We start from the raw sequence: 139,038 nt of genomic DNA, 5'->3' as shown, positions 1-139,038 counted from the left end.
TTGTTTGTTTTTTGCAGAAAACTTCCCCACTGATCGGCGGCGATTCCAGTCTTCTCCCTGGGCTTCCCCTCCCACGCCCTGCAGGAAGTCGCCAGAGGCCCTCGTATTCCACCGCTTCTGAGGGTGGCCGCGAGAGCAGGATTTCTGGAGCACCGCTGAGGTTCTGCCCGACTTTGCTCAGTAAGCGCAGCCCCACAGAACCAGGAAGGGTGCAAAGTCACGACTTCTGGATTAGGGAAGGCAGTACCTGGGAGTTAAAGCCCCCGGCTCCGGCCAAGGTCCTCTTCTGCCACCTCCTGAGAACTGCGTGGACAGGGCGTGAGGTCCCTTTGGCCATTCGAAGCCACGCAGGCTGCCCGGCCCTCAGAAGCCGGCTCTCACCTCTGGATTGCTCCAGGTTCTGTTACTAATCCTGCTACTGTATTACTTTGCTGTCCTGCTACTGCAATCGACTGAGTAGACTTTTCATGAAGAGTGGATACAGTGTGCACAGGCAGACTACCGCTACACCTGGACAAGTGGGTAGCTACAGCGTCACGAACTTTACTGAAACTGTTTTCCAAGGAGTCTGAGCTCCTGCTCACCTTGGGTCACACTGCTGTGTTGGAGACACTGGTGCAGAGCCGCATCCCAGCCGACACGTCTCTGCTCTAAGGGTCAAGGAGAGCAAGCCCGGGAGGGCAGGTGCACAGTGGGCACCAGTCGAATGGCTGTTAACGACTGGTACTGAGAGGCGTGTCCGCAGGGACCACTTGGTTTTCATGACTGTGGCTGAGAAGGCTGCCACACACTCGCGAGCTCGCGAGCTGCTGCCTGACCCTGCCGTGGTCTCAGGGTTCATCCAGCCGCAGGCTTCCGGCAGCAGTGACTGAGCGAGCGGAAGAGAGGCTCTTGGCTTTGACGCTACACCCTGCCCTGCTGGGACCCTTACAGATGCTCATTCCTGTAGGTAAACTGCTCAGAACTGCGTCCAGGGGAGGCACGGGTGTCCAGATGTGGCTCAGGAGGTCCGAGACATGGTTGTGGCAGGCATGTCGGCCCGGGATAACAAGTCAGACACCAGGCAGGAAGTTACGCCTATCTGAGCCGGGGAGGGGGGTCGGGAGGAAGCACAGAGGTTTGCTGGATTCAATGGTGTCCGAGATGCAGACACTGCCCTAGGGAGGCAGGGCCATGACTGGGACTGGACGCCTGTTAGACTCATTACAGTGGGCCGGCGCTGCGGCTCACTAGGCTAATCCTCCACCTAGCGGCGCCGGCACACCAGGTTCTAGTCCCAGTCGGGGCACCAGATTCTGTCCCGGTTGCCCCTCTTCCAGGCCAGCTCTCTGCTGTGGCCAGGGAGTGCAGTGGAGGATGGCCCAAGTGCTTGGGCCCTGCACCCCATGGGAGACCAGAAGAAGCACCTGGCTCCTACCATCGGATCAGCGTGGTGCGCCAGCCGCAGCGCGCCGGCCCCGGCGGCCATTGGAGGGTGAACCAATGGCAAAGGAAGACCTTTCTCTCTGTCTCTCTCTCTCACTGTCCACTCTGCCTGTCAAAAAATAAAATAAAATAAAATAAAATAGACTCATTACAGGAACAAAAGCAAAGGAGCACGGCCAAGGTTGAGGACGAACTCCTTGGGGCTGCACTGACGTGGGACTTGGGGCTCATGAAGGGAGCTGGCTGGCCACGGCAGGGCCAGGTGCGACTGGGAGATCTTGCTGGGTCTTTCAGTTCCAGTCCGGACAAGTTTCGGTGCCTGTCCAAGAAGGAAAGTGGGGGAAAGTGTGTCCCCATGGCCCCAGAAAAAGGGAGAAGAGGTGCTTTGGGCGGGGCTGCGGAGAGGTAAGGACGGGCGCAGGCCACGGAGAAGGGAAGAAAGTCACTCCAGCAAAGGAGTGCAATGATTTAATTTGATTCAACATAATTACAAAGTTCCCTCTTGTAAAACAGGGACAAAAAGAAGACATTGAATAGGATTTCTCTCCAAACATGGCAGCTTTTAAAATCAGACTTCTGGAAGACAAGGGAGTAGTGCATCTATCGAGAGAAGATAATCACAAGGAAAATGTTATAGAACCTGTGACTTCAGGCTCCATATTTTAAAATCACAGCCATCAGCTTCTACCACCACTGGGAAAAAGACGCAAAAGGCTTTGAAACAGGGGCGGTGGGAAGATGACTGTGCCTCCTTCCCAGGAACCGGATCTGCGTGTAGACAGTGGACAGCAATCCGAGCTAGTCCTGCCCTTGGAAATGCAGATTAGTTGTGTCTGGCAGAAGGCGAGTGAGGAGTGAACCATTCTGTGTCTATTGGTACAATTGTTTTTCATCTCTCGTCTGCCCTTGCATGAGAGACACTGCTCTGCCCTTTCAACAAGCTGTCACAGCCGCTGGTCGACTCAAGCCTCAGCGAGTGAAATAGGATCTTTGATGCGGGTTTGTTTTATATCAATATAGCAATAAAGATGAGGGGCAGGCATTTGGCAAAGCCGTCCATGAATACAGCGCTTAGAATCCCTGCCTTCCATACTGGACTGCCTGGATCCGAGCCCCAGCTCCGATTCTGATTCTAGCTTCTTGCCAAGGTGCACTTTGGAAGGCAGCAGCAATGGGTCCCTGCCAACCACGTGGGAGGCTGGATTGGTTTCTTGGTTCTTGGCTTCTGCCTGGCCCAGCCCCAGCTGTTGTGGGCATTTGGATTGTGAACCAGTGCTCGAAAGCTCTCTCTCTCCCTCTCTTGCCCTCATTCTCTCTTTGGTAAAGATGCTCTTATAGCAGAAGTGTTTAGAATACTCAGGCAATCAGAAGGGTGAAAGGTCGTAAGTATGTGTGTTAGTGAAGTCCACCAGAGGTGGCACGGTGCCAGACTTGTGGACGGGGCATTGGAGGACGGGGCTCCAGCCCAGTGCGGGCAGTGGCCATCCTGCCGTGGGCAGGTCCATGTCCCACCCCGAGACTCAGGGAAGGGACAACAGCTTCAGTTTCTTCCCTCCACGTCACTAAAGTGAAGCACATTTGTCTCTGAGCATGCGACTTACAGAGCAAAACCCTGTCCCGCCCTAGAGCACAGATCCAAAATGTCAGACAGACCGTGAGCTAGCGTGTGCACTCTGCCAAATAAAGAGGGAGCATTGCCGGCGACGCATCCGTCCACGTGAGCGCAGCGTGCTGCGACAGCCCCACCTTGGACACTCCTTGCGGAAGAGCGGCTATGGCGGCTGAGGGCTGCCAGCAAGACCGGCAGGACTTTGTGGTCCACAGGAGAGCATGGCCGTGGACTGCACGAGTCGTGCCCACAGCCCAGCCCATCTTCACCCACTGGTGAGGACAGAGCCATCCCAGAGGGGCCTAACACGCCCCAACCCCCAGATCACCTGTGGTCAAATAATCGACAGAGGTGGCAGCTCTGGCAAATTTTCATCTGTACAAGGGCAAGGGGCTCCCAGAATTCACAGGCTGAAGTCATCAGGACTGAAGACGTACTTCCGCATGCAAATGAGGCGCTTCCAACAGAGAGCACTCGAGAATGGAGCTAAAAGGCAATAAAGCTTGTGAATATTAGTTCTCGGCGTAAGTCAAGTTCAGGATAATTTTGTAAGCGATGATATCAACCATTTATCCCTCCAGAAAGAACTGGGGCTCCTTGGGGTTGAACCGTGCCCATGCAGGCTTTTATGCATTTTTAACTGGAGAAAATGGGTGTCATCGAAAGATTTTTTTCCAAGTAAGACATGAGAGCATGTGCGAAGGCACCACTTTAAGATGGTAAGGTTCCCGTGGGAGCTCCCAGGGCATCGTCCTCATTCGATGGCAGCAGCGGGCAGCGGCACTGCCCCCTGGAGCCCCGATCTCTCCGGAAGCCGTCCGGGAGTTTCTCCCCAAAGCTTTGCTACCTTTCTCAGGTCGCTCCCGTCAACAACAAGTGTTACTCTCCGGTCAACAAGCAAAATGCCGTGACCTTTGCCCTTCCCTGGTCCGCTCTGCTCTGACTGGACCCCCTCCCCCTCGCAGGGCCGTGCCCCCCTCTGCTCTGTCTCACAACTGGACCGCAGAGCTGCCTTCCATCCCCGCCACAATTCTTCCAAGAAGCGCGGGGGATCTTGATGGGATTTCCACTGCACTCTGCTCTCGCCTGCAGCTGATCTGGTGCAGCGGTGTGGCCCCGTGGACAGGAAGCTTGCTCCCCCTCAGTCTTCCAGTCAGGATCGCTCAGGCCGACCAGCCGCGATGTCCATGGTGCTGGCTGCGGTCCTCTCCGACAGTTCCTTTCCCTTCTAGATTGCTGCGGCTCGTCTGCGGCTGTAGGCTTCATCCACAGCCGCATCTCAGCCCTTCTTTTTTTGTTATTTTAAGATTTATTTATTTGAAAGGCAGGCAGAGTTACAGAGAGGCAGAGAGAGAGAGACAGAGAGAGAGAGAGAGAGAGAGAGTGAGGTCTTCCATCCTCCAGTTCACTCCCCAAATGGCTGCAACAGCCAGAGCTGGGTGAATCCAAAGCCAGGAGCCAGGCACTTCTTCCAGGTCTCCCACGCAGGTGCAGGGGTCCAAGGACTTGGGCCATCTTCCACTGCTTTCCCAGGCTACAGCAGAGAGCTGGATTGGAAGAGGAGCAGCCGGGACTAGAACCGGTGCCCATATGGGATGCTGACACCGCAGGCAGTGGCTGTACCCACGGCGCCACAGCACCAGCCCCTATGAGTTTATTTTTATACCAAAAAATTTTTGAAAGTCAGGCATAGCTTTTTCACAATATTAATTGTCTATGAACTTTTTGAAGATTCCCCAGTACACAGATATCAAATATCTTTTCACCAAAATATAGTGTAATTCCATCTTCCACATATTTTTGAAGTGCCCTCATAAATGCTAGTAGTGAAATGACCCAGATATCTGTGGCATATACTTAGGTTACTCATTTGCAAATCTCTGTGGGGTCTGTCTAGAGCCGGATTTCACCAGGTAGAGAGGGGTGTGGCTGAAAGTGTGTCCCCAGCTGCCCGCAGCTCCAGGACACAGTGGCTGCCGGCCTCGCAGGCTGGCTCTGGGGAGACTCAAAGAAGCGTCTGCAAGCCCGGAGCTGGGGGAGGAGAAGAGCCAACCGCCCAGCTCCCAACCTCAGAGCTCGGCGGCCAGAGCCCGGTGCCCCAGCCTGAGGTCCGGCCGTGCCTGGGCCTGCCGGGGCTCCATCAACGCTCCCGGGTGACGACAGGGGTGCCCGGGGGCAGGAGAGAAGAGGCGTGGCGTGGGTCTGAGGCGAGGAGTGAGCGTGAGGCAAGGTAAGGCCAGATCTTGCCCTGCAGCCATGCGAGGACCCAGCACAGCCCCCTTGGTGGGCTTCCAAGGTGGCAGGCTTGCAGGTGTGACCCTGGCCAGCTGGCTTTGAGGACCCCTGAGGTCAGGACGTGGGAGTTCCAGCCCTTTCTAGACAGCTCCGCCTCGGCTTCCTTTGCAATCTCCCTTTTCCTTTGTTCTGAGAGAAAAATGTCCATTTTCCATTTGCATATTCACGGTTCGAGTCAGACGAGCGGGTTTTCTTATTCCTTCCACTTTGCCTCATGAGTCCACGTGAAACACATTTTGAAACAACTCTTTCGGGAAAGTCGCATTCTCAGCATATCCACTGACCCAGGGAAAATCACATTTTATCTAGGAAAGTTCACGGTCGTAAGTTGAAATCGTCTTCGGAGCCATTAAAATCCCGGTGCTGGAGCCTGCACGTACCTAACGTCCCGCTGCTGGCTCAGAGGAACGCCAGCCGGCAGATGGGGCTCCCGCCCGGCGTCTGGCAAGGCATCATTCCTGTGATGCATGTGACAAGGGCCTGCAGCCGCATCCAGGAGGCGTCTGCCTTTGACTTCTGAGTTATTCCCCTGCAGCCACATTTTTCCACTTCGTGTGGTGCCGTTTGGGGGCTCTCCTTTGGGGCATCATAATGATAGTTCCCGTCATTGACTCAAAAACTGTGTTGAAGAGGGAACCTCAGCGTCCTGGCCTGTGCTGGCTATCAACTGCATGACAAACGAGAAGAACTTTGCACCCGCGGGACCTCTGCTCGGTCCATACCTCAAGCAAGCAAAGCCAGAGCGGCAGAGAATGATCCACACTCCCACGTTCTCTGCTGGATCACTCACAGTAGCAGGTGGTTGACTCGTTCATCAGTGGGTGGATGAATGGATGAAGAGACTGTGATACAAATCTTCATGAATACAACGGGATTTCATTCAACCTTAAGAAGAAGGAGGTCTTGAAATTTGAGACGATGCAGACGAAGCTAGTGGACATCACGCTAAGTGACATAAACCAGAGAAACAAAACTATCGCATGGTCTCATTTATATGTGGAGTTAAAACAAAGTTTGTATAGCAAATAAAACAGTGCTTATCAGGAGAAACTGGGGAAGGGGAACTGGGCCAATGCAACTCAAAGAATTTAAGTCTCCTGTGTGTAGGATAAATCAGTCTACAACTCCAAAGTTCTACATGAAGCCTACGGTTACAGTAGGGCATCATTACTGAGTATCTACGAAGAGAGTCAGAGTCCGTGCTCTGGCCACACCCACACCACAAGGGTGACCCTGGGAGATGGTGGACATGCGAATTTGTTTCACTGCCACTAACCAGTCTACCACATTTACACCTGATAGATACAGAAAAATAATCTCAAAGAAACACACTTTGCAAAATTGTGATCACCATCGTGGTCACTCGGAGAGTCGCCACTTTGCTTTGGCCACCGTGATGTCAACGACCAAGTTTCCCACCCGCTCACCTCACCCCAAGTCCTTGCTTTTGTGACCAGGAGTCCAGCCCTAGACCAACGGGGCTCAAGTTCAAGCCAGGGCTCCATATCTTCCCTCCATGTGCAGTTACTTCTGTCCTTGCCGGAAGAGTCCCCGCTGTTGGCTCCCAGGCTCACTAAATCTTGAGCAAGGTTTGAATGAATGAGTGACTCCTTTGTGGGACGTCCCAGAGGTCACCTGGGTCCCCTTCCATTGCCGGTGGTATAGACAGAGACTTGGCTCCTTGCCACAGGGCTCAAGCCCACACAGTAAAAATCCTCAGACTTGGAGGTCTGCAGTCGCACCTGGTGGTGAACAGATCTGAGGTTGCCTGGGGAAGCAGGGAGCCTCGGCAGAGCAAGGTTGAGGCCCTGGCCCGTGGCTGCACCTGCAGTGACCAGCTTGTCCTGATTCTGAGATGCCTCCCGGGAACTGACTCAGCCCCACGTCGGCCTTTACGTGTCCTCGTATGGGCTGACGGTGCGACACCTTCCCTGTCTGTCTTCTCAAAGACGTCAGAACATTCCACGGAGAAAGCGTTTGCTCTCTGAATCAGCCGCGCCCCTTATTCACCATCGGTTTGGATGTCTGTGCCTCCAAGAGGACTGAGATTCCTTCCCTCTCTCAGCTTCTAAGAGGACCCTGGGGCTGCCTGGTGACGCTGCAACAGCAGAACCGTCACTCCCCTCGGGGGGAAGGCGTGCTGGCCAGAGCCCAATGATCTATGCCCCCACCCCACGCCCAGTCCAAAATAAAGGCCAATGGGAAAAGGAGGTCCCTATCCAGCCACCATAGGACCCCAAGAACTCAGACTTCTCTCTTGCTTTCTCCACCTGAACAAGAAGCGGCCCCTTCGGGCTCTGTGCTCTGTGCCCCAGCTGTTGAGGTTTTGAAATAACTTCCTCTCCCAAAAGCCCTTGCATGTCTCACGCGTGCCCTTTTTCCAAATCTCTGCAAAACAGCACCTCCCCAGGGGGGCATCTGTGACCAACATGGCTGTAAGCACACCTCCCCAGGGGGGCGTCCATGACCAACACAGCTGTAAGCACACCTCCCCACTACACTCAGGGGGTGTCCACGACCACACGGCTGTAAGCACACCTCCCCACTACACTCAGGGGGTGTCCACGACCACATGGCTGTAAGTACACCTCCCCACTACACTCAGGGGGTGTCCACGACCACACGGCTGTAAGCACACCTCCCCACTACACTCAGGGGGTGTCCACGACCACACGGCTGTAAGCACACCTCCCCACTACACTCAGGGGGTGTCCATGACCACACGGCTGTAAGCACACCTCCCCACTACACTCAGGGGGTGTCCACGACCACATGGCTGTAAGCACACCTCCCCACTACACTCAGGGGGTGTCCACGACCACACGGCTGTAAGCACACCTCCCCACTACACTCAGGGTTCATCCATGACCACACGGCTGTAAGCACACCTCCCCACTACACTCAGGGGGTGTCCATGACCACACGGCTGTAAGCACACCTCCCCACTACACTCAGGGGGTGTCCACAACCACATGGCTGTAAGCACACCTCCCCACTACACTCAGGGGGCGTCCATGACCACACGGCTGTAAGCACACCTCCCCACTACACTCAGGGGGTGTCCACGACCACATGGCTGTAAGCACACCTCCCCACTACACTCAGGGGGTGTCCATGACCACACGGCTGTAAGCACACCTCCCCACTACACTCAGGGGGTGTCCACAACCACACGGCTGTAAGCACACCTGCCCACTATGCTCCACGGTCATTTGCTTTCACTGCTTTAAGCCTCTATTTCTTCCCTTAATGTACGTTTTCTACATTGAAACATAGCCATAGAAATAGGACTCCGAAGGCTGATTCTATGTATCAACACTACTGGGCTACAGGGTGCCCAGGTAGTTGGCTAAACAGTATGTGTTTGCCAGGGTGTTTCTGGGAAAGGTGGGTGTTTGGATCAGTTGACCAAGTGGAAGAAATACTGACCCCTCCCCCACCACCACTACACACAGCTAAAGCAGGGTTGGTACAATCCACTGAGGGCCCTAGCAGAACCTAACGACAGAGGAAAGGCACATGTGCGCACACTCTCGCTCTCTCTCTCTCTCTTTCTCTTCATCTCTATGCAAATCGTATCAGTTCTGTTTCTCTGCAGAGCTGTGCCGACCTCAGGGACAAACTACTTCTTAGCTATTGTGACCCAATGCTTACAACTTGATAAATACTCAATTTAAGGCCGGCACCGCGGCTCACTAGGCTAATCCTCCACCTGCGGCACCGGCACCCTGGGTTCTAGTCCCGGTCGGGGCGCCGGATTCTGTCCCGGTTGCCCCTCTTCCAGGCCAGCTCTTTGCTGTGGCCCGGGAGGGCCGTGGAGGATGGCCCAAGTGCTTGGGCCCTGCACCCCATGGGAGACCAGGAGAAGCACCTGGCTCCTGGCTTCGGATTGGCGCAGCGCGCTGGCCATAGCAGCCATTTGGGGGGTGAACCAATAGAAGGAAGACCTTTCTCTCTGTCTCTCTCTCTCACTGTCTAACTCTGCCTGTCAAAAAAGTAAATAAATAAGATAAAACAAAGTGACAGAACCGACATTGAGAGAACAGACAACACAGCCACAGCGGCAGATACACTCTGTACGAGAACACACGGATCCCCCACCAAGACAAGCTCTGCCGACCAGCCAGTCACGGTAACTGTGGAAGGGCTGAAATAATGCAGGACATGCTCTCTAGCCATCAGGGAACTGAATTTGAAATCTATAAGAATCTGTAAGGAAAAGAAATCTGGGGGCCAGCACTGTGGTGTAGCAGGTTAAGCCTCTGCCTGTGGCACCAGCATCCAATATGGGTGCCTGTTCAAGTCCTGGCTGCTCCACTTCCGATCCAGCTCTCCACTAATGTGCCCAGGAAGGCAGTAGAAGATGGCCCAAGTGCTTGGGGCCCTGCACCTACATGGGAGAGCCGGAAGGAGCTCCTGACTCCTGGCTTCAGATTGCCTCAGCTGCAGCCATTTGAGGAGTGACCAGGCAGATGGAAGACCTCTCCTTCCCTCTCTCTCTCTCCACCCCACCCCATCCCTCTGTAACTCGGCCTCTCACATAAATAAATAACTCTTCAAAATAAAAGAAAGAAAAAGAAATCTGGAAAATCTCTTAACATGTAACTGCAGCGCATTGTTGCGCTGGCCAGGAATGCCAACAACAAAAAGAAATAAACAAAAACAGCACCATTTATGGCATCAGAAACATGAAATACTGAGGGATAGATTTAGCAAACTGTATGTAAGACCTTTTACAATCAACACTACACAGCGTTGTGAGACGCACAAAATAAAATGATGGGAGTTAAAGAATGAAATGTAGAAACAAAAGTCGACGCATTATACAACCTGATATAGTAAAAATGTCAGATTTCCCCAAATGGATCCATAGATTCGACGCATTCCCATCAGAATCCTAACAGGTAGTTCTATATAAGTTTGCCAGCTGATTCTATAATTTACTTGGAAATTGCAAGGCGTCTAGAATAACCGAGACAACACTTTAGAAGAGGCACAAACTGGGTGATTGACGCCGCCTGCTCCTAGGACAGCACTGCGTGGACGTAGACACGCGGACACATGGGGCAGAGCAGATCCAGGCTCAGGCCAACACACGATGGCGAAATCGCTTTCAACAGAGACTCGGGGTACTGCATGGGGATAGGGTAGGCTGCTTGAATAACTGGATATTCCGAGGGGACAAAGTGAGCCACTGAGTCCAGCCACGTGACCTGTGGGCTACAAAACATAAGCACCACAAATCAAACACATAACCCGTAACATGAAATGAGACAGGTTGCATCGACACCCTAATTCTCTGCTCTGGTGAAGGTGACAGAAGACGCGCTCCAGGCTGAGCCAGTGTGCCTACTGTAAAGATCTCCGACAAAGTCTTCCTATCAAAAATACAGAGAACCTGACAGGTCAAAAACATGGAAAAACACCCAATCTTTCTTAAAAAATGGGAAAAATATCTGAATAGATTTTTTTAAATAAAGTTTTACTTCTTTATTTGAAAGTCTGAGTTACAGAGAGGTCTTCCATCCACTGGTTCACTCCCCAGATGGCCGTAATGGCCGGGGCTGGGCCAGGCCAAAGCCAGGAGTCAGGAGCTTCTTCTGGGTCTCCCATGTGGGTGGCAGAGGCCCAAGCACCAGGCTGTTAGCAGGGCACTGGATGGGAAGTGGAGCAGCCAGGACTCGAACTGGCACCCATATGGGATGCCAGCAACACAGTGGTGGTTTTACCCACTACACCACCACAGTGCCTGCCCTGAAAAGCCCTTGGTGAAAGAAGATATGTAAGGGGAAAACAAAGAATTCATGAAAATTTGCTCATTGTCATTATTCATCTAAATATGGTCATTAAAAACCACCATCAGATACCACTTTATGCCCCCTGAAATACTGAAAGCTGAAAAGACAGAATCCCAAGTGTTGGGGAGGAAGCACGAGTGTCAAAAGATGCTGCTTCCTTGCAAAATGTTTAGCAGATCTCAAAATCTCCAGCAAAGGGGTGGGCACTTGGCACAGCCATTAGGGCTCTGGTCGGGACACCTGCAGCCCACAGCAGTGCCTGGGTCCAAGTCCTGGCTCCACTTCTCATCTAGCTTCCTGCTGATGCGCACCAGAGGCAGCCCTGGGGGCACAAATGCCGGGTCCCTGCCATGCATGTGGGAGGGAGCACTGAATGGAGTGCCGGGCTCCTGGCTCAGCCTGGCCCAACCCTGACCGCGGTGAGTATTCGGAGATTGAACCAGCCCTAGATGCAAGAGAGCTCTCCCCCCCCCTTTCAAATAAATAAAATAAAAAAGTTTTTAAACAGTTAATTGTTTAGTTGAAAGGCAGAACAATAGAGAGAGTGGAAGAGTAAGGGGAGAAGGGGGAGAGAGAGAGAGACAGAGAGAGATTCCATCCTCTGCTTTGCTCCTCAATGGCCACACAGTCAGCAGCCAGCTTTGGTCCGGGTCAAAGCCAGGAGTCCGGAACTCCACCCAGGTCCCAAGCACCCGAGCCGTCTCCAGCTGCTGTGCCCGTCCTGTGAGCCCGAGGCAGATGGGAAGCAGAGCAGCTGGGGCTTAACCACCACTCCCAGATGAGACGGCTGGGGCTGCAGGTGGTGGGGTCACCTCTGGGCCACAACACTGGTCCCAGCACAGAAGTTTTGCCTGAGTCAAGCATGTGTCTACCTCACCCGGCACTTCTACTCCCAGGTTTTTATCACAGAAAAATGAAAGCAAGTGTTCACCTAAAGACTTAACTCGTGGGTATTTACGGCACCTTTGCTCGCCACATCCAAGATGGAAACGCCTTACATATCTGTCACCAGGAGAACTTTAAAGATGTAGGGTGTTCCTACAACATTGTTCCTCTGCCACAGATATGTAGGGTGTTCCTACAACGGTTGTCCCTCTGCCACAAATATGTAGGGTGTTCCTACAACGTTGTTCCTCTTACACAAATATGTAGGGTGTTCCTACAACGGTTGTCCCTCTGCCACAAAGACACCCATACAACAACACGGAAGAATCCCCAGAGCACGGGGAACCTGGAGACCAGAGGGTGTGTGTTACAGGAGTACAGGCAGTGGGTCAACTGGTTGACCAAATCCACAGCTACAGAAATCAGAGTTGTGGTGCGTGGCCTTTCACAAGCAGCAGACTGGCCAACAGGGGACAAGAGGGTGTATTCTAGAGTGACTAAAATACTTAAATGTCGGTTGGGGCGTTGGTTTTACATTTCCTTTTTTTCCTTTTAAGATTTGCTTTATTTATTTGAAAGGCAAAGTAACAGAGAGAGTGAGAGTGAGAAAGAGAGAGAGAGAGAGAGAGTGAGCTTCCATCACTGGTTCACTCCCCAAATGGCTGCCATGACCCTGGCTCAGGCCAGGCTGAGGAAGGAGCCAGGAACTCCATCCAGATCTCCTGTGTGGGTGCAGGGGCCCAAGCACTAGGGCCATCCTCCACTGCCTTCCCAGGCACATCAGCAGGGAGCTGGCTCAGAAGCAGAGCAGCCAGGACTCATCAACAGCCTATAGGAGATGCCGGCCCTCCAAGCATCAGCTTAACCCCCTACGCCGTGGCAACGGCCCGGGTCTTGTGTTTCCAAAACTCATCACACTGAACACTTGGGATCGGAGCACTGCATTCTATGCAAACCTTTCTAGAAGATAGAAAGCTGTATTTCAGCCAATGTAAAAGTCAAAACAAGGAAAATGGTCTATCACAAAATAGGGCAGGGTGTGTTGGAGTGAGGACGGGAGCCCTGACGTGGAGAGGACTTGTGTGGCGTTGGCATGGAACATTCTAACTCTCCACCTCGGACAGGGTCATCGGCTTCATGACTACGCTCACTGTGGGCTATTTTCTGCACACATTTTTCACAATTCAAAAATAGTTTCTAAAAATATGGCGACAAATTTTCCAGTTCTTAGAAGTCCTCCATCTATTTCCACAGCTCGGACTCCAGCAACACCGCTCTGCGGCCCTCGTCTGCCCCTTCCCTCCCCCGCGGCCCTGTGTGCTTCCTAGAAAAGAAGCCCATCTTTTATCTTTTGAAACTTATCTTCTGATGGCCTCAGGGTTTTAGCTTTTCATGAAATAGTTTACAGTATTTTCTCTCTCTCTCTTTTCTTTCTTCCTTCCTTCCTTTCTTTCTTTCTTCTTGTTTTACAGACTGGGGCGGGGGGGCGGGGAAGAGAGAGAGAAAATGTTCCATCCACTGGTTCACAAGCCAGGAGCCTGAAAATCCAGCTGAGCCTCCCACGTGGGTGCAGGGGCCCGAGCACTGGGGCCATCCTCTGCTGCTCTCCCAGGAATATTAGCAGGGAGCTGGATGGGAAGTGGAGCAGCCGGGACTCCAACCAGCATCATATGAGATGCCGGCATCACAGGAGGTGGCTTCACCTGCTATGTCAAGATGCTGGCCCCTATAGTGTCTTCTCAAATCACACCTGCTTGTTTTACAGAGGAAAACATGTAGGGGAGAGGGAGAGAGAGAGGGAGGGAAAGAGGGAGAGTGAGGGAGAGAGGGAGAGGGAGAGGGAGAGGGAGAGGGAGAGGGAGAGGGAGAGGGAGAGAGGGAGAGAGGACATTTGGCCTAGCAGTTAAGATCCCCACATCCCATGTCTGGGTGCCTGCCTTTAGTTCCCAGTTCCGGCTCCTGACTCCTGCTTCCTGCTAACGTGGACCCAGAGGGGCAGCAGTGACGGCTCCAGTACTTGGGTCCTTGTCACCTACGGGAGACACCTGGGCTGGGTCCCCACTCCCAGTCTCTGCCCAGCCTACTCCTGGCAACTGCAAGCATTTGGGGAGGGAACCAGTGAATGGGAGTGTTCCCTCCCTCCCTCCCTCCCTCCCTCTCTCTCTCCCTCCCTCCCTCCCTCTCCACTTCTACCTCTACCTCCGTCTCCATCTCTGCCTTTCAAACAAGCAAGTAAATAATTTTTTGAAAAGAGAGAGATTTCTTACACTGCACTCAGGATTCCAGGGAACTATGGAGCCTAATTCTCTTCCTGTCTGTGCATCTGCGGTGGAGCCCCACCCCCAGCCATTCTGATTTGTCCTGAGATCCCAGGGTCTGCGGTGCCTTTGACAGTGAGACTGTGTGTTCTCACAGTGCACCACGCACCTCTGTGGGCTTTAGAAATTGGGGAAGCAGGCGCACTCTTTAGGCCTGGGCAGAGCCTTCCCCGGTTGAGTGGGGGAGGGGCATCCATCTCCAGGCCTATTTTAGACTACAGATTCCTGGAAACCCCAGAGGGACCCGTATTTTAAAACTCAATTCTAAACATGATCGTGCGTCAGCCTGCTCCTGGAAGAGCGAGCCTCCAACAGACGTGGTTTCATGCCCAGCCTATTTTAGGACACAAAACCAGAGGAATAGAGCATTTTGCAATTTTCTCCGGATTTGCCTTCCGTTTCTCTGGCCAAGGTGCTCATCTGCGTGGCTTCTGTCAGTGGGGGATTGGAGGGGAGTGGCCTGGGCACTTGCGGGAGGCTTCCCGGGTCTCCCCCTGAGGATTTGGTAGGTCAGCTGACACAAGGGCCACGCCCAGTGTCATCCTGTGCCCTGTAAGGCCCGGCCCAGCACACGCTGGCTTTCCCATCAGCGTGCACGGCTGGCAGGGCCTGGGCACGGCCAGCCCTGGGTGTGCGGCTGAGGCAGGAGCCAGCATTTCAGCCGAGCACTCTTCCGTGAATGCCACGGCCGCCCACTCAGAGGCAAAGCAGCAGAGCCGCAGAGCTGAGCGTGGCTGCGTCCTCAAAGGAAGCGCACCAAGAAGCAGGTTGTGGAACCCAGCGAGGGGCCGGCCTGGCGGGGCTCACCCTCCCCACCTCCAGGCACCCCTGCCTCCGGTCCTTCAGCGCAGCCTGGCCTCAAAGGGACCAAAGCTGAAGTCGCCACAGCAGCAGCGCAAATGCGCCTCCTCCACACAGAGGCGTCCACGCACTCGGGACCCAGGGCCAGTGCCGAGTCCCATCCACCCACGGGTGACGGCGGTGGCGCCCGTGGGCTGACGCTCCCAGCAAGGCTGGCCCTACGCCACCACGCTGCACACATTTGTTACGACGACATTCATGGCAGTAGATTTGTCTTCTCTCAAACTTCCTCGGCCCCGAACTTCAGAAGCGTAGCCATATTTGGCCACGAGGCTTTTAAACAGGGAAATCCAGGTCATGGAGTCGGACAGGCGCCCCTGACTCGAAGCGGACAGGGCTCTTAAAAAAAAAAAGAGGACAGGAGGACACAGACAGAGCTGCAGGGTCACGCGGCGTCCCCAGAGGAGACACCGTCTGCAGTCCCAGGAGGGCACCTGCACCCAGATGCTGACAAAGCGAGGTTCTGTTGCTGAGCCCGCCCAGTCTGGCGTTTGTCAGGGAGCCTGACAGACTGGCGCAACACTCAGTTTAGGATTGCGATCTCGCTGTGCAGAAAGCCGATGCCTGAGCCGTGCAGGGGGACAGCCAGGGGCCGGGGACAACCACCGGCCTGCACGCCGGAGCCCTTGCAATGCGCATGTGGCTCTTGGCTTCCAGCAACAGAAACAGATACTGGCTGCTTCAGGCAGGAAAACCCTTTACAGAGGAGTAGTGGACGGCGCACGGAGCCACCCGGGGCTGCAGAGGCAGGGCCGGGGAGCACGGAGCTGGGACCGCAGCCCCAGTCCCCCTGATGGGCCGGCCGGCCACTGCCCCTGAGCCCAGGACCCGAGCACCTCCACAAGCACCCCGCCCTCACCGCCTGGGGGGCAGCTGGGGGTCCTCCACGTCTGTCAGCTCAAAGCCCACGCTGGCCCGTCTGTGCCTCCAGCTGAGGCCAGGAGGATGCAAGCGCGGGTTTAGACGGCTCACCTTCCGTAGCGGGAGGTGGGCTCATTCTCCCAACACCTCTCAGGACTATGGGGCGCTCCTCAAATACGGGGGAGATTCCAGCACCGGGCAGGCCTGAGGAATCCAGCCGGGACGGCAGGCACAGAGCAGGTGAGAGGCCCTGAGCAGGTGGGGCCAGGAAGGACTCGGGGAGGCGGGGAGGGCTCCCTCCACACCTGAAAGGGATTCTCATCAGAGGAAGAAAGTGACCGTTCTGTGTGCGGCCGGTTCCACCAACACCTGGCAACAGCCGCCTTGGAGGTAGCCAGGCTAGCAGCAGCGGAAGAACCTCGTGCGTGTGGGGGGTGAAGGTGGACGCCGGCGGGGAGTGGGCAGAGGAACTCCGCTTCAGGCAGCGTTGGCCGTGGGACGCCCTGCAGAGCCCTGTGCATCTTTGACAGAGGCGCAGCGAGCTGACCTCAGACATGCTGGAGGTCTGCTCTGTCCATGCTGGTGTGGGCCCACTCTGTCCACGCTGGTGTGGGCCCAACGAAAATGGCAACAGCCTTATCATTAGGACACAGGAAGGGCCTGTGCTGTAGCTTAGAGGGTGAAGCCACTGCCTGCAGTGCTGGCATCCCATATGAGCACTGGTTCCAGTCCCAGCTGCTCCACTTCCGGTCCAGCTCTCTGCTGTGGCCTGGGAAAGCAGTAGAAGATGGCCCAAGTCCTTGGGCCCCTGCACCCACGTGGGAGACCTGGAAGAAGCTCCTGGCTTCAGATCAGTGCAGCTCCTGCTGTTCCGGCCAATTGGGGAGTGAGCCAGCAGATAAGAGACCTCTCTCTCTCTCTCTCTCTCTCTCTCTCTCTGCAGCTCTGCCTTTCAAATAAATAAATAAATCTTAAAAAAAGACACAGAAAAAAGCAAACACGTGTGCTGGAAGTTGAATAATTAAAAGTCAGAATCAATGTCACAGGTAGCAGCTACGTGGACCCGGTTCGGCAGGTCAAGAGCAATGGCTTCGTGAATTTTAAAGATGGAGTTGCCCTTTGGAGAACACTGGATTTCCACACAGTCCCATGGGATGAGGGATTGGGACCAGCGCCCCCGGTGTGCACTGCAGGAATGGCTGCTGGTGAGAAGGTTGAGAGATGGGTCCGTTCCTGTCTGTTTGGAGAGTGGTGACTTGTTTTTAGCTGACACTTGACAAAGGCGCATAGGTTCTCCACTTGTGGGTTACTTTTTTTAAGATTTATTTATTTGAAAGAGTTACACAGAGAGAGGAGAGGCAGAGAGAGAGAGAGAGAGAGAGAGAGAGCGGTCTTCCATCTACTGGTTCACTCCCCAGTTGGCCACAATGGTTGGAGCTGTGCCGATCCGGAGCCAGGAGCCAGGAGCCAGGAGCTTCTTCCAGGTCTCCCACATGGGTGCAGGGGCCCAAGGATGTGGTCCATCTTCTACTGCGTTCCCAGGCCACAGCAGAGAGCTGGATTGGAAATGGAGCAGCCGGGACTTGAAGCGGCACCTATAGGATGCCGGCACTGCAGGCGGCAGCTTTTCCCACTGTGCCACAGCGCCAGCCCCAAGTGCAAATGTCTAAGAGCATTGCGTGTAAAGTTCCTTGGGAAAGCCCATCTCTCTGACCCAGTATTGAGAACACGCAGCTGGATTGGATGAAATTTCCTCAGCCAAAAACTGGGGCAACTCTGCCGCCCACAGCCAGAGCACTGCCTGGATGCTGGAGGCCAGGACGATCCTGAGCTCCGCTGGCGCGGTCGAAGTAGCTCTGCCGCGGAGACCATGCGCTCAGCAGAAACGGGTCTGAAGGTGGGCGACCAGCAACGGGAAAAATATGGCGCGTGGGAGCGTGAGGTGCGCACGCGTGCTTGTGTGTGCCCGGTGCCTACTGGGGCTGGGGTCGTCTGTGCCCGTCACCCTCAGTTTGCTGTAAACCATAAGCAGGGACCCCCACTCCCAGCTCTTGGCTCCCTCTTCTGTTTAGGGCTCTCCCAGCCCAGTCGCGCATCTCTGTTCTCGGGTTAGAGTCACACGAACTTGAGAGAGGCCCGTGACCCGACCGCGTCTCAGCGCTGTTGGAACCACCCCAGGCCTGTGCGGGCCAGCTGCCCTCACTTTCTCTTGGGAATCTTATACACGGAACTTGAAAGAGGATTCCCTACGAAGTAAATATTTAGAAGGCATGTTGGACGATAAAAATATTTCAGTAATAAATATTTAGGGAAGAGAAAGTGTTTCTGTAAATGGTGGCAAGAAGAGCAAATGTTGTATCAAGAGAAAACCCTCTGTAGTAAGCAGTAAGTGCTGAACCGATTTTAACCTGTTGTCCCGGGCAGCCACGCCTACTCAACAAGGCTGAAGAAATTCCAGATCTTAGGAAAGTAGAAAACAAGTGGACGTGGGCAACGGAGAGTCCGCGGGCGGGGCTTGAGGCCCTGAGCCGTTGCTGAGTGGGGTCTTCGGAGAAGATTGTCCGGCAGATCAGCACACTCACACACACACACGCACATGCACACACACACACATGCACACACACATACACATGCACACACATGTACACGTGCACACACACAGACACGTGCACACACAGACACGTGCACACAGAGACACACACGTGTGTGCACACATACACACACATACATGCACATGTGCACGTGTACACATGCAACACATGCACACATATGTGCACACGCACACATACACACATGCACATACACATGCACACATGCGTGCACGAACACAATGCACACACACGTACAGGTGCGTGCACATGTACACACGCACACACATACACACATGCACACACATATGCACACATGCACATGTACACGCACACACATGAACACATGCGCACAGTGCACAATGCACACATGCGCACAGGTATGCACACATGTACACACGCAATACATGCACACATGTGTACACTGTGGGGAGCAACTCGGACTAGACTGTTACTCGAATTAAGACTTATTCTATGCATCTGCTCTCCCACAATATGGCGCTGGGAGAGGAGGTAACAGCTTCTACACAGCTGCCTCCAGTTCAGCCAATAAACTGTAGGACCTGCTCCTGATTGGAGGAGAGCAGCGTACTCGGCGTGTGGGTAGCAGAGTTGGGATTGGTGGAAGAGGACTATAAAGGAGGAGAGAGACAACATGCACCAGGAACATCTAAGGGGAACATCTATCTGAAGGAACACCTGTGCAGCCCCCGAGAGAGCCGGCCGGCGGTGTGCCGCTCCCCCGCGGAAGTGGGGAAAGTGGCAGGGGGAACTGCCCTTCCACGGAGGTGGAAGGGTTGGTAGCCAACCCGGGAAGAACCAGCAGCAAACCCGGGGAGGGCCGAGCAGACAAAAGAACAGCGCAGGGTCCTGTGTCGTTCCTCCACGAAGACGGGAAGCAACAGTACACATGCACACATGTACACACACACATGCACACACACACACACAGTTATGTTTTCTCAAAACGTGTCTACACAGCAAGCCACCCGGGAGTAGCCTCGCATACTCTGGCTCTGCTCTTGGCCCTGCATTGACTTCTTACACAGTCCTGCACTTCTTCCCTGGACCCCACTGAAGCCTCCTCTCCCCCGTGGCAGAGGCTGCCCAGATGGCCGAAGGCGGCAAGCGCAGCCCCTGCCCTCCCTGTGCCAGGAGACAGAGGGAAGGGCCAGGGCGCCAAGGGGAGGGGCGGGCCTGATATGCAAATTGGGTCATTAGCATATCAATGGTAATGAGGGGGGGTGGATGCCCCTGGAGTGGGAGTGCTCTCCTCTCTTCCCAGCCAAGGGGAACCGGCCCCGCCCCCGGACGCCCTCACATGCAGGGGACACACCCCATTTCCTCTCGACCTTGTTTGGGTGATGAGGTTTCCTTCAGTTCTCTCTCCCTTCCCTGCAGGCTGTAGGTCGACCTGAAAGCCGCCTGTTGCTGGGCTTTGCTTTCTGCACCGTCTCTCACGGTCGCCTTGGCGAATCCGCCCAGCTCCCGGTTGCTCCAGCCTCTGCTTCACACCCTCCCCCTTGTTTTCCGGTTGTTTCTCCTCCATCTCGTTTGGGTTGAGTGGAGATTTCTCCGTGTCGACTTCAGCTGTGACGTTCAGACGAACATTCTTTTGCTTCTAACTGTTGGCGAAAGATTTAGAACAGCAAGGAGCGAGGGTAGCAATGGCGTTGGGGACGCCGTCCCAGCCTCCCAGCCTCGCCCAGCCCTGCCATGGCGGCCGCAGCAGCCTGGGAAGGCCTTGTGTATCCGCAAGTCTTCTCTTTCAACAAAGACATTTGAAAAGTGTTTTTAACTGATAGGACCTTGGGGTGGGCGTTAGGCGCCAGTTAAGATGCCCTGGAGCGGGAGGAAGTGCAGGGCATTTGAGCGACCCCCGCTCCGCCTCTGAGCCAGCGTCCTGCTCAGGCACTCCCCAGGAGGCCGCAGATGGTGGCTCAAGTCCTTGGGCCCCTGCCCTGCGTGTGGGAGACCTGGGTGGAGCTCCGGGCCCCCCACTTCAGCAGGTGTCAGCCCCAGTGTTGCAAACATTTGGGAAGCGAACCAGCAAGTGGGAGCGCTCTCGCTCGCTCTCTCTCTCTCCCCACCTTTCAAATAATAAACAAAAAATTGAAAACTAAGATTCTGTGACTTCCTCTTCGTACGTAAGTCTGCTCCCTGCCTGCCTCCTCCGTCTGGAGCTGGCTCATCGTTCCCCTGCAGTTCTGATTTCGATGAACGGTTTTGCTCCACCTCCATGCTGGGCGCTGCTCGCGTCACCGTCGCCTTTTGTCTCTAGCTGTGTACTCTCTGTTGTCTTGTCTCTCGTCTACACTGGCTTCTCCCTGTCTACACTGGCTTCTCCTTCTCGTAGCTCCTACCCTGCCTTTCCATTTGCTCCGCTCAGCCCGGTGCTGGGGTTTTCCAGCGATGGTGACCACACTGCTCCTCCTTGCCTGCGCTGACTCGGGTCTCCTGTGCGTGATGCAGAGACTCTGAGCGTGGGGAGACAGGGGTGGGAAGGCGGCTCCCGCGCCCGTTCCGCCATCTCGTCTGGAAGTCTCCCTCAGGAATGGGAGGGGATCGGGCTCCTGTCTTCTCTCCTCCACACCCAACCTGATTGACCGGCGTGAAGAACGGGGTTTGGGGCAGGGAAAGCCAGGAGCAGCCCTGTCCCGGCCCTGGGACAGGTGAGCACGGACGCACAACCCTGGCCACCTGGCCGGCGAGGCACCTTCAGATCAGACAGAATCGCAAGATTCCAGCTCCACCTTAGAGAGACCAGCAAGTGCAACACTGCACACACCAAACAGACACTCACAGTCAGAATGCCGCTTACAGGGAACCAGGAGCTGCCAAAACAGTGTGTGTGTGTCTGTGTGTGTGTGTGTCTGTGTCTGGGTGTATGTGTCTCTGTGTGTGTCTGTGTCTGTGTATGTGTCTGTGTGTGTGGGTGTGTCTGGGTGTATGTGTGTATCTGTATTTATGTGTCTGTATCTGTGTGTCTGTGTATCTGTGTGTGTGTCTGTGTCTGTATTTGTGTGTGTCTATGTGTCTTTGTCTACATGTGTGTCTGTGTCTGCATGTGTATCTGTGTGTGTCTGTGTCTGCATGTGTGTGTGTCTGTGTGTGTCTGCGTGTGTGTGTGTCTGTGTCTGGGTGTGTGTGTCTCTGTGTGTGTCTGTGTCTGCATGTGTGTGTCTGTGTCTGTATGTGTCTGTGTGTGTCTGTGTGTGTCTGTGTGTGTGTCTGCGTGTGTGTGTGTGACGCTAACCCAGACTGGACCTCAGACCCCCCAGCACTCCGCACTCAAGTGGGCGATGGCTGTGAACACATTAATCCCCCTTTCAACTGTCTCCATGGCTTTGGTTGTGCACAATCAACCACCATCCAAAACATCAAATGAAACATTCCCTAAATACATAATTCATACATTTTAAAGAAACGCCTTACAGTATTGTCATAATTGTTCTATTTCGCTACCAGCTTTTCTTGTCCGTCTCCTCTAGTGCCTAACTTACAAGGAAATTGGATGCCAGACACAAGCATGCAGGGGAAACAGTCTCTCCGGGGTCGGGTGCGATGCAGGGTCCCCAGCGCCGCTGGGGAGAAACGCTGTGTTGAAGAAAGAGGGCACCTGGGGCCGGCGCTGTGGCGCAGCGGATTAATGCCCTGGCGTCAAGCGCTGGCATCCCATATGGGTGCCAGTTCGAGACTGGGCTGCTTCTCTTTCAATCCAGCTCCCTGCTATGCCTGGGAAAGCAGTAGAGGATGACCCAAGTCCTTAGGCCCCTGTACCCACGTGGGAGACCCGGAAGAAGCTCCTGACTCCTGGCTTCAGATTAGCATAGCTCCAGCCATTGGGGCCATCTGGGGAGTGAACCATAGGAGGGAAGACCTCTCTCTCTCTCTCTCTCTCTCTCTCTTTTTCTTTCTCTCTCTCTCTCCCCCTCCCTCTCCTCTCTCTGTGTAACTCTGACTTTCGAATAAATAAGTAAATCTTAAGAAAAAAAGAAAGATGGCTCCTGCCGCCCTCCCCCCCTCACGGCCCCCCTTGGCCCCGGCACCGCCCAGAGGCTGGCACCCCATGCACCCTCAGGCTCCCCTCGTCCAGGCTGCGCCCTCTCGTTTCTCTGGCTGCTTCACCCCAAGCCGGCAACGACTGGGGAAACATCCTGTCACCCCGCCACAGCTACCGTCCGCCTTCATCCACCCAGAGCCAACCCCTAGCAGAGGAACAGAGTATTGGTGGTCCACACTCGCCCACCCCCATAGCCTGCCCCGCCCCACTGCCCGCCATGCTCTGCCACAGCCACCACTCGTGTCCCCAGACAGCCTCCTGCCGCGGTGCGCACCGAGTGCCCTGCCTTTGCTCTCCGTCATCTGCCTGACACCTGGCCACGCCGACCCTTCTCTCCTGCCTGCCGCACTTCCTCCACCTGCGCCAGAGGCCCCGCCCACCCTCGCTGTCCAGCTCCTTGCCCTGCCCGGGGCCGGGGCCTCTTCTGCCAGTCTCTGCTGCCCTCCCTCAGCTACGGCCCCGGCTTGTTCGATGCATTCTGGCACATCCTGTACCCCGTGAAGAAGAGAAGCAGACAATGCCCTGTGAACCATCTCCAATATTAAGGTGCAGAAGAGTGTGTAGCACACGCTAGCCCCGTATGAAACAGTCTTACAAACAGATACGGAAGATCAGCAGACAACTTTGAGATGGAATGTAAGTACTGTTTCACACAGGCACAGGCACAGCCAAAGACCGCAAGCCGGCGAGAGGCACACGCCCAACGCTAGGAATGTTCCAGAAAGAGCACACAGAAGGGCTCTATTCACCAAGGAACAAAAGACAAGGAAGCGTCCCACGTCTCAAGGTGTGCGTGTCCCGACCCACATGGACCTAAAGAGCCATCTCGAGGGACTGCACAACTCAGGGAGCAACAAGAAATGTCTTTGGCCTGCACCATGGCTCACTAGGCTAATCCTCCGCCTGCGGCGCCGGCACACCGGGTTCTAGTCCCGGTCGGGGCACCAGATTCTGTCCCGGTTGCCCCTCTTCCAGGCCAGCTCTCTGCTGTGGCCCGGGAGTGCAGTGGAGGATGGCCCAAGTGCTTGGGCCCTGCACCCCATGGGAGACCAGGAGAAGCACCTGGCTCCTGCCATCGGATCAGCGTGGTGGGCCGGCCGCAGCGGCCATTGGAGGGTGAACCAACGGCAAAGGAAGACCTTTCTCTCTGTCTCTCTCTCTCACTGTCCACTCTGCCTGTAAAAAAAAAAAAAAAAGAAAAAGAAAAAAGAAAAGAAAAGAAATGTCTTCGATGCTGACAGAGAAAAATGTGTGTCCATAAAACGGGCCTTGCACATCCGATGGGGAGCTCGGTGGTCCCTGTGGGTGAAGGGGCGCAGTCCTCGTTAGCAGCGAGCAGTCCTGCTCCTTTCTAACTCTGCTTCCCCTCTTCTTTGGCAGCCAGGGAGCTCAGCGTTCCATCCAGGCTCAGTCGCAGGCCCTCTCCTCTCCAAGCCTTGGGGGGGGGGGTGAAAACCTCCTTTTGTGGTCAGTCGTGCTGCAAGGTCTTTAGCACCATCTTTCCAGTGACTGGTGGCCTTGCATTGTTTATCACGAGCTGTCCAGATGCTCGTGGGGAGTGAAGAATAAATCCGGAGAGAGAGTTTCTTTCTCCCCTCCCAGCTTTCCACGTGTGTCCAGCCCCCAGCCCCGTGCTCCGTGCCCAGCTGCAGCGCAGGGGTCTCTGCTTGCACAGAGGTCAAACGGCCCGCACCCCAAAATCCAAATCCAAACTGCTCCAAAATCCAAAGCATCCGAGAGCCCCCGTGACAACGCAAGCAGAGAATGCCACACCATGAAGCTTTCTTTTGTACACAATTACCCTCCGCCTTTGTGTGTGAGAAAGGAATCAGCTCTGGGTTGGTGCTGTGGTACAGTAGGCTAAGCCTCTGCCTGCAGTGCTGGCATCCCATGTGGGCACTCGTTCGAGTCCTGGCTGCTCCACTTCCAGTCCAGCTCTCTGCTGTGGCCTGGGAAAGCGGTAGAAGATAGCCCAAGTCCTTGGGCCCCTGCACCTGCGTGGGAGACCTGGAGGAAGCTCCTGGCTCCTGGCTTTGAGTTGGTGCAGCTCCAGCTGTTGTGGCCAATTGGGGAGTGAACCAGCAGATGGAAGACCTCTCTCTCTCTCTCTCTCTATCTCTAACTCTCTCTCTCTCTCTCTCTCTATCTCTCTCTATCTCTCTATCTCTATCTCTCTATCTCTCTATCTCTATCTCTCTATCTCTATCTCTGTCTCTCTCTACCTCTCTCTCTCTCTCTCTAACTCTGTCTCTCTCTATATATATATATATATATATATCTCTGTATCTCTATCTCTCTCTCTCTATCTCTATCTCTCTCTCTCTCTTTCTCTCTGTATGTAACTCTGCCTCTCAAACAAATAAATAAAAGTCTTAAAAAAGAAATGACTCAGCTCAGCCGCTTCTGCAGCTCAGACCATCTGTCCCCCACCTGGTGCTGATTCCGGGCGCTCAGTCCCACTGCTGCCCCCTCAGCAACAGTGCTGGCACAACGCAGCTCTGAAATGTTTATAAAGCAGACGGATGAATCTGGAATCTTGGGGCTGGAGGGCACCTCAGAGTTGGTCTTGGTCATCTGCTTACCCGAGCCAAATGTAGAGGAGAAAAGTGCCCAGGACTCCGCAGCCCTCACCTGTTAGGAGACAACAGCAGGTGCAAGAGCTGTAGCCAAGGGTGTTTGACTTTGCAGAGAGCTGGGTTCAGGCTTCTGGGGAGCTGCTTTCTGGCTGTGTGACCTCAGGGGAGAAGCGTTTAATCACCAGGAATGAGTTCTGTGAACCGGCAGGCACTACATGGCCACAGTGCATCAGGCTCACCAAGGCTCTCGGGACCCTTAGTGCAACTTGACTCTGGGCCAGCTGGGAGGGGCCCACCATGTCAAGTCCGTATGGGACCCTACGAGGATGGAGGCGGTCCTTGCCTGGCTCTTTCTGCTGCTGCCATGAGAAATGAAACCTACAGTCAGGGGGTCAGAGTCCCTAGGCCCCGGATTAGGGTGGCCCACCTTTATTGGGAAAGAACTGACAAAGACTCAGAATTCAAAGACTGCATTCTGAGCAAATGCACCTGCAGGGCGCCCATCCCAGCCTGGGCGTCCTCGTCTGAGAGGTGTGGGTACAGCGTCCGTGTGCACCTGCAGAGAGCTCGTCCCCGGTCTGGGCGTCCTCCTCTGAGAGGTGTGAGTACAGCATCCGTGTGCACCTGCAGAGAGCCCGTCCCTGGCCTGGGCATCCTGAGAGGTGTGGGTACAGCGTCCGTGTACACCTGCAGAGCGCCTGTCCCGGTCTGGGCGTCCTGAGAGGTGTGGGTACAGCGTCCGTGTACACCTGCAGAGCACCTGTCCCGGTCTGGGCGTCCTGAGAGGTGTGGGTACAGCGTCCGTGTACACCTGTAGAGTGCCCGTCCCGGTCTGGGCGTCCTTATCTGAGAGGTGTGGGTACAGCGTCCGTGTGCACCTGCAGAGAGCTCGTCCCCGGTCTGGGCGTCCTCCTCTGAGAGGTGTGAGTACAGCGTCCGTGTGCACCTGCAGAGAGCCCGTCCCTGGCCTGGGCATCCTGAGAGGTGTGGGTACAGCGTCCGTGTACACCTGCAGAGCGCCTGTCCCGGTCTGGGCGTCCTGAGAGGTGTGGGTACAGCGTCCGTGTACACCTGCAGAGCACCTGTCCCGGTCTGGGCGTCCTGAGAGGTGTGGGTACAGCGTCCGTGTGCACCTGCAGAGCGCCTGTCCCGGTCTGGGCGTCCTGAGAGGTGTGGGTACAGCGTCCGTGTACACCTGCAGAGCGCCTGTCCCGGTCTGGGCGTCCTGAGAGGTGTGGGTACAGCGTCCGTGTGCACCTGCAGAGCGCCCGTCCCAGCCTGGGCATCCTCGTCTGAGAGGTGTGGGTACAGCGTCCGTGTGCACCTGCAGGGCGCCCGTCCCAGCCTGGGCATCCTCGTCTGAGAGGTGTGGGTACAGCATCCGTGTGCACCTGCAGAGCACCCATCCCCGGGGTCTTGGCGTCTGTGTGCCGTTGAAACAGAGCAGGTTCAAGGAAGACAGAGAAGCCACCAGCTCCCCACTGTGTGAGGTCCAGACCACTGCCTCCAGCAGGAGGATCTAGAAACCGACATCAGAGCCCTGGGAGGGGGTGACGCCAGAAACAGCGACCTTCCAACGCGCAGTGCATACTTACCATGTCCATTCGTTACAGCTTTCAATCCTCGTCCTTCGAGGACTAATCCTCTTGTTACTGTCTAAAGAACCTCTCACGTATTAGACTCAAGGCAGACAACACCCCCAACACCACAGATTTTCCTTTTTCAAGGTTGGGTAGTATTCCATCGTGTGCATATACCATATAGCAGAGACCGGACTCTGATGTGCAGAGTTCCCCAACCTGTCCAGACAGGGCCTGCTGCTGGCCCTGCGGTGGCCTCTCAGGATACCCAGTTAGCTGGACAGGGAGCACGCTTACCTCTGCAGGCCCGTGGTCACCTCTCTCCCTGCTCCGGGGACTTCAGGGGACGGTGACTGGAGGCCCTGGAGCTGACACAGGGATGAGTCGGCTCAGAGGGAGACCGCTGGGGAGAGATGGGCCCAAAGCTGAGCCCGGGGCGGATGGCGGCTCTGGGTTCATCTCCAGGACTGTGCTGTTGGCCGCCGACCGAGGAGGAACAGACGGTGAGGTCAAGACCAACTTGCTACCGAAGTCCCAGCAAGCCTGGGTGAGCTGAGAAATGAGCCCCGGGCGAGGCAGGGGTCCCCACCGGGGCCCTGGTTCCTTCTCTTTCTCGGACGCCGTCCCGAACACACCTGGTGCGCCGGAGAGCACAAATGAGCAAGCCGCGCTCCTCCTCAGCACCTGGGCTCTGCCCTTGTGTAACGAAGCCGCAACGGGAAGCAGAGCAGACCCAGTCTCGGGCCTGCTTTGCGCCGCAGCCTGGCACCCGTGGCTGGAGCGTGGGTTTCAGAGGGCGGCAGCCCCTGGGCCCTCCCTGGCCACGATGGTGCTGGGCGTTCAAGTTCTCTGAGCCTCGGCGTCCAAAGTAGAGAGGCTGAGGATCGCGCCAGCTTCAGGGGTCCCCGTCGGGGCGGGGTATGGTCACCCGCTCTGCCACCCAGTACGAGGCCCCTGCCAGGGGTTGGTAAACAGTGGTGCTTACTATTGCCTTTACCACCTGAAGCTTCCTGCAGCCAAAGCCTCAAAGGGTGATTCCAGAAGATGCCCCGTTCTCGGCTTCTCTCCCCTCTGTGGTCCAGGAGGGTGTCTCTCTCCCGGAAACCACTGAGGGTCACCCGTGACGCTCCAAACACGAAGACATAAGGCACTGGAAGCACAGGTTACCTGACGTGATTGACTGATGCCACGGACCTGTGTGGGTAGCATGTACCACCCCCATGTACCACCCCCGTAGACCACAACCTGTGTGTGTAGCATGTACCACCACCATAGACCACGACCTGTGTGTGTAGCATGTACCACTACCAGAGACCATGGGCCTGTGTGTGTAGCATGTACCACCACCATAGACCATGGGCCTGTGTGTGTAGCATGTACCACACCTGCAGACACACACCAGCGTTGCATGTTAATCAAAGATCTACCAATCGATAACGAGGTCACCCTCCCGGCTCCCGTGGCAGCCCCAGGGCTGTGTCCCTGTAGCCTGGCTAGGGCCACGCAGCCGTCCTGAAGGCTTAGGGGTTCTCGTTGGCTGCTCCCCTCCCCGGCAGCACACAGGAGAGCGATTCTTCCACCGCCGTGAAGGAAGGCGTCCCCCCGCAGGCGAGCCATCGTGCCAGGGGCCGCGCTGTCCTTTTTGACATCAGACCCATGGGCTGAGCAGAGCACAACGCCCCTCCCCCACCGTGAGAGACCCCCCCTCCTCAAACAGTGCTCTCCACCCCGAGCAGGACGACGTGGCCGGGGTGGCTCAGAGGGGAAGAGAGATTCTCACCTCACAGGAGACAAAGAGGGAGGCGGCGGGTGGGGGGGCAGACAGGAAGAGAACAGAAAGGGGCTGGGGGGTGGAGAGAAACTTCTCCAACATCCTATAGAAAAGCTCATCCCACCAGAAGACCCAACGGCAAACAGGAGAAAACTCACAGGTCGCGCTGAGTAAAACTGAGGGCTTTGACGCACTTGAAAAACCAACTTACTTCTTCCCATCATCCCTAATTATCGTTTTTATTATAAACTGGCAAGTGATAGCGGTAAATATTCATCAGGTACAACGTGATGCTACCATTTGTGAATAATACCCGGGGCGATTCAGTGAACTGCTGGGCACGCCCTGCACGTCCACCCAGGGCTTCTTTCTGGTGGTTAGGACATTTGAAACGTGTGCTCTCAAGGATCCTGAAATGTGCGACGCACTGTCTCTGGATCCCCACGCTGCACAGTTCCCAAAAACTCTCCCATCTCCCCGACACGCTCCACCTCTCACCATCACCGCCCCTGCCCGGCATGTCCCACCAGAGTACCGTAACCACCGTCCCGCCCTCTGCTGCTACGACGTTGGTTGCTTGATGCCCCTCGCAAGTGAGGACATGCGACATTTATCTCTCTGCGCCTCACTTAACAACACGTAGCATAATGTTCTCAAGTCCACCCATGTCGTCAAAACGAACAGTATTTTTCCTTGTTCACAACTAAGTAGTATTTGTCGCTCCCCCTCTTCGTGGAGGAACGACACAGGACCCTGCGCTGTTCTTTTGTCTGCTCGGCCCTCCCCGGGTTTGCTGCTGGTCCTTCCCGGGTTGGCTACCGTCCCTTCCACCTCCGTGGAAGGGCGGTTCCCCCTGCCACTTTCCCCACTTCCGCGGGGGAGCGGCACACCGCCGGCCGGCTCTCTCGGGGGCTGCACAGGTGTTCCTTCAGGTAGATGTTCCCCTTAGATGTTCCTGGTGCATGTTGTCTCTCTCCTCCTTTATAGTCCTCTTCCACCAATCCCAACTCGGCTGCCCACACGCCGAGTACGCTGCTCTCCTCCAATCAGGAGCAGGATCAGCTCCTGCAGCTCAGTCAATCAAATTGGCGAGAGGCAGCTGCGTAGAAGTTGTTACTCCCTTCTCAGCGCCATATTGTGGGAGAGCAGATGCATAGAATAAGTCTTAATTCCAGTAACAGTCTAGTCCGAGTTGCTCCCCACAGATCCCCCTTTCTTTTTATTTTTGGCGTTGATACGCGCCTGTCTTCGGTGCCCCGCGGCACACACTCTGCTCTACTTGCTGGAGTTGCCCACAGGTGCTTACAAGCCCTATCAATCAGGCAAACCGAATCCGGGTCCTCTCTTCACCATGTTGTGAGGAGGTTTTTAGGCGCTGATGCGTGCCTGAGTTTGGTGCCCTGCAGCGCATGCTCTGCTCTGCTAGAACTGCCTGCAGGTGCTTACAAGCCCTATCAGGCAAACCAAATCCAAGCCTCCTCATTGCCATATTGTGGGGAGACTTATTGATGTTGATTCGTGCCTTTCTTCGGTGACCTGCAGCTCATACTCTGGTGGAGCTGCCTGCTGGTGCTTATCGCCTAATCAGGCAGACCGAATCCAAGCTCTCTCATTGCCGTCTTGTGGGGAGGCCTTATTTTTCCCTATTTCTCTACTTCCGGGCATTCCTATCTCTCCTATTTTACTTCTATCTGCCAGCATTCATATTTCTCTCATTTTACTTCTAAACTTCTGTTTCTCTTATCCCTGCGGCTTCCTGGCGCCCACCTCGAGGCTGCTTCTCGGCGGCTTCCCGGCTCTGAGCCGCTTCAGCCAGCGCTTCTCTCATCTGCGCGGCTTCCCGGCTTCACGCGCACACTCCACGGTCTCCGTGCCCCTTCGCGCCCGCACCACGGCCTCGCACTAGCCCCACGTTCCCTATCTATTCACGCCCCGTGCTCTCTCTGCACGCGGCGGCTTCCGCGAATCACACAGCACAGCTCACGTTTCCGCCACCGGTATTCAGTCCAAGTTCCCCGGGCTAACCTGGCGAATTCAACCCAGCTCACGTCTGCGCCCTTTGGCTTGGCTTCCCGTCCTTTGCTCCCCGGGCTAATCTGACGGATTCCAACCTGGCGGCCCACGTCTCTGCCTCTGGTTCCAGATTTTCGCCTTTTGCTCCCCGGGCTGACTTGAAGAATCCCAAGATAGCTTATGTCTCCGCTTCAGCCTGCACTCGCGGCTTCATCCTCCCTAACATATTTTTCTCTACCCGGTATGTTTCCTAACTTTTCTTCCAACAATATTCCTCCCTCATTTCTCCTGGCTTCTCCCCACAGTCCGTATCCAAGTCTGTTTGTTCTAGCTTTCACTTTCGCTTTTGACCTTAGAGATTTCTCCCAGCTTCCCCCCGTAGTCCGTATCCGAGTCTATGCCTAGGCTTTTGATAGCTTCTTCCAGCACCTTTTCCATCCGGCTTTTCCCTAGGCTCTTTGCTAGTCTCTCTCTCCAGTATTTTCCCACTTCTTCCCGTTTCTTCCCTCCTAGGTTTTCTATCCGAGTCACGGCACCATTATGCCACTCCCCCTCTTCGTGGGGGAACGACACAGGACCCTGCGTTGTTCTTTCGTCTGCTCGGCCCTCCCCGGGTTTGCTGCTGGTTCTTCCCGGGTTGGCTACCGTCCCTTCCACCTCTGTGGAAGGGCGGTTCCCCCTAGCCACTTTCCCCACTTCCGCGGGGGAGCGGCACACCGCCGACCGGCTCTCTCGGGGGCTGCACAGGTGTTCCTTCAGATAGATGTTCCTCTTAGATGTTCCTGGTGCATGTTGTCTCTCTCCTCCTTTATAGTCCTCTTCCACCAATCCCAACTCTGCTACCCACACGCCGAGTACACTGCTTTCCTCCAATCAGGAGCAAGATCAGCTCCTGCAGCTCAATCAAATTGGCGAGAGGCAGCTGCGTAGAAGTTGTTACTCCCTTCTCAGCACCATATTGTGGGAGAGCAGATGCATAGAATGAGTCTTAATTCCAGTAACTTAGTCTAGTCCGAGTTGCTCCCCACAGTATTCCCCCGTGTGTACATATACCACATTTTCTTTGGCCACTTCTGTTGATGGACGCTTTGATCCGTTGACTTAGCTATCGTGAGTAGTTCTGCCACGCTTATGGGGGTGATGGCATCTCGTCACCACTCTTCACCATAATGAGTTCACGTCTTTTTTATTTTTTTAAAGATTTTTTATTTTTTTATTTGAGAGATAGAGTTACAGACAGTGAGAGGAAGAGACAGAGAGAAAGGTCTTCCTTCCGTTGGTTCACTCCCCAAATGGCTGCAACGGCTGGAGCTGCACCGATCAGAAGCCAAGAGCTTCTTCCAGGTCTCCCACACGGGTGCAGGGGCCCAAGCACTTGGGCCACCCTCTGCTGCTTTCCCAGGTCACAGCAGAGAGCTGGATCGGAAGTGGGGTAGCTGGGACTCAAGCCGGTGCCCATATGGGTTGTTGGCACTGCAGGCGGCAGCTTTACCCGCTGTGCCACAGCGTTGGCCCCTATCCAGTTTAAAGTAGGATTATTTGTTTTCTTTCTGTGGGGTGGTTTGAGCTCTTTATATGTCTTTTTTTTTTTTTTAAACAGGCAGAGTGGACAGTGGGAAAGAGAGAGAGACAGAGAGAAAGGTCTTCCTTTGCCGTTGGTTCACCCTCCAATCCGCGCTGCGGCCGTTGCACCGTGCTGATCCGATGGCAGGAGCCAGGAGCAAGGTGCTTCTCCTGGTCTCCCATGGGGTGCAGGGCCCAAGCACTTGGGCCATCCTCCACTGCACTCCCTGGCCACAGCAGAGAGCTGGCCTGGAAGAGGGGCAACGGGGATAGAATCCGGCGCCCCGACCGGGACTAGAACCCGGTGTGCCGGCACCACAAGGCAGAGGATTAGCCTGTTGAGCCGCGGCGCCGGCCTCTTTATATGTCTTGAATATAGCTCCTATCAGATGCATGGCCTGCGAGTGCTTCCTCCCAGTCTGTAGGTGATCTCTTCACTCTGTTTGTTGTTTTTATTACAGTGCAGAAGCCTTGTATTTTGATGTAATTCTACTTGCATATTTTCACTTCTGGTGTTTGTGCTTTTCCAGTCAAACCTAAAAATCATTTGGTCGGTGTGTCTGTTTCAGGTCAGCAGCATGCTGTTTTAAATACGCGGAGAGCTCCAAACCACGCGACTGGACGCCTCCAGCTCTGCTCCTTTTGCTCTAGATTCTCTGGGCTGCTCGGGGCTTTTTGTGGGACTCTGACAGGCATTGCATTGGCGCTCTGGATTGCCAGGGATAACGTGGAGGGTTAACAGTATCAGTCCTTCCAGTCCATGAATAAAGGGCAGATTTTTTTTATTTATTTGACAGAGTTAGAGAGAGAGAGAGACAGAGACAGAGAGAGACAGAGACAGAGAGAAAGGTCTTCCTTCCCTTGGTTCATTCCCCAAATGGTTGCTACAGCCGGCCCTGCCCTGATTGAAAGCCACGAGCCAGGTGCTTCTCCTGGTCTCCCATGGGGTGCAGGGCCCAAGCACTTGGGCCATCCTCCACTGCACTCCCGGGCCACAGCAGAGAGCTGGACTGGAAGAGGAGCAACCGGGACTAGAACCCAGCACCTACATGGGATGCTGGCGCCGCAGGCAGAGGATTAACCAAGTGAGCCACAGTGCTGGCCCCAAGGGGTAGATTTTGACTTATTTGTGTGTTATGCATTTTTTTTTTACATCTGTTTTTCACTTTTCCATGTAGATATTTCGCCTCCTTGGTTAAATTGGTTTCTAGGAACTTTTTTTTTTGAACTGTTGTGTATACAATTGTTCTCTTGATTTCTTTTTCAGAAATTTAGTTGCTAGTGTGGAGAAATGCTACTGAGTTTTCTTTTGAAGATTTAATTGTTTATTTGAAAGTCAGAGTTACAGAGAGAGGAGAGATCTTCCGTGTGCTGGTTCCCTCCCCAGGTGGCTGCAATGGCCAGGGCTGAGCCAGGCTGGAGCCAGAAGCCAGGGGCTTCATTTGACTCTTGCACATGGGTGACAGGGACCCAGGCACTTGGGCCAACCCCTCTGCTATTCCCAGGCCATTAGCAGGGGGCTGGATTGGAAGCAGAGCAGCCAGGACATGACCCAGAGCCCACAAGGGATGCCAGCATCACAGGTGGTGTTTTACCCAGCAAGGCCCTGATGCTACTGATTTTCCTATGTAGCCTTTGTACCCTGCATCGTAACTGTACTCATTTAATATTTCTGGGCCGGCGCCGCGGCTCACTAGGCTAATCCTCCGCGTGCGGCGCCGGCACCCCGGGTTCTAGTCCCGGTCGGGGCACCGGATCCTGTCCCGGTTGCCCCTCTTCCAGGCCAGCTCTCTGCTGTGGCCCAGGAGTGCAGTGGAGGATGGCCCAAGTGCTTGGGCCCTGCACCCCATGGGAGACCAGGATAAGCACCTGGCTCCTGGCTTTGGATCATCACAGTGCACCGGCCGCAGCGCACCAGCTGCGGCGGCCATTGGAGGGTGAACCAATGGCAAAGGAAGACCTTTCTCTCTGTCTCTCTTTCCCATTGTCCACTCTGCCTGTCCAAAAAAAAAAAAAATATTTCTAACCAGTTTTTGGTAAAATCTTGAGGGTTTTCTGTATGTAAGATAATTTTGTCAGCCGACTGTGACAACTTCACTGCACTAATTCCTGTTTGGACGCCTCGTTTCTCTCTCTTGCCCTGGGCAGGACTTACAACATTGTGTTCACAGGAGAGGTGAGCGTGGACGTCCTTGCCCTGTCCCGGCTCTCGGAAGGCAGGGTTTCAAGGATCTGCAGTTGAGCATGTTAGCTGCAGGCTTATCACACGCGCACGAGGTCTTTATCGAATTGAGGTGAAATTGCCCTACCTTGTTGAGCGTCTTTATCACGAAAGCACGTTGGATTCTGTCCAATCCCTTTCCTGCCCCTAATGTGGTGGCCCCGTGGCGCTCCTCCTGCACTCGGCTGATGGGAGGAGTGACAGTTAGCGATCTGCATCTACAGAGCCGCCCTGGCATCCCAAGGATACGTCCCAGCTGCTCGCGCTGAGTGATTCCTTTGCTGCATCGTGGAGCTCTGTTTTCTCGTTATTCCGCGGAGGATTTTGTATCCGTGTTCATCAAGGATGTTGGCGGGCAGTTTTCCTGTGCTGTCGCTGTCTGGCTTTGGAATCAGGACAATCATGGTTTCCTAAAAAGAGTCTGAAAGCCTCATTCCCTTTTGATTGTTGGGAAGAGTTTGTGCAGGATTGGTGTGAGAGCTTCAAACGTTTGCAAGAAGTCAGCAGGGAAGCCATCAGATCCGGGATTTTCTTTGATGGGAGACTTCGCAAACACTGCTCCAACCTCTTTGTTTGCGATCGGCCTGGTTTTCTGTTTCTTTGTGTTTCAGTAGGTTGTATTTGTCTAGGAATGTACCATTTCTTCTAAGTTTCCCAATTTGTTGTCATGTAATTGTTCAGCGTGGTCTCCCATGACCCTTTGTATTACCGGGGTATCAGCTGTAATATCTCCTCTGCCATTTCTGACTGTATTTGAGTCATATCTGTTTTTCTATTCTAGCTAAAAGTTTGTGGATTTTATTTTTTCAAAAATCCATCTCTTGGTTTTGTTGGTCTTTTGTATTGTTTTTCTAGTCACTATTTATTTCTGTTCTCACCATTATTATTTCTTTCCTTTTGCTAACATGGGGCTTTGTTCTTTATTTTTTGTTTCTAGTTTTTTTTTTTTTTTGTTTCCTTGAGGAGTAACACTGAGTTGTTTGAAACACTGAGTTGTTCTTCTTTTCTGACATAGGCAGAAAATACCAAAATAAAACCTGTAGTGAAACCCTATTTATTTTAAAATGTTATTTATTTACTTGAAAGTCAGAATTACAGAGATGCAGAGGCAAAGACAGAGAGAGAGAGAGAGAGAGAGAGAGAGTGAGAGAGAGAGAGAGAATCTTCCATCTGCTGGTTCACTTCCCAAATGACCACAATGGCCAGAGTTGAGCTGAGTCGAACCGGAGCCAAGAGCCAGGAGCTTCTTCCAGGTCTCCCATGTGGGTGCAGGGGCCCAAGGACTTGGGCCACCCTCCACTGCTTTCCCAGGCCACAGCAGAGAGCTGGATCAGAAGTGGAGCAGCCAAGACTTGAACAGGTGCCCAAATGAGATGCCAGCACTGCAGGTGGCGGCTTTACCTGCTACGCCACAGTGCCAGCCCGGAAAACCAATTTAAACCCATGTTGACAACTTAGTAGTTCACTGATTCTTCTGAAAAATGAGAGCATCTTGACCTAGGCCAAGTGGAAAAGCCATGTGCAGACAAGAGCGCAGGTCTGGCTGGATCCCGGCCCTCGTGGAAGGACCCTCTGCTCCTGCCAGGGGCTGCAGCACTGACCGCTTGCCCTTTGCCCTTTGCGTCCAGGAGTCTGTCTCTCCAGACTAGGGTTTGCCAACAGGTGTTGCCTCTCCGCATTCTGAGTTGGGGTCACAGCTGCAGGGTGGGTTCTCCCACATCAGGTGTTGCCTCTCCGCGTTCTGAGTTGGGGTCACAGCTGCAGGGTGGGTTCTCCCACATCGGCGCACGGTTTCTGTTGTCACGGAGTCCGTTAGGAAAACGCCTCCGGCTTAAGCTCTTCCTTTGCTGCCCGTGTGGTGTCCTCGGCACTTGCATCCTAGTTTCCCCTGGACGTGAGCATTTCGGCCATTCTCGATGTCTCTTCATCAAAGAACATTATTCTTCTAGTTTCACCATGGAGCATGCCCTTGTACGGAAGAGCTACGTTCAGCCTGCCGTCACCCACGGGTTCTGCATTTGCAGATTCAACCAACCGTGGAGGGAAACTATTTTTTTTTAAGCCTGCGTCTGTACTGAACGTGTACAGGTTTTTTTCTTTGTCATTTTCCCCTAAACAATGCGGCAGAACACTGTTTCCAAAGCATTTGCCCTGTTGTAGGTATTACAAGTATTCTACAGATGACTCAAAGTGTGTGTGTGGAAGGAAGGACGAGTGTAGGTTACATGCAAATCCTAGTCCATTTTATGTACGGCCTTGAGCATGGCAGGTGTGGATAAGAGGGTGTGGGGGGGGGGGGGTCCTGCGAGGCCCGCACTGTCAGGATGGTGGGGCAGCGGTGTCTCCGACAAGAAGCCCCGGAGACAAGTTTCGGTCAACAGGTCTGTTTAAAACAACCAATCACAAGCTTTCAAAGGGCAGGCAGAGGGGGCGCAGCCAGTCAGGGCAACACTGATTCTACAGAATAACGCCAATACTCGTGGTGCTATGCTTCTCCAGTCAGCGTGAAGGTCATGGAGCCTGTGCAACCTTCCAGGTGGTGCTGACGGGTCTGGGCCACACCTGGGAGCTCTTTACCTGGTTGACAATTACAAGGCCCCTCAACAGGAAGTGGGGTGGGGGAGATGTGCCTGGGACACCCCGCCGCCTGCCCGCAGCTGGGACGTGTGTGGCTCTCAGTGTGCCTGAGCCCCGACCAGGATGTTTCTGGGAGGCATGGTGTGCCACACCCGCTTAACCTGCATGGGCAGGGCAGGCGGCCTCCCAGCCAGGCACAGGATCACCCACAGGTTACATGCAAATCCCAGTGCATTCATGGCAGGTGCGGGCATCAGGCTGGGGGTTGCCCTGCAGCCAGTCCCTGCAGACCCTGAGGGCCGACTGTTCTCCCAGGACCCAGGACGGGCTCACCTGTAACTTCTAAGTATTCATTTCTTAATGAGGCTGGAATGTTATGGTAGAGAATTTTGTGGGACCAGGATAAGGACAGAGGTACTTCAAACAGTGTGTGGGAAAATGATATCAACGTTTGTTATGGGGCAAATATGTTTGAACTTCATGTGGCTTTTTCACTAAAAGTCATGGAAAATGCATATTATGAAAAAGTATATGTGGGCTTCAATTTTTTTTTTTGCACCAAAATACACTTATCTTTTCATGTCATTGTTCCACCAATCTTTTGAAATGCCCTCATAGCCTCCACCTGGGAGCTATTCTTGTCTGAGCCACTGTCTCTGGGAGTGTCACATCTATTTTGAGAAGCCCCTAGAAGGAATCTATGGTGGCAGTGGCTGGGGCGGATTGAGCGCTGCTGGTTTTAATAATAGCTGTGCCACCCGAGAGCCCAAACCTACCCTACTGCTTCCTTCTGGCTTCTCCCTGCATCTTGCTGTCCTAGAAATGGAAGACGTCCCCAAATGATATATTCTGTAGATTTTTTACTTACCTATTTGAAAGGCAGACACACACACACACACACACACACACAAACTCCCATTCACTGAATAATCCCCCAAATGCCCGGTTAGCCGGGAGCTGGGACCTCAATCCAGGTCTCCCAAGGGGTGGCATCACCACTGCCTCCCAGGCTGTCCTCTGGCGGGCAGCTGGAGTCAGCAGCAGGGAATCAGACCCAGGCATTCCGACGTGGGACATGGGCCATCTAACTGCTCTGAAGTGTTTTCCACACCCTGAATCCACCGGCACACAGAGGAGCCCTTGTTCACAGAGGGATTTGTTGAGTAGAATCCCTCTGGAAGGTCTGAAGTTCACTGTTATGGGCTGTGTTGCCAGCCCTTTCTCTTGAAAGCAATGGGGACAGCCGCGTGAAAAAGACACTTCCATCCAGAGTTTACTTAAACGCTAGGCTCGTTCTCCCGGGTTTTATGTGAACCAAAGAACAGCTTGTGAGGATGTGCGTGCACCAATAATAACAGCTTACTTGGAGAATGATGTAGCGTGTGCCCATTGCTACGCTAAGCAATCTCCATGCATTATCGTAATTGATCCTTGCGAGCACTGGGCCCAGTATGAGATGAGAACACAGCAGAGCAGCCTGGCCTCCTGCTACCCGGCAGCCAAGGGACGGAGCTGCCGTTTGACTCCAGACAGCCTGCTTTTAGGATCCGCCATACTGTTTCCCCGCGTGCACGTGGGTGTGTGTATGTAGCACACACACAGTTCACACCACACACACTTGCATCAGACACGCGCACACACACTCATTAACACATATGCTAAAGCTTACATAATAACCTGTCCGGGCATCTAATGCACCACAAACCATAATGCCTAGCTAATAACACGCATGTAAAAGCTCCTGGACATATAATCCACCGCAAAGCAGACACGGGAGGGCGGAGCTGCGAAATCCGGGGCCGTGCTTACATGGATCACACATAGCGCTCCAGTCATTTTAACCCTTCAAAACGACCGAGTGGTATTTTGTACTTAAAAAAAAAGTGATTGATTTTGCTTGTAGGTGTTCCCTCTGGAAACGCTCACTGAACAGCCAAATGTTAAGTTCGTTTTTTGTTTGTTTGTTTTCCTTTCTTTTGTCTTGGAGACCTGTAGAAACTGATGGAAGGATAAAGCATGACCTCAGCAGGAGGCGGCACTGGGAGACCTGGGCCAGGAAGCACAGACACAAGGCGCCAACCCCGGTTACAAAGTGGCAGACAGCGGGGTCTTGTTTCTTCTCTTTTTTGGTGGTTTCTTTAAACACACTGGCCTCTGGCCTCGCCTGGGATGCAGGCTGGCTGGAAGATGCTCACAGCAGGTGGGCACCAAGTGGGGCCCCAGGAACATGGCCCAGGGAGGCCGGGTTTCCCTGCACCCCCCCCCCCCACTGCTCAGTGGGCTGAGCTGGGCCTGCCTTGGCCTGCGGCCCCTGTGGCCCAGCTCCTTCCTTAGTGTGGCTGGGGAGCTCTCCTTGCCTTGGGCCATTTGTGATGCTTCAGGAATTGTCTTTTTATACTTTGTGATCTCGTTCAACTGGCTTTGTCTTTCCCCATGCTTTATAGGCAGTTTTTTTTTTTTTTTTTTAAATCACAGTCGGGACAGACAGTCGTCTGGGATGGCAGCAACTCCTCTCCGGGCTTGGCTGCCCTTCTCATACTCATTTAAAACACAGAGTCAGAGGCCGTCACTCGCCAGGGCCCCGCGCACCGCAGGCTGGCTCCTGTCTTGCCCCCCCGCACCCCCTGCAAAGCGCTCCTGGGCTCCAGGGCTCCCCGGCTCACTGCCCCGCCTCCTTGGAGCAGCTGCAGTGGTCGTGTTCGGCGTCATTAGGTCCACGTTCAGGAACCCCACGATCCACACCGAGGAGTAGGAAACCAGGGTCCTTAGGGAGAACGCGGTCTCCAGACACGCTTCATACATGGCCACGCACGCTTCATACATGACCACGCACGCTTCATACATGACCACGCACGCCAGAAGCCTCGTGCAACATGGGAGCGCTAATAACAGCCTTGGTTTGCTATCCCTAGGGGACTGGTTCCAGGACCCCCAAGGAGACAAAAATCCGCACAGGTGCTCAAGTCCCTGCACTGCGCAGGCCGGCAGGGCCGGGAACCGCCTCTCTGCAAGGCGCTCCCGCAGCCCGCTCTGGACTGGGCGAGGCTCAGCCCTGCCAGCGAGACTTCCCGGCTTTTCACGCCCTGGTAGGGACCGAGAAGACAGAGCGCGGCTGCCCAGCACGGGTCGGCTACAATGACCCATATTTCTGGTCCGCAGAGGGTAGAATCCCCCCGCGGGAACCAGCGGTCAGGACTAACTCACGCGTCCAGCTCTGGACTTGGAACCAGTGTTTGCTCTCCCCAACCCCAAGACCTGTGCAGGCTCCCGGGCTCCCCACGCCCCGGGCAGGGGGTGGCGTCCTGCAGCCAGGAGGGTCCTCCTTGCGCAGGGGGTCCCCGTTCCCGCTGCGGGGCGGGTCTTCCTCCCGCGACAGCCCCGCCGCCGCTGCTGTCGGGCTCCGTGCAAACTGCGTTTCCACGTTTCCCGCTGTGGCGACCCCACCCCGCGAGCCGCCCGCGCGTGCCACGGCCGATCCCGGAGAGCAGGGAGCGCCGCGCCGGTCCCCGGGCAGGGCTGGCCCCACCGTGGCCGGCGACCCCGCCGCCCCGCGCCGAGAAAAGCCGAACGCAGGGGGCAGCTTCGTGAGCCCCACGCCCTGCGGCCAGCCCACTCCTCTGGGATTTCTCCCGCTCCCCCGCCTCCCACCGCCCTCCGGCGAGCGCCCGCCGCGGGACCCCGATCCACGGCGCACCGGGCTCAGCACTCGGCCGCGCCCGCAGCCCCGGGCCGGCGACCCAGGGCTGCAAGGAGCAGGCGCCGGGGCTGCAACCCGGGCACCGCCCCCAGCCCGCGCTTCCGCCCGCCCGAGGCCCCGCCCCCGCGCTCGCCCCGCCCCCCGCCCGCGCCCGGCCCCGCCCCCGGCGCGGGACCACCCACCCCTGGGCAGGCGGAGGCGGGGGCCGAGCGCTCCGGGCTTTCTCGGCCGCCCCGGCCGCTCGCCCGAGTGTCCGCAGCCGCCTCCGCCGCGCGGTGACTCCGGAGCCGCGCGCGCCCCCGGCCGGACGAGCCGCTGGGCGCCTGGGAGAAGCCGCGGGAGCCCGCGGGGACGCCATGCGAGCCAGGTAGGCAGGCGGCCGCGGGGCGCCTCGGGCGGCGCGCCCCCGGCCCCCGCGGCCCCGCGCCGGGCCTCCCCCGCCGCCGGAGTAGGCGGCTCCGCGGGCGCCGGGGCGCGGCTGGCGCGGGTGGCCCCCTCCCCGGCGCGGGCCGCTGGCGGGCGGGCGGCCCTGCGGGGCGCGGCTGGGGGCGCGGGGCGGGCGCGCGGTCCCCGGCCGGACTTGTTGGCGACCGTGCATATTTCAACTTTTGGCGAGAGCCCCGGTTTGCGGGTGAAATCGAGAACTCCGGTGGTGGCGCGGCGGCCGGAGACCCCGCGGGCCGGGCCGGGCCGGGATAGAGGCGGCGCCCCTCGCGCGGGGCCGGCCGTGTAGCCCCGGGCGCCGGCCGTGCGGAGGGCCGTGGGGCCTCGCGGCTCGGCGAGGTCCGAAGGGGAGCCCGGGGCCGGGTTTTCCGTGCACATTTTCTCCACGCTGGGGCGGCGGGTGGCTGCTGTGTGGTCGATCAGTCACCGCGAGCAACTTCGCAAAACTTTAGTTCTGGTTTTACGGACGCGGCCGATGCTGGGAGCGGGGGGCGTGGACGGCACGGCGAGGCAGACCTGATCCCCGGCCGGCCGCACGGAGCCCCCCAGCCCGCTCGGCGCGCGTTCTTGGGGTCGCAGGCGCGGGTTTCGTCGTCTGGCGGGACCGAGGGAACCACGGCGAGCGCGTTCCTCCCGCGCCTCCAAGGGTGGTGCCTCTGCCCCCCGCAGGCTGGGCTTTGGGGACAGGGTCTCCCTCCCTGCTCTCCCGGGGGCGGGGGAGGGGACGGGCCTGGCCTCCTGGCCTCCCTGTGGTTCGGGTTTCTTGCCTCGTAAAAAGGAAGGCGATGATTCCCGAAGTGCTTCCCAGGTCCCCGTAAAAATTAATGGGTGGTTTGTGGAGCGCGTGGACATCCTTGGATGGACAGCGGCTGTGCCCCAGGGGCCCCGGACGCAGGCTGCTGCTCCCGGGCCTCAGCCGGTCCAACAGCTGCCGCCCACCAGCCGGCCTGCCCGGCGGACCCTGCGGGACCGTCCCCTGACCCCTGCCAGGGCCCTCGGTGGAGAGCTAGGGAGGACCTGGCGCCTTGCACACACCCCGCCTCCAACTCTGCCTTCTGCAAGGGGCCCCCTGGAGTAAGGGGCAGGGGGCCAAGGCTGCCCAGCCTGCGTGGGGGCGTTGGAGCTCTGGGGTCCCGGAACCCAGCGACCTGGCTTCCCAGGACTTGCTTTATGGTACGCTTGTTTACTAAATGAACAATGACCCGCTCCCAGGCCAGGCCTGGCTGCTGGAGCCTCTATGTGCTTTTGTGTTTTTTTTTTGTTTTTTTTTTTTCTTTTTTTCCTGTTGTTACAAATCCAGGCCCTACGCTCCAATGTCCTTGCAGCACCATGAATAGGGACCCAGGCTGGGTACCAGCAGCCCAAGCAGGAGCAGGTGCCTCCCACCCCCCAGGCAGCCGGGGTGCCCACCTCGTTCTGCCTCTCCTGGGCTCCACCGCTGGGGTCTTTGGCAGTTTCTTTGTTGCCATTTCTGCTCCCCCAGGCCTTTGATTTGATGGAGGTCTGGTGACAGAAGGCAGCTCACACAGGGGGCGTTTGGAAGGGTCTGAAAAACAGCTAATACCTATTGTGCTCTTAACTTTCCTGGTGGAGGGCTGGGGGGGGGGGGCTCTTCCTGGAATCTCTGCTTTGCTGCTGTTTCCTAATCCGAAACCTAGAATTGTGTCCCGGACCCCCGACCCCCGACCCCCGACCCCCGCTGCCGGAATGGACTTTCTGCTTATTCTAATCTGGTTTCTAGTCTGACAGAGACATTCACCAGTGGAGAAAGCAGTCCTGGGGAGGGACGCTCCTGCGTTTATATCCCACGAACCGGCCAGTTAGGAGCTCTGAGGTCCCTGGGGAGGGGTCTCCCAGCTTCCCATGCTTCAGGAGGAGCCCTTGACCCCAGCAAGGGGGTCCGGGCAGAGCTCTGGGGCTCCCTGTTTGAGGGCCAGCTGAGTTTTAACAGGAGAAGCTGCGCCCTTGGCTTTGCTGTTTTCAAATTCGACCCCAGAGTTGGACTGGGGTACATTTTTTTTTTCCTTTTGAGAGTTGGAGTCAGGCCCCTGGGACATTTCCCGAGGCCCCGGAGTTGGGCACCAAGACTTCTTTGTCCCGGGGTCGCTGCCTGACAACCAGGAACCAGGAATCAGGAAAGCCGTGCCCTGGCCGACCTGCTCCTGCCGCGGGCGTCTCCGGTGCGCACTCAGCCTCCCGAGGGCCAGCTGGGTCTCCTGCTGCCCAGCCATTTGCACAGCGAAGACCCCGCCTGCCACCTCCCTGTGTTCCGTGTCCTCCAGGAAGCCTGAGCCGGCCACCCCACACCCCCCCACACCGATGTCCCGTAGCTCTGCACCTGCACCTGGGGCCGTGGGGGCCAGCTCTTATGGGAAGCGGTCACAATAACCAGCCTTTAGGAGGCCTGGGACTGCAGAGGCTTTGCAAGAAAAGAGAGGCCTGGTACGAGGAGGGAGGCCATCTGCTGGGCGGCCCCGCTGGCCCACGGAGCAGGCACGTCTGAGTTAGAGGCAGCGGGCTCAGTTCACTCAAGATTGGCGGGGTCTGGAGGGGTAGGAGGAGGCACCACTGACCCAGTCTTGTGCTCCGGCTGCTTGCTCTTCATTCAGAACCGTGAGGGGTTTCTTTTCTTAAGCTCTGAGAATTTAGGGAACTCCTCCAAGCCCATCGCTTGTGATTGCCCAGCTGGGATGTGCACCTGGGGCTGCCTGAGGCGTGCAGGGCCCAGGGCAGCGGAGCACCAGGCGTTCTGGGAGCTTGGAGACCCAGGCACGAAAGGTCAGGGTGGCTGCCTCCCTCCCGCAGCACAACAGCTGTGCTCCTAGGGCGAGGGGTCCTTGTTGCCTCTCGGCCTGGCTGCAGGGCAGAGCCGGGTTTATTGAGGGCGGCGGTGGTGGTGTTGAGACACGGTTCACTCACTCAGATCTGTATGAAGTCTGTCCTCCCAGCGATGGGGAGGTTGTTCCGGGCAGATGAGGTCACTGGAGCAAGATTATTGGAAGGCAGAGAAGTCGGTGTGAGATAAGGGTCCCACCTTGCTTTTACGATGAAAGAGATGACACACTAACGAGATTAGTCTTATCTGCCTGCTAGAGGCATGGGGCAGTGGGGCAGGGGAGCTCTCTGCTGATGCCTGTTAGCCCAGCCCCAGCGCCCCAGCGGATGGGAAAGAAGCCTCTCTTTGGAAGCATTTTATGATTCCAAATTCTTATTAAACCTTCTCCCCCCACCCCCCACCCCCAGGCTGCACAACCAAGGCAGACGCTGCTCGGCACGAGCAAGCCTGAAGCCTAGTGCCGTAGAGGAAGCTCCTGTGTCTTCTGAGACAGGAGGCCGAGCCAGGGGCGCGTGCCTGCAGAAGACAAAGGGCCGGGCCGGCGGTGCCCACCCCCCGCCCCACGGCTGACTGGCAGCGGCACTAAATATTTAAGTCTGCCCACGTCTCGCCTTTCACTGCCCTGCACCCCCCTCCCGCCCCCGCCAGCCCCCTTTAGGCAGTGGGGGAGGTTGCTCCTTGCGTTTGCACCTGTCTGCCCAGGAGCAGGGCCCAGACAGCATGTGGGTGTCGCTGAGAACACCTCCAAACTCAGACTATGTGTGAAAGTCACCTGGCAGCTTTAAGAAAAAACCCACACCCTCCACCTGCCCACCCCCCCCCAGTCCCCAGCGTGGAACCAGGACCTGTGGCCCTGACCCTGGCATCTGAGGTTTCTTCCAGCTACCCCCTGGGGTTCTGATTGAACCCTGGGCTGCACACAGCATGTGAGAAGGAAGGAGGGGGGGCAGCCAGGGGCTGCGCATGGCTGACCTGTGTTGGAGGCCAAGGAGTGCAGGCTTTGTGCTTGGGGGGTGCTGAGCTCAGAGGGCTCCGGCCCCCCACCGGGCCGTCAGCTGCCAGTCTTAGGGCAGTGGCCTTATCTTCCCCCGTGACGCGAGTCAGCACCCGGTTCTGCTCTGGTTGCTTCTGCTGGCCCAGGAAGAAGTGGCCTCGTGGGAGAGAGAGGTCCAGACGGCAGCCGGCAGGCGGCTCCTTGGCCGGGTGTGGTGAGCGGGATAGGGTGGGAGAGCAGGGGCAGCGGTCCAGGGGGTCCTCCGGGAGCACCCACGAGAAGAGGGCAGCTTGAGGGCCAGGGAGGAGGACTGGGTGAGCAGCCTTGAACTTGGTGGCACACATGAGCTGATTATTTTTTCCCATCATCATTAGCAGGTGAAGTATTTTCAAACGAGAGACGCTCTCTTTGGAGGCAGGGAGCACGTGGGAGGGAGGTGTGACTGCGTGCAGAGCCAGGAGGCGGGAGGGGAGGCCCTGGGGTGCAGACTTTACAGGGATGCTGGCGTGCGGGCGTGGCTGCTGCTCCAGCCGCACTGTGGAGAGCGGCGCAGGCCTGGGCTCGCCCCCTTACAGTGGGAGCCGTGGGAGTGGCGGGGCTCACGTGGGGCCGCCCCAGGGTCGCCCCGCGGTGCACAGCAGGCTGGGGAGAGGCAGGTGGAGACGGGTGGGGGGAGGGGCCAGTGAGTGCCCTGCGTGTCCCTGCAGCAGAGGAGGAGAAAGGCAGAGGGGCGGCAGGGGTGAGAGCCCCCTGCACACAGGACCGTGCTGGGGAGCTGGTGAACTCATGAAGGTTCCACTTGCAGGAGCTGGGTCGTCACAGCAGCAGGGAGACTTGGGAGAGAGGTGGTGGAGACCAGCGTGGGGGCTGCTGCTCAGCAGGGTGTTTGTGATGGGGGGGGCGGGGACAGGATGGCAGCAGGGAGCCGGAGTAGGGAGCTAGACTGGGTCAGAGGGGCAGGGATCCTGGGACCTGGAGGCCTGCGGGGGGGAGGGGCTGGCCTGAGCAGCGGAAGTGAGGGCCCCGGGCGAGTGGGGGGGTGGCCGCAGGTGCCGCACTGGTCATGGGGCGTCTGTGGATGGACTGCTTCCCCAGACGCCTTTGCGGGTTGCACATTTGCCAGCCTTGGTGAGGCCTGGTGGGGTTGGAGGCAGGTCCTGGGGGTCTCTGCTGACACTCTGAGCTCCCTGCATGGGGGCCTGCCTCCGTCCTGGCCTCATCACAGGCCCCCTGCCAGGCAGGTGCAGCTCAGGGGCCCTCGTCTGTCTGCAGAGTGAAAGAAGCAGCCGGGTGGAAACCTAGGCTGGTGGCCTCGTCTGGCCCTATTGCGACAACGCCGGTACTCTCCTGCGTGAGAGCTGGATGGTTTACCGCTGACGAGATGTGTCTGTGGCGATTCCTGGCCCTTGAGCACTAACCAGCTCGGCCAAGCGCTGGCCGGTGGCCGTCCTCGACGTTCTACGCAGTTAGCTTAGCTCTCGACTCTGGTAGGCTCAGTTCGTCTGTGTCCACCCCTTTCGTCCTGATGCGGTCTGCTGAAGGACCTGGATTTCCCGCAGCCTCAGGAAGCCGGCAGTGGAGGGACATGCCAGCGATGCGCCTCGGACTCCCAGGAGATTGACAAGGGCGTCAGGTGTGGGGCCCGTGCGTCACTGGACGCGAGGGGGGCAGTGCTGAGACCGGAGTCCAGGGTGGAGCTGCAGTGATGCAGGGGAGGAGGAGGAGGTCTCCGGCCGGTGCTCTGCCTCCTCACCCCTGCTGTGCCCCTGTTGCTCTTGCTTGGTTTCAGAAATCAGCGTTTAAGGTGCTTACGAGGGCAGCCCTCTCTTCCCGCCTCCAGTTTCCGTCAACGTCGGGCCCGTGTCAGAGCATGGGGGCTGTGCGTGACTCCTGCCCGCCATGAAGAGTGGGTGCCCTGGGGCTCCCGGGTGTAACAGCACCACCTGTGTGGTTCCAGAGTGTTCCGTCAGGAGACCTAGGAGTTTTTGGATTCCCCTGTGTCCCAGGCTTCCCCTCTGTGTCGGGCACTGTGGCGCCGCCGTGAAAGCCGTGAGTAGGCAAATGGGAGCCGCCGGCCTGGCATGGCTGCAGGCCATCCTGGGAGGGAGATCCCCGCTCGCCACCTCGGCGTCCTGGGGCGCAGCAGCGGCGTGACGTGCTCACGGAGCGGGCTAGGCGGTCACTCCTCCGTGGCGTCTCCGGGGCCCTTCCTGGGGGCATCGCAGTGGGAAAGGGCAGGGGCTTCTCAGCCCCGCACACCCTGTGTGTGTGACCCTTGACCTCTGTCTGCCTGCTTTGTCCCTGGGTGAGCCTGGGGAGTGCTCCGAGGCCACGCTTTGCTGGCCACGGTGCTTGCCTCCTGAGGTTGGAGATTTAAACACAGTGTGGCCCTGTTCCTCACTGTGGGTGTGGCTGTGTTGTTTCCACCTGTGAGGGTCCGGGTCCCCGCCCCTGTCAGCGTGGGCTTCTTCATGGCTGTGGGTTCTTCAGTCTGGTGTATATGCGCTCTGGCTTATTCTTGGTTTAAGAATTTATTTATTTTTATGTGAATGGCAGGGTTTCAGAGAGAGAGGGAGAGGCAGAGATCTTCCGTCTGCTGGTTTGCTCCCTAAATGACTGCTACGGCTGGGGCCGGGCCAGACCAAAGCCAGGAGCTTCTTCCGGGTCTCCCACGTGGATGCGGGGGCCCAAGGACTTGGGCCGTTCTTTGCTTCTGTCCCAGGTGCATTAGCAGGGAGCTGGATCTGGGCGGAGCAGCCGGGACACGAACTGGTATCCACATGGGATGTTGGCGATGCAGGCAGCCGCTTAACCGCTGGGCCACAGCGCTGGCCTGTACTCTTTTTAAAGATTTATTTATTTACTTGAAAGGCAGGTGAGAGAGAGAGAGGGAGGGAGAGGGAGGGATTGATCCTCCATCCACTAGTTCACTCCCCAAATGATTTTAACAGCAGGGCTGGGCCAGGCCACAGCCAGGAACCAGGAATGCCACCTGGGTCTCCGGCATGAGTGGCGGGCCAAGCACTTGCACCACCCTCTGCTGCCCTGCCTGGTGCGTTGTCAGGGAGGTGAGCCGGGTACTGAGCACCCCGATGTGGGCTGCTGTGCCGCAGGCTGGCCCCTCCAGCGTACTCTTCAATGTTGCCTACATAGGGAACGTTTAGGCTCTCTCACCACCGGAGTGGAACAGTTTTAGACTCTGTTCGGCCTGACCCTTTAAAAGTGTGTGTGCTTACCTTGCCCCTTGCCCAGGTCCCTGGGAGGAGATGGTGGGGACGCAGGAGGGGTGTGGCGGAGACCCCCAGGTTGCACAGCGGTGCCCAGACCTCTGGCGTGGCCTGGAAGGACCAGTGGCAGGCCGCGGAGGCTTCCTGGTGCTGCGGCACGGTGAGGCCCTGCCCTGCCCTGCCCTGCCCTGCCCTGCCCTGCCCTGCCCTGGTGGAGGAGCGACCCGTGCTCGGGGCACACGTGAGTTCTCTGACAGCCCCTCTGTTCTCGTCGTCGTCCTCACTTAAGTCCTGACGTGTTTGATTCAGAAACCTGGGAGAGCGGGAGCCCCACCCCCACCCCGTGGTGGGATTCTGCCCCCCCCCCGCCCCCGTGGAGCTGCCCTGGGTGTCTGTGAGCCTCGGAGGTAGTCCCGCCTCCTGGCAGCCCAGACCCCGCGGGCGGGGGTGAGACACAGACTACACGGACAAGACACAGGTGAGATGTCGGTGAGACACAGGTTAAAACATGGGCCAGACATGGATGAGACATGGACGAGACGTGGACAAGACATGGACGAGATGTGGACGAGACATGGATGAGACGTGGACAAGACACAGGTAAGACACGGACGAGATGTGGATGAGACATGGATGAAATGTGGACGAGACGTGGACGCGACATGGATGAGACATGGATGAGATGTGGACGAGACGTGGATGAGATGTGGACGCGACACAGGTAAGACGTGGATGAGACGTGTGTGAGATGTGGACGAGACGTGGACGAGATGTGGACGAGACGTGGACAAGACGTGGACAAGACGTGGATGAGACATGAATGAGATGTGGACGAGACGTGGACGAGACACAGGTAAGACACGGACGAGACGTGGATGAGACATGGACGAGACGTGGACGAGACACAGGTAAGACACGGACGAGACGTGGATGAGACATGGACGAGATGTGGACGAGACGTGGACGAGACACGGACGAGACGTGGACGAGACACAGGTAAGACACGGACGAGACGTGGATGAGACATGGACGAGATGTGGACGAGACGTGGACGAGACACGGACGAGACGTGGATGAGACACAGGTAAGACACGGACGAGACGTGGATGAGACATGGACGAGATGTGGACGAGACGTGGACGAGACATGGACGAGACGTGGATGAGACACAGGTAAGACACGGACAAGACGTGGATGAGACGCATGTGAGACATAAATATGACATGGGTGAGACATGGATGGAACACGGATGACACTTGGACGAGACGGACAAGACATGGGTGAGACGTGAATGAGACACGAGTGGGACACGGATGAGAGGAGGTGCGGGCCAGACCAGAGTCATCCCGGGACCACACCTGTCGGGAACAGACTCCTGTTTCCCAGGTGTTTGGTGACTGAGTCGTTTGCTTTCTGAAAACAACTTTTTACCTCAAATTGTTGTTCTGGGGTCCCAGATTTGTGCCCTCTCTCTACCGTGGGGTTGGTGCAGCGTGGCCGGCGTGCGGGACCAGCGCGTCCTGGTGAGCCGTCACCTCCCACTCTGAAGCCGTACACAGCACCGCGGGAACACCCTTGGTGCCCACGTCTTGCAGAGCGTGTTAGGCTTCCCCGTGGAACAAGTCTTGTACTTGGGTGGTGTCGGATCCGTCGAGAACGAGTTATAGTAACTTGGGTGAACGCCGGTCGCCACTCAGGAAGGCCCCCCGCGGCAGGAGACGGGGAGAGGGTCGAGGCCCAGCGGCCGAGACTCGAGCAGAAGACGGCAGGTGCTGTCGGGGGGGAATTGATGTCTGGCTGGCTCCCGACGCGCTGTGCTGCCTGGGGTGGGGGGCTCTGAGAGCGGTGGGCGGCGAGGTCCCTGTCACAGGTCAGGTCAGCAGGGTGCTGGCTGTGTCATGTGATTGTCAGCAAGGGGGGCTGGCCCGGCCTGGGGGATGGAGCACTTCAGGTCGTGACCCCGGCTGCGTGAAGAGCAGAGGTTCTTGGTGCCTCCTGCCCGCGGTCTGGTGTCGCAGGGCTCTCTCGTTCTGGCCAGAGCAAAACTAATTCATGGGCGGAATATTTCTTGGCCTGTCTCCTGCCGGTGCCGTGACTCATCCTGCTTGGGTCACAGGAGGCAGCGGTTTGGGGGCCTCGTGGAAGCCCGGGGGAGGGGGGGCAGGCGCTGGCTCTCTGAGTGCCACTCAGCCTGGGGGCCCGCCCCGCTGTAGCCGGCCCCGCCCTCTTCCCTTCTGGCCTGCTCTGGCTTCTTCCTTGGCCCACTCTGCTGAGCCCTGCGGGCGGGGTGCGGGGTGTGGGCCATGGGGAGGCCACCAGGCCACCGTGCCCTAGGGAGTTTGTCCTCCAGCAGGGGGTGGGGATTGGCATACTGGGGAGGGGGGAAGATCAGGGTTCATGAGGTTGTACTGGGGTCAGCTCAAGCTCCCCCAAAAGTTCCACAAATAGGAGGGGGAATGCAGGAATGAGCAGGCCAGCAGTCGGATGGGTGCCTAGAGGGCTTTGGGGGTGGTGGGGCTCTGGGCTGGATGGCCTGTTGCACCCCAGGGCCCAAGAGAGGGACGTGGGGCACGGGGAGGGGGCAGCGTTCTGGGAGCACCTGAGGCAGGTGCTGTGGCCGCTTGGCGTGTTTATCTCGGTGCCGTGGGGCCTGATGAGATGTGAGAGCTGACCCGGCCACATCCTGCCCTGGGCCCCCTCCTCACAGCTCCGGGCACCTCTGCGGCTGAGTCGGATCCTCTCCATGCTCCTGCAGCCCCGGGTGTGTGGCCCCCGTGTGGCCCTCGTCCCTGGTGTCCTGTGGTGGGACTCGCATTCAGCTCCCGGTCAAGTGGGCGCCCTGAAGTTTTTTTGGAGTTACTTTCGTGGACAAAAACGCCGTTCTGGGGACTCAGCCGGAAACTGACTCAAGGCTGGGGTCACAGGGTCACGGCGGAGCTGTGTCCCGGAGAGAAACGGGCGCTGAGCGGGCAGGCTTCCCGGTCACCGCCACGCCCGGGCCTCCCGCAGCGCCGCGCCTCGGCGGCCGGGGTCAGCCTGGTTTTCCTGGTTTCTCAGTTTCTGAAGCCCGCTGAGCGGCCAGGCACTCGGTCCCCTGTGGCCGGTCAGTGCTAAGCTGCAGAGGCTTCTGTGTGTACCCCGCGCGCACCGGGCTCATCCGCTTCTACTTCTGGGAGGCCCTGAACTCGACCCTTGGAAAGCCGGGGAGTGACGTCCCAACCCCGTTCTTTTGACGTGAGCGAGATGCTTGGAGCGAGATGCTGCCGGCTAAGGTGGAACCTGACACCTGTGAGTGACAGCCGAGCCGCACACCGGGGCGGTGCCAGCTGTCTCTTAGCAGGTGTCCACTCGGCATCCTGGGGGCAGCAGGGTGTTGGCCGCCGCCCCTGGCCATCGGACTGTACTGCCGGGAATCACAGATCGGCTCCTCGGTACAGACGTCAGGGCTGCTGTGTGCCGGCAGGCGTGGACTGTGGGGGGTGCCCTGCCCTCCCCCTCGACAGGAGGTGCAGCTGCTGTTGGCGGAGCCCTGGGGTGCACAGATGTGCTCACAGTATGGAAGCTCCTGGACACCCAGAATCGGAAATCCCCGGGGAGGCCGGCCCGAGAGGGCTCGGAGGTGCCCGGCATCGCATTTTGTGCAGTTCTGCCTCACGCCCTGCCTCGGTGGCGCCTGTGCCCCTGCCCCACATTGGCCGCCTGTCCTGCTGGGGTCATTGGTTGCAGCTGGCCTGGCAGCCAGGGTCAGGCAGAGCCCGTGTGCTGGGCAGCTCTGCTCCGGGAAGCTGTGTTCCATTTGGTGACAGAGACGTTAAAATAAGGTGGACAGGTCACTGTGGGGCGCCCCCTCCCTCCCTGTTCTCACTGGCTCCCGTGAGAGCATCCTGGGTTAGACCTCAGCACTGCACCCCCAGCACACAGGTGGGGCCGGCTCCCCCCTCCTCTGTGTAGCAGACAGGGAAACCGAGTCCCAGCGGCTTATGAGACCTGCCCAGGCTGCGCGTGCAGGAGTCGGAAGTCAGGTCGGGGCTGTCCTGGCCCTTACGCCGTCCTCCCTGTGCTGGTGTCCCTCAGTGTCCAGGTCCCAGGGTCAGGAACCTGAGCCAAGGGCATCGCCTGGGGGGGGGTGGGAGGGGGCCATGGTCTGAGGGTCGTTTGAGGCCAGCAGCAGGAGCCAGGGCTTGGAGCCTGGGCTGAAATGGACCCTAACGCCCAGCGCGTGTGGAGCTGCTGGGTGGGTCTCCTCCTCCTCCTTCCCCACCACACCCAGCCTGTGACTCTGCCCTCCCTTCTCCACCTCCAGGACCCCTGGCCGCAGGCATTAGCTCCTCCTCCTCCGCACTGGCCACGCCCTCGCCATGAAGGAATCTCCTGCTCTCGTGTGTCCCCCATCCTCTTTCCCGTATTTCAAGGGCGCGGCAGCCTCACCTGTCCACAGAGACCCCCATCCCACCCGGGGCCACCTCACGCGGGAACCCAGTGGTGACTTGTCCTGTACTTGGTAGCACCAGTCTGGGCCCAGGGCCCGCACAGTCCCTGGGGAGGTGTTTAGAGATTGGGCTCTGTCCTGAGAAAGCTGCATGCCGTGGCCTTCATTTCCATGGTCCCAGAGGGGTGGATGCCTTCCCTCCCCTGGGTGAGGGCGCCCACTGCCGTGGACCCCCGGCTGGACCCCAGCTGATGCCAGGAAGCATGAGGGCCGTCTGGGGTGATGTTGGCTGGTGTTGATTGTTGATTAATGGGTGAGGTTTCTTCTCTGGAAGTTTGCACCCTACTCACGGGGGTACTTGGTGGTGGCACTCTGGCCAGGAGAGCCGTGGGGTGAGCAGTGGGGCTGTGTTTCCACGGTGGGGTGCCCTGGAGACAGGGGCACCAGATGCCCCCTGAGCTCACAGAGCAGGTGGCCCCGGCGGGTCCAGGATGCCCTGGCTTCCAGGTCCTTTGGCTCCAGAGCCCCTGTTTCTCTTCTCAGTTTCTGGGCTGCCTTGTGCCCTGGGCGGTCCTCTGCTGGGAGGGCTTTGTGCAGGTTGTCGCTGGCCGAGGCGGGGCTCTGTATCCGTGTTTGCGCCTGGGACACTTGCACAGTGACCGTGGGGCCGGGTCTGTGATGGGTAGCTCGTTGCTCGTGTTGCGTGCCGCACTGGTGGTTTGCCGGCTGGGCGGTCGCGTTGAGGGGGACAGGCTCGTGTCCCGTGCCACTGCTGCAGCCCCGTGTCTTTCTGCGCACATTTTGCCTGTTCCTAGCGTGCTAATCGGAGCCCCTGCGGCCTCACCGGTGGCCGTCCACTTGGTGTGCCCTGCTGCTCGGTGCTGGCCCCGATGCCCCTCCTCTGCCTTGCTGGCTCGCTCTGCTTAGGCTGAGCTTCCTCTGAGATTCTCGGCGCCGGTGAAGCCCCTGCTGGCTTTTCCGACCCCTGCTGCCCGCCTGCGTGGTGTGGAGCGTGCTTCTCCCTGCTTCCCCTGAGCTCTTGTCCTTCGGGACCTGGACGTTGGGCCACCTCGCGAGGCTCAGGTCTGCGTGGGCTGTGGCTTTCCACGGAGCGAGAGACTTCGCCTTTCTCCGGCCCTGGGTTCCTGTCCCAACAGCGTGGTGGCGTGGGGGCGTCACCGACACGTCTCAGTCCTGCCCCATGTTTTGTGTTGCTTGCGAGACTGGATTTGCTGGGCTCTTGCAGGGTTGTGTGTCTGGTTCTGGCTCTGTGTCGGGTGCCGTGTCCGTGGTGGCTTCCGGGGATGGCGACAGCCTGGACGTGACGTCAGGGCTGTGTGGCCGGTGGACACTGAGGAGGGGGCAGGGCTGGGCAGTTGGTGGGGTTGCCATGTGCCAGGACTGCCGGGGGTCACATGGCCCTGGCCTTGGCCTTAGCCTTGCCCGCTTGGTCATCCGCGGATTCGCCCCGCACACGTCAGGGTGCATGGGATCAGCCCAGCTGTGGCCTTTGCCCTTTCCTCAGAATGGAAGACACGGCACCGCTTCCCGCCTGTCACTGCCAAGGGCTTCCTGGTGCCACAGGGGCCTGAGCACTGGCAAGCTGGCCCGCCCCTTCCTGCAGCCCCCGGGCCGCTCCCCCCCAGCCCCACTCAGGCCCCTCCTGGCCCACATGGGTCCGAGCGCACAGCGGTGCAGAGCCGTCCAGCGCACTGGGCATCCTGGCCTCGCCCTGGCCTTGCTCTGACCCTGGCGGCTCCCCTTGTGTCAGAATCACTTGTGAGCGTGGAGGTCTTGCTCAGGTCTGTCCCCTGGAGACCCAGCTGGCCTGGGGCTGGGCGCCCAGTAGCACCCCCGGGACTCTGCCCGGCGTAGCGTCCCGTGGCGGTCCATGTCCTGCGTGTGGCCACTTCCGGGGGCCAGTGGATGGTTGTGTGGACCTTGGGGTGTGCGTGGACCTTCCCCCAGGGGTAGCAATTACAGGGCAGAGAGAGGAGAGTGAGTCACCCCCGGCTGGCGCGGCTCTCCTCTGAGCGGGCCTCGGCTCTGCCGCCATCGCCGCTGGCTGCCCCTCGGGCCCACAGCTGCCGGCCAGGAGGGGTTTGCGTCTCATTCTCTGGCTTGTTTAATGGCTCTGGGATCCGGATCACCTTCGCTTTTCTGTATGAGTTTTACTAATTCTTTGCCTCTACTAATTATGGGGCTGCTTCGTTCTCGTTCTACTCAGGTTTTTTGAGCTCTTTCTGCTTATTTATAAAAAGGAGCTTATTTATTTATTTTTTTTTTTGAAAGCAGAGCTACAGAGAGAGATGAGAGGTGTTTTCCATCTGCTGGCTGGCTCCCCAAATGCCCGCAACAGCTGGGATTGGGCCAGGCCAAAGGCAGGAAGGAGCCAGGAGCTACAGCCAGGTCTCCCACGTGGGTAACAGGGACCCAGCTACTTGAGCCATCTGGAGCTGGATCGGAAGTGGAGCAGCCGGGACACATTCCCAGGTCTGGTGGTCCAGCTGGGGGCGCGGACCGCCCTCGGCACAGCCGTCGTTCAGAGATCCGTGCAGACCGTGACCCGGATCCGTTTTGTGGCTACCTCCCTGAGTGGGTTTCATGGGCAGGGATGGCGTGTCCTAGGGCTGACGGAACGTCCTAAATCCCACCTCGGCTTGTGCTGGGCCCCTCGGACGCCCGGGGAAGCGTCTAGAACGTTCAGCTCCCGACTCCACTAAGCACTTGCTATAGCAGAGGTGGACGAGGCCGCCTGGGAGGTGGGGGTGGGAGGGGCTCCCGTGTGCTGTGCTGAGGGAGGACCGGATGTCGGTGCAGCCCAGGGCGGCTCTGCTCAGAAGCCAGTGGTAGCAGGCGCAGCTTCTCCCATGCCCCGGCTGCCGTTGGGCGCTTCAGGGCGGGGCCTCTGGGCCAGCCCTGCCCAGCCGCGACGCGTGGCGATTTGTGCCGGGGATCATCATAAAACACGCTGATTGGGGGCAGTGTGGCGTGCACCTGGCACGCGCCTTGCTCCTGCCCCTCGGAGCAGCTGCCTGGCCGCGCGGTTCCAGGAACTGGAGAGGGGATGGCTGGGAGACAGGCCTTCTGCTGCGGCCGAGTGGTTGGCCCGTGACTAAGTCAGTTTTCTGCCTGTAAGCAGTGGCAGTCCGGGTGGCAGCCACGGCAGTGCCAGCAGCAGGCGCAGGTGCACACAGCTCTGCCCGGCCCCGGGGGTTTGATCACCCGTGGAGGGCACAGCACCGGGACTCGGGCCCAGGAAGCTGGCTGCCCCCAGTAGGCACGGAGCTCCTTGACCTGGCAGCCTGTGACTGTGGCTTCCACCTGCCCCTGGCTGGGGCGCGCACATGGAGTTCTAGGTTCTGCCCGGCAAGGAGACACCCCGAGCGTCTTACCACACGGGGAAGCAGACCCCAAGCAGTCCGCCCACACTGTGAGGGAAAAAATCCAAAGGGAAGAGGTTTGACCCGGAGCGTCCAGTCTCAACCCCTCCCACCCTCGTGGAAGGCAGCTCTCTCCCTAGCAGATGACAGCGTGGGGTTCTGTGCCTGGGGCATGGTGCAGGGCTGTCATCCCCTGGGGAGGGACCGCGGCGTTCATCCCGTCACCCCTGCCCAGGACCCCTGCCAGGTACACTGTGTCCATGGAGAGCTGTTCCTGCTGGGGGCTGGGGGCACCTGGCGAGGTGCTGGCAGAGACCCAGGCAGGGCAGTGGGGTCAGGGACCTTCTAGAAATTGCCTTTTCATAAATAGAGGCCAGGTCTCGGCTGGATTTGTTTATTCAGCCACACAGTTCCAGCTCGTGCTGCGGCTGTCGTCAAGTGATAGTTCTGAGTAACCCAGTGAGCCCTGCCGAGGTGCCAGCAGGTGTCTGTGGGGCCAGACAGCCCTTCCCTCCCCCTCCCTCCCCCTCCCCCTCCCCCTCTCCCTCTCCCTCACATTTCATGCAGGGTCACCTGCAGTGTAGCCAGGGCTTCTGTCCTTTGGACCTGTGCTTCCTTTTGGCTGACCTTGGGGGCTGTTGGAGCAGAAGGGGCAGGGGCCTGCCCGGCCTCAGCATGGACGGTGATGTCACACGGGTGGTGTGATGTGAGAAGGGCCCTTCCCTGCCATCTCCTCACAGTAACCCCAGGCCCTTCCTAGCTGAGGGTTCTCTTACAAAACACCTGAGCAGGGGCCAGCACTGTGGCACAGTAGAATAAGCCTCTGCCTGCAGTGCCGGCATCCCATATGGGCGCCGGTTCGAGACCCAGCTGCTCCACTTCCTGTCCAGCTCTGCAATGGCCTGGGAAAGCAGTGGATGATGGCCCAAGTCCTTGGGCCCCTGCACTCGCATGGGAGACCCGGAAGAAGCTCCTGACTCCTGGCTTTGGAATGGCCCAGCTCTGGCCATTGCGGTCATCTGGGGAGTGAACCAGCGGATGGAAGACCTCTCTCTCTCTCTGCCTCTGCCTCTCTGTAACTCTGCCTTTCAAATAAATAAATACATAAATCCTTAAACAAAAAAGGCACCTGAGCAGTCCTCAGAGCTGGCAGGGTCATAAAAGCAGGCAGTGTCACGGCCCCGAGGCGCCCTGGGCAGCGGGTCAGATGGTCTCCTGCAGAGCTGGCTGCACAACTCCGCAGGGACACTCACAGCCTCGCAGACACCTGTGCCGGTAGGTGCTTAGTGTTCACGCGTGCAGCCTGCCCCGGAGAGCGAGCCCAGCTCACGGCGGCGAGGGGTGGGGGTGGGGGAGGCAGCGTGTGCAGACTTGGCTCATAGGCATACCAGGAACCCCCCCGGGTTTCTTCTGAAGTTGGGGGAGGTCTCCTTCCGGGTGCCAGCCCCATAGCAGGAGCTGGGCAGAGCTGACGACTTGCAGCCCTTGCTTCTCAAATCTTGCCGTAGGACGGTGAAGCGCAGATTCTGGCTCTGAGGCGGCCCTGCGTGTGTGCAGGCCTGGCCGCTCCCAGAGGGTGGGGTGGGTGCTGTGGGCTGGGGGACGCAGGTGCAGTGTCCAGGGGCCCCGTGAGCTGCAGAGTTCCTGCCTGGGGGTGGAGCGCGGGCCTGTTCCTTGGCGGCTGGGACACGCTGGGGCCTGCTGGGGGTGACAGGAGGAGTCTGCTGGGCAGACACGGACAGCAGTGGGGGGGAGCGGTCAGCGGCATGGCCCTCGCTGTCCTGGTGCAAATCTGGGGTCTCACACCAGGTCAGTAGCTACTCCGGCCCTTTGCGTGGCACTGACAGCGTCCCCTCTCCAGGCCACCAGAGTGGCTCTTTTCCAAGATAAGGGTGAGTGCGAGGGCGGCTCTGCAGCTGCCTAGGGCCCTGCGGGGGAGCAGGGAGCTGGCCCCTAAGCCCCGGGCAGAGTAGGCTCTGCTCCTAACCACTGCAGCTGCAGCTGTGCAGCTGGCGTGGGGGTGGCCCCCAGTGCTGTGTTTACACCCAGTCGTCAGAGCTCTGTCCATGTGCTAGGTGGAGACCGGAGCCTGTTCAGGACCCCCATGGACACGGAGGGCATCTGACCGAATCCGGGCACCGTCAGAAGTGGGGGTGTGGGGAGCCTTGCAGGTCGGCGTCCACGGTGGGGTTCTTGGCCACCCCTGTGCAGTGGGACTTGTCGCCCCTCCCACCGAGCCCCAGAGCTGCAGGATGGGACCCCCCCCCGAAGCCACAGAGCCGTGTCCCCGCTGAGACTTGGGGTTCCCTAGAGAGCCACACCATGCCATCCTGCTCCCCGGGAAGATTGTCCGTGAGAGTCCCTTACTGGCCTGGCGCGGGTCAGAGAGGACCAGGGTACTGGGTCCCGTCGGAGAGGATGGTACCTGTCACTTCCTTAGCACCCTCCCAGAAGGGGCCGTGGATCTTCCGGGGGCTTTTCCAGAGAGGCCTGGGTTTGAGGGTGTTGGGTGTCCGGACAGCGTGGTAGCCTTTGTCCCGTGTCCCTTTCAGGACTCGGGGGACCGAGGGGCCTGCACAGTGCTGGGCGTGTGTGGTGGTGGTGGTGGTGGGTGCTGTGACCACGGCGTCCCTGGGATTTGCGTGCGGTCACACCTCACCGTGTTTCGGCATGTCCTCACACCTGCTGGAGAAGCGCTCCTGCCATCCGCCCATCCATCACTCACCCAGGTTCTGGTGTTGCCGGGCCTGGAGGGCTGTGAAAGCGCAGGGTGCAGGCACGGCCTGGGGTCGAGCTGGCCAGGCGCTCAGCACTTCCTGGTCACCAACTGGGAGCCCCCACCCCCCCCAGCCGGGCTCCTGCCCCGATGCCTGGTCAGAAAGTCCCTTTGTTCAGCGACACTGGCACAAACCAGCTGATGCCGTGGCCAAGCAGGATGTGGTTCCGGGCAGCTCCCAGCTGCCCCCAGGCGCCTGCTGCCGCCTTGCCGCGGCCTTGGGGGTGGGGGTCGGACCTGCCAACATCAGGGTGCTTCCTGGTCCTGGAGGGAGACCGCACGCCGCAGTCCCAGTGTCCTGCATCCTTAGCTGACAGGCGAGCGGTGAGAGAACCCCGAGTTAGACCGGGCCCGGGGGCGGGGACACAGCCTGGGAGAGCGGGCAGTCCTCCCAGGGCACCTGCCTTGTTCACCCCCAGGCAGAGCCTGGGGCTTCTGAGTGTGGAGGAGCAGGGAGGGGTGGGCCCCCCCTTCCAGCCTTGGCCGAGACCTTGACGACACGAGGCCGCTTCTTGCCCAGCTCAGCCGCCCCTGGAGCCGCGACCTCCCGGAGCCGTGAGGTCCTGTGTCCGCCCCTGGAGCCGCGACCTCCCGGAGCCGTGAGGCCCTGTGTCCTTGCTGGGATTGGGTACACGCCCCGAGGAGCTACACGCGCTCTCTAGGGAGTTCCTTTGTTGCCTGGACGTGTGTGTGCGTGAAGGGCCTTCAAAACCTTAACAAAAGCTCGTATTGTGTGTATTCGTTTTTCTTTCTTTTCTTTTTTTGCACCAAAATAACCTCTTTTAGTCCCATTTTCCCTGCAGCTCTTGGCAGCCCCGGTGCAGCCATGGTGTGTCTGCCGGTGATGCCCTGTGGCTTTGCTGTGCCCGCGCCAGCCCTTGCTCGCTCGCTCCTCAGCTGTCCAGGAGGGTCAGAGGCTCACAGCCGGCGGCTGACCCGGGCAGGCTGTGCAGGGCGCCGTGTGGGACTCCCAGTTCGGCGTGCAGTTCGCCGTGTGGGGCCGGCTCCTGGGGCGCGCTCCCGGTCCAGCCACATGCGGGGTTCAGGTTCGCCTGCGTTGCCCCCGGCCTTGGCGTTGCCAGTGTTTCTGGCTCAGGGCGGCGTGATGGGCGTGCGGTGGTATCTGGCTTGCTCTTGACTGATCTTGTCCTGTAGGTTGCACGCAACGTGAGGACCCTCTTCAGGGCTCTGACCCGTCTTTCTCACTGACCTGTAGGAGTCCTTGGGGTTTTCTGGAAAATGGTCCTTTCTTGGTTGTGACCCGTGCAGAAGTGGCCCCTGCGTGTCCCTCGCCCTCGTGGGGCACGTGGCGCCTTTTTCCCTCCCAGGGGACAGCTGGCAGAGTCCTGTCTCCGAGGCCACCCCAGTTCTGGCCGTGCGTCCTGGTCTCGTCCCAGGGCCGTGGAATCGGGCTCCTGTTTATGGTTAGGGCCTGACGCCGCCTTCCTGAGTGGAGCCGGCTCGGCCGCCCCGTGGCTGCCTGTGGCTCGCCCTGCAGTCTGACTGCTTTCCTGTTCCAGCAGCACGCCAGCCCCTTCGTCACGTGGGAGCACAGCCATGAGTCAGCCCGGAGCCCGGGGACCCCCAGCCGGCACGCTGGAGAGCGGCAGTCTGTTCTGGGCGCCCCGGAGAGGGCTTCACGGCTGCAGAGGAATGTGGGAGCGGGCGGGTCCGGGAGCCTTGTGCTCGGGCGCGCATTCCTGGACGAAGTTAAAATTAGAAGAAGCTGCTGCATTTCCTGCCATTCAGCCGCAGCTGCCGCCTGTTTGCTCGGGGACTCCTGGGCTGCGCTCTGTCCTGGGCTTCTGCCGGAATGCGAGGTGAAGTCATGCTTTGCAGGGGGCAGTGAGCTGTTGCCATGGCGCCCTGGGTTGTGGGTGTGGCTTCTGCGTGGGTGTTCTTGCAGGATGACCAGGGTGGGGAAGTGTTCCGGAGCGAGCCCTCCTCAGAGTTGCAGGAGACTTTTATGTCAGTTACTCAGTTACTTCCTTTCTTTAGAAAGCGGCTTTGTCATGGGGTGGAGACAGCATGGCACACCTGCCCTGACGTGAACCTCTGCAGCCCAGCCAGGCCGGAGGGGGTCTCGGGAGGGCGCTCAGGCTGGCACAGCAAATGCAGAACACTTAGACGTTTGGGGCACACGTATTCTAAAATGTGACTTGTCGTGTTCCTGAAACTCCTGCTGTTGCATGTCCTGGGTTTTACCTGGAGACCCTAACCCTGGGGGATCCACTGTCTCGTGCTCCCTGTCAGACTCCGAGGAGGGCTGCTCCTACTCCTGGCCGGCCGCTGGCACCACAGGCACACCCGGGGCGCTGCTGGAGCCGCCCGCCTCCAGGCTGACTTGGTTACCCGCGCCGTGCCAGGCTGGAGTACAGCCTGGGGTACCGTGGGCGTCCGTGGCACTGTGCCCATTTTGTGGATGGGAATGTAGAGGGTTCGCAACCTGTCTTGCAGCTTGTAGCTCGTAAAGGGCAGAGCGGGGGGTGGGGCTGTTGGGCTGTGGAGCCTCGGCCCCGGAGCCGCAGGGCACGGGAGAAGTGTAACCATGACCTTTCCGGGACCTCACCCACAGGGAGGAGCTGCCGTGGGCCTGGGGTGTGGACGAGGGGGCGTGCCGAGGGCTTGGGGCCACAGGCTTGGTGCACAGCTACAGGGCAGGGCGGGGGCGGGGTCCTGTGGGAGAGTCTCAGGGAGGGGTTAAGGGAGTGGGCAGTGCATGCTGGGGACCCTGGACACGAGGGGTAGGTCCAGGCTGGGGAGAACCTGGGAACAGGCAGGGAGTGGGCGGCCAGGGGGAGTGGCCCAGAGAAGCAGGGCAGTGGGTGTCCATAGGGAGGAAGTGCGGAAGGCCGGGCAGGGATGGAGGGGGCAGCCCACCAGCTGGCCCCAAACCGAGCTGCGCGGCTCCTGTGTTCAGTCAGCGGCAGCTGCTGCTCCTGGAGCACTTTGCTGGGTGCCTGGCACAGGCCCGAGGGCTGGGGGACACAGCCGTGAGCAACACAGGTGACTCCTGTTCTGGGGACCCTGCGCTGAGTCCACGGGGCACTCTGCAGCTGTGCACGGGCGAGGACCTGGGAACCTCTGGGGTGGCATAATCACTCCACCAGTGATGTCACCCCTCCACCAGTGATGTAATCTCTTCCACCAGTGATGTAATTATTCTACCAGTGATGTAATCCACCAGTGATGTCATCCCTCCACCAGTGATGTCATCCTCTCCACTAGTGATGTCATCCCCTCAACCAGTGACATCATCCCTCTACCAGTGATCTGACCTCCACCAGGCCCCACCGTTTTTATTTTATTTTATTTTATTTTATTTTATTTTATTTTATTTTATTTTATTTTTCAGTTGGGAAAGCAGAGGGAGAGACAGGCCGACCGACAGCTCCCCGCTGTGGTTCTCTTCCCAGATGCCCAGGAGGCCTAGGAGGGGCCTGGGTCAAAGCCGGGAGCCTGGAGCCTGGAGCCAGGAGCTCAGCCCAGGTCTCCCATGAGGGAGGCAGGGACCCTGTACTTGAGCCCCCGCGTCTGCTCCCAGGGTGTGCATTGGCAGGAAGCTGGAATTGGGAGCCAGAGCCGGGACCTCTCTGGTGTGGGATGCAGGCATCCGGACGGCTAGCCAAATGCCTGCCCTGTCCCCACTTGTAGGATTCCAGCTTGAGACCACCATGCTGGGGACCAGGCTGTGTGACAGGACCCTCGGGTGTCCGGGTGGCCCTCGGTGTGGCCCTGGGTGTCTGTTACCCCTCAGAGCCCCCAGGACCAGCCCGCCCTGCCCCGAGGGTGGTTTCTGATTTCCAGCCCCCAGAAAGTGAAGAAGCGGATGGCAGTTTGTGACGGCAGCAACACAGAAGCTGCCCAGAGAGGAGAGAGCTGGGGGTCCTGGCTGGACGCCCAGAGGGGAGAGAGCTGGAGCCCTGGCTGGACGCTGGCTGCCCAGAGCAGGGAGAGCTGGGGTACTGGCTGACGCTGGCCACCCAGAGGGGAGAGAGCTGGGGTCCTAGCTGGACCCTGGCCACCCAGAACAGAGAGAGCTGGGCCCTGGCTGGACGCTGGACGCCCAGAGGGGAGAGAGCTTGGGTCCTGGCCGGATTCTGGCCACCCAGTGGGGAGAGAGCTGGGGTACTGGCCGACGCTGGCCACCCAGAGGGGGAGAGAGCTGGACCCAGACTGCCCAGAGCGGAGAGAGCTGGGGTCCTGGCTGGATGCTGGCTGCCCAATGGAGAGAGCTGGGGGTCCTGCCTCAAAGCCGTCTGTCCTTGTGCAGAACGCTGGTGGTCATGTCACATCACCCCTGTAGCTGTGCTCTGTGGCTGGAAGTGACCTTTTCCCCCTAGAGTGACAGCCGCTGTGTCCAGAGGAAACGCAGATCAGATGGAGTCTGTGTGGAAGTTGGTGACCGCCACCCCCTCACTCGCAGGTGCTCTCTGTGGATATCCCTGTACAAAACTGGGTGATGGGGGAGCTGGTGCTGTTGTGTAGCAGGTAAAGCCACCACCTGCAGTGCCAGTGTCCCACGTAGGTGCAGGTTCGAGACCCAGCTGCTCCACTTCCGGTCCAACTCTCTGCTAATGCACCTGGGAAAGCAGTAGGAGATGGCAAGAGTCCTTGGACCCCTGCACCTGCTGGGAGACCTGGAAGAAGCTCCTGGCTTCGGATCGGCCCAATTCTGGACGTTGTGGCCATTTGGGAAGTGAACCAGCAGGTACAAGATCTCTTTCTCTCTCTCTCTCTCCCTCCCTCCCTCCCTCCCTTCCTCCCCCTCCCTCCCTCCCTCATAAACTGGGAGGGGGAGGTGCAGCGGCATGGCCGTCACCTGCACGGGGGTGTTTGTGTAGCACCTGCTGCTGGCTTGCGCTCAGCCCCCACGTCCCGGCTGGGTCGCCAGGGCCCCTGATCCCCGCGTGGGTGTCTCCTGTCTTGTTCTGTGCCCACACGAGCAGTGTTCAGTCCCGGCCGCTTCCATGCCTGACCTGTGTCACCCGGGCTCCGGAGCTCCCTTCCACCTGCTTGGAGCGGGACCCACGTTTTCTCTGTGCCTTACCAGGATAGGAGCTGGGTGAGGCCTTGGGAGTGCAGGAGCCATCGGCCCTGTCCTGTAGTCAGGGCGCCTGCCCTCGCGCCTGCCCTCGCCTGCCTGGGAGAGGGGAAGAAGGATCCAGGGCAGCCCTGGGCTGGAGTGAGGAGCCCTAGCAGGGAGCAGAGGTGAGGTCAGAACCCACCCTTCCTGTCCCGAATAACCAGCTGGGCTGCGGCCTTCTCTCCTGCGCCCAGACTGCAGCAGCCAGGGGCTTGGGGGCTGCCAGAGGGAGCAGGCTGGCCCTGCAGCTCTGCCCTGTGTGCGCCCAGCCCCTCTTGTGGACTGGGGACGGCGGTCGCCCCACCCAGTGACACCCATGGGAGCAGCTGCCTAGCGGCTCTCACTGCCGGCTCCCAGGCCTGGCTCTGTGCAACTTTGCATTCAAAAAGCCTTTTTATGAAGGTGGCTTTCTTTTTTTTTTTTTTTCCCAAAGATTTGTTTTATTTATTTGAAAGGGAGAGTTAGAGAGAGAGGTGGAGAGAGACAGAGTTTTCCATCTACTGGTTCACTCCCCAGATGGTCACAATGGCCAGAGCTGGGCCAGTCTGAAGCCAGGAGTCTCCCACGTGGGTGGCAGGGCCCAAGCACTTGGGCATCCTCCACTGCTTTCCCAGGTGCATTAGCAGGGAGCTGGATCAGAAGTGGGGCAGCCAGGATATGAACTGGTGTCCATATGGGATGCCAGCAGTACAGGCCGGGGCTTTAACCCTCTGCGCCACATTTTTTTTAATTCCTTATAAGATGCTCCCTGTGGTTGGGGCCTGCCTGTCATTTCCGGTCATCTCAGCGAGGGTTAGAGGACCCACTGGGGGGAAGTGTCTTGAAATTCAGAGTGGTCTGGTTACAGCCGGTTCAGGTTCGGGGCTTCTGCACACGTGTTTTGCAATAATCCGCATCAGTGTCTCTGTCTACACGGAGTGGCCTGACGTGTCTTCACAGTGACAGAATGAACCAAGACCCCGCCCTTTGCTGCCCGCCCCCGCCACATTGCCTGGGATTCCAAAGCGTGGGTGTTCTTGCCCCCGGGTGCCCCTTGTTGAGCTGAAGAGAGGAAGGCTTTGGTCTGTGATGAGCCAGTGTGGACGGGACTCCGCCCTGGAAGGCAGCTCAGCCACTGCAGGTGCCGCCTTCCCGCGCTGTTGCTAAGGCGAGAAGTTGCCGGGGGAAGATTCGACCCATAGGCAGGAGACCCCAGGGGTCAGGGGGCAGGGCCGCCCCGTCAGCCGTGTCCCTGTGTCAGGGGCAGCTCTCCCTACGATCGGGCAGGGTAAGCAGGCAGCAGTGGGCTCCCCAGGATGGGCGTAGCCGTGTGGGGTTCTGGGGAGAGCCGTCAGCACCGTGGCGTTGGCGCTCCTGGTTCTGCACACAGGAGGCCCAGGAGTGGCCGGCCCGCCCCAGCCGAGGCAGATGGGCAACGTTTGCCTGTGGTCAGGCAGGGGCCGAGGCTGCCACACACGACTGTCCCAGGTTTCCAGGGAAGGACAAAGCCTTCCGAGACCCAGGGGCTGGCGCCCGGCACCTGACGCAGGCGGGAGCTCCCGCTGAGGCCGGAGGAGGCTTTGTGCTCCCTGGCGGAGGAAGGAGCGCAGGAAGGAAGGGCAGCACTCGAGCCGCCGTGGAGACGTCCTGACGGCAACCTGTTTGTCCGCGGGTTGTTTGCTTTGTGTTTGGCCACCTCCCAAGGTCCCCGGTGCCGGCTCTGCCTTGATCTCTCGGGCGCATCGGTGCGACTCTGCCTGGCCGCGCCTTCCCCGTGGTGTCTGCCCACCTCCCAGGGCGATGGTGAGACGCAGCCGAGAGATCAAACTAAAAGCATGTTTTCAGCAAGCATACAATTGCACCGGTGGCTCTCGGGCTGGGCCCAGCCCTGCAGCCGCAGGAGCTCCGAGGGTGAGGCCCTTAGGGGACTCTGGGACCCGCTGTTCCGTGGAGGCGGCGAGAACCCTGACCCACAGGGAGCCCGTCTCCCCGGCTGCTCCTCGCCCCACGCGTGGCTCGCGTTCCTGGCTCCCCATTGCTTTACAGAAGGGAACGGGGTCAGCGTGTCAGGCCCCTTCCTGGGCAGCTCACCTCTGTCCGCTCAGATTCCCGAGGCGTCGGACTCCCACCGGCAGCCCCCACGTGGAGCCTGGAACTCTGAGCCGGCCCAGGCTGCGAGGGTCCCGGAGGAACCGGTCAGTGGATTGCGAGGGTTCATCAGCCGCCGAAGAGCAGTCTTTCTGGGAAGCTCCTGACTGTGGGGAGAAGGGCCCTGCCCCATGGGTTTCCCGTGTGGGCGGCGGGCCTGCGTCCCTTGGCTTCCTGCCACAGTGGAGCTGACACATGGGTGCCGGGGTCGGAACCCTGCGGTCTCACCGCGGCTCCCTGAAAGGCTTCCTGTGGCCTGGTGTGCTTGCAGGTTTACTTTTTTTTTAAAAGTTGTATTTATTTGAGAGGTAGAGTTATAGACAGAGAGGGAAAGACAGAGAGGTCTTCCATCTGCTGGTTCGCTCCCCAAATGGCTGCAGTAGGTGGAGCTGGGCCGACCCAAAACCAGGAGCCAGGAGCTTCTTCTGGGTCTCCCACACAGGTGCAGGGGCCCAAGCACCTGGGTCATCCTCCACTGCCTTCCCAGGCGCATTAGCAGGGGGCTGGCTTGGACATGGAGCAGCCAGGACACAAACCGACACCCATAAGGCAGGCTGGTGCCACAGGCGGAGGCTTAGCCCACTACGCCACAGCGCCGGCCCCTTGGCCAGCGAGCTTTAAAGTGAGCTGCCTTGATCCACTCTCCCAAGTGTCCTGCCTGAGTTGGCGTGGAAGGGCTTTGTTTCTGGCTCATGGTCATTCGTTTATGTAAATAAGAGAGGCACTCGGACCCAAGGGCCCCCAGAGGCAGAAGCCCCCTGGAGGAGAAAGCCTTCCCGGCACAGGTGTGGCCGAGGTGGGGACGGCGGACTTGGCGCCTCCCCCCCCCCCCCAGTGCATGGAGGAAAGGTGCTGGCTCAGACCCCCCCCCCCCACCTGCTCTCTGAAGCTTGTGGCGCTGGGGGGTGCTCAGGACCCGCCCTCTCGTGCTCAGTGCCCAGTGAGGGGGACTCCTGGAGCGGTCCCGCACACAGCACGTTGCTCATCACGTTCTCTATAAGATCTGAACTTTCCCTTCTAAGATGTATTTATTTACTTGAAAGAGCTGCAGAGAGACAGAGAGAGATCATTCATCTGCTAGTTCACTCCCCGGACGGCTGCAGCTGGGCCAGGCTGAAGCCAGGAGCCTGGGACACCTTCTGGGTCTCCCATGTGGGTGCAGGGGCCCAAGCACGTGGGCCACCTGCTGCTGCCTTCCCAGGCTGTTGGTAGGGAGCTGGATGGGAAGTGGAGCAGCCTGGACTCAACGTGGGATGCCGGCATCACAGGTGACAGCTCAGCCCGCAGCACCTCAGTGCCGGCCCCGGAATTTTGCCTAATTCTGGGAACGGTAAGCGCGCCGGCACTGGGCTCTGCTCAGGAAGCCGTGTGGAGCAGGTGAGACTGCAGACAGGCCTCGTACCTTGGCCGCCTTGTACCGCACGTGCCCGGTGACGTTTTAACGCGCCTGTTCACAGTTTGAGCGGCGTTGATTGATGGCTGTAGCTACGAGGCAGTGTTAGTCGACCAGTTTTCTCAGTTGCCCGTTCCAGAACGGAATGTTCCCCCGCACGATGAAACGCCTGGGCTGTGTCCACGGCCAGGCCCTGGGGTCTGATTGCGGTCTCGGCGTCCCGTGAGCGACCGCCCGAGCTCCCTGCGGGCAGAAGTGTGGGAGTCGCCCCGCTGCCCTCTCCTGAGGCCAGAACCAGCTCCTGGTGCCAGCGTAGCCAACTCCCTCCCTGCCCACACCTCCTGCTGTTTCTCTGCTGTCCCGGCGCCTCTCTGGGCCAGTATGCCTAGCACCTGGCCACATGCCCATGGGTGCATGCCACTACCCTCTGCCCGTTGCCTGCGTGGGACTGGTGGAGAGCAGGCGCCGCCCCCGTTTGCTGGGAAGGCTCGGAGAGTAAGTGTTTCTGTCAATGCAGCTGTGTCGTGGCGGCACACGGAGCGTCAGCAGGTGCCGTGTGTGTTTGATAAAACCTCAGTTACGGACGCTGTGGCTTGGACCGCCTACAATTTCTGCACCACGAAACGGTCTTTAGATCCCTCCAACCCCAGATATTTTTTTTAAAGGTTTATTTATTTATTTGAAAGAGTTACACGGTGGGGGGGGGGGGCGGGGAGGAAGGTCTTCCATCCACTGGTTCACTCCCCAATTGGCCGCAATGGCCAGTACTACGCCAATCCAAAGCCAGGAGCCAGGAGCTTCTTTTGGGTCTCCCACACGGGTGCAGGGGCCCAAGGACTTGGGCCATCTTCTGCTGCTTTCCCAGGCCACAGCAGAGAGCTGGATCGGAAGTGGAGCAGCCGATTCTTGAACCGGCGCCCATATGGGATGCTGGTGCTTCAGGCCAGGGCATTAGCCTGTTGTGCCCCAGCACTGGCCCCCACCCCAGCTATTTAAAAATAGGAAAACAGAGACTGGTGTTGTGGTGTGGCAGGATGGGCCACACCACCCAGGATCCCAGCATCCTGTGTGAGCAGGGGTTCGAATCACAGCTGCTCCACTTCCAGTCCAGCTCTCTGCTGTGGCCTGGGAAGGAGCAGAGGATGGCCCAGGTGCTTGGGCCCCTGCACCCACGTGGGAGACCCAAATGTTCTGGGTTCCTGACTTTGCCTAGCCCCACACGGCCATTGTCATTTGAGGAGTGAACCAGTAGGTAGAAGATTCTCTCTCTCTCTGTATGTGTGTGTGTCTTCCTGTAACTCTGCCTTTCAAATAAATAAATAAAGCTTTTAAAGAAATACTTAAAACATTCTCTGTTCATGGGCCACATAGAAACAAGCAGGCAGCCAGGGCGGCTGGCCCACAGCCCTCAGGTGTGAGACAGGGCGTATTTCATTCCACTGCGCCGTAGCTACGCTCCTTGGCGCTCATGTGTGCAGAGGCTGAGGCTGGGAGCCGCCGTGTCAGTGCAGCAGGTGCAGGCTCTGGGGAATTCATTTTGCTGGGTCCATGGCCTCCTACCGGGCTGGTTTGGGAACCCAAGGAGCAGGCTTTGGAGGCCCTCAAATGGCTTCACTTGACCCTTCAAGGGCGACGGGCAGCGTGGGACCCAGAGCCCCTCTGAGGTTGTCAGAGCAGGGGACGGAGTTGCTGTGACCGGCTGCCACAGGCTGAGGCGGGCGAGGTCTCACGGGGCATCCCCTGGGCAGCCTCTGAGATGGGCAGGCCTGGATGCCCATCCACAGACGGTAGCCGGGAGACTTGAACTTTGGGGTTTGTCAGCACAGGCTGAGGCCGCTAGGTGTGGGTGGGGCTGGCCGGCAGCCTGGGATCACCGCCCCACCCCTGTCTTCTGTTCACATGGCTTCTCCTCATTCTTGATTCTTGTCATCCTGTTAGGCCAGGGCCAGTGCTGGTGCTGCCCTTTTTACCCTGGTTCCCTTCTTAATGACCCATGAGCCACGTTCACAGCGCCCAGCATCAGGACGCCAACGCTTGAGTTGGAGGCACACACGTGAACCTGTAGTGTGGGGCGGCGGGGGCTGGGAAGGGCCCGTGTGCTGTGGGCAGCTGGCCTTGGAGCGAGGACTCGGGCCGGGCCGCCTTCTCTTCTGTGGCCGTCCGTAAGCTCCCGACTGTGGTGGAGGCAGCACCCTGAGCCTAGCCTTTCAGGCCTGCCCGGGGAGGACGGACTCGGTGGGTTCTGTCCCAGCAGGGACTGCGGGCTGTCATGACAGCCACCATGGCGAGGTGCACACGGGGCGCAGGGGAGAAGCCACGTGTGCCTGCAGACTCCTGGGACGGGGGACCCTCCTGGCACTGTGGTCTGTGGAGGTCACCCCAAATCTCAGGCTGACGACGGTATTGATGGTTCTGAAGCGGAGACACGGTCAGCGAGGCAGGCGTCCTGGACATGCGTGCCGACTCCATCCGTGCTCTCGGAATTGCGTGGATGTCCCCTGGGCACTGATGGCCCACGGGTGTGCGTTTGACCATACTGGCCTGTTCTATCCTCTCAGGAGAGCCGGTCCTTGTCCATCCACCTGGCCCTCCTCTGCCCGGCGGTCCCTGGCCAGTCCCGGCCTTCCCCTCTGCCCAGCTCCGGGCCGGCCGAGGACTCTGCGCCTGCTCCTGTGTCTGCTCGGGGCCCGGTGTGCACGTCACGTCTCTGAGCCAGGCTCCACTTCTCGGTGGGAGGTGTGCATTCTCCACGGCATGGCCCATCCAGGGAGCCTGCCACGGGCTCAGGCCTGACGGGGCCACGGGGCCGCCTCTGCAGAACCTGCCAGAGTAAACTAGAGAGAGGTCCTGGGGCTCGGGAGGCGACCCCCTGGGCACTAAGAGAAGCAGCACCTGTCAGGGTGATGCGGCTGCCATCGCGGAGGGGCGTGTCCTCTCCCCGTGCAGCAAGAAGAGAGCCGAGGCAGTGGGAGTCCGGGGAGGGGGGTTCTGTGCACAGGAGGTGGGCGCTGGGCAGCCGGTGAGCCCAGCGGGCAGGCAGCAGCCTCTGCCGCCGCCTCTGAGCGGCCCGACCCACCCTTCATTGTCTTCCTGCGGCTCAACATCTCTCAGGTTCGGGACTCTGTTTGGTCACTGTTTGTGTCCTTTTTCTTGGGGTTTATTTCTTACAAGAGTTTATTTTTTGGAAAGACCAAGTGACAGAGAGGGAGGGGGAGAGAGACCTTGCATCTGCTGGTTCACTCCCCAGATTCCCGCAGCAGTCAGTGCTTGGAGCAGGCAGGAGCCGGGAGCTCCCCCGGGTCTCCCACGTGGGGGCAGGGCCCCAGCACTTGGCACCAGCACTGGGCTGCCTTCCCAGGCGCGTTAGCAGGGAGGCGGATCGGAAGTGCTGCAGCTGGGGTGCAGGCGTCCTTGGCCGAGACTGGGCCGTTGCTCCGTCCTGCGGACCCCTCGTTGCGTGTTCTGACTCCGTGGGGTTTGCCTTTTGCTTTTGTGATTCCATACGTCGCCCAGGAGGTCCGGCTCTAGCTAGAGATAAACCAAGCAAGGGGGCCTTGTTTCCTGTGTGCCCTGCACGCCTGCCCGTCCATCTGGAATTCTTGGACCCTTGGGGGAAACTGAGGCTGCACACGGGCCAGCTGTCCCCACGTCACAGCCCTGACTCTGCCCTCTTGGGTGGCACTGATGCTTCTTTGAGTTCCGTGTTAATTACTCGTCAGCCACCCGGGGAAGGCTGCTCCGGGCTGGCTGTCCTGTGGGGGCGGGGGGGGGGGTAGGATCTTGCAGACAAAGTGGCCTTGATGTAGGGAGGGTGCGGCAGGCGAGGCTGTCCCCAGTGTGCCACCGCCTGGCCAGGTCCAGGCTCCTCCTGTCTGGAACGTCAGCCTGGGGGCGAGGGGGGGTGTCTGCAGTCTCCCCTGTGACTGTCCCCGGTGGGAGTGTGTGCTCCGGAGGTCGGTCCCGTGTGCGGAGGAAGCTGCACTCCCTCCGTGCCCTGTGCTTCTGTCCCCAGGGAGCAGAAGTGACCTTGGGAAGGGGAGTCGCTCAGCCGGGACAGATCAGCTGCAGATGCTGCTGTCGGAGGCACCTGTGGAGGGGGAGGCGGCGGAGTGGGCGGTGGGCTGCGTGCCCAGGCTGCGGGGGCTCTGTCCTGACCCTGCCCTTCAGAGCTGGCTATGGCCCGATGGCAGCCTGTGCCCCCAGCACTGGTCGTCAAGGGCAGGCTGGCCACCTTGGGTGGGGCCACGGGGCAGCGTCCACCCCGGTACCTGCCCTGCACATGCGCACTTAGGAACCTGGCCCACCCTCACGCCGGGCATTCCTGCCAAGGGCATTGGGTGTTTATCCTTCCACGGGTCAGAGCCTGCTGTTGGTGGGGGTCCTGGGGGACGCGTGGGAGGGGTCTTCCTGCTGAAGACGACTCCGGGTCTCACGCGCGGCTCCCATCTTACCTGAAGCAGCTCCTCTCCATCCTGGGGTCCTGGGACCCCCGAGGTTTGCAGCGCAGGTGTGCAGGAGATGCTGTACCTGGGCCCACTTCATGGCTGCAGCCTCTTCTGTGTGGAGCAGCTGCAGGAGAGAGAGGTAGCTTGGGGATGCTTCAGACCTGTCGCGGGCACCGCAGCGTTCCAGTCGTGGCATTCTACTCACGTCCTTGGCCCCATGTCCCCAGCGTGGGAACGTGGCAGCTCGAAGTTGTCTCCGGGACATTCCTGGAACCGGCCCTCCTCTCTGTTACTTCCAATGAATTCCCATTCTGTCCCACCTACAGAATGTCCCCGCACTGCTGAGAAACCAGACCTGCAGCTCCGGGCCCCAGGTGGGCTGGCCTGTGTGCACAAAGGATGTATTCTTCTGGGGTGGCGGTGCGAGTCCCCCACACAGTGGCACCCAGGGATGGGAGGGGAGCCCAGAGCGGCCCCAGGTGACCCTGGGCTGTGGCAGGACGTTGGTCCTTGAAGAGCAGGGGCAGAGAATTCTGGAAGGGAGCGTGGCTGGCGTCCACGAGGGAGAGCTGGCCAGCCCAGTGCCCTTGCTGAGTGGCGGTTTCTTGGCCGCTCTTGGTCCGGCCGCTGGCGGGCAGCAGGAGGGCACTGCCCTCGGCTCAGGGCTCGTTTGTTTAGGCTCACAAACCCGTCTCTCCTCGCCAGGTGGACACAGTCAGCTCCAGAGGGAGGGTGGAGAGCGGGGAGGCAGCGGCTCAGTGCCAGCTCCCTTTGGGGGTGGACCCGGCTTCAACAGCCCTTCCAGCTAACGCGGACCACTGCTGGACTCAGCTTGGGGTTGTCTCGGAACCCTGTGGACCAGGGAAGCCGGCTGCACCTGTGTCGGCCTCCCTGCCGCCTTCTCTGTCCCGCCCCCTCGTTCCAGCCTCTGCCTGGGTGTTGGGATGGACAGAGGGTCAGAGCACCTACAGGCTCAGGGAGTCTGCTGGCCCGGGAGCAGGTCAGCCCTCAGCCCCTGGAGCTCCCAGGGACTTGAAATTCTTTGCTCAGGAAGTAGCCACCAGCAGGGCTTGGCCCAGAGGAAGCTCTGGCTTGTCTGGGTCTCCCTGAACTCCGCAGGGAAAGGCACCCGCATTCCTCACATTCCTGAAGCCGCTTCTCCCTCCCTTGCAGCCAGCTCCAGCACCTTGGCTGCTCCTCTCTCGCCCCACGTGGTCTCCCCCTGTTGGCCTTTGGGGCGCAGCGTGGCCAGAGCAGACCCCATCCTGACCCACTAAAGGAAGATGTGGAGGGTTGGGGGGGCACCAGGCCCCTGTGTGGCTTTGGTGGGTCCTGGGCCAGCAGGATGTCTAGAAAGAGGAGACAGGGGTGGGAAGGGGCTCTGCCATCTGTCGATGAGCCAGGGTGGCGCCTGCTCACCTCGTTCCGGGGCACGGAGGGCCCCTCGCCGTGGCCTGGCCTAGCCACAGCAGGTGCACAGGGGATCCTCACGCTCTGAAGAGGTCGTCCGTGGGCTGTGACCAGTGTTGGCCAGTGTTCGTGGCTTTGTTCCAGAAGCATGAGTCAGCACGCTTGTCCTCACTGGCCTCACTGTCACCTCTCAGACCCTGGGCTTCTGTGTCCTGGAGTTTTACGGGTGCCCCCCCTGGGTGATCCCTGCAGCGTCAGTCAGTTCAAGTTCTTAGCTGATTCCAGACCCCTCTGTGGTCACTGGTGAGAAGCACCCGTGGGTGCTGCTGCTCCAGTTGATGGACAGAGTGAGGCAGTAGAAATGGAGCCAGAATGACCCCTGACTCAGCTCTCCTTGAGACCAGCGTGAGTGAGTGAGTGATGTGACCACGGCATCCGTGGGATGGAGCCGGGCTCCAGCAGCCAGGGAGGGGAGCAGGCCGGGAGACAGGGCTGGGGAAGGCCTGGCCTTGAGGCCAGCCCACGGTCCCCTGGTGGCCGGGAGTGCCGTCCCAGGGACCCTCAGTTTACTCTGCTCATTGCATGGATAAGAAACCAGGCCTCAGAGAGGACCGCATGCAAGTTTAAGTTCAAAGTCTCATAGTAGCCGACTCCAAAGAGGTGGCCAAGCCCAGGCCCAGTGTGTACCCCGCCCTACTCCCCCCTGGCCCCCGAGCGGTGGGGGCCATGTAGGTGGCAGGCCACAAGCCTTAGACTTTTCTGAAAGTGCGTGCATTTGTCCTGTTTCTGACGTGAGAGTCTCCCAGCGTCCGCCTAGCCGTCCTGGGCTGTGTGGGTTGGTGGCCGTGAGTGCACCCAGCAGTGTGTAACTGCCACCTCTCAGCCTGGAGGTCTGTGGCACGGCCTCATGGGCTCGCTCACTGCTCGCGCCCGTTGCCCCCTGCCCCCAGCCCTGCCCGGCCTGGCTCAGGCTCTGACCCTGCACCTGCCTGGGCCTGCATGGCCCCTGTCCCTCGGGGGAGGTGGGGGGAAGCTGACCTCAGGGCTTTCAGCAGGTGATCCAGGGGTGAGAGAAGGAACCTCAAGGCTGTGCTCAGGATCTTTCAAAACCTTGACATTGAAAGGCCAGCAAAACCCCCTGGGGGTGAGATCATAGGCAGCCGGTGAGGTCACAGGGCACAGGGGAGAAGCCTGGGGAATCTGCTCCCATGGGAAGGGAAGGGGCCTCCCCAGGCTGCTGCTTTGGTCTCTAACCCGGGCAGAGGAGACATTTTTTGCATACCTTGGAGATAAAGACCTGAGTCAGAGAAAAGTCCCGCTCTGGTGGGTGTCAGCAGCCTCCAGGTGTCCTGCTGGAGCCTGCACAGGCTTTGAGGAACTCTCCGGTCTAATCAGAGCTCTCGCGTCCCTGTCTCCGCTCTCCCGGTTAGTTCGCGACGTGAGCGAGGGTCGGAGAAACGTCCCCGAAGCACGGACGTGTGGGCCGTGGGCGACTGTCCTCGCACCGCGTGTCCCCACGTGCGAGAACGGAACCAGCTCTCCAAAGCTTCTCAAAGACCAAAGGAATCTAATCTGCACTTAAGCGGGGAGGGGCGGGGAGGGGTGGGGGCGGGGGGACTGTTGGGAACCAGACCTTGAGAACTGGAGCTGCTCTGCACGGCCTGCCCGCCCCCTCCCCTGTGCGGCCTGGCCTGGCCCCTGTCACCCAGGCCTGCTGCTCACCCAGCACACACTGGGGCCACAAGCCTCAGACTTTCCTGAAAGCGCGTGCATTTGTCCTGTTTCCGACGTGAGAGTCTCCCGGCGTCCGCCTAGCCGTCTTGGGCTGTGTGGGTCGGTGGCCGTGAGTGCGTCCAGCACTGTGTAACCGCCACCTCTCAGCCTGGAGGTCTGCCGGCCAGCGCAAGGCAGGGCTTTGCAGGCTCTGCCCCGGCAGCTATGGCCGTGTTCGCCTTCTGAGCCAGGCCCCCAGCCCTGGACAGACCACTGCGCGTGCCCCTGTTACTACTCTGCCACGGGAGAGAGCAGGCCAGGCAGTGACGGCACGGGTACCCCAGGGGTGCGCGCCCTCAGCCCGGCTTCCATGCAAGCCTCCCTCCTCCGTTTCCCCTCCCCCACTGCATTCGTCACAGCCCTGTCCCCCAAGCCAGTCACCTAGCTTTGCCGGGCTCACTTGCTGACCGAGGCTGGGGGTCCCTGCTGTGCGGCCTCTCTGTGACGTGTTACTGGTGTGGCTGCGGGGCCAGGCCTGACCGCTCCGTCCACACTGCTCTCATGAGGCTGCCCAGAGGTCAGAGGTCAGAGGCAGTCCTTTGGGACCCTGTTCCCAGGAGGTCCGCAGGGGCCTCCTTGGGGATGTGCGTGGCTGGCCCTGGTCTAGATGCCAAGCTGCCGTGCCCGGAGCTCCTCTCCACTCTTCCCGAGCCACAGGGGACCCACGAGGGCGGTGGATGGCGGAGCCAAGCTGAGCTTTTGGCAGAGGAGGGATGGGGGCATCGAGGCGGCGGCTTGCCCCAGGCGTCACGTGTCTCCAGTGGGGACCCGCTCTCGGCTGCCCAACAGCCCGTTCCCGCCTGGTGCGGGTCCTGCCTGGTCCTGCATTTGTGGCGCCTCCGTGGGCGGGGGTTGCCGGCTGCTGCCCCCTGCGGCTTCACGTTCCCGCGCAGCCCTGGACTTGGCGGCGGACACAGCTTGTTCTTTGCTTTCCTCCTCGGTCGGTGCGCACGGACGCTGTTCCCACAGCGCTGCGTGTGTGCCGGGTCTGCTGGTGAAATTCATTCCGAGGAGAGGCTCTGGCTGGCCGAGCGCCGCAGACGTGGCTGGTGCACCGCTCTGTTGGACACCGTCGCCAGCAGAGCCGGAACAGGTGTGTTTATCCCTGGCTCGGGTGTGTGCCCCACCCCCCACCCCGCCATGGCCCTTGCCTGCCTTCACAAAGCCTCTGAAATCACTGCAGGCTGTGCCAGCAGAGAGATTTCTCCAGAGGTCCAGTCCAGGGCCTTTATCAGATTTCTGACGCATGTGCACCTTGGGTAAAGTTAGCGGCCCCGACCTGGAGGCAGGCCTAGGAAAGCTCAGAACCGGGGAGGAGGTACGGGGGCTGCAGAGCTGGGCTGAAGCCAGGCCAAACCCCCCTTCCCTTTTTATGTTCACTGCACCTGCTCGCGTTGAGCCCAGGTATTGCTGCTGGTTTACAGAGTGGGGAGGACCTGGCCTTCGGGCTTTGGTTAAACCTGGGCTTACTCAACAACATCTGGAAACCCCAGGTGCCCTCCAAATGGCTAACGGCAGCCCAGGGCCCAGGGTCGCCACACTCACCTGGCCGGCGCAGGGGGGGTCCTTGCCAACCTTGGGGGGCTCTCCAGCCTAGGGGTCTCATTGGGGCGTCCAGAGAGGGGTGGTGAGTGGGCCCTGGGGCAGGCTGAGTTTTCCGGGGCGTGGTCGCAGACCAGAGGGAGCTGGAGGGAGAGAAGGCAGGGCCGGGGCTTGAACCGCCTGTTTCCCAGTTTGAAGGCTCCTGAAGGTTTGCCTTATATGGTGGGGGCACCCAGTGTCCTCTGAGAAGCTGGACAAGGGCAAGACCAGCTGGCCTTTCCACAGGGCCCAGATGAGGGGTGCCAGGAGAAGGGGGTCCCAGGAATCCAGGGAGGGCTTGGTGGTCCTGGGCAGGAATGCTCAGCCTGCCCCACCTGCTGTCTTTGCTCTCTTGCTGTAACTTGAGCCGGCCCCCGTATGCCGGGCGGGGCTGCATGTTGCCGGAGTCCAGCCTGGGAGCACTCACTCTGCAATCCTGACTCCCATGACGCCAGGTCTCTAGGAATTCCTGCGATGTGTGGGCTCCCTTTGAACTCCTCCTTCCCTGGGACAGGGCATGGCCGGCCCTGGGTCCCTGCTGGGTCGGTCCTTCCTTGAGGGCAGTCCAGGAAGCACCCAGGGGTGAGGGACGGGGAGTGTCCGGCCAGAGTCCGACCCCCAGAGGCTCTGGGCAGCCTTAGGTCCTACACACCAGGCATGGAGGCCTGGGTGCTGGCTATTAGCGGTGCACAAATCAGAACTCGGGGGACGTGGTGAGTGCGCCCCCTGGAGGGGTGGGTGGGGCTGCAGGGCGGAGCCGGACCCTCAGCTGGTGGGAACTGCCACCAGTCTTCTCTGTTGAGAAGGGGGTGCTCTTTGTTGGGGACCTTGGCCCCACCCCGCTGTGTGGTTCTGGGAGCGGGAGGAGGTACCTTGGCCTCTGCAGCCATTGGGTTGGAGTATTGGTGACGGACGGCTGCGTGGCCCCACTCGCTGTGCTCGGCTCCGCCTCAGTTTGTGCATCTGTGAAGCGGAAAGGAGAAGCCACAGTTAGGAGCCCACGGAGCCTCCACGGTCTCACGGTTCTGGCACAAAGGAGCAGAACCTGCGTGACGGTGACAGGGCTAGAGGTTGAGTGACTGTGTCCAGGTGTCTCCGGGGCCAGGCCCACCTCTCCTTGCCTTGGCTTGATTCGGGGCACCCAAGTCTCTACCCATTTGGACTCAGCCAGCTTGAGTTGGGTCTGTGAGGCCCTGCCCCCCGCTGACGGCCCTGGGCCCCTGTGCCTGCCGGGGTGCCCTGCTTCAGTGGGCCCCAGTGCCGGGTGCCCTGCTTTGGTGGGGCCCAGTGCCAGGTCCCCTGCTTCAGTGGGCCCCAGTGCCAGGTCCCCTGCTTCAGTGGGCCCCAGTGCCAGGTCCCCTGCTTCAGTGGGCCCCAGTGCTGGGTGCCCTGCTTTGGTGGGCCCCAGTGCCGGGTGCCCTGCTTCAGTGGGGCCCAGTGCCGAGTGCCCTGCTTTGGTGGGCCCCAGTGCCGGGTCCCCTGCTTCAGTGGGCCCCAGTGCTGGGTGCCCTGCTTTGGTGGGCCCCAGTGCCGGGTGCCCTGCTTCAGTGGGGCCCAGTGCCGAGTGCCCTGCTTTGGTGGGCCCCAGTGCCGGGTGCCCTGCTTCAGTGGGGCCCAGTGCTGAGTGCCCTGCTTCAGTGGGGCCCAGTGCCGAGTGCCCTGCTTTGGTGGGGCCCAGTGCCGGGGCCTTGCTCTGCACCTGCGAGCCGTGACGGCCTCCTGGAGCCCCCGGGTGAAGCTGGCCCCGGCTTCCCTCACTTGTGTTGTTCCCTAACCCCAGCCTCCAGCCCAGCTGAGCGCAGGTCGTCTTTGTCCCCCGGCGGGTTATTCCTGATAACCAGGCCGTGTTCTCAGCATCTGCGTTTGTCCTGGGAAGGCACTTCCAGTCTGTCCTCTGTGCAAGTGGGTTCTGAGGCGCACGCACCTCCATCCCTGGGGGTTTGCCCCTTCTGGGCGTCACTCATCAACGTTCAGACTGAGACCTGTGTTCTCAGTCACGCGTGCCGCGGCAGGTGTCTGGATCCTGTCCCACGCCCACTCTGCCCACCGTGGGTGCTTGGGCCTCCAGGTGTGTGCCACTCCCTGTGCAGCCAGGGTTCTAGCTTTCCTTCTGAGTTCCTGGAGCCCCTCCCTGGCCTGTGGCCCCACCCCGCCCCATGTCTGTCTTCAGGAGCCAGGGCTTGACCTGCGGTTGAGCTCTCCCTGGGCTGGGACCACTGCTGGTCACGGTCACGGTCACGCAGGGGCCTGGAGCGGCCAGGAAGCGCTGCTGACACAGACCTGGGCCAGCTGTGGCTCCCATCCCTGCATCAGGTGCCTGGGCCTCCTGGCCAGCGCCCATCCACCTGCCTCCCGCTGCCTTGCGCACCTGCCTGATCTGTGATGACTGCCAAACGCTGCTTCCTCCCGGTCAGCAGGGGAGTCCCTGGGCATGGAGGGGACGTCAGGGCGGCCTGTGTGCCCCCTTTCCTGCTGGGACCCTGGGGCATCTCATGCTGCCCCACCCAGTGAGGAGCCCCAAGGCGGGGAACCAGCCTTCCAGCAGGCTGTCGTGACACACTGAGCCCCTGAGAGCTGCAGGCCCCTGCTGCTGGCCTTGACCGTCCCTGAGCCCTGGTGTCCTGGCCCCAGGCCAGGCTCTGTAGGAAGCCCTTGTTCTCTGAACTCTTCCTGCTCTGCAAGTTAACACATCCCTTCCTCCAGACAGAGTGCGGTGGGGCAGGAGGGAGGGAGGGGCCGAGTTCGGGGTCGGGGGTCGCCTGGCTGGCTCCCACACACCTGGCACTCAGCCACGCCCCGTCCAAGCTCCTGGTCCTGGTGGGCGTTTTTGGCCTCTGGGTGCTGAGGAGAGGCCTGGCCCCTGCAGCTGTAAGCCCCCAGCCCCGCCCTGGCTGGAGTGGAGGAAACCTGAGCATAGAGCCACGCAGCATGGGCACTGGCCTGCCCGGGGAGGACGGGAAGGGACAGCCAGCGGGAGGCGGGGCCGGCCGTGTGCCCGGCTCTTCCTGCTGGGACCAGCCAGGCCTGCCTCTGGGCTTCCCAACCTGCTGCCCTCTTCCTTTGGGGCGGGAGTGGCCGAGTTCAGAAAGTGCCAGAAGGGGTTGGATGAAAACCAGTGAGCTGGTTTTTACGAGGAGTGAAGCCTACTGCTTTGTATCTGTGGTGAGGTTTTGGCTGGGCCACACTGGCTTTCTGGAAGGAACCAGCAGGTGATGATGTCAGGGCGGGACTCTCAGCCCGACACTCAGCTTTGCCACGGGGGCTGCCTGGCCTGGGCTCCTCCTGTCCCATCCAGTGGGCTCTGGGACCGGGGCCCATGAGGCTCGGCCTGGAATGGGAGCCCCAGGAGAGCCTCTGGCTTTTGGGGGGTCAGAGAGAGGGGACGAGAAGCAGATGGCCCAGGTGCGCTGCCTGCAGGTGAGCATCAGGGGCCCTGTACGGTGCGTCCTTGGACAAGCTGACCTGGCCTGCAGCTCGCCGTTACTACTGAGCGTGCCTGCCCAGAGAGAAATCAGCTTGAGGGAGCTCCTGGCGCCTGGCCGGGCCTGGGGAGTGGGTGTCACCTCCTGTGAGAATCTCAGTGATATACATTTCCCCGGAGTCAGGTGAACCCATTCCTGGGAATCGGAGGAGTGGGGCCTGTGGGGTGGGGGTGTGGCAGGGTGACGGCCTGAAGTGGGGTGGGGCTGCCCGCCCAGGGGCCAAACAGGTGCACAGCTTTGTAAACGAAGTTTGTTGGAACCCAGCAGTGCCACCCATCCTCTCTGGCTGCTTTTGGCTGCGAAGGTGGAATTGAGACCAGAGGGCCCCCGAAGTCTAGAACGTTCGCTGACCCTGTATAGCCGTGGCTGTACCGGGAGCCTTGCCCCCAGCCCCACCCGGGAGAGTTCCATTTGTGACCACCAGGGTGGGAGCCCAGGGGCAGCACCCCTCTTGCCAAGCACAGCAGTGAGGGTGCAGCCTGGAGGGTCTAAGAGCTGAGGTCAGGCCCCTGCTTTCCGCCACTGAGGGTCTGGTTGCTGGGAAGGCGTGGGGGGTGGGGAGCCGTGGGGCCTTGGGGCCTTCATCGGGGGACGGCTGTTTTGTGAGTGGTGTGGCTGAGCAGGACTGCCATCCGGAAGCGGCCTTTTGCTAACCCCAAGGTGGCCGTGCCTGTGCCTCCACCCCCAGGAGGACACCCCAGCAGGAAGAAGAGCGGGACAAGGTGGGCTCTGGGGACACAGGATGGGGACCAAGGGGAGGCCGTGCCTGTGTGGGCGGGGGTCAGAGTTGCAGGGAGACCCTGAGCTGAAAGGAAGGAGGCCCGGCCTGGGTGGAGGCCCCGGACCTCAGTGGGCCCCACGAAACGGCAGCGCAGCCTCTCACAGAGGACCAGGAGGCCAGAGAGAAAGTGCGAGGAAGAACCGCGAAGGGTGGTGGGAGCCACTGGCAGTCCAGCGAGCGTGGAGACGCCGGGGTCTTCCAGCTGCCTCCTGGGCTTCCTGCCCCTGTGGAAGGCTGCCCCTCGGGTACAGACCAGGGAAGCCTCTCTGAGTTCTGGCTGTGCCCCTGGCTCCAGGTCACACCGTGTCTCTTCTTACGTCACTGTAAGAACTGCCAGGAAAACAAGCCACAAATTATGCAAAGCCACAGGCCTCTGCTCCCGCCGCACTGCCCACAGGAAGCTGTCCGGTGGGTTGATGGGTACTGCCTGTGCATGTGTGCTGGGCAGAGACGAGCAGGGGTCATTCTCACAGGGCTGACACTCTGACAGTCCCCTGACCCTCCTGCTGGCTCGGCCACACCCCACAGCCCTGGGGTTTGCCTGGGTGGAGGGCGGGAGGGGGGGTGCACAGTGCCTTCTGGGAGTATCTGGATATCAGCTGATTTGCATAGGCTGCGTCCCCAAAGCTGAGGGCTGAATGTTCCCAGTCAGCCTTTGTTGGGTTTGTTTAATCCACAGCTTCCTGCAGACTTGCTTAGGTAGGTCACCTCCCCACACCCAGGCTCAGCCGGGGGCAGAGGACGGAGCTGGGGGCCCGGGTCCCACGGAGCTGGGGGCCGTGCCCCAGGCAGAGGACGCAGCTGGGGGCCGCGTCCCAGGCAGAGGGCGGAGCTGGGGGCCGCGCCCCAGGCAGAGGACAGAGGACGGAGCTGGGGGCCGCGTCCCAGCGTGGCTCCTGGGGTGCGTTCCTTCCCTGGCCCCGTCAGTCCCAGCTTTCCTTCGCCGTTTCTTCTCTTTCTCTCTCCGCATCTCTGCCGGCTGGCACGCGGTGGTGGGGTCCTGCCCTTGACCCTGGCCTTCACCTCCTATCTTTGGTCTCCTCCTCTCTCTGCGCGGCCGTCCTCCAAGTCCAGACTGCAGCGAGGACCGCCTCTCACTGCTGGAGCGCATACACCTGCTCCACAGACACCCCCCCCCCCCCCCCCGTGGCATCTGGGAGAAACCCCGCTGGCCCTCTGCCTCCAGGCCGCTGGGGTCCACCCTACAGGGGGTCGTGGTTAACAGTGTCCCTGTCGGGTTCCTGCCCCTGCCTTTAGGCTACCATCCCTGAGCCCTGGGGACAAGGGTGGACCCTCCGAGGCTCTGGGTGTGTTTGGGGGTTACCTTGTCTCCTCCTGAGTCTCCCCTCCCCACCCGTACACCCCCACTGCAAGCCTGACTTGCAGATTAGAGACGCTGCACCCCGCCCCAGCCCTCCTCACCAAACCTGGAGCCAGGCAGCCTCCTCACACCCCAACTGGAAGGCCACTTCTGTCACCTGCTGCCTCCCCGCTGAGCCCGTGGCTCTGACCGCCTCCCAGCTGGGGCTGTTAAGGGCGGGACAGGCAGGGCAAGTGGACAGGTCTCTTGCCTTCTCTGCGGAAGGGGGCAGTAACCGCTTGTCTCAGGGCCACTGTGACATTGAAGAGAGCAAACACAGGGAAAACCCTGAGCGTGCTGCCCAGCCGTCTCAAAGTCCCGCGAACCCGAGGCCTGAAGCAGCCTGGAGTCCAGCAATCGGAAATCCACGCGCCTCCAGGGTGGAGTCCGAGATGAGCCGGCGCTTGGAAGCCAGCGTGTGCTGGAGAAGGCGTGGGAGGGGCTTGGGGGAGTTTGCAGAAAGCCCGGGACGAGACGATCCTGGGTGTTGGCCCCGAATCCCGGGCCCTCGCGCAGCAGTGGGAAGCTTCTTTTAAAATAGACTCGGGCTGCTCGTAGTGGGTTCATGTGGGGAGGCATCGCGTTTTAGTCGATGTTGGGAAAGCACAGATCCTCCCGGGCTGGCATTCCGCCGTCCTGGTCAACGTGCCGAGTGGGCGGCAGGAGTCGGAGCCCAGCCCCCGGCCGTCCCAGTCCCGTGAACGGCCCCCTCTGCGGGCCGCCAGCCAGGGCCCCGAGCTTGGCGCACTCGTGGCCTGCGCCGGTCACACGGCCCTGCTTCCCAGCCTGTGTGTCTGCCGTCTCCGCCGGCGGCTGTGTCACAGGGCGGCCAGCCTGTGCGTGTGACTCCTGCGGGCCAACGTGGAGCTCCATCGTGACATGTGGCCACACTCGGCCGTGTTGGGACTGGATTTCAGCAGAGGGGTGATGGGACAGGAGGAGGCCATAGCTGCAGAGTGAGGAGTGCCAGCCCTCACTGTCCTGCCTGGTTGGTGTCCTGTGTGCACTGCCCCAGGAGAGGAAGGGGACCAGGGCCTGCACTCCTTGGTGACTCTGGTGGACCCTGGTGCTGAGCGCATGTCTGGGCCAGGCCCCGGTTCAACAGACGGCCCAAGCGTGGATCTGAGCCGTGCTGTGGGCTTGGCGCTGGGAGCTGCGGAGGTATCGGAGCCAGGGCTGCAGCTTTCCAGGAAACAGGAGTCGTGCGGGGATCAGGGAGAACCAGAGAGCCGCAGCTGTGATGCCCAGGATGCGAGCGGGCCCCGCGGCACTGCCCCAGCGGTGATTGGCGGCTGGGTCCGTTTTAACTGTGCCGGGCATGAGCACCAGGCCTGGGGAAGGCTTGATGGATGGGAGCTGAGGCCGGTCCAGGCCTGGCGTGGGAAGCCTCCGAGGGTCTGTGCGCGCTGCAGGAAGGGAAGGAAATGGTGGGGTCTGTCCAGTGTTGGGGGGATCGGAGCGGTCCTTGGCCAAGCATCTGGTGGACAGCAGGGAGAGGGCCCGGCCCCGGAGCAGTGGAGAGGGATCGGCCCTACCCCTCCCTCCACTCCCTGGTCCTGACCCACAGTCCTGGGATTCCCAGGTTCCAATCTCCTGTTGTCTGGGAGATCTGAGTCCCCCTCGCGTGACAACAGAGCCTGCCAGCCTCCCCAAGGGTTGTCTCAGCGTCCCCAGCTCCACAGGGACAGCCATGCCCCAAGTGTGCTCGGCTGCCACACACAGGACCTCTGCGCCCCTCAGCTCCGTCCCATCCCTGCTGTGAGCCGAGCCTGCTCCTGGAGTTCCTAGGGGCTCACTAAGGCGCCGCCTCCCTCAGACCGGGGCTGGGGCACAGGGCTCTGCCCACACACCTCGCTCTTCCACGCAGGTGGTGTGACACAGGCTCCCCCACTGAGCCCAGGTGTCCCGGGAAGTGCCCTGCACGTGGGCACTGGGATGGGCCATGACCCCCCAGGGTGCCTGTTGGTGCCTCTGGTGGGGGAGCCTGTGTTCTTCCCCCCAAACTAGCAGCGGGCCAGAGGCCTGGAGGCAGCAGATGCACTCCTGCAAGTGGCTGAGGGAGCCCCTGGCTGCAGAAGTGGGCGGAAGCTCCCAGCACCTGGCAGGAAGGTTTGTCATGCATTGCTTGGGGGCATTCACTCTTGCTGTCTCCCTCCCCATCCCCAATCCCACCCTCCCTTCCCTGCGGCTCCTGGAAGTCGGCAGGCAGGGGAGCAGGCTCTCACTTGGGGCACTGCCCAGGGTCCAGGCCAGACTGGACACACCTAGCCGTGCCTGGGCCTTTGGAGCTGGAGCGGGTTTGAGGTGTGGACACCTTGGTGGGCAGAGTGGTCCACGTGGCCCACGCGGTGCCTCTGAAAACCAGGGCCCCGCCCACCTTGCCGGGTGCTCGGCTCACAGCAGAGCCATGCACTGGGGAGGGGTCACTTGGGACCGGGCCCTGCAACACCTTGCTGGTTGGGCAGTAACGGGGTGAGCAGATGGGACCACGTCCGTCCCAGGAGGCTGGTGACAGAGCGCGAGGCACAGGCTGAAACTCGCGCTGTTTTTTTTTAGCCTGGAGGAGCGCTGATGACACCCGCGTGATTCTCCATAATTACGATCAGCATGGGGCATGAGTCAGCTGAAGGCGTGAGGAGCGCTGGCGAGGGAGGGGGGAGCCCAGAGCGGCGCTCGGCCGGGGGCCGGGTCTCCCCTGCAGCTGCGCCTTTGCGGGCGTGTCTGGTGCACACGGGCAGGGCCACACAGGCCGGGTTGGTTCCCCTGGCTCGCTTGGCTGGCTGTTCAGTGTCTCTCAGGCAGGTTGTTGGAGGACAGTCCTCTGAGATTCTGGACTGGGCAGACGGGCGGGCCGGCAGCTGTAGCCCAGAGCCCGCGTGCAGGTCCCTGAGCTTGCAGCTGGCATCTGCCGGAATTCTCTCCAGGCTTAGGTGGCGGAGGCCGGCCTCCTGGTGCCTAGGGAGGAGCTGGGAGCGGGATCTGCTCCGTCCTAAGGGATCTGCCGTTACACAGGAGGCGGCCTCACGCTGGGAGTTAAACACGTGACCCCAGTGCCACTTCGGTGCTGCTGAGTGCAGCCTCCGCCAGGGCGGTGGACGGCGCGGGCAGGGCCTGGGGCTCTCACCTGTGCTCCCAGGCGTCCTGCGATCCGTGCCGGCTGCCCTAACCTGGGCTGCCCTGGAGAGGTGGTCCCTGGGGCCCGGTGAGTGGCAGGTGCCTGGGCCGTCCAGGTGCGTCCAGGTAACCAAGTGTTTTCAGAATCAGTGAAGGGGCTTGCGGTACTTCACGGAAGAGACGCCTGATGAACACTGTGCGTGGGCGCAGTACTCAGGTACTTGCACCACAGTGATCTCTCTCCACTCCGTTTCCTGTGCGCTTTCTGAAACGCCCCGTGCTCCGCCGATTTCCACACTCGGGAGTGGGGTCCTGAGTCCTGCGAGTTCTGCATGCCGCGTCCCGTCACGTCCTGTCAGCCTGGCCGGTGTCTGTCTTTGAGCAGATAGAAGTCACTGCTTCACTCGTATCTGAGAGCCGTCTGTGCAGGGGTCGGTCCCAACACAGAGGGACAAAGACAGAGCTCGTGCAGGCCCCGGCTGGGGGACAGGGGGGCCCAGGTGTGTCTGGTGGGGGCACTGGCGCTGGCGCAGAGGGTGGAGTCCAGTGAGTGTCTAAACAGGGCCTTCCAGACGTCGGCAGGAGCGTGTGCAAAGGCCCGGTGGTGAGGGGGCTTGGGCAGGGCCTCGAGGGCAGCTCGGAGAGCACGTGCCTTGCCCGTAGCGGGGGTGGAGCAGAGTCCTGGCGGCGTCTGGCTGCTAATTGAGGGGTGGACCCTGGAGGGCAGAGCTGGCCGCAGGCAGTCCAGGGGCCAGGGAGCCGATGACTGTAATTGAGGTGAGGGAGGACGGTGCCACGGTGCTGAGAAGGGGTCAGCCACAGGTCATGTTCTGCAGGTACAGCCGGAAGGGCTGGGTCGGGAATCCCGGCCTGGGCTGGTGGAACGGAGCTGCCGCCCCCTGGGAGGCTGGAGCCAGGGGCCTGGGGCCTGGGGCCAGCGCAGGCCCAGGGCTGGGTCTGGAGCCGGAAGGTTCGAGCTGCCCTGGAGACATTGGAGAGCAGCACTCAGAGGGCAGGGAGTGGTCGGAGTCTGAGGTTTAGATGTCACGTGTCAGCGGGGCTGCCCGCCAGGCACTGAGTTCCTGCCCCTGGGGTTTCCTGGTCAGGGGGTGTAGAGGGTACTCACTCACTGCAGCCTGTGTCTGGCGGTGTGGACAGCACTCACTGTGGCCCACGTCGGGAGAGCAGGTGCTGAATGTCCCCCTGTGAGCACTGGGCTGCAGCCTGTGCACGCACAGGGAGGCCCGTATTGCTTTTCTAACACACCAGGGACGGTGTGCAGGGGCGGCAGTCGGCATGAGGCTCAGGAGATCCGCGGCCAACACGGGAGCCCCCCCAGGAAGTCGCAGATCCGGGGGTGGTGGGGAGGCAGGGGCGCCTGGAGGGAGGAGCTGGAGAGACAGGGACCGGGTTTTCCCGGAAGCACAGGTGAGGGTTAAGCTGTTGCCGCCTACGGGGGAACAAAGAATGCACCCGCTGAAGGTGCTGGCTCAGCCGGGCTAACAGCAGCGCATCCGGCCGGATGTGGTCAGCGATAGCTGGGCGGAGGGGTGAGATAAGCAAGCTGGACGCCTGGCTGAGAACCGGCTCGGGGAGGCTTGTGTGCCAGGGCCAGCAGAGTTGGACTCGGCTTTCTTAAAGGCAGCGAGCAGCACCTGCCGGCTTCTGGGTGGTGGGCGGAGCCAGGGGCCCGGGGCTGCTGGCAGGGACAGCCTGGGCACGGGGCGTCTGGGAAGAGGTGGTTAGCTCGGCCGCGAGCGTGGCTGCTTCAGTGACCAGTCCAGCTTGATGGCTGTGGGGCCGTCTCCAGGGCTCAGTGGGACGGTTCTGTAGTGGGCTTGGCACAGCCCTGCAGGGTCTGTTTGTACTTGGTACGGGAGACCCAGCCAAGGAAGCTGGGGATCCATGAGAGAGGTTGGGAGGTCACAGCCATGGGCGGCCAGTGCAGCTGGGCACCCCACCCCACCCCCGCCGCCCCAAGCTGAGCTGTCAGGAGTTCGGGGGAGAAGACAGCGGAGGGTGATGCAGTGGCTCTGGGGGGTGGGCGCGCATTCCCCCTGAAACCCGTGCCTGGCTCTGTGCCGTTACAGCCCAGCCTGAGACGTGCAGAGCTAAACTGGGCATCCCGGCTGGCTGTCTGGGAGGGGAGGGTCCAGGGTGGGCCGGGGAGGAGCTGGCCGGGGTCGCAACTCTGGTGGTGCACACAGAGCATCGAGGACCACTGGACAGGAGGGGCGGCCGCGGCTGAATGAGCAGGCTCTGCCCGTCGCCTGGCTGGGGAGTGCGACTCTGCACTGGCTTCTCGCCTGCCCACCGGCGCAGCACGCAATCAGAGACCTCTCCGTCCCTTCAGGGTCAGCCTCTGGCGGGAGGTCCTTGTGGTTCTGAAAGGACTGCGGAGCCCTTGCTGTGGGTGCTAACGCGTGCGCCTCCCCTCTCGCTGCTGGATCAGGTGGTGTCCTTGTCCCCTTCAGCAATGACCCGGGCAGCCTTAGCGGCGCTGAGAGCGAGCTGCGGAGCCTGACCGCTCCGAAATGCCCTGGTTTCTCCGCGGCCTCCGGATTCCCCTTCGCGTGGTTGTTGGAAAGCTGACCAGCAGGTGCCTCCCCACGCTACTGGTCCCACTGCCCTGGCCATCTGGCCTCCGCCACCTGACCCTGGACATGCCGCTGCCCTCATGCTGGACGGAGGCATGGGGGGCTGGGCTCAGCTGAGTGGTTCCTGGACTCACCCTCCTCCGCCTGCCCCCACCTCAGCAGCCTCTCGCCAAGCCGTGTCCGTGGTTTCCCATTTCTCAGAAAAACCGAGGCCGCCAGCGCCTCCTGGAGCCTCGAGGCCATGTCCAGGCCCCTCAGCGCCCATGCCGTGGCCCCCTGTCCTCTGACTCCTGGGAGCTGGGAGAGCTGGCCGGGCTCTCCAGGACCCATCCCTCGAGTTCTGGCAGCGGGCTTGGGTCCTTGTGAGTGGGAAATTTGGGAGGGGACACCCCGTGGCCCAGCAGGTGCTTCTCAGTCGCGCTGCACACATGGAGGCCGAGAGCCTCCCGGGGGACAGAGCACCCTGAAGCTCTGCAGCCACGCCTCCTCCCGGGCACGTGTTTGTAACCCCCAGGAGCTGCTCCTCGTGGTTGACAGTGGTCAACTGGTGACTCCCAAAGGAGGTGGTAAGGCAGCCCCACCATGCTGTGGGCGGGGCACGGCTGGGTGACTGGCACCTAGGGGGAGGCGGCCCTCCCATGCTGTGGGCGGGACACAGCTGGGTGATTGGCACCAGCGCTCCTAGAGGGCTGCAGTCCACACAGCCCTTCCTCTAGTTCTCCTGTAGTCCTTGGTGCAGCTCTGCCCAGGCCGCTGGGTGCAGGGAGCCCTGGCCCCTACAGCTCCCAGAGCTGACAGGCACCTCCCGACCTCCCCTGCCCCTCTGCCATGGCTGCTGCCCCCTCCCCGCCCCAGCAGGCACCGGCAGTCTCCGGTGGGAGCTGTCCTCCACTGGGCAGACACAGGCTGTGGGCCTGCCTGCCTTAAAGGTCCCGCCCCCCCCACCGCCCCTCGCTGGAAGCCTTTTCCCTCTGTGCGTTTTCTCCCGGAAATGCTCCAGAACCTTTGAGATCAGCGAGTTCCGTGTCTTCCCGCTCAGTGGTGGAACACGGCGCCGTTGTGCCCGTGGAAGTCAGCTGTTCCCAAGGTCTCGTCCCCAGGGCTCTGGGGCCTGCGAGTCGCAGCCCCGTGCGCACAGAGCCCCTCAGTCACTGAGCCCGATGGGGTGGGCATGCCGTGTCCTCAACCCTGTGGCTGCACCCCAGCGGTAACAGGGGCGTATGGGTGAGCAGGAGGCCACCCCTCAGCCCGGTGCACAGTTCCTGCAGGGAAGAGGTGGGGTGGGGGTGGGGAGTTGCAGTCCATAGCTCCCAAGAGCCCCCCCCCCCCCCCCGCCGTGCCTCGCCCTGCCCCTGCAGTAGCCATCACCTGCCCGAGAGCTGACTGGGCCATAAGCAACAGCGTCAGCCCCGGCCCCTCCTGACGGTGAAGGGTCAGGCTCCATTCAGAATAGAAAACCCTAGAACGGAAGTCGGGTGGGCAGGGTGGGCGTGCTGGGGGCTCCAGGATGGCAGCTTTGCCCCTTCTGATTCTGCGTCTCGTCCCCACCACGTCCCGCCTTACCCAGGCACTGCAGGCTGGACAGGAGGGAGACTTGGAGGCTGGGGGTCCAGGGCCCTCCTGCTGGCTTCACTGTGTGCTCACAGGGGTGGGGGAGTTGCTGGGGTCTCCAGTGAAAGCCCTGGTTCCTTCCCACCCAGATGACCTCCGCTGAACCTGACCACACCCGCACCTGCAGGTTAGGGCTTCAGCTGGTGTCCCTGGGGAGGTACATGCAGTCCACGACATGAGCCATCCCTCCGAGATCTCTCAGGGGCAGGGGTCCAGCCTCCAGGCCTCGATGGGCGGGAAGCCCCCTTTGAGTCCCGGGGAGCTAGGACCCCCGCTGTGGCGGTGCCGGCCAAGGAGTGGGGCCGACATCTCGGGGCCCCGCTGCATGTCCCACACCCTCGCGTGGATCACCTGACGTGGATCACCTCACGTAACCTTCCCACACATCAAATGAGAACCGCTGGAGCAGGCTGCAGTGGACCCTGAGGCTAGGTGGGGCCAGGCCAGACTCTGCCTTGCGCCGGAGCCCCGGGGAGTTGGGAGTGGCCAGGTCAGCTTCTTGGAATACCCCGAGGGCCTCCTCCACACCTGGCCTGGGTGTGGGTCTGCACAGAGCCCTCCAGGGATAAGGGGCCTCGGGCCAAGTCACCTAGAAGTCGCTGCGCGGCCTTGGCTGCCCACTTCTCTGGAGGAGGTGGAGGCTGTGCTCAGAAGTCAGCTCTCGCTGGTTCCTGTGTGCCGTCCGCGGGCCACCGCGGGGGTCACCCCAGAGCCGGCCACCTGCACTGGAGTTCCTGTGCCCTTCCCAGCAAAAGGAGCTGGGGGGGACTTGGAGTGGTTTCCGGCTGGGAAGCGACGTTGGGTCGAGAGGTCAGCCCCAGTCTCCTCTGGCTTGTGTGACCACGGGGTGTTCTTGTGGCTGTCTCTTTGGAGTATGGGCGGCTCCCAGGAGCACGTGGCTGGGAGCATCTCCTCGGAGCACTGCCGGGGCGTGGAGTCGCCGCCATTCCTCCCGCAGGACCCACAGTCTGTGCTGAGGACAGACAGAGGCCGCTTCTCTCCTGAGCCCTGGCACTGGCCGCAGGCATGCATAGTCCTGTCCTGTCTCACTCTGGTGAGCGGGCAGCCAGGTGCCAGCACACCTGGGCCAGGAGATCTGCGTGGGAGCCGAGGGGACCGCCCAGAGTGGGCTCAGCGGCCAGGCAGCACGCGCCATGCTGCTCTCGGCCCGGGGAGAAAGAACGGGGGGTTTCAACCCCGGAAAGGCCTGGTAGAAAGAGGAATCCCTCTCTGCTCTCGCTCACCGAGTCCTCTCCCCCCTCCCTCCTCCCAGGGGCCAGCTCCCCGCCGGGCTGACAGCACTGCGCAGGGCGGGTGCCACTGCAGGAGCCGCAGGCCGAGCACACATGGACCCCTAGCGGCTCGCCCGGGTGGAGTGCGACATGGCGGCGCAGCGGATCCGAGCGGCCAACTCCAGTGGCCTCCCGCGGTGCAAGTCCGAGGGGACCCTGATGGACCTGAGCGAGGGGTTTCCGGAGACGAGCCTCAGTGACGTCAAAGGTGAGTGGGGCTGGGGGGGACGGCGGGCACCGCCGGGGCTCTCGGAGCTGAGCCTTTCTCGGTCAGCCAGTCAAGCTGACGGAGGTGGAGTGCCAGCCTCCCAGCTTCAGCGCGTCAAAGATTCGGCCCCGAAGAGGCAGGCGCTGGCCTTGGTGTTGGGAAGCTTCTGATGTCCCGCAGTGACGAAAGCCTTCCTGACACGGAACGCAGTGTTTCTCCTTACCACAAACGGGTTGGAGGCGTTGCTGTAGAACCCCAAACCGGGTGCACTCGCCCGACGCGCAGAAAGCCAATCGCTGACGTCGGGGTGGGGGGAGAAAGCAGGTGTTTATGGCGAAGCTCAGAGGTCGGAGCCGCCAGCCGGCACTGACTTCCGGGCTCCGAGGAGTGAGGGGGAAGGTCTTGCAGACTGAAACCGGGCTGAGACTGTGTGACCAGCTCGTGTCCAGGTTCCTGGTTGCTCCGTGCAGCTCGGGGCCTTCCTTGGCTTGGCCGGCGATGCCGCGCTCTTCAGGGAATTTGTGGCGGCCAGGTGGGCTCTGGTCAGCCTGGGGGTTACGAGAGGGTGGCAACTACATCCTACCCTGCCCTGGAATTCCCCTGCACAAACCACCCCAGGCCAACACCGGCCATGAGGGTCTTATCTATGGGAGAAGCAGATGACTCCCTGCGTCCCTGATTAGAACCTGGGAAGGCAGCTGGGCCAGTGAATTCCTTTTGGCCAAGGACAGGCAAGGGCACCTTGGGCTGCGGGAGACCGACCAGAGGCTGGGTCCAGCCTTTACATTATGGGCGTTCCGTTTTGGTGACTGTAGGTGGGGGGCTCGGTGGTACCGAGATACAGGGGAAAGCAGGCAAGTTGGAGACTCGCCAGAGAGCAGAGGGGTGGCCTGGGGCAGGGGTCAGCAGCCGTCCCCTGTAGAGGGTCTCAGTGAATGCAGCTGCGGGCACACAGGGAGGCCGCCATGTGGACAGCAGTGGCCGTACCATCAGCAGGTGCGCATGGGGGCACCGCAGCCAGGTGTGCCGTTCCCACCGTGACCCGGTCCCCATCAGCTGTTTCCCGGGGGCAGTGCATGGCTGTGCTTCATGTTTGCAGGGTCCTGGTCACAGCTGCTCAGCTCTGGCCCTGGGGTCGTGTCCCAGCGCGAGTCCATCTGTGGAAACAGGCAGCCCCGTTGGGCCCAGAGCCCTGGGTTAGAGGACACCCCAGGGTTTCGCCATCCCAGGTGCCCAGGGCTCTCTGAAGGCCTCAGAACTGAGTGAGCGGGAACACCTGTCTCCCAGACGCTGGGGCGGGCCCTGGTGAGCCTTTGTTCTCCTGGGGGTCCGCCCCGATCCCACAGGGCCACACTGGCTCCCTGGTGCTGTGGGCAGCATGGTAGCATCAGTGTCCCCTCCGTGGGGCCGCGCTCGGAGGCTGTCACCTGCTGCACTTGTGCAGGACACAGTCGAGTGGCCGGAGCCAAGGGAACTTGAGGATGTCCTGAGCAGACAGCGAGAGACCGAGTGGGCGTTGCTAAGGCCGTGGGACCGTGTGCTTGCTGTCTCCAGGGAAGGGCCTGGTTTTCCTGTAGCCCAGATAGCTAGTAGCCCAGCTGGTCCAGAAGGTGGGAGTGTGAACTGTGCGCCCGGATGTGGACGCAAGGGGCGGAACTTTGAAAGTGACCACAGCGGCCAGCGGGCAAGGCTGCTGCCTCCATACGGGGAGGCCGGGTGGGAGGAGGCAGAAGGCCCGGCTGCCTGGGGCGTGAGGAGGGGGCTCATCCACTTGAGGGTCAAGGTTGGGCGGGCCCTCGGGCCCTCATTCCGTGCCCAGAGGGCGGGCCCTGGGTGACACAGGCAGCTTCCAGCCAGGAGCCCGCCCCCGCCCCCGCCCCCGTTCCTGCCACGGCTCCGCTGTGGAGTCTGCCCTCCTTGCTTTGCTACACAAGTGCTCAGGCAGGCTGTTAGGAAATGCATCACTCAGGGCTACCTGGGACCCCGGGCAGCGCTGCCCGGAATCCAGTGCGGTGGAAGTGGGTGGGGACTTCCCAGCTCTGCATGGACAGGAGCCCTCCCCCGAGCCCCGCTGCCTGGTGGCCGGTGGCTGACGGAGGGACGGAGACCCCTCTACAGAAGGGAGGCCCCTGCTGGGGTCCCCGCGGGGAGGAGGCTGTTGCCCCGGACAAGCCTGGTCTCTAAGTGAATGTGTTGCTGCCTCTCTTCTGAGGGGAGCGCGTGGGGTCTTCAGTAAAACCGCTGTGGCCCTCGGTGTGGGATCGCCGAGACGGGGATTCCGGGCCCGGCACGAGCTCAGTCGCTCTGGGTTTTCATTCAGAAAGTGTAACGGTAAGGAGTGATGCCAGGCTGCATAGTGAGGGTTCTAATGAGACTTTTAATGGCAAGCAAGCTGTATTTAATTTTCATCTGGGTTTCTCAAAATTTGTTTATTTGAAAGGCAGAGTTACAGAGAGGCAGAGGCAGAGAGAGAGAGAGAGAGAGGTCTTCTGTCCACTGGCTCACTCCCCAAATGACCACAACAGCCACAGCTGTGCCGATCCAAAGCCAGGAGCCAGGAGCTTCCTCTGGGTCTCCCACGTGGGTGCAGGGGCCCAAGGACTTGGGCTGTCTCCCACGGCTTTCCCAGGCCATAGCAGAGAGCTGGATGAGAAGTGGAGCAGCCGGGACAAGAACCGGTACCCATAAGGGATGCCGGCACTGCAGGCAGCAGCTTTGCCCAGTACGCAACAGCGCTGGCCCCTCCATTTGGTTTTTATTTTTATCTGCAGTAGGCTTGTCAAGGAAACAAAGAACCAGAAAGGGGAGGGAACAGCTTGGGCGTCCCCTGAGCCCGGGGCCACCTCGCTCCTGCCCACCTCTCACTCTGAGCTGCTGGGGCCAGGGTGACAGGTGTTCCTCCTCCCAGCCTGTCTGGGCCGGCTCATCTCAGCACGCATGTGCTGAACCCTCGCGGGGAAGCTTGGAGCTTCACGCACCATTTTCTCCACTCCGCCAGTTCTGTTCGCTCCTGTCCTTTCCCTTCCACAGCACGCGATGTGTTGGTTGTGATTTTACACCCGGGGTTGGCAGAGTCTGACTCTACGTGTGGCCACCCCCATGATGCCATGACAGGGGTGTGGCTCCTGCCTGGTGGTTAGGCTGGGGGGTAGCAGCTCACCCACGAAAACCAGTGAGCATGACCACGGGCGCGCCACACAGCCACGACCAGGACGGGCTGCGACGGAGCGTGCACCCACTGTTTATTTATTTGAGAGGCAGAGGGAGCGAACTCCCACCTGCTGGCCAGGAGTCAGGAACTCCAGCCGGGCCTCCCACGTGAGGGGCGGGGACGCGACTGCTGGGGCCAGCCCTGGGAATAGAACCCAGAGTGAGAATAGAACTCCGGATGGGGTGCGGACGCCCTGCCCGCGTTCAAGCCCCTGCCCCAGAGCTCATGTCCTGATGAGATTTTACACACGTGAGGTGCCTGGGAGGGAGGCTTCCTTCCTTCCCTTCTGAGGTCTTGGCTGGGACCCCTGGGAGAAAAGACAGAGTAACAAGGGCAAAGCGTGCAGACTTGCTCCGTGCCTGCCTCCCGTGACCTGGAGCCTTCGTAAGGACGTGAAAACCCAAGAAGAGTTCAGCCGGCGTGTTTCTGTGCTGGGCATGACGAAGTGTGCAGAGTGGGGAGGGATACCCTGGGGCCAAAAGCTGGGCGTGCTGAGCCTGGGGACCAGCGAGGCCGTGTGCTCGGATCCCCCCGTCTGTCCATTCCCCCAGCTCTGGGGAGGACGCCTCGCGCACAGGAGGCTCCTGCACCTGCTCCCCACGTTGCTGTGGGTCAGAGCATCCAAGGGGCCTCCTGCAGTGCCAGCATCCCGCGTGGGCGCCGGTTCCTGTCCCGGCTGCTCCACTTCCAGTCCAGCTCCCTGCCATGACCTGGGAGAAGCAGTAGAAGATGGCCCAAGTGCTTGGGCCCCTGCCACCCAGGTGGGAGACCCGGATGGAGGTCCTGGCTCCCGGTTTTGACCTGGCCTGGGCCTGACCATTGCAGCCATCTGGGGAACGCACCAGTGGATGGAAGATCTCTTTCTCTATGTGTGTGTCTCTGTTAAAAAAAAAAAACTATATTCAAGGTGCCCTTGGGTTAGCACGTCCTGAACCCCACCGGCTACAGAAGTGCTGTGGAGAAAATACAATGAGGCGGGGCTGGAGGTGTGTGTTCTCAGGTGAGCGTTGTGCGACCTACAAAGGGCTGAGCGTCCTTACGCTGAGCATCTCATCCGCATCCTCTCGCCGCTGTATTTAATCCTCCCCTGGCCTTGGGGAAGGAGGCTGCTTCTCCATCGTGGGAGTCTTGGGCTCCTCCTAGTCGCCCGCCCTTAGCTCAGTCTCCCCATCCTGCTCCCATGGCTGCAAACCAGCCTCCTGAAGTCAGCTCCTGAGGGCGTGGCGCGGCCGCCCCGCTGGTCCCTGATGGCCAGACCACTAGATTTTTATCCCCCTGCAGATGACACCCCGATGTTCAGTCTTGTCTTCAGGGGTTCCTTCTCTTCTCCAGGAACCCTAGGCCCTGAGCCAAAAGTGACAGCCACCTGTTCAGACCCCACAGGATCCCTAAAGAACACAATGTCAACAACCAATCAGAGGTGCGCCCCGACCACCACCGACCACCAGGAACCTGGCCCCGAGCTGCACACGCACCGCTCGGCCCAAGTGCCACCTGGGAGGGCCTCACTCCCAGCCCCTGGGAGCCCAGTGCTGGCTCTGCGGTGAACCCCGCCTTCCTGCAGCCAGTGGGGTGGGGGGTCCTGTATCAGCATGGCACAGCTCTGGGGACTGAGTCCAGGTCGGGTGGCCCCAAAACGCCCAGACACCCGGCCCAGTGTGTTCCCTGAGGAGGCCGGAAGGCGAGCTGTGCTCCCAGCCACAGGCGTCTCTGTAAGCAGGGAGTGGGAGCCCACAGGACCCCTCCTCCCAGCCGCTGCCTGGGATTCTGCTAAGGACCAAGATTTCAGCGTCGTCGGCTGTGTCCTCTCACAGGAAGATGGAGCCGGCCGGGGAGGGGTTCGCGCAGCCAGCTGGACAGGACGGTGACCCAGGCACGTGTTGGGACGATGTGGGTTCAGCTAGAACTGTGGCCGTCTCTGCTCGTCTTCATGGGCGACTTTCAGAGGAGGAATCGTTTGTGATGTGAAGTGGACTTGCAGCCGATTGTGCCACTAAGGGAGCCAGGGCGGCGGTCCTGGGCACCCGTGGGCGGGCTCATGTCCATCAGCAGGACTTTCTCTGCCCCCGTGGGAGGGAAGACCCTCGGCTGTAGAACACGCGTGTGTCGTCTTTCAGAACTCGCCACTTACTGAGTTTTCTTAAGATTTATTTACTTATGCAAAAGGCAGTTACATGCAGAGAGAAAGAGAGAGAGAGAGAGAGCTTCCATCTGCTGGTTCACTTCCGAAATGGCCACAATGGCCAGGGCTGGGCCAAGCTAGAGCCAGAAACTCAATCCGGGTCTCCCACGTGGGTGCAGGGGCCGAAGCACTCGGGCCACCTCCTGCTGCTTTCCCCGGCACATGAGCAGGGAGCTGGATCAGAGCAAAGCAGCTGGGCTCAAATGGGGCCCACGCAGGGTTCACACACCGCGGGGCAGGTGAACCCGCTGCTCCAGGGCGCGGCCCCAGTTGGGAGGTATTTTTGCTGTTATAATTGCTGTGATGGCAACGTAAGTAGTTTAACTTCAAGAAGCCTAAACCAGCTTGATCCCCTCTTCTTTTTTTTTTTTTGACAGGCAGAGTGGACAGTGAGAGAGAGAGAAAGGTCTTCCTTTGCCGTTGGTTCACCCTCCAATGGCCGCCGCAGCCGGCGCGTTGTGGCCGGCGCACCGCGCTGATCCGATGGCAGGAGCCAGGTGCTTCTCCTGGTCTCCCATGGGGTGCAGGGCCCAAGCACTTGGGCCATCCTCCACTGCACTCCCAGGCCACAGCAGAGAGCTGGCCTGGAAGAGGGGCAACCGGGACAGAATCCGGCACTCCGACCGGGACTAGAACCCGGTGTGCTGGTGCTGCAAGGCGGAGGATTAGCCTAGTGAGCCGCGGCGCCGGCGATTCCCTCTTTTAAAGCCTTAGAATTTTGCAGACCACAGGCCGGCACCGCAGCTCACTAGGCTAATCCTCCGCCTAGCGGCGCCGGCACACCGGGTTCTAGTCCCGGTCGGGGCGCCGGATTCTGTCCCGGTTGCCCCTCTTCCAGGCCAGCCCTCTGCTGTGGCCAGGGAGTGCAGTGGAGGATGGCCCAGGTGCTTGGGCCCTGCACCCCATGGGAGACCAGGAAAAGCACCTGGCTCCTGGCTCCTGCCATCGGATCAGCGCGGTGCGCCGGCCGCAGTGTGCCGGCCGTGCCGGCCATTGGAGGGTGAACCAACGGCAAAGGAAGACCTTTCTCTCTGTCTCTCTCTCTCACTGTCCATTCTGCCTGTCAAAAAAAAAAAAAAGAATTTTGCAGACCGCATCAACAGTTGCTTGGTCCTGACTCAGACCTCTGGTGGGCACGGTGTGGGGGAGGGTCCATTTCCACGCTGCGGTTTTGAAGGATCGGTGAGAGACGCACAGAGACTGACCTCGGAGGTCATGTGCACTTGGGGAGCAGTTAGGGAGCAGCGGGTTGGACGTGGCCGTGCAGGAGCCAGGCCTGCTCTCCGGGAGCTGCACACGCGGTATCGCAAGGACCCTGCGAGGCCCTTCATTCCCGGTCCCCAGACTCCTGACGGCCCACTTGCCGAGAAAGTCCCACGCAGCCTGACTCTCTGTGGAGGAGCAGTTCTGAGCTAGAGGACGCCTGGCCACGTCTGGGGAGATGCCAGGAACCCAGGGACTGTGCGAGGCTTCTGGGCCATCCCTGTCGGACCAACGTGGCGCAGGTGGACACGGAGCCGGTGGCCGAGCAGTTCCTCGTCCCGGTGGAGCCCGCGCCGGGGTTTGCCTCGGGAGCGCCGGCGGCTGTCCCCCAGCCTGGCCTCACCGCCTGTCTCTTTGTGTTCCGCGCAGTGCCTTCCCCCAGTGCCTTGCTCGCGGACAGCCCCACGCCGTTCGGGAACGCGAAGGAAGTGATCGCCATCAGGGACTACTGCCCGACCAACTTCACCACCCTGAAGTTCTCCAAGGGCGACCACCTGTACGTGCTGGACACGTCGGGCGGCGAGTGGTGGTACGCGCACAACACCACCGAGATGGGCTACATCCCCGCCTCCTACGTGCAGCCACTCAACTACCGGAACTCCACCCTGAGCGACAGCGGCATGATCGACAACCTGCCCGACAGCCCGGACGAGGCGGCCCGGGAGCTGGAGCTGCTGGGGACGTGGGCAGGCGAGCAGAGGGGCCCGGGCAGGGCGCACAGCAACAACCCGTTCTGGACCGGCGTCCAGACGAACCCCTTCCTGAACGGGGGCGTGGCGGGCGTGCCCAGCCTGGACGAGCTGAACCCCAGGAGCACCGTGGACTTGCTGCTGTTTGACACCGGCGCCGCCTCGTTCACCGAATCCAGCTCAGCCACCACCAACAGCACCGGCAACATCTTCGACGAGCTCCCGGCCGCCAGCGGGCAGCCGGCGGAGGCGCCGGCCCGGCGGGACAACCCCTTCTTCAGGAGCAAGCGCTCCTACAGCCTGTCGGAGCTCTCGGTCCTGCAGGCCAAGGCGGACGCGCCCGCCTCCGCCGGCTTCTTCACGGGGCTCAAGTCCCCGGCCCCCGAGCAGTTCCAGAGCCGGGAGGATTTCCGAACTGCCTGGCTGAACCACCGGAAGCTGGCCCGGTCTTGCCACGACTTGGACCTGCTGGGCCAGAGCCCCGGCTGGGGCCAGACCCAGGCCGTGGAGATGAACATCGTGTGCCGGCTGGACAGCTCGGGGGGCGCCGTGCAGCTGCCCGACACCGGCATCAGCATCCACGTGCCCGAGGGCCACGTGGCCCCCGGGGAGACGCAGCAGATCTCCATGAAGGCGCTGCTGGACCCGCCCCTGGAGCTCAACAGCGACAAGTCCAGCAGCGTGAGCCCCGTCGTGGAGGTCCGGCTCAGCAACCTGGAGGTGAGGACCTTCCTCACCCTGGAGATGAAGGTCTCCGCCGAGGTGAAGAGTGACCTCTACAGCAAGAGCGCCGTGGGCCTGCAGTGCCTGCGGAGCGACGCCAAGGAAGGCCCGTACGTCGCCGTGCCGCTCGCCTACAGCTACGGGGACACGGTCCAGGTGCAGCTGGACAACCTGGAGCCCTGCATGTACCTGGCCGTCGTCGCCCACAGCCCCAGCATCCTCTACCCCGCCACCGTGTGGGACTTCATCAACAAGAGGGTCACCGTGGGGCTCTACGGCCCCAAGCACGTGCACCCCTCCTTCAAGACGGTCGTGACCATTTTCGGGCACGACTGCGCCCCAAAGACGCTCCTGGTCAGCGAGGTCACCCGCCAGGCGCCCAGCCCCGCGCCCGTGGCGCTGCAGCTGTGGGGCCGGCACCAGTTCACCCTGTCCCGGCCCCAGGACCTCACCGTCTGCGTGTTCTCCAACATGACCAACTACGAGGTCAAGGCCAGCGAGCAGGCCAAGGTCGTGCGAGGCTTCCAGATGAAGCTGGGCCGCGTGAGCCGCCTCATCTTCCCCATCGCCTCGCACAACCCCGGCGAGCTGTCCGACTTCACGCTGCGGGTGCAGCTCAAGGACGACCAGGAGGCCATCCTGACGCAGTTCTGCGTGCAGACGCCGCCGCCGCCCCCCAAGGGCGCCGGCAAGCCGGCGGGGCCCCGGCGCTTCCTCAAGAAGAACGAGGTGGGCAAGATCATCCTGTCCCCGTTCGCCGCCGCCGCCAAGTACCCGACGTTCCAGGACCGGCCGGTGTCCAGCCTGAAGCTGGGCAAGCTGCTGAAGACGGTGGTGCGGCAGAGCAAGAACCACTACCTGCTGGAGTACCGCAAGGGCGACGTGGTGGCCCTGCTCAGCGAGGAGCGCGTGCGGCTCCGGGGCCAGCTGTGGACCAAGGAGTGGTACATCGGCTACTACCAGGGCCGGGTGGGCCTGGTGCACGCCAAGAACGTGTTGGTGCTGGGCAAGTGCAGGCCGGGCCTGGTGGCGGGGCCCGAGCTGAGCACCGCCGTGCTGCTGGAGCAGATCCTGCGGCCGTGCAAGTTCCTCACCTACATCTACGCCTCGGTGCGCACGCTGCTCATGGAGAACATCAGCAGCTGGCGCGCCTTCGCCGACGCCCTGGGCTACAGCAACCTGCCGCTCACCTTCTTCTGCCGGGCCGAGCTGGACAGCGAGCCGGAGCGCGTGGCCTCCGTGCTGGAGAAGCTCAAGGAGGACTGCACCAGCGCCGAGAACAAGGACCGCAAGTCCTTCCAGAAGGAGCTCATGATGGTGAGTGCCCTGCCCGGATGCCCCGCGCCGTGCGGCCGGCCGGGCTTGGAGCGGGCTCCCCGGGGTCGGCGTCTGCCTGGGTGTGACCCCAGGAGCCCCCGTGGGGAAGCCTGCTCCAGCCTCTCCCGTCCCGTACTTGGAGCCTCCCGCTGGTTCGGCACAGACCGGGGAGGCAGGTGCAGAGGGGCGGTGCTGCAGCCGCCCGGGTTTAGTGCGCTCCGGGTCAGACCCCAGGCAGGGTCGGTGACTCAGTTTTCCTAAAGATTCCCGGCCCCAGAGCCCGGCTCTGTTGGGACATGAGCCTCCAGCGGCTCTCGGGGACATGGTGGCCTCTTCCCTCGCTTGCGTGTGTGAAGCGGGCAATGGGGACAGCCTTGTTCTGCCGGCACAGAAGCAGGAAGTTACGCATCACATCTCTGGGCTCCACACTGCCTGTGGGCCAGCAGGGAAGCTCATCTTGGACCCTTCCCGAGCCCCTCCCCACCAACAGCCCCATGCAGGGCACGGGGAAGGCCTGGGAGAAGCTCAGTCCCACGCCTGTCCCCGTGGCTCCGCGGGAACCCGTGCTAAATGCTGTCCATCCACTGCCTCCCGGGGAAGCCCAGGCTGCTCCCACGCTCCTGGGCCCGCCATCGCTACTTCTGGTTCTTTACCAGGAAACTTCTACAACACTCTCAGGCGCAGGTGGGGGGTCTCAGGTACAGGTGGGTTCTCAGGCGCAGGTGGGGTCTCAGGCACAGGTGGGGTCTCAGGCACAGGTGGGGTCTCAGGTACAGGTGGGGGGTCTCAGGTACAGGTGGGGGGTCTCAGGTACAGGTGGGGTCTCAGGTACAGGTGGGGTCTCAGGTACAGGTGGGGTCTCAGGCACAGGTGGGGGTCTCAGGTACAGGTGGGGTGTCTCAGGTACAGGTGGGGGGTCTCAGGTACAGGTGGGGTCTCAGGCACAGGTGGGGTCTCAGGTACAGGTGGGGGGTCTCAGGCACAGGTGGGGTCTCAGGCACAGGTGGGGGTCTCAGGTACAGGTGGGGTCTCAGGTGCAGGTGTGGGGTCTCAGGTACAGGTGGGGTCTCAGGCACAGGTGGGGTCTCAGGCGCAGGTGGGGGGTCTCAGGCACAGGTGTGGTCTCAGGTACAGGTGGGGTCTCAGGTACAGGTGGGGTCTCAGGCGCAGGTGGGGTCTCAGGCACAGGTGGGGGGTCTCAGGTACAGGTGGGGTCTCAGGTACAGGTGGGGTCTCAGGTGCAGGTGTGGGGTCTCAGGCACAGGTGGGGTCTCAGGCACAGGTGGGGTCTCAGGTACAGGTGGGGTCTCAGGCACAGGTGGGGTCTCAGGCACAGGTGGGGGTCTCAGGCACAGGTGGGGTCTCAGGTACAGGTGGGGTCTCAGGTACAGGTGGGGTCTCAGGCACAGGTGGGGTCTCAGGCGCAGGTGGGGGGTCTCAGGCACAGGTGTGGTCTCAGGTACAGGTGGGGTCTCAGGTGCAGGTGGGGTCTCAGGTACAGGTGGGGTCTCAGGCACAGGTGGGGGTCTCAGGCACAGGTGGGGTCTCAGGCACAGGTGGGGGTCTCAGGTACAGGTGGGGTCTCAGGCGCAGGTGTGGGGTCTCAGGCACAGGTGGGGTCTCAGGCACAGGTGGGGGGTCTCAGGTACAGGTGGGGTCTCAGGCGCAGGTGGGGGGTCTCAGGTACAGGTGGGGGGTCTCAGGTACAGGTGGGGTCTCAGGTGCAGGTGTGGGGTCTCAGGCACAGGTGGGGTCTCAGGCACAGGTGGGGGGTCTCAGGTACAGGTGGGGTCTCAGGTACAGGTGGGGTCTCAGGTACAGGTGGGGGGTCTCAGGTACAGGTGGGGTCTCAGGTACAGGTGGGGTCTCAGGCACAGGTGGGGTCTCAGGCACAGGTGGGGGGTCTCAGGTACAGGTGGGGGGGTCTCAGGTACAGGTGGGGTCTCAGGTACAGGTGGGGGTCTCAGGCACAGGTGGGGTCTCAGGTACAGGTGGGGGGTCTCAGGTACAGGTGGGGTCTCAGGTACAGGTGGGGGTCTCAGGCACAGGTGGGGTCTCAGGTACAGGTGGGGGGTCTCAGGTACAGGTGGGGTCTCAGGTACAGGTGGGGTCTCAGGTACAGGTGGGGGGTCTCAGGCGCAGGTGGGGGGTCTCAGGTACAGGTGGGGGGTCTCAGGTACAGGTGGGGTCTCAGGTACAGGTGGGGGTCTCAGGCACAGGTGGGGTCTCAGGCACAGGTGGGGGGTCTCAGGTACAGGTGGGGGGTCTCAGGTACAGGTGGGGTCTCAGGTACAGGTGGGGTCTCAGGTGCAGGTGGGGTCTCAGGCACAGGTGGGGTCTCAGGTACAGGTGGGGTCTCAGGTACAGGTGGGGTCTCAGGCGCAGGTGGGGTCTCAGGTACAGGTGGGGGGTCTCAGGTACAGGTGGGGGGTCTCAGGTACAGGTGGGGTCTCAGGTACAGGTGGGGTCTCAGGTACAGGTGGGGTCTCAGGCACAGGTGGGGTCTCAGGTACAGGTGGGGTCTCAGGTACAGGTGGGGTCTCAGGCGCAGGTGGGGTCTCAGGTACAGGTGGGGTCTCAGGTACAGGTGGGGGGTCTCAGGTACAGGTGGGGGGTCTCAGGTACAGGTGGGGTCTCAGGTACAGGTGGGGTCTCAGGTACAGGTGGGGTCTCAGGCACAGGTGGGGGGTCTCAGGTACAGGTGGGGTCTCAGGTACAGGTGGGGTCTCAGGTACAGGTGGGGGGTCTCAGGTACAGGTGGGGGGTCTCAGGTACAGGTGGGGTCTCAGGCACAGGTGGGGTCTCAGGTACAGGTGGGGTCTCAGGTACAGGTGGGGTCTCAGGTACAGGTGGGGTCTCAGGTGCAGGTGGGGTCTCAGGCACAGGTGGGGTCTCAGGTACAGGTGGGGTCTCAGGTACAGGTGGGGTCTCAGGTACAGGTGGGGTCTCAGGTACAGGTGGGGTCTCAGGCACAGGTGGGGTCTCAGGTACAGGTGGGGTCTCAGGCACAGGTGGGGTCTCAGGCACAGGTGGGGTCTCAGGTACAGGTGGGGGGTCTCAGGTACAGGTGGGGTCTCAGGTACAGGTGGGGGTCTCAGGCACAGGTGGGGTCTCAGGTACAGGTGGGGTCTCAGGTACAGGTGGGGGGTCTCAGGCGCAGGTGGGGGGTCTCAGGTACAGGTGGGGGGTCTCAGGTACAGGTGGGGTCTCAGGTACAGGTGTGGGGTCTCAGGCACAGGTGGGGTCTCAGGTACAGGTGGGGTCTCAGGCACAGGTGGGGTCTCAGGTGCAGGTGGGGTCTCAGGCACAGGTGGGGTCTCAGGTACAGGTGGGGGGTCTCAGGTACAGGTGGGGTCTCAGGCACAGGTGGGGGGTCTCAGGTACAGGTGGGGGGTCTCAGGTACAGGTGGGGTCTCAGGCGCAGGTGGGGGTCTCAGGTACAGGTGGGGTCTCAGGTACAGGTGGGGTCTCAGGCACAGGTGGGGTCTCAGGTACAGGTGGGGTCTCAGGTGCAGGTGGGGGGTCTCAGGTGCAGGTGGGGTCTCAGGCACAGGTGGGGTCTCAGGCACAGGTGGGGTCTCAGGCACAGGTGGGGTCTCAGGTACAGGTGGGGTCTCAGGTGCAGGTGGGGGGTCTCAGGTGCAGGTGGGGTCTCAGGCACAGGTGGGGTCTCAGGTACAGGTGGGGTCTCAGGCACAGGTGGGGTCTCAGGTACAGGTGGGGTCTCAGGCGCAGGTGGGGTCTCAGGCACAGGTGGGGTCTCAGGTGCAGGTGTGTCCCTTTGCTATTCCGCTGACTCTACACAGCCTCTTGTGAGATGCCCCGGGTGCCCCCATGCCTCTCTGCCCGCTCCCCTGCCCAGTACCTGCTGCTCTGTGCCCATGCATCTCGGCACACAGGAGCCAGGTGTGTCTGTGGGGGGACCCAGGTGTGCAGTTGGGGTTTGCACCCTGCACGCGCCCGGCGCCCTGTTTGCAGAGTATGGGTGGGGTGGGCGTGGAGAGACGCTTCCTCTGACAGCGACAGTGAAGTGGCAGACGAGAACCTTGGATTTCCCCAGTGGGGCGGGGGACGTGGAGCGGATGTGGAGGTTAGAAAGGCAGCCTTGTCCACGTGGTGCTGCCCCTGGTGTCCCCGGGGGTCTCTGTGGCAGCAGCTCTGGTGGAGGGGGAGCCGCAGGGCACCAGAGGGGCCTTCCTAGGCCCTCGCTTGGTCCAGCTCCAGAGATGACTCCTGACCTCCGTCCACTGTCACCACCTCCTGGCCCACCTGTGAGAGAAGTTTCCAGAATCTTGGCACAGACCACATGGCCTGGTCGCCTCCAGGGCTGGATGAGCTCTGGGGGCCAAAGCCGTACCTCCCTCCAGGGAGAGCCCCCGTGGGCCGTGCCCTCCCTCCAGGGAGAGCCCCCGTGGGCCGTGCCCTCCCTGTAGCTGAGCGCTGTCACTTGCATGGGCAGAGGTGAAAAACCAAAGAGCCCGGGGCCGGTGCTGACCGGTACTGACCGGTGCCAACCGGCAGTGACAGAGTGCTGGGCCGCCGGCCTCTGCACTACCACCCTCCTGATTTTGAGCGCTTCCCCCGAAGACCTCGGTGCCCACCCCTTTGGGTCAGCTTGGTGATGCTCGCTCGGGAGAGAGCTGGTGTGCAGAGGGTGGGGGCCAGGGGCAGGAAGTGAAGCCCGCCTGGGCTGCAGCTTCGCCCGGAGGCAAGGCCAGGTTCCTGGGCATCGATGTCCCCCTCCCCCATGTGAGTCTCTGAGTTGTCAGCAGGTGGATTGGGGGTTGCCAGGCCTCCGGCGGGCACACTGCCCTGACCCGGCAGAGTGTGGAGGGGCACTGGAGACAGGTGTCTGCTCCCTGCAGCTTTGCACTTGAGGGAGGTGGCGTCTCCTCCAGCCCAGCCCGCACTCCCTCTGCCCGGCCGTGTCCGCTCACGTCCAGTCGCGTCCGGCCAGGCAGCTCCACAGGCCCGCTTTCAGGATCGCCTTCTGTGGGTTGTCTGGGCCCCCGGGTTCAGGTGAACTGGAAAGGGTGAAGATTTGGGTGGTGGGTCTGTGGGGAGTCGGGAAGGAACCCGACCAGAGGTGGCGCCTCCTCCCCTGCCCCTCGGGCCCTGGACGCCCTCCCTTCCCAGCCCCCCCCCCCCCAGCAGCCTCTGCCCCCAGCCCTCCCGGTGCTGGCCTCTCCTCCCAGGGCCGCCCCGTGCCCCGGGCGCCCACCGCCTTGTCCCGTGGGATCATCCTCACAGTGGCTGTGTGCTCCCCACGAGGAGGGAGCCTCGGGTCCTCCGTGCATAAGTGACAGGTGCCTGAACAGTAGCAAGGCCTGAGCCCGGGGGCCAGGGGCTGGGGGAGGGGCTGCCTGGGACTGCGGGTGGGGGCTGATGCTTGTGGGAGTTGTGGGGGCTCAGTGATGGGGGAGGTTGGTGGGCTTTGCACCCAGGTTGGCCCAACTTGTGTGTCCCACCCCTGACCCCCCCCCCCAGTCTCTGAGCCGCTGTGAGGCGAAGTCAGGCCCCCTCCAGTGTAGTTCCTGCAGGAGCCAGCGGCCGGAGGTGGGAGGAGGCCTGACCCGCTCACCCGGATCCCCTCTCACTCGGCACCGCGGGCTCTTCCTCCCGAGCAGGGCTGCTGTGCTGGGCACGCCTGGCGAGCTGGTGCGGGGAGCCCCTTCGCCATCACCCCACTTCTGACTTCAGAGCAGGCTGTCCGGGGTCGGCACTGCAGCTGGCTCCGGCCCCTGGCCTCCTGGCCTCCCGGGCCGAGCTGAACACCCCCGCACCCCCGCACCCCACTGCGAGCCCCTCACCCCGGCCCCCGGAGTAAGAACTCACCCTCAGCAAGCTGCCCTTGTGAGACCAGCGCTTGCTCTGTCTGCTGGGGCCTCCACCCTGCCGAGCCCCGCAGGCCGCTCTCCCCTGCAACACGTGCCCCGACGCGTAGACACGCGGCCCTCACGGGTGGGGCACGCAGCCCGGGGGCTTTGTGCGCCATGCCACCTCAGGGAGGGAGGGTTTTCAGTGTCTGCCGGGAGGTCCACCCTGGTCCCGAGTCTCCGTGAGTGGTCAGCCCACTCCAGAGACATAAAAGCCGTTGGTTACACGGGCTACGGTGTCACCTTTAAGAGCCCTGGAGTGACAGGAATTGTTGCTAGGTGACCACACTAAATCCCGCCTTCCTCACTTTGGGACCCTTTTTTTTTTTTTTTAAGGATTTATTTTATTTATTTGAAAGATTTACATAGAGAGGTAGACACACACACACACACACGCACACAGATCTTCCAGCCAGATTCACTCCCCAAACGGCAGCGACTGCTGGAGCTAAGCTGATCCCACGCTGATCCGAGCTGAGCCTCCTCCGGGTCTCCCACGCGGGTGCAGGGGCCCAAGGACGTGGGCGTCCACTGCTTTCCCAGGCCACAGCAGAGAGCTGGACTGGAAGTGGAGCAGGCGGGACTCCAACTGGCACCTGTATGGGATGCCGACGCTGCAGGCCTGGCCTGGGCTTTAAACCCACTGTGCCACAGCGCCGGCCCCGGGACCCTCGGGTTTTGTGGTTGGGTTTGTGTTTTGTGAAGGGGCAGGAACAGGTTTTTGGGGTGTGCATCCTCTGACGTGTCCTGAGGGTCTTGGGGAGTAATCCTCAGTGGGTTGTGCTGATGTGGATTTGTGCAGAGCGCTGTGAAGACTTCGGGGGAAGGGGGATCACGCAGTTGTGCCCCGACGTGGCCTGGGTGACCCCCATCTCCCGAGAGGGGAGAGGAGGTGGCAGGCAGGACCCCAAGGAGCCAGCTCTTAAGGACCAGCGGTGTTTTCCTTGCACGCTTCGTGGTGGTTTTCGGGCTGTGCCGTAGTCGTTACTCCCCATGGTGCCTGTTCCTGTGGCTGGGAGGAAGGGGGGGGTGGCTGGAGACCCTGGAGGCAGGGACCACCCATGGTGGCCTCAGAGCCTCAGGGAGGAGTCCCCAGGGGCTCCTGCAGGGAGCGCAGTTTGCTGATGGCTGCGGGAGGTGGCTTCCCCAGGTGGGGGCTCTTGGGGACTTTTCTCTGAGAAGGAGGAAGGAGGTGCCGGAACACCCAAACGGAGGTGGGGGGAGGTGCATTAGGGATTAGAGCCGGGCTGAAACGGGACAGGCACGCGCTAACGGGAACAGGCATGTGCCAACGGGACCAAGCGGGCAGTAGAGCTGCAGACAGCGCGGGGGGACCCAGGGACTCTCTGGGACCTGGAAGTCTACCTTATCCTGCAGGGGAGGAGGCAGTTAACAGACAGCTGTGCATTTGCCTTATTTAAACATTTATTTGTTCATTTATGTGAGAGGCAAACCTCCCATCCACTGACGCCTGCTACAGCCTGAGCCGGACCAAGCTGAGGCTGGGAGCCGGGAGCTCCATCCGGGTTCTCCGTGTGGGTGGCAAGGTCTGGAGTACTGGAGCCCTCGCCTGCTGCCTCCCAGGCGTGCAGCAGCAGGAAGCCGGAACGGGAGGCAGAGCCAGAGGCCACACCCAGGCCCTGCAGGAGGGGAGTGGGTGCCTGCACCGCTCGCGCCCGCCCCCCGCTCTGCACACAGACAAGTCCCTGGGGATTCCCTCTGAGCAGCCCCGACTCCCGCTCTGGCTGTGACTGTGGGAGAGGAGGGGGCAGGCTGGGCCGCGTGGGCAGTGCGGTGTCTGGTCCGGGATCCCCCCGAGAACGGAGGCCGGGTCGGCATTCATCAAAACCCAGAAGTGTACTGTGCCGGGTCTTCCTGAGTGTGTGTCTCTGGTCTGTGCGTGTGTCGTGTGTGGCTGGCAGGGGCTGCCATCGGGCGCCATGCAGAGCCAAGCAGCCCACTGGGCCAGAATCCCGTCCTCTGTCCCCTTGTCCACGGAGTGTGGTCGCCCTGGGCTGGCTCAAATGAGCCCCTCCCAGCCACAATCAGCAGGGTGCTTTCTGGCGCACCTGTGCGTCCCTGGGGGTGCTCAGAACTCAGGAGGCCACGGGGACGAGGTGCCCAGAGCTTGAGGCTTCTGTTGCTAAGACTTGGTGAGCTCCCCAGATTTGCCGTTTTTTTTTTAAAACATTGCACGAACTGCCGCTGTGGACAGCGCAGGCAGCTTTATAAGAAACCTGCGCGGCGCTGAGCTGGCACCTGGGCAAGTGGAGCCCACGTGAGCGAGTCAAAGCGGCGCCCCTGCTGGCACTGGCCGCTCGGCCTCTCATCCACCCTCTGTCCACGTGGCTGCCCTGGGCGGGGTCTGGGCAGGGCTCTGGAGGGGCCTGCATTCCTCAGGTCTGCGTGTGTTCTGAGCCGGGCACCTCTGGGCACAGGCGGCTTTCCCCCGCTCAGGCAGGGAGAGGCTTGAGTCAGAGCAGGTGGTCTTGGCAGTCCCGCTGAGTCGGGGACCCCGGTCCTGTTTCCGGCCCCCGGGCCCCTCTCGTGTGGCCGCTGGGCTTCTTGGGGCAGCCTCCGCCTCGGCGTGGCCCTTGTGTCTTCTTGATGCTTCCTGGGCTCGGTCTCAGCCGCAGCCCCTGTCCGAGCCCCCGGCTCTGCGTCCGCTCAGCTCATCCTCCCAGGCTCCCGTGGCTGCAGGCCGTGCTGTCGGTGTGGACAGCGGCGTCGCCTTGCCCCGTGCCAGTGGGGTCAGGGCAGACAGCTGGCCCCACGTTTGCCCTCTGTTCGCTTCCTGGGGCTGCCCAGACAAACGGCCATGCACGTGGGGGTGAAGGGCGGACACTGACTCTCCCGCAGTCCCGGAGGCCACGCGTGTCTCCACGGGCTTCTTTCCTGGCTGTGAGGGCGCCTCTGCCGGCCGGCCTCTGCCCGTGCTCTGGGCTGTGGCCGAATGGTCCAGTCTCCGCCTGCCCGTGCATGGCCTCCGGCCCTCCACCCCTGCCCCCACTTCCTCTTCCTGTTGTGCCCAGTCCACCACGGTCTCACCTTACCCAGTTGCTTCTGCAAGTCCCGTCCTGAGTTTCCAGGTGGACGTGGACCTGAAACAGGGCCGCCCTTCAGCCCGCAGGGCCCGGCGCATGCTCCCTTCCCCAGGAGTCGGGCCGTGCCAGGGAGCGCCCAGGCACGGCTTCCATGCCTGGGAGCCATCGGGGTAGAGAGCCCTCCCCCAGGGCGCTACGCCCGCCTGCGCCTGCCTCACCTGTGCCTCCGTCTCCCCAGGCGTTACTGAAGATGGACTGCCAGGGCCTGGTGGTCAGACTCATCCAGGACTTCGTGCTGCTGACCACGGCCGTCGAGGTGGCCCAGCGCTGGCGGGAGCTGGCCGAGAAGCTGGCCAAGGTCTCCAAGCAGCAGATGGACGCGTACGAGTCTCCACACCGGGACAGGAACGGGGTGGTGGACAGCGAGGTGAGCAGGGCCCCTTGCCCGCAGCTCCCCCACCGTGCGGGGCAGCAGTAAAGGAAGGGCCACTTCACAGCGTGAGCAGGGGGGCGCGATGAGGCGAAAAGGGGATGCACGTGCCTCGCGCCCAGGGGCCCTCGTTCTCGGGGGCACGGGCTGGGGGCCCTGGCGCCGAGGGTGGGAAGGCGGCCGCCACGAGCAGACCTCCTGCCCCCGCTGATCCCACCTTGGGCTGCCACCCGTACGCGGGAATGGGGCATCTTTGGGGCCCCAAGGACCCATTTCTCTCTGGGTGTCTCCCAGGAGCCCACCCAAAGCCGGGGGGCATTTCTAAAGGGACGGCACCACTACAAAGTGCTGCTGGGATCTCGTGAGCCACCACCTGCTGCCTCCCAGGCTGTGCATCGGCAGGAAGCCGGAGGCAGGAGCCGGAGCAAGACCCGGCACCAGGTGTGGGGCGCGTCCTCGGGGCCCTGCTGTGTGCTTCCCCTGATGTGGGCTGGTCTCCCCAGGGCAGCCCCGCCTGTCTGCCCAGTGGGCTTGTTCACTTCTAGGGGTATCACAGGGGTGGCGTCCGGCCTAGAGGTTGAGACACCTGCAGCCCACATCCGGTGCCTGGGTTTGAGTCCCGGCACACCCTGAGAGGCAGCAGGTGATGGCTGACACAGTTGGGTCCTGCCACCCTCAGGTGACCTGGCTTCAGTTCAGGGCCCGGGGCTTTGGCCCAGCTCAGTCCCAGCTGTTTGGGACGCTGGAGGGGTGAAGCAGAGTCGGGGAGCTGTCTCTGCTCCCTGGCACGTAAGAACAGTGTCGCAAATGGTGCCTGCAGGAGCAGGAGCAGGGAGCAGGGAGCAGGACGGGACCCCTCACTGGCCCCTAACTTTCTCGTGACTCCGCCCCCCCCCAGGCCATGTGGAAACCCGCCTACGACTTCCTGCTCACCTGGAGCCACCAGATCGGGGACAGCTACCGCGACGTCATCCAGGAGCTGCACATGGGCCTGGACAAGATGAAGAACCCCATCACCAAGCGCTGGAAGCACCTCACGGGGACTCTGATCCTGGTGAACTCGCTGGACGTCCTGAGGGCGGCCGCCTTCAGCCCCTCAGACCACGAGGACCTGGTGATCTGAGCGGCGCCCCTCCCCGCCCATGCCTGGAGCACAAGCCCGCCGGGTGCCCGGGTGCCCTGGGTGCCCTGGGTGCCGGTGCAGTCACCGCGGAGCTGGGGAGGGGCGGGTTTTCTACAGCAGGTCGTTGCCAATCAAATAGCTTTCTGTGTGTTCAGTGTACATTGAATTGGAAAATCACGTTTTTTAATGAATGAGGGGAACATATGAGAAAAGGTGGTATCTAATTTTTTAATGGAGCATAAAGGTTTGGAAAAAAAATAGGGGCAGATGCTGTTGGTTTTTATGTTGTTCGAAGGCCTTTTTAAATTAAGTTCCAGGTGTACATAGGTATTTAAGGGCCGCTGGGGCGATGTCAGCACCCGGCGCCCACCGGACCCTCTTGCCCTCTCCTTACAGAGAGGCCGTGGCCACAATCACGCCCGTTTTCCCTGAAGTCCAGCCCTGCTCCCTGCTCCTGCTCTGTCTCCTTGGCCTCACTCTCACCCGCGGTCATCGCAGACTGGGGGTGGGGGGTGTTCCGTGTGCCGCAGTGGGCGCCGGGCCCCTTGTGGGCAGGTGACTGCTCTGACACGCTGCTGCCGACGGCGTCGAGAGCAGCTGCGGTGGGGGTGGGGGGCGTTCCTGTGAGCGGCGGGACCTCTGCAGCCCTGGGTGGCCTGGGCACTGTCCCCCTGCAGGGGGCCGGGGACCACTTCCCACAGAGTCCGTCGCCTCTTCTGGGGACAGGAGGAGGACCTGGCTGCCGAATCCGAGCCCCGGTGGCCTCCAGCCCACCTCAGGCCCCCGCAGATGTCCCGGTTGGCTCCGGGTGGTACCCTGTGCTGATGTGCCCACGCGCCGGCCGCCGTGTGCCAAATTCCACCGCTCATCTCACTGAGACCCAGCCGCCTTCCCCTCCCGGTGCACCCAGCTCTCCCCGGAAGTACACAGCACAGGAGGAACCACATTCTGTCCAACAGAAAGACGATCCGAGCAGGGCGTCCCCCGGAAAACCAGGAGCTTGGGGAATCAGCTTGCAGCAACTCAGTCGTAGCTCAGCCTGGAGCCTGCCGTGTTGAACCCCGCCATTGTCTTGTGCTCGGGGCATCTCTGAAGGCAGCGAGCGGTGGGGCTGATGGCTGGAAGGTGCCCAGAGGGAGCTGAGCCCCGGAGATGTGCCTGGACCCGCCCTGTCCCCTCCCGGGGGCACCCTTTGGTGGGGGGGGTCCCTGAATCTCATCCCCACGAGCTGAGATCTTGAAACTCGTGGATTGCATGGTATTGTCGATGCAGTCCCGGTTGAGGGCTGAGCCACAGTCACGGAGCCACCCTCCCAGCACCGAAGACCCCCAGACTCAAAGGCCAGACCCCCAGAGACCCCCGTCACACGTGACACAGCCTGACGTCCCGCTTCTCCACCCTCTCCCCAGAGACCCCCTCTCTCCCTCCCTCAAAGAAGAAACAAACCAGTTGCACCTTAAACCATGGATGTTTTCCTCAGGGCTTTACATAGTTTCCTATGCAACGTGTCTTGTAGCACAAATTAAATTCTACGGAAGTTGCAGTAAATTTTATTTGGATATTTTAACCTGCTCAGCGTGTGCGTGTTTTCTGTACACAGCCAAACTTTAAGGCGGAACAAAAGCGAGAGGTGGCGCACGGACCCGCGGCTCCCGCCGAGGCCGCCCGGAGGCCAGCGTGACTGTGTTCTTGCTGCTGTGACGGCTCCTGAAACACCAGTGGCCGTGGCGCGGTCACTGCTCACCGAGTGCACTGTGTTGCCACTGGTCCTGTTTCTCACTCCCACACTCCTGCAACTCACGGCGCCAGCCCCACGGCAGCAAGTCGTGGGCCGAGCCATTCCCAGCTGCCAGGGGCACCTTGCAGCCTGCTGGGCCGACCCTGCCCTGGGACTGCGAGAACACTGGGTGGGGGCAACTTGGGGAGACCACACCCAGCTGGAGGCCTGAGAAGCTCTGTAACCCAAAGTCCAGAGGCCGAGAGGGAACCAGCTGGACCGGGGGCCGGCACGTGTGCAGCGCTGACACGGGGGACATGGGACAAGCAGTGCGTGAGCCCCCCAGGTGGCTGGGCCTTCTCTGCTGAGCAGGGCTGTGTGCGCTCAACCCCATGTACCTTTGGGTCAGTGCTGGCCCCGCCAGCACCCACCAGCCGGCCCTCGCCCACAGCCCCGCCCAAGGCCCACCAGCCGGCCCTCGCCCACAGCCCCGCCAGCATCCACCAGCCGGCCCTTGCCCACAGCCCCACCCAAGGCCCACCAGCCGAGTCGGCACCCATTCTATGGTTCGGGACAGGGTCCTTTGTGGTCCCCAAACAGCACAGCTAACAGGAGAGGCAGGGGTTTTCACTCTGGACTGTCACAGCCACAGTCCGTGATGGGGGCAGGAGGGGGTCCTGGGACAACACAGGTTCCTGGTGCATCTGTGTCCGTGTCCACCCCTGACAAGCCGGTGGCCTTGGGGCCCCCACAGACCTCGCATGGCCTCGTCTAACGAGGCTGTGTCCACACAGGCCCTGCTTCTCCATGAGGTCACGTTCACGGCAGTTACGAGCAGGACAGGCCGATCTGAGGACACACTGGACTCGTTACACTGCTTCCCAGCTGGGCCGTCTCTGCCCCGGCCCACCTCTGCCTGCTGCAGTAGGGGGCTGGCAGGGGCCCTGTGTCCCCACAGAGCCGTTCTCCCACGCAGGCCACGAGGCCGTCCCCCAGCCTCCCATGGCCACGGGGCCTGTGGGATGGGAGCCAGAGTGACACGAGCTGCGTCGAGCTGGGATGAAGGAAACTTCCCGGCGATCCTCACTTCCAGTACGGAGAAATCCAGGGCCTGGTGGTCGGCAGAGTCAGACAGAAGGTCCCAAGTCCCCAAACGGCCCCTGGGGGCACCCTGTGTCCAGCGGCGTCCCCACCAGATTGTGGCTGACGTGACCAAGTGGCGTTAGTCCGTGGAGACGTGGCGGCTGGCTTGTCACCTTCGCTGGCATTGCAGTCGCTCGTCTCGGGTGCGAGCTGCCCAGGTCACCGGGAGAGCTGGAGGGGCGAGGGAGGCTTGCCTGTCGCCTGCACTGCCTGCCGCCCGCGCCGTCCTCCTGCCGAGCCCAGCGCAGGTCAGTACCTGTGTGGCTGTAAACGTTCTGCCCAGCATTCCGGAAACGTGGAACCTGCAGCCCCTGTTCACGCTGGCTTTGACATTGGCAACCAACACCCCAACTTGGGCATTTGTAGGTACTTCGGGGACCACATACTAAGGAGAGATTTTTTTTTTTGTAAATATTTTATTATATTGAGTGTCTTTTTTTTTTTTTTTTGACAGAGTTATAGACAGAGAGAAAGGTCTTCCTTCCATTGGTTCACCCCCCCAAATGGCCGCCACAGCCGGTGCTGCACTGTCCTGAAGCCAAGAGCCGGGTGCTTCCTCCTGGTCTCCCATGGGGTGCAGGGCCCAAGCACTTGAGCCATCCTCCACTGCACTCCCGGGCCACAGCAGAGAGCTGGACTGGAAGAGGAGCAGCCGGGACTAGAACCCAGCACCCATATGGGATGCAGCGCCACAGGCGGAGGATTAGCCAAGTGAGCCATGGTGCTGGCCCCAGGAGAGATTTAGTGAAAACAAAATTGTGCTCTGATTTCCCAAGGAAAGGACGATTTTGTCCCTGATGAGTCCTAGCCTTGACCTTCCCCTGACTGCATTCAGTCAAATCAGGGGGGCAGGCACCAAAGCTCGTGTTCTGCGATCCCACCTGGCATCCTAGGGGCACCCATGACTCCGCCTCCACCCTGGGACCCCTCCCCACCCGTGGTCCCCAGATCCCAGAACCTGGAGATCTCCCAGCATTCCCCCTGCTGGCACCGCACTGCAGAACTTCCTGTGCTCTCATCCTGTCTGTGCCAATACTGCCCCCCCACCCTGCTCCGTCCCTGGGACACGGGGTCCTTCCTGTGTGACGCACTCTGCCCGTCTTCCCATCCCAAACCCTGCCTCAGTCTCAGCTGAGCCCTGGGGAGTGGGGGGACTCGTTCCTTCTCCACTTTGTTGGGGGTGCAGGGGCACTGCACACTCAGCCCCTTGGTGTGGAGAGGTGGGCGTCGTGCTGTTCACAACCAGCGTGGGAACCTGTCCAGCCACAGTGCACCTCTGGAGGAGAGGCCCAAGAGGAGCCTGGAGGAGCCGGAGCCCGTGACGTGTGCACCACGTTCAAGAACGCCTCTTGATGACTCACCTTCGGCACGAGAGGGCCATTGTCAGCTTAGCTTTTATGTAAAGCAGATTGAAAGGAACCCACTTAACTCTTTTTGGGTCCTGTATCCCTTTGACAATTCAGTGAAGGCCATAGGCTCCCAGAATTATGTAAATGCACAAAACAAATTAAAGCAGTTGCATACAGTTACAAAGAGTTTTCACAATTCTGATGTGGCATATATACATGCATGTGTGTGTATATATGTTTCTCTATGCATTAAATAACAGAATCTAACAGTGGGTCTCATGTTGAAATAACGAGAAGCAAATGGATATCTGCCCAAACATTAACAGATATAAAAAAAGTCTGAGTTTGTGGGGCTGGTGCTATGGCATAGTAGGCTAAGCCTCCTCCCTGGGCGCCAGCACCCCATATGGGCGATGGTTCTAGTCCCGGCTGCTCCTCTTCTGATCCAGCTCTCAGCTCATGGCCTGGGAAAGCAGCAGGAGATGGCCCAAGTGTTTGGGCCCCTGCACCCACATGGGAGACCTGGAAGAACCTCCTGGCTTCTGGCTCTCCATAGGCTGAGCTCTGGCCATTGCAGCCATTTCCAATGGATGGAAGACTTCTCTTTCTGCCTCTCCTTCTCTCTATCTGTAACTCTACCTCTCAAATAAATAAATAAAATCTTTTTAAAAAAAATTCTGAGTTTGTATTGTTTGTAACCCACAGGTAAGTTCCCTACCTACATGATTCCTGAAGGAAATGCTAATGGGTAGTTAGAGGTCAATGAAAATAAAGATGTAATTTTCTCCTTATTACTATTTAAAAAGGATAGCTTAAGGAAATTGAAGTCCCCAAATTTGCTCTATACATTTCTTAAAATTGCCTGTGTTCGTATTTTCTGCTCCAGGCTAGCAAGAAAGGAATATTTAAAGCTTTGCCTCTCTGGTTTAATATTCTACCTACTGGGGGAAAAGGCAAACAAAGAAATGAATTGGTTGCGTGGACATCATTTGGAATATACCAAGTACTTTTTCTTAATTTTCCATTTCAATCTACTTACTTTTTACAAACAGAACTGTGTGCTCATGTCATAGCTATTATGACTTCCATCTGGAGGTGACAGGAAGAGACTGCACGGCTGAGGGTGCAGCCCGGGCCTCGGTGAGACGAGGGCAGCGTCGGGATCTGTGGCCGCTCACCTGTGCACGTTGGCCAACGCCAGCGTGGACGCAGAGGGCGCCAGGGCGTGGAAGCAGGACAGAGCTGGTTCCTGGGCTGAAGTGCTGACAGCAGAGTGGACCAGAGAGGCCAGTGGGTGATGAGCACCGAGTCTCGAGTCTGTGAGAGGAGACGCCGAGGTGGCAGGGTCCCCAGGAGGTACTAGAAGTTCAGGGCAGGGGTGCGTGCTGTGGCACAGCCGGGTAGGCGCCATCTGGAACACTCACATCCTATATCCCAGTACCCGGTTCAAATCCCAGCTCCACTTCTGATCCAGCTCCCTGCTAATGCGTCCTGGGGAGCGATGGGGTGGTCTCTGGTGTGGCAGATGAGGGCTCACGGGCTTGAGTGCTGCCACCCACATGCAAGACCTACACGGAGTTCTTGGTTCCTGGCTCAGCCTGGCCTCAGCCCTGCAGGGGTGGGCATTTGGGGAGCAAACCAGCAGATGAAAGATCTTTCTCTCTCTCTTCTCTCTCTCTCTCTGTATCTGCCTTTTAAGTAGCTAAAGCAATCTCTTAAAGGGCAAGGGGGAAGTGCAGTGGAAGGCACTGTGGGTTGCATGCGTCTCCAAAGTCCACTGTTGGAGCTCGGGGGCCTGTGGGGAGCAACTCGGACTAGACTGTTACTGGAATTAAGACTTATTCTATGCATCTGCTCTCCCACAATATGGCGCTGGGAGAGGAGGAAACAGCTTCTACACAGCTGCCTCCAGTTCGACCAGTAACCTGCAGGAGCTGATCCTGCTCCTGACTGGAGGAGAGCAGCGTACTCGGTGTGTGGGTAGCAGAGTTGGGATTGGTGGAAGAGGACTATAAAGGAGGAGAGAGACAACATGCACCAGGAACATCTAAGGGGAACATCCGAATAACATCTGAGCAGCCCCCGAGAGAGCCGGCCGGCGGTGTGCCGCTCCCCCGCGGAAGTGGGGAAAGTGGCAGGGGGAGCCGCCCTTCCACGGAGGTGGAAGGATCGGCAGCCAACCCGGGAAGGACCAGCAGCAAACCCGGGAAGGGCCGAGCAGACAAAAGAACAGCGCAGGGTCCTGTGTCGTTCCTCCGCGAAGAGGGGGAGCTTGGGGGCTGGGAGCTGGTGTGAAGCCCTCGGGCCTTTATGGGACGACCGGGTCGCAAGGGCTCCTCCCCTTGTAGATGCGACTGCGGCCCTAACTGCAGAGGCGGCCGCACCTGTCGGCTCCCTTCCGCTTCCACCCTCCGCTGCAGCTGTCGGCTCACTTCCGCTTCCGCTGGCTCACTTCCGCTTCCGCCGGCTCACTTCCGCTTCCGCCCTCCACCGGGTGAGGGCACGGTAGAAAGGCGCCATCTTGGAAGCAGAGACCGGAACCTCGCTGCGCGATGGAACCTACGAGTCCCTTAAGGTGGGGCTCCCAGCCTCCAGGACTGTTGCTGTTTTCAGTGGGCTCAGCCTTGAGCGTTTCGTTATGGCTGCACAGACGGACGGAGACAGACAGGAAGCTGGGCCAGTGGCGACTTGAGTTTGCCCAGAAGGAGGGGAGGCCTTGGGAGTCTCCCAGGAGGGCCTGAGAGGCCCCGGAGTGGGGCGAGACAGAGGGCAGACGCAGCCCGGTGAGCCATGTGGTAGGGCACAGTGGCCAGGTGGGCTGTGAGGGGTGGCCTCTGGTGTGGCTGTGGCTCAGGGCCGGGAGCCCCAGGCACCTGTCAGTGGCTTCCCTGGAACGGGCATCCCCGACTCTAAGTAGAGTTCAAGGCCCAACTGAATGACTTCAGCTGAGTTGTCAGGTCTCGGGAAAGCTGGAGGAGCCCAGGCCGCGTGCCCGGCGCCCTTTCCCACGCCCCTCCCCATCGTGGGGGCCTCAGCTGCCGCTCCGTTTCGGCTCCTCCCGCTGCACGGCTGCTGCCTTAGGCCTGGCCACCTCTGTCACCCCGTCTGCAGCTGCGCTGGAGCAAGGCGCCTGCTCACGCCCCACCAGGGGTAGAAGCACCCGGGCCCCCAGCGGGCTGTCCTCTGGGCGCGGGAACAGAAGGCTCCCCGGGCCAGCTTGCAACCACCGGCGGCCTGGTGACGCGTCCACCTGCACAGGCAGAGGAAGGCAAGCAGAGCCCGGGCCGGGTGTTGTCATGAAGCAGCCTCTACGCCAGTCCTGAGCCCAGAGGAAGCGGTGCAGCGCGTCTTGATGCCGGTGATGGATACCCGCAGAGGGTAGGAGCGCTGGCAGCTGTTTCATGCTTCGATGGCACTAACCCAGTGAAAGGCCGGCCCGGGACGAAGGTGCAGCCTCCCTCCAGACCTGGCCCAGGGAACCAGGAGGGCCATGTGAGAGGCGCCCTCTGCATAGCTCCGCACCTGGGACTGTTCCTGCCTGGCCGCCCCCTCCCTCCCCTGTGAGGGTGGCCTTGATGGTGGCTTCTGGGTGCTCAGCGTCGTGGGACGCACACACTGCAAACTCCCAGCCTCCCTTGCAGCTGAGTCTGAGCGCGTGACCAGCCCCTGCCCCCAGGGTCTTAGACTGGGAGGCCACAACGTGCAGAAGCATCAGTGGGCAGGGCAGCCGCAGTCCCTGGGCCCAGCTCCTGGCCCAGCCGTGGCGTCGGGGGCACACGTGGCCTTGCCAGTTTGCCCCGGCCCCTGGTGGGTCTGCTGCCATGGCACCTTCCACACCCATGCTGCACACTCTCTGGAAACTTCTCGTCCAGTGGGAGGCCTCTGCCCCTTCCCGCCCTCCGCGAGTTTCCTATTTATGCTTCCACAGCCCCGCCGTGAGGACCCAGGCCTTGCCAGTTACCGTCGCTTATGGAGAAGCCCCTCACCTTCCGACTATCCTGCTGGGGGTCCAGCTCGCAAACCCAGCTCCTGTGCCCGTCTCCTCGCTGAAGGCCCTGCCTTTGTGCCCTCACCCTGCTCTGCCCTGACCTCAAACAGCGTCTGGATCCCTCAGTGCCACACTCGCATCGTCACTTGATTGCGCCCTCGACTGCAGACGGGGCCGTAATTTAATTCAGACTCAGACACAGTTCTTGGGCGCGCGACCGAGTGGCCCTGGGAGCAAGTGCGACATGGGCCCGGAGGCCAGGGCTGAGCGCCCGGACAGCTTCGTCCCTTTTCTGAATCAAACAGGTGCAAGTCTTGTGGCGGAGAACTAGAAGCCTCTCTAGAAGGTTCCGTGGTTTCAGCTCTGGTCTTCCCACTACTGCACTCGGCAGGAGCTCACACTCTGGGATCACAAGTGCCTGCCTTATGCGTCACCACCCAGGCTTCTCTGCACAGTCAGTTCACGCCCGAGGTGCAATCCTCACGCCTGGGCGAGAACAGAAGATGTGAGTGCCCTGGGCCGGCGCTGAGGCCTCAGGTGAGCTGTGAGGGAGCCAAGTCCTCCTCCCCCCTCCCCGGGCCAGGGGCCCTGACACCTGAGCCGAACAGGAGGCGGGAGGTGGTGGCAGGAGGTTACCAGGCAACCCCTGCCATCACAGAGCTGTCTTTCTTCTCCGGGGAGAGGAAACATCTAGAAAACGGAATCACTTTCATTTTTGACTCTGAGCCCGGCTACAGCCGACAGACACAGAATGGAATTCATAGCAAAGGCCCCGCCGACACGGCAGCACGGCGACCTGGACGCACTCAGCCGCGGGCGAGTGTGGACATGGGGGGGGGGGCAGCAGTGAATCTAGGAATGGAATCAGGCACAGAAAAGCTCACAAAAGGAGGTCCCAGTTCTCCAGGACATGTTGCACGACACCCTTATATATTCCTAATTATCACATTTTCCATGTGACGAGTGAGCTGACACCAGGCAGAAAAGGTGACGGAGGGGTGTTTGGAGGACCCAGGGCACTTGCCCTGGTTAACAGTAACTCACACAGGCCTGGGAAACGCACACACGTCTGCCCTGGACCGGGGAGATAACTGTCGTTATTCAAATATTAGGTTTCCACAGAATACACGGACATGTTCTGACGGCTGATGGCCCTGTACTGCGCATGCGCGTGGGGGAGCTCACGCTACCAGAACAAGAACACAGCTGTTCCGCATCCGGAAACTCAGACCAAGTCAGAGCAGCTCCGTGTTCTGTTTGTGGCGCGCCTGTTACTCCAAAACCTGCCTGCGACCTGTCGGCTCCCTTTGCTATCGCGGGCGGTCCCCTCTCCCTGGAGGAACGGCTGCCCCGGGACGCTCCCTCACTTCCCGCAGTGCCGTTGGGCATCATGCACGCACTCCTCCTGTCTTCAGAACAGAGCCGTTTCACTCGCGCGTCTCCAGTTCTTATATTTTATCTTATTTAGCATTTTGCAGGTTGATCAGAACAGAGCTCTGATGGAAATATAATTACCTTGATTCTCGTGTGTTTTCTTCTCATCAAACTCAGGAAGTACACAAATTGGGCACAGCCCGGTCATCTGGAGAAAATGAGAGAACTTGTGTTTTTTTTTTTTAAAGATTTATTTATTTTAGTTGAAAGGCAGAGTTACAGAGAGGGAAGGAGAGGCTGAGAGAGAGCTGCCCTCCACAGGTTCACTCCCCACATGGCCACAACGTCCCAGGCTGAAGCAGGAGCCAGGAGCTCCCTCTGAGTCTCCCACCTGGGTGCAGGGGCCCAAGCACTTGGGCCGTCCTCTGCTGCTTTCCCAGGCCATCAGCAGGGAGCTGGACTGGAAGTGGAGCAGCCAGGACTTGAACCGGCGCTCATGTGGGATGCTGGCGTCACAGGCGGCGACTCATCCCACTGGGCCACACTCTGGCCCTGAGACTCCGACTCTGAGATCTCTGGTTAGCGCATGGCGGCCCGAGCACTCCCCCGTGTCTCTGAGCGTATCCAGGGACGCCCCGGCTGAGACAGCAGCAGGTTGCTGGAAGTGCAGATTCCAAGGCCTTCCCAGCTCCACTGAATCCGACTTGTCGGGGACCGGGAGACTGCACTGGAGCAGGATTTTCACCCGCGTCTCGGGGGCCCTAGGGTGGGAAAGACAAGCCGCATGTCTGACTTCACGGCGGAACACCAGGCAGGAGGCAAGCCGCGGCCGCGTGGTGCAGAGGTGAGCGAGCGCAGGTCTGCTTTGTGCCCCTGAGGGTCCCCTCCATGCTCCCTGCCTCCAGCCCCCCCACCCCCCACTCGCAGTCCCCTCCTGCTGGACTTCTCGGACGTGAACTGTGTCACCGCACTTGCCCGGCGGCCTCCCTGCCCGGCCCGGCGAGGCTCAGGGTTTCTGGCCAACAGTGAAGGATTCACAAGCCCTGCGGGACAGTCCAAGCTGCACAGGACGTGCACCTGGCCAAGGCCAGGCCTGCAGCTGCGGAGTCCAGGCCGATGTCTCTGCAGAGGAGCCAAGGCCGCTTGTCTCCGTGGATGGCACCGCGAGGGTGCAGCCGCGGTGCTCACGGTCAGCTCATGCTGCCCCCAGACAGGGCCTGGCAGAGGCCCTGCTGCACACCCGTGCAGGCCCCGCAGCCTTTCTTTGTCAGTGCCTGGGAGGGGTGTGCGTGTGCCAGGTGTGTTCTGAGACAGACCCGGCCTCTGGCCTCGCCACCCAGGCTGGTGAATGACGTCAGCTGGTGCCTGCCCAGCGCTTCCTCTCTGCCCGTCACACGCCTCAGCACGTCGGGGCAGCACAGTCATCACTCACATTACACAGAGGAGACTGGGAACTCTGCCCAGCTGGTGCAGCCGGGAACCGTGCAGAGCCCAAAACCCAGCACCTGCTCCCCGGCCCTCCCAGTGCCCCTGCCCCGCCAGGCCCCGGTGATGGATTTCTGTGCATTGGAAACCCCCGCGTGAGCAGGGGACGGTGCCCTGCGTGGATTCCGCCTGGGACACAGCAAACCTCTTGTTGCTGACACCTGGGAGTGCGAGCTTTCCGTGGAGACGGAGAGCAGAGGGCGTTTTGCCGTAGGCTCCTTGTTCTGCATCCCCTTTGGCCGAGCAGACACTCCCGTGGCCGGCGTGGGGGTGCACGCAGCTGCTGGGCCAACTGTGGTCTCAGAGCGGGAGCTCCCTCAAGGACGGGGCCGGGGTGTGCATCAAGGGCCGTCCTTGTGGGGGGATTCGCTCCAGCTGCACGGAGAGAAGGTAGGGCTGTGACAGGTGTACAAGTGTCTTCAAGAAAAGAAATACCAAACATAAAATCTCTCATTGATTTTAAAATGAAAAAGCAGGGCGGTGAGAAAGCTTTCTAGAGTGACGCTCGAGAAGCTTGGAGATGGAGGTGGACCTGCTGGCCGGAGGTCGGCGGCTGGGGCCCCGTCTCCACGGTGTGTCCGCTTGGGACGCTCCGCGTCTCACCCGTGCCGTGCGGTTTGCACGGTTCTCCCTGTATTTTTATCCTTGCTGCAGGTGGTTTATGAGATGAGAGCGATTCAGAATTGGCGGTAAGAACCCACGGAGTAGAACGAGTATCCCAAAGTGCACAAAAATTAAAAATCAAGCAAATTCCTCATTTAATGATGCTCCTCAGCCCAGTGGGCACGTTCAGGCAGCTCAGGGCGGCTGGGGCTGGTGTGCGCGTGTCGGTCTGTGCGTCTTCCTGGGAGGGTACTCGGAGGCTTGCGTGTTCTAAGGTTTATTGATTTATCTAAAAGGCGACAACACAGAGAGAGATCTTCTGCCTGCTGTTTCACACCCCAGATGGCTTCGACAACCAGAGCTGTGCCAGACGGAAGCCAGGAGCCTGGAACTCCATCTGGGTCTCCCACATGGGTGGCAGGGGCCCAGCTCTTCAGCCGTCACCTGCTGCTTTCCCATGTGCGTCAACAGGGCGCTGCACTGGGAGAATAAGCAAGACTCGGTGCTCTGACAACGCCAGCGTCGCAAGCAGAGACTTAAGCCACCACTTCACAGTGCCAGCCCCACTACCGAGTTTTTAACAGGTTCCCACACAGTTCACAGTCAAGGGGAGCTTAACCAGCACCAGCCCAGCGCTAGGAAGAACACGTCTAAGGATATACAAGGGCACCTCGGAAAGTTTCTGCAAAATGGAATTAAACGGAAGATTTTTTTGGTGCAAAATACTTTACCTTGAAATCATGCACATGAGGGTCTTCAAAAGTTTATAGAAAAATGCACACTATAGCAAATGCATAGAGAAAACACTATGCATGGATTAAAAGCATTTTTGCACTTAAATGCACTTACCTTTTAATTCCATGTCTCCATGAACTTGCCAAATCCCCTCCTGCTGTTCCAAGTCAGCACGAAGCCAAACAAAGCCAGGTTCAGGCCCTTCCTCTCCAGGGACCAGCCCCAGGCTGCCTGGCTGCACCCACGGCTCGCCCTGCCCAGGGCTGTCAACCGAGCACGTGTCATGCACGTCGGACCTGTGACATCTGTGGCTCCAGTCTCCCCAGCAGTCTGCAGGGCCCCGTTGGAAGCCTGACCAGGATCTGCCGTGTCCAGAGCGAGTGTCCAGGGTGGCGGAGTGGTCTCAGCTAGAGAACCAGTTCCCCTCCCTCCCTCCCACTCAGCCGCCCTGTGTGTGACTTGGTCCCCGCTTGAGGTGGCTGTGGCACCACTGGGCAACGGGTCCGTTTTCCGGGCAGGAGAAAGGGGAGAGGGCGGAGTCTGGGTGTGCCGGCTGAGTCTGTCTCTCCGCACGGGAGCTTGGCCTCAGCTTCACTCTGTGGAACTCCCCTGTGTTTTGTTAGCCAGGAGGGTGCGACGTAGCCACCCCCTGGTCCTGAGGAGCCCGGATCCGGGGTAGGGAGGGCTCCACAGTGGGGTTCTCTGAGGGTGGAAGATGGGACAGGGCAGAGGAAAATTGGGCAGGGGACACAGCACCTACGCATGGGAGATTGCGTGTCCGGCTCTGGCGTCCCGATGAGCTGGCAAGCAGGGATTAGTGGATCAATTGGGCCTGAAAGCCGGCCTAATGCCCGCATTGTGAAAGTGCAGCCAAAGATTGTAACTCAGCGCCCACGCCCCTGAGTGACGCTGCCGTCACAAATGAATTACGGTCATGTGACTGGTTTTTTTTTTTTTTTACTCTGCATGTTTGGTTCTCATAAAGGGACCTGACCCCACCAGGACATCGTAAAGGACGCATCAGGACCTCAAGGACATCGTAGAGCAAAACGCACCTCAAGAAAATGAGAGCTAAGGATGAGCGAAGCAGCCAGCTGTGCTTGCTGTCACGGCTGAGGTCCAGGCTGGGCGTGGACGCTCCCAGTCCACTCCGTTATCAACAGCACGGCCCACGAGCCCAGCCCAGGGGCAGGTGTTGGTGTGAGAAATCACAGACGCCTTCGCTCGGAGTGCTTATCCTCAGCATTCCAGGAAACAGGACAACGTGGAGGGAAGCCTCGTCGCTGAGACCTGAGACCGAGAGGCCTGGGCAGGGCAGGGCAGGGAGCGAGCCCGGCCACCGGCCAGTGGCTCTGATGGAAGAGCGTAGCGGCCCGAAGCAACCAGGAACCAAAACTCAGGGCGGCCATCCAAGCACGGATCCACAGTTACGTGGGGTCCTGTCTCCCGGAGTGAGATTGGTGTCCACAGACTGCGACATTGTCCTGTTGTTTGCTTCTTGTCACCTGTGTATCTTCTTTTTAAATTTACATAGAGAGAACAAATGTCGTGTGTTTCCTATAGACAGTTTTAAGAACATAATGCTACTTCCCTCCCCACTCTCCATCCCTCCTTGCTTTTTTATTTTTTCTTTTAATTTTTGCAATGACATACTTTCAGTTTACTTTATAATCACAAGCTTAGTCCTTCACTAATGAAGAATTCAACAAGTAGTAAGCAGGACACTGCTCCTCAGGAGTACAAGGGCTGTAGACAGGAACCAGCGGGCACTGGTTCAAGTCCCGGCTGCTCCATTTCCAATCCAGCTCCCTGCTCATGTGCCTGGGGAAGCAGAGGAAGAAAAGTCCTTGGGCCCCTACACCCATGTGGGAGACCTGGAGGAAGCTCCTGGCTCCTGGCTTCAGACCAGCCCAGCCCCAGCCGTTGCAGCCATTTGGGGAGTGAACCAGTGGATGGAAGACCTCTCTATGTCTCTCCCTCTCTCTGTAACTCTGCCTTTCAAATACACAAAATAACTCACAAAAAAGGGCAAATAGCTAACCTCCAAATGCCAGTGTGCTCATTTACATTGCTATTTCTGTACTCTGTGTCTTGTTATCACAAATCAGGGGAAACAGGGTATCTTCCTGTGGCGTTGTCTTGAATTCTGATTAGCACCTTCTGCCTTCGCGACATCAGCCGGCCCCTAGGGCCACCCCCGCCTCTCTGGCACCTGCCCAGAGCAGCCCACGGTCCTATCCGCCAATCCAGCTGCTGCGAGCGAGCCTCGTGAGTGATGTGATGTGTCTCCAAGGGCCAGGAACTCCCTCGCGGATGAAAACATTTCGCCAGAAACGAAACGGGGATTTATGGAGGCCAAAAGCCGCCTCTGCCTGGACACCAGAATGTGAATGTGGAAGCCTCGGGCGCTAAAGGGAAACAGGGAAGTGGGGATGCAGGGCTTCCTTCCCGCTCACCGCCACCCCGCGGCTTTCTAGAAAAGGCGGCGTGGTCCAGGTCGGGGTTTAACACGGCAGAGGAAGTCCGCCAGCGCGTATGCAACAGCCGAGATACTCAGTTTTAGTAAAAGAGTAGCTCTCCTTGGTTTCCCAAAGAGAAAACTCGGCACACACGGGAAGCCGCTCAGCTTTTCCTTCGGAGTCGGTAGAGACCGGTTTGGGGCCGCAGCTTCTCTCCGGCGCTGGTTTTCAGAATCTCCCAAAGCACCCCTGATTCACGTTCCTTGCACACCCGAAGGAGTGGCTGTGAGGCCTTTCAAAAGCTGTAATTCTGGGCATTACCAGGCCTTCTAGGGAGGCGCTGAGGATAAATTGGAATCCATGCTTCCTGCATATAAATAGTCTGTGTTTATCGCAGCTCTCAAGCCCCTTGGAAAAGGTACACTCCACGCAGCCCAGTTCTTCAGAAAATGTTGAAACAGCCTCTGAATAGCTCGTGAATCTTTGAAACATCCCTGTGGGAGAGGCGTAAAAAATTCAAGAGCCATCCAATAAAAAATGCAAGGAGCCCTAAGTGCGCGGTGAAGTCAGCCCACAGACATTTTACTGGGCGTCTGGCCTGGCCCGGGGCCTGTGCTGAGCGGCAGCCAGGATCTCTTATCTGGTTGTGCTCAGGGGGACTCGCGGGGTCAACCCCTCCGCCGCCGAGGCCTCCTGGCAGGGCCAGGCAGCGCAGGGGTCACCTGGGGAGCTGACGAGCAGCACCGGGAGCTGCTGGGCGTCCTGGGCCCTCTGTGATGCCGGGGCGGGGGCGGGGCACAGCTCCTCTCCTGGGAGACCCCTCCTCCAGCACCTGCCCAGGTGATCATCACACCTCTTTGGAGAACCCTCAGAGGCCCATGACGGAGACCGAGCTCACTTTATAGCTCACTTCACCGCCTCCGCCCTGGTGGTTTCCTGCACGCCTTCTCCCCGCTCGCCCCTCGGGCGGGCCCCTCTCTGGCTGTGTTCTACAGTGCGGCTCTGGTAGCAGAGTAGGGTTGGGGTCAGCCGGCTAGAGGAAGCCGGCAGGCCGTGCAAGGAGCAGGCTGGTGCTGCCGGGGCAATCGGCATTCTGCCGTGAGCCGTGAGCATCTGTCCTGACAGCCCCGGCAGCTCCCGGTCAGAGCCCATCACTGTTTAGTTTGCTGATGGGATCTCTCTGCAAGCAGCCAGAGCCTCTCGTGCCAGAGTGGGGCCTCGGCCGCCCCCGCCGTCACTCTGCCTTTCTCCATGGCTGGCACACAGCTCCCTCCTTGGAGCTCAGAGTTGCCTCAGGGAGCAGAACCGCCATGGTATGTTATAAAGCCGTCTCGCACCCAGAGCTGCGGGCAGGCACCTGGCTCTGCTGTCGCTACCAGGACCAGCCTGTGGGCCTCTGAGTCGCCTGGGAACGCTTACGGCCTTGAACCGCACGGATTCCACGTGTACTGTGCGACAGATGGGGCTGCTGCTTCTCCCTGAGTCACGCACACACCCAGAGTACAAGAAAGAAAACGGTGTCCAACCTCGCAGGACTCGACCTGCGCCTCCCATCGGGGAAGTCGGTGCGCATGTGGAAAGCCAGCAGGCCAGCCGCACCTGTTCAAGTTCCCAACCTGCTCCAGCCTGGACGAGCACACCTGCGCCCAGCTCCTGGTCGGGCGGGACTGCAGGGCAGGCTCCCAGAGGAGCTTCCGTCTCTGGTCACAGCTCTTGAACAGGTTCCTTTGTTCTGAATTCATACTTTGGGTGAAAGTGACTTAGTGCCAACCACTGTCCCCCTCCCCCCTCCCCCCTCCCCCGAGGGCTGCCCCTGAGCGTTCTGAGCCTCTGCACGCTGGGGGCACGAGGCTCCATCCCAACACGCAGGCGCAGTGCACCCACGGGTGGGGCGGACGGTGGGCGCCGGCTGGATCTGCTGGCGGCGGGGGCTGGGCGGGGAGGAGCCCCAGCTATCATGGTGAGGCTGCTCCCTGTTCACGCTAAGCACTGAGCTCCCCGGAACGTCCGTCAGGGCTTTGGGAGCGTGTCCGCCTTCCTGGTTCAGTTCATTGTTGCTGTATTTATCCCCTTCCCCTCTGCAGAGACAGTCGCTCCGGGAGTCAGACAACACAGTAAATAAGTCTCCCGCTTCCTCTAGGTCATCCTCAGACCGGCTGAATAACACCCATCGTGTTTCTGTCAAGACTTCACTGCGGACTTGGTCTGTACGGTGGAAGCTTTGGGACTGGTTAAACGAATTTTTTCTCTTTTTTTGATGATAAAGTTGGACTCCTGCTTCCAGCCTTGTGTGCAACCAGCGCCAAACCTGCCTGCCTACCGTTAACGCGTACGAAGCCGGGATGAGTGTATGAAACAACTGGTTTCAGATTTGGGTCCGAGGTGAGTGAAGGATTTTGAGAGAAGGAAAGCAAACAAGGAGAACCCCAGGACTGCCCCCGGCTTCCCCCTAGAAGCAGCTTCTGGATCATAGCACCCAAGAGAGGAAACCCAGGCTGACCGCACGCAGCTCACTGGGCTGGGCGGGAGGCGGGGTCCCGGCAGCCGGGGAGACTGAAAGTTATGGGTTGGGGCAGGTCAAGCTGCCGTCAGCAAGGCCAGCACCCCACGTCGGAGTGCCGGCTTGACCCTGGCTGCTCTGCTTCTGACCCAGCTCCCTGCGACTGTGCCTGGGAAAGCAGAGGAAGATGGCCCAACCCCTGCACCCATGTGGGAGACATAGAAGAAGCTCCTGGCTCTTAGCTTTGGACAGGCACAGCCCCAGTCATTGCAGCCATTTGGAGAATAAACCAGTGGATGGAAGATTCTCTCTCTCTCTCTCTCTCTCTCTCTCTCTCTCTCACTCTGCCTTTCAAATAAATAAATAAACCTTTATAAAGTAAAGTGCATGGAGCCCTCACTCGTGGGGACTTGGTTCCTTAGGAGCAGCCTCGCATTCCTTTGAGAGTGCATTGAACCTGGGCCGCCCCACACCATCACCTTACCAAGGTCAGGGAACGCACTACCGGGCCTGCCGGCAGAACTGACATTGGCGCTCACCCAGGTCCAACCAGCCAAGTGGAGAGACCTTGCTGAGTGCCCAGGGCGCTGGCAGAAGCACTCCCAGAGAGCTCGTGTTTCGGTCGTAGGACAGAGCGAGCCCAAGAGTAACGGCTGCTCCAAACCAGGAGACCTAAAACCTGGAAAAGAAGCCCCACAAGATCAAAGCGGCTCAGAAACTGAACGGCCTGCCAAAAACCAAAAACAGACAGACAGACACTAGAACACTACCTAGAGGAAGCAAACAGGGCCCAGACCTCAGTGATGGGATCTTCACTGACCCAACTGTCGGATGATAACCCCAACATCCGATGCTTGACTGATTGGATGAGGACTGGGTGATAATGTCAATACCCAAAGTTAACGAGACAGGAGAAGGGGAGAACACGTGACCTGCACCCGAAAGTCTATCAGAGACACAGACGCAGACGTGACGGGGTGCTGCAGATATGAGGGGCTTAGCAAAGGGGGGCTTCGCATCGGTTGTTAGCAGTGTGTTTGCCGTGAACTTGTCCACGTCTCCCTGGATTTCCTGCCCTGGGACCCGGTCCTCAGTGGAGCAGCATTTGAGGCGGGGCCGGCAGGAGGCCTTACGTCACTAGGATGGAGCCCTCTCGGGCGGGCGGGGTCGGTGCCCTGTGGGAACCAGGCGGAGAACGCCCCGGCCCCCCTGCCCTGTGAGGTTCTAGCAAGAAGTTGAGGCAGCAGATGAGCCCTCACCGGACACCGGCTCTGCCAGTCCCGGCTTCCAGGAGTGTGAGAGGGAAACTGAGGCTGCGGGCAGCCTACTGAGCTGTGCTGTTTCATTGTTGCAGCCCGAATGGCGGAGACGACGCTTGAGAAGTTTAACAAACACAAAACATAGGGAACAAATAGAGGACAGGACCAGAGGGTCTGCGAGATCTGAAAATACAACATCTGAAGTGAAAAACTGATGTAAGGCTGTAAACGCAGATAAAGCATTGGAGAAAAAAGAGTCATAGGCTAAAGATACAGCAGTACTGAAACCAGACAGATAAAAGGAAGAAATAACTTTACTGGTCCAGGTGTCAGACAATACCGAGTGGTCTAATATATGCACAGAGTCCCAGCAAAGGGGTAGGGAAAGTGAAGCAGGAAGTTATTGATTACAGGAGAACAAAATAAGAACAGCAATAGCCAAGTAGGACTGAGTTCAAGAACGCAAGACTGCTCTAACAGTCGGAGACCTATCAGAGGATGGTTTCAACAGAGAAAAAGCATTTGATACCGATTAAAGCTGATTTATGATAGCAGCTCTCTGAAAAAAGGAGCCGCAGGGAATGTCCCCAAACCAATAAATAGCAGCCGTGAAAACTGGCGCTAACACACCTGTTATTAGTGAAAGACTGGATTCGCCCTGAAATCAGAGCCGGCAACAGCACGTAACTTCTCCACGTACATAAACATTGCACCGGAGTTTCCTGCCAACGTAATACACCAAGAAACAGAAGAAAAGGCATAAGAGCCGATAAGAAAAAATTCTCCATTTGCAGATAATATAGTTCTTTACATAGTAAATCCCAGGAAATCTCTAAAGCAATTATCAGAACTAAGAAGTGAGTTCAGTATAGATACAAGATACTGTTAATTTGCAAAAATTACTACTCATCACCTTATTTATAACAGCTAACAATTGGAAAATTAAAAACTAATCTCATTTATAGTAGTACCAAAAAAACATAAAATACCCAAGTATCAGGGCCAGCACTGTGGCTTAGTGGGTAAAGCCACCACCCACAGTGCTGACATGCCATGTGAGTGCTGGTTCGAGTCCCGGCTGCTCTACTTCTGATCCAGCTCCCTGCTAATGGCCTGCAAAAGCACTGGAGGATGGCCCAAGTGCCTGGGCCCCTGCACCCACATGGGAGACCCAGAAGGAGCTCCTGGCTCCTGGCTTCGGATCGGCACAGCTCCAGCTGTTGCGGCCATCTGGGGAGTGAACCAGCGGATGGACCTCTCTCTCTCTCTCTCTCTCTCTCTCTCTCTCTCTGCCTCTACCTCTCTGTAGCTCTACCTTTCAACTAAATAAATAAATCTTTAAAAATATATACCCAGGTATAAATCTAATAAAATAAGTCTGAAGCTTCTGTAGTGAAAGCTATAGAATATTTCTAGATATTTATGCAGGAAAAACAAAAAAACATGCCTCCAAAGAAAGGCCACGAAGACCTGGGAAGCGTATCATAGTCATGTCCAGAGCCTGCCTAATAGCTTAGTCCTCACCCTTTTCTTACTAAATTCATTTACAGCACGAGAATTCACGTCTAATCCAACAGGCCCACTGAGGGGCGGGGTTCAATGTGTTTTGACAAACACGTGCGCCCTGCAAGCTGCCTCACAAGCAGGACGCTGGGTGACCCTCCCGGGAAGGTCCCCTCGGCCCCGTGCATCCCGGCTCATCCCCGCTGCAGCCGGCGGCCACCCGTCCTCTTAGGACGAGCTGACTGTCGGCTCCCGTCTCAGGGGCGAGGAATCACTATTTTGATCAGCACAGTCTTTGAGCTGATCTATACGCTGCAGGAATCAGTAGGGTTTTTTTTTAACTGATGAGCAATGTCTTCCGCGCAGATCTGCGGATTGATAGTAGGACACGTCTGTCCACTGTGGGGGCTGCTGTGAGCCACGTGAGTCTGCAGGGACCCAGCGTGGCCCTGGGGGAGGAACAGCTGCCTGAGGGGGGCTCTCCGCTCTGCCCCTTTTCCTTCTTTCTTTTTTCTTAGAAGGACTTATTTATTTATTTATTCTGACAGGCAGAGTTAGACAGTGAGAGAGAGAGACAGAGAGAAAGGTCTTCCTTCCATTGGTTCACCCCCCAAATGGCCGCTATGGCCAGCACTGCGCCAATCCAAAGTCAGGAGCCAGGTGCTTCCTCCTGGTCTCCCATGCAGGTGCAGGGACCCAAGCACTTGGGCCATCCTCCACTGCACTCCCGGGCCACAGCAGAGAGCTGGCCTGGAAGAGGGGCAACCAGGACAGAATCCGGCGCCCCGACCGGGACTAGAACCCGGTGTGTCAGCGCCGCAGGCAGAGGATTAGCCTAGTGAGCCGCAGCGCAGGCCAAAAGGATTTATTTATTTATTTGAAACTCAGAGTTACACAGAGAGAAGGAGAGGCAGAGAGAGAGAGAGAGAGAGAGAGAGAGAGAGAGAGAGAGGTCTTCCATCCACTGGTTCACTCCCCAGATGGTCACAATGGCCGGAGCTGCGCCGATCCGAAGCCAGGAGCCAGGAGCCTCCTCCAGGTCTCCCACGTGGGTGCAGGGGCCCAAGCACTTGGACCATCTTTCACTGCTTTCCCAGGCCATAGCAGAGAGCTGGATCGGAAGTGGAGCAGCCAGGTCTGAACCGGCACCCATATGGGATGCCGGCACTGCAGGCTGAGGCTTTACCCACTACACCACAGCGCCGGGCCCTCAATGTATCTTTTCTTCCCCTCTACTTCCCCATCTTGGTCCACGTAGCATGTCAGTCCCAACATGAATCACTCTGGGAAGGGGTTAGGAAAACAATACCCCGAGGCCATCCACACACACACTTCTTCCCGAGTCGGGGGAGCTGGACGTCAGGACGGGGTGGAGACCCAGCACCCCCTTCGCAGCAGCACACGCGGCTCCCAGACAGAAGCCCGCTCACGGCTCTGCCAGGAGAACGTGACAGTCTAGGGCACCAGGCATCTGTGCAGTGGAGGGCAAGGGATACGGAGAGGACACAGGAGTGAGCATACAGGAGTGAGCACACGGGAGGTGAGCACACAGGAGGTGTGGACGGGAGGTGAGCACACAGGAATGAGCACACGGGAGGTGAGGATACAGGAGGTGTGGACAGGAGGTGAGGACACAGGAGTGAGCACACAGGAGGTGAGGACACAGGAGGTGTGGACGGGAGGTGAGCACACAGGAGGTGAGGACAGGGGAGGTGAGCACACAGGAGGTGAGCACACGGGAGGTGTGGACAGGAGGTGAGGACACAGGAGGTGAGCACACGGGAGGTGTGGACACAGGAGGTGAGCACATGGGAGGTGAGCACACAGGAGGTGAGCACACAGGAGGTGTGGACACGGGAGGTGTGGACACAGGGGGTGAGCACACGGGAGGTGAGCACATGGGAGGTGAGGACACAGGAGGTGTGGACAGGAGGTGAGCACACGGGAGGTGAGCACACAGGAGGTGTGGACACAGGAGGTGAGGACACAGGAGGTGAGCAGATACGAGGTGTGGACACTGGAGGTGAGCACACAGGAGGTGAGCACACGGGAGGTGAGCACACAGGAGGTGAGCACACAGGAGGTGAGGACACAGGAGGTGAGCACACAGGAGGTGTGGACACTGGAGGTGTGGACACAGGAGGTGTGGACACAGGAGGTGTGGACGGGAGGTGAGCACACAGGAGTGAGCACACAGGAGGTGAGGACACGGGAGGTGAGGACACAGGAGGTGAGCACACAGGAGGTGAGCACACAGGAGGTGAGGACACAGGAGGTGAGCACACAGGAGTGAGCACACAGGAGGTGAGCACACAGGAGTGAGCACACAGGAGGTGAGCACACAGGAGTGAGCACACAGGAGGTGAGGACACAGGAGGTGTGGACACGGGAGGTGAGCACACAGGAGGTGAGCACACAGGAGGTGTGGACACTGGAGGTGTGGACACAGGAGGTGTGGACGGGAGGTGAGCACACAGGAGTGAGCACACAGGAGGTGAGGACACAGGAGGTGAGGACACAGGAGGTGTGAACACAGGAGGTGTAGACACAGGAGGTGAGGAGACAGGAGGTGAGCACACGGGAGGGAGGACTCCTCCCTCGGCTCACAGCTTTTGCTGGATGGTGCCCTCCGCCAGGCTCTGTGCCGGCAGTTTGGGCATCAACAGTGCCGTCGAGCCTCCCCAGAATTGATTATTGAAAAGTGAGCATCTCTAAATTTGCTAAGAGCAAACACGGGCTCCTGCTGCAAGGCCGCAGGTGCCGAGAAGCCCCCCAAGTGCCCGGCTGGTGTCGGTCCCCTGCCCGTCCAGTGCTCCTGGAAGACTCACCTGTGTGTGCACGTCTCCGTGTATTTCAGCAGTTGCATTGGGATGCAGTTCGTGCAGCCCACACCTCACCCAAAGTGTCCAAGTGCACACTGAGAGAGAGAGAGAGAGAGAGAGAGAGAGAGAGCGAGCACGAGAGAGGTCTTCTATCTGCTGGTTCATGCCTCAAATGGCCACAATGGCCAGGCTGAAGCCAGGAGCTGTGCTGGGCCTCTCATGTGGTGCGGGGCCCGCGTGTGTGCACCGTCCTCCAATGCTGTCCCAGGTGCGCTAGCAGGGAGCCGGATCAGACGTGGGGCCAGCAGTTGCTACAATCCCACCTTTGGATTCCAGCCACCCTGGTGGCATCAAGTGGAATCCCTCTGCAGTCTTAAAGACGCAGACATTTTAGGGGGCAGCGGTGTGGTGGAGCGAGCTAAGCCACCTTGCAATCCCACTGTCCGCCCCCCGCCCCTCCTCTGCATTCTGCCCACCCGGCCCAGTCAGCAGAGAGGAGCCCATAGCAGGTGCTGGCTGAATCCACTGTCGATCGACTCCCTGCTAATGCACCTCGCAGGCCGCAGATGATGATCCAAGTACTCGGGCCCCTGCCGCCCACGTGGGAGACCTGGTGGAGCTCTTGGCTCCTGGCATCAGCCTGGCCCAGCCTGGTTGTTATGGCCATTTGGGGAGTGAAACAGTGGTTGGAAGATATTCCTCTCTCTTTCTCTCCCTGATCTCTCTGTGTGTGTGTGTGTGTGTGTGTACACCCCATGCATGTTGTACAGATAAATGCCCCATCTTGCTTGCTCCTTAGTGAGGTGACTGCGGTGTGGCTGCCTGTCTCTAGAATCTTCTTGTGAGGACAAAGTCCCCTGGAGGCCTTCCCATACCGTCTGCTGGCTCAGCAGCCTCCCACCCCACCCCCGGGCGTCCCCGTGTCCCCCGTGCCCCGTCCCCCTCGTCTGATGCATCGCTCGCAGGGATCAGCTTGTCCCCCTCGTCTGATGCATCGCCCGGGCCGAGGCAGGTCCTCTCCACGCCTTCGCCGAGCCAGGGCGACTGCGATGGCTTCTTGTCATCATGTTCGGCTTCCAACAGGAGAAACTCAGGCTTGCAAGGAAGAACAGAAAACGGCATGCGGGACCCTCAGCACCGTCCCCCACCCTGCCAAGCGTGTCCCGTTCTCCCAGAACTGTTGGTTTCTTCGGGAGCGTTTGAAACCTGGGGTATCACGGCGTCTCACCACACAGGCCCAGCCTTGTCTCTGCCAGCAGGTGGTTAAGTCTGTGCATGCTCACTCTGTCACACCCAACCATCCCTTACTACTGTCCCCTGTCCGATCCTCGCCCAGCTTGCCTGAGGGGCTCAGAAATGTCCTTGTGGCTCATTCGCTCTCCACTGTTTCCAGCTGACGACGTCCCCTCTTCGTTCCCGCAGGGTCTTACCAGGCTGTGTCCACCTCTGAGTTTCCACGCCAGCTGCTTGTTAGAAACAAGCGTGGTTTTCCAGGTCACAGGCCCGGCAGACTCTGTCTCGCGTGTGGAGCCGGCTGGTTGCGTGGTTGGGTCATTTAACGCTTTCCTTCCCATGCGGGTGCAGGGCCCAAGGACCTGGGCCATCCTCCACTGCCTTCCCAGGCCATAGCAGAGAGCTGGACTGGAAGAGGAGCAGCCGGGACTAGAACCAGCGCCCATATGGGATGCCGGCGCTGCAGGCGGAGGATTAACCAAGTGAGCCGTGGCGCCGGCCCATCTTGCTAATTATTCATATGCCATTTCAATTTTCTTTTTGGATTAGCATTGCAGAACTTTCTGTGCCCATTTTTGCATTTAGGAAAGCATCGTGAAGGCTCCAACCATACGGGAACGATAGGGAGACAGGTCTGATGATCGCCCTGATTCAAGCAGTATGCATGGCAGGCTCTGGCTATATCCCATAGACATGTCCAATAATTACATGCTGTTTTAAAGAAATACAAGGTAAAAAATCTTTTTCTGAAAAGAAACCGTTAGCTGCCGGCCCCTGGCTTCCTCCAGGCCCCCGCCGCCCCTCCCTTGCTGTGACGCGCCCTCTGGCTGCTCCCCCAGCTGCTCTCTCTCCAACCGAACGGCCCCCGCGTCCCAAACATGGCTCTGCCGGAGCTGAGAACAGCAGTCCTCCTTCCCATCAGAATGGATTCCTTCCAGGTGAATCGCAGCTCCTGTATCTCACCCGGGAGGGACTGACGGCCAGCGGTGTGGACACGGACAGAGGAGCCGTGGGCCACTTGGCCCTTCTGCACCTGCACCGGCCGCCCTTGTCCACGTGTGTCTGGACTGGCGGTGCTGGGTCCAGCTCTCCTGCTGGGCGGGAGCATGACCGCCGGTGCTGGGTCTTCAGGGCTCTGCCCACGGAGCTGCCACCGCCCCTGCCTCCAGTCCTTGCTGCTCTCTCCAGGAACCCCAGTTCCTTCCAGTTCAAGTTCTTCCCTTGAGATGCATAGTTTTAAAATAGCCTAGAGCCCCTCCTCCCACCCAGGTGTGTGCCCCACCTGCCTCCCCTTGACCCTAGAAAGGCTGGAGTGCTTCAACCCCTGGAATCTGGCCACGGCAGCGCCAGGTGACTCCTGAAGCCAGACAAGAAATGGCTGTGTTGCCTCTGCCTTGTTCGCCAAGTCCTGGCTGCGGCAGGAGGAGTCAGGGCACTCCGAGGCCGCCGTGCACCGTGGTAGCTCAGGCCGCCGGGGCGGCCACACGGAAGGGCTCTGGTCAGCAGTCCCAGCTGAGCCCAGGCTTCCAGCGACCCCAGCCCAGGCACCAGATACATGAATGAAGAAGCTTCCAGAAGATTCCAGTCTCTCAAGTCTTTCGCTTCGTGGAGCAGAGAAAACCATCCCAGCTGAGCCCTGCCTCAGCTCCTGTCCCAGCAAATCCACAGGCACAACCCAGTGGCCGTGGGTGTCCATTCCGGGGAGTTTTGTCCTGCAGCAAATAACTGGAGCTTGGCTGGCTGGCGCGGCTCCCTGGCCTCCACCCTGGATGGGGAATCTTGGCGTTTTCTCTTCCTTTGTGTGTCTCCTCTCTCTCCCCTGACATCTGCTCTGTCGGGAGGAATCCTGGACTCTTCTGTTCTCTCCCAGTGGAGACCGATCATTTGCAGATCTAAGCAGCTATGCCAAAGAGAAAGCCCAGACAGGGTCATTTCCTCCTCTCCATTTGCTTTTAATTTTCTTTGATGAAGCACGAAGAAAGGGGGGATGAATCGAATACAGAGGGATGAATGCCATCAAGATGCGCGTGCGACCCATCAGACCTGCGTCGGGCGGTGGGGGAGCCATCTGCTGCAGGGTTGCATCCCTGTGACGGGCCCTGCCTGTGACCCCTGGAGGAGAAACTGGGGAGCTGCTGTGGGGTGCACTTCCTGGAATCGGGCCTGGGTACAGCCATGAAAGAAGAGAGACAAACCCAGGAGACTAGTGCTCAGGTGCAGCAGGAGACAAGAGGAAGGCGTCCGTCACAGGATGGTTGGCCTTGGCCAAGACCGGGAAGCAGCCTCACACCAAAGGAGGGGTGGGCAGGTGCACCTGTTGTCATCACAGATCAAGGATATAAAGCTGCCCCTGTACAAAGACAGCAAGAAGGGACCAGGGCAAGAGCAAGGATTATGTTCCAGTGGAAGAAGGCAGGAAGTTCAAGGAGGAAGGAGAACCATCCGATGCCTGGGGTCATGGGCCAAGTTCAAGCTTTGGCTTTGGGTGGTGGCGGCTCAGGGGCTTAGAGAGAGCTGTGGTTATTCCAGCTCGGGGTATGCGGAGGCCCAGCTGAGCAGAGAGGACGGGGGAGGGGGAGACGGTGGCAAAGCAGAGCTGTGAAGGGGAGGGCAGCGGCTAGAGGAGCAGGCAGGGTCCTGAGGCGGCTTTTTGAGGGTTGGTTTGCTTTTCGTTTGCTTATGGAAACCACCCAGCAGCTGGAAAAACACTGCTGATGTGAGAGACAGAGCTTTGGGGAGGCAGGTGGGAGCCGGTGTCACACCGGGCTTCGTAGCACGCATGGCTCCCTCCCCCCGGGGTCAGAGGGCAGGGACCTGCTCAGATGCTGTGTCTGTGCCCGATGCAGCCCGAGGAAGCAGCGGCTCAGAGCAGAGGCGCGTGGGTGTCAGGTGTCGGAACCTCAGACGGGCCCTGAGCCCGTGCAGCTCCTCATAGCACCTGCTGCGCGCACACAGGGCCGCCTTCTCATCTGCAGCCAATACGGAGGCCACAGGACCAAACGATTCCCTTCGCCTGCTCGTGCTTCCCCGAGACCCTGCAGCAGCCGCATGCTCCTGAGGGGAGGAGGGCGCCCCACTTTCTCCAGGGGGGCACATTTAGGGGTCCTCCCAGCATCTGGTCTCCCTGCCTGCTATGCAAAACCCTGCTGATGGGTAGAGAGCCCCCGGACTCTCGCGCCTGCTCCAACCCCGGTTCCTCCTCCTTCCCGCAGCCTGGAGCTCCAGAGCGGGGTGGGGGGGGAACACATTCGGACTGCCCCAGTGTGTCCTCCTCCTTTCCACAGCCTGGCGCTCCAGAGGGTGCGGGGGGACACATTCGGACCGCCCCAGTGTGTCCTCCTGCCGGGCCGCTCTCCCTTCCTGTTTGCAAGAAATCAGCAGTGTTTCTGGCCTTCCTCCAGATGCTGCCTCCCGCAGGCTGTGTCCACGCCCCCAGCTGGCTGTGCCTCGCCTCCCGGGACCCCTGCCATGTGGATTCAGCCCCCCCAGCCCCGCCTCACCTGCCCTGAGCAGGTCCTCTGCCCAGCAGCCGCCTGCAGCTCCCCCATCTCAGGCCCGCCCTTCCCATCCTGATGTGCCCAGTGGCAGCCCGGTTCTCAAAGGCCCCCTCCACCCTCCCAGGCAGTGAGGATCCTGGTGCCCCCCTAAATCCCGGTCTCCCCCTGAGAGGGGGGCTGAGGCCAAACTGAGCCCTAGTTACACCCAGGTGTATTGTCACAGCTTGTTACTTTCTCTATAAAGGTGTGGTCACCCACTTGGAGGGAGACTCCATGTTCTGTGCCTAGAAACTGGATCCCACAGCTCCTTCTGGAACAATCTTCCCAGGCTCCTCTGGAAACTCCTCCCTGGGGCCTCCCCCTCTACCCCTTGGGGTCCCTGCTGGTGCGGACTGGCCCAGGGGCCTCCCCCTGTCCCGTATGCACAGGGGTGGGAGGGTCTCCACCCAGTTTGCTCTCCACT

At 60.2% G+C, this 139,038-nt stretch overlaps 1 protein-coding gene across 2 annotated transcripts; it reads left to right on the top strand.

Annotated features, from left to right (window-relative positions):
- Positions 1-40,928: 40,928 nt before the first annotated feature.
- SH3BP4 (SH3 domain binding protein 4) lies at positions 40,929-112,475 on the top strand. 2 transcript variants are annotated; one of them, XM_051834149.2, is made up of 5 exons: positions 40,929-41,068; positions 90,824-91,050; positions 98,076-100,435; positions 109,594-109,782; positions 110,684-112,475. In XM_051834149.2, exons 2-5 carry the CDS (start codon positions 90,933-90,935, stop codon positions 110,906-110,908), a joined length of 2,892 nt encoding a protein of 963 aa, XP_051690109.2. In that variant the 5' UTR covers positions 40,929-41,068; positions 90,824-90,932; the 3' UTR covers positions 110,909-112,475. The 2 variants fall into 2 exon arrangements, with proteins under 2 accessions (XP_051690109.2, XP_069926106.1); XM_070070005.1 differs by lacking the exon at positions 40,929-41,068 and adding an exon at positions 60,364-60,610.
- Positions 112,476-139,038: the final 26,563 nt, after the last annotated feature.

The sequence above is a fragment of the Oryctolagus cuniculus genome, chromosome 3, assembly GCF_964237555.1.
Source record: "Oryctolagus cuniculus chromosome 3, mOryCun1.1, whole genome shotgun sequence".
Classification (NCBI taxonomy): domain Eukaryota; kingdom Metazoa; phylum Chordata; class Mammalia; order Lagomorpha; family Leporidae; genus Oryctolagus; species Oryctolagus cuniculus.
This window is presented reverse-complemented; position numbering and strand designations above follow the sequence as displayed.

Excerpts from the sequence above, each read along its gene's own strand:
- SH3BP4 (XM_051834149.2), top strand. The coding sequence starts at position 90,933 with ATGGCGGCGCAGCGGATCCGAGCGGCCAACTCCAGTGGCCTCCCGCGG. Across the intron at positions 91,051-98,075 it reads GAGCCTCAGTGACGTCAAAG|TGCCTTCCCCCAGTGCCTTG; the intron begins GTGAGTGGGGCT and ends TGTTCCGCGCAG. Across the intron at positions 109,783-110,683 it reads ACGGGGTGGTGGACAGCGAG|GCCATGTGGAAACCCGCCTA; the intron begins GTGAGCAGGGCC and ends GCCCCCCCCCAG.